The 144,179-nt window shown below is 41.6% G+C and overlaps 2 protein-coding genes across 2 annotated transcripts; both read right to left on the minus strand.

Annotated features, from left to right (window-relative positions):
• Window positions 1–20,619: 20,619 nt before the first annotated feature.
• TGFB2 (transforming growth factor beta 2) lies at window positions 20,620–83,556 on the minus strand. Its single transcript, XM_080616616.1, has 7 exons — window positions 82,375–83,556; window positions 42,257–42,420; window positions 27,288–27,420; window positions 27,066–27,176; window positions 24,595–24,769; window positions 23,868–24,021; window positions 20,620–22,043 (listed from the first exon to the last, which is right to left on the minus strand). The coding sequence occupies exons 1-7, from the start codon at window positions 82,715–82,717 to the stop codon at window positions 21,885–21,887; spliced, it is 1,239 nt and encodes a 412-aa protein (XP_080472742.1). The 5' UTR covers window positions 82,718–83,556; the 3' UTR covers window positions 20,620–21,884.
• A 12,928-nt stretch (window positions 83,557–96,484) lies between these two features.
• RRP15 (ribosomal RNA processing 15 homolog) lies at window positions 96,485–117,524 on the minus strand (the record flags this gene model as incomplete). Its single annotated transcript, XM_080615364.1, has 5 exons — window positions 96,485–96,722; window positions 111,665–111,866; window positions 112,677–112,774; window positions 114,697–114,971; window positions 117,461–117,524. 5 exons carry the CDS (start codon window positions 117,522–117,524, stop codon window positions 96,573–96,575), a joined length of 789 nt encoding a protein of 262 aa, XP_080471490.1. The 3' UTR covers window positions 96,485–96,572.
• Between the last annotated feature and the right edge of the window lie 26,655 nt (window positions 117,525–144,179).

Below are 144,179 nucleotides of genomic sequence, written 5' to 3' on the forward strand. Positions count from 1 at the left end.
GGAACTCACCTCAAGATGGCCGATGTGCCCCTGGACTTGCTTTGAATGAGTGAGATTCTCCTACTGCTAAATTCACACTCAGCTCTGCTCTGGGAGATTTAAGGCAGGGGTTTAAGGAAGGACCTCTGCAAAAGATGAATTTCACCAAGTGCTTCTGTCTTACCACTGCTGTTGCAAAGGCCATCTTCCCACTGCAAGTGACAGGAAAGGGAGCTCCACACCTGAACACAGTAGCAAAAGCAGAAAGTCCCCCAGTCTTAAGTCTAATCATTTGCAGTCATTTATTCAAATCATTAATACATTTCTGGATACCCTCATAAGACCTTGCAAGTCTCACGTGGTGACGCAAACTGAAAAGAAATCAACCTTTCTCTGCACTGTGCTAGTTTTTCCAACACTGACACTATCATGTTTTCCAGGATAGGTGTTCTCCAGATGAACAGCTCCCCAGTAATGCTACAAAAGCAGTTGCAAAGAGAAAAAGCTGTAGCATGACTCTGCTACTCTATCACATTAGGATGCTGATATATTTAGAGAAGTATAGTGTTAAACACAAGCCCAATGTGCTTGTGTCATGCAACTGGGCTGAATTGAACTATATGCAGAAAAACAGGAGCAGCAACTGCCTTGCACAGTGTGGTTTCAGCAGAAACTTTCTCCTTAGCACATGGGAGCTGTCTGTGTTCAGAGAGGGGGACCAGGGCTTAGGTGGTCCAGGATCACTTCATCCTCTGCCTCTCCTGCCCTTCGCATCCTGATGAGCTCTGTGCACTGATGTGGTGATGGGGAAAATCTGTCTATGTAATCAGTAAAGAAGTTAAATAGTCCTGGTCCCAGTACAGACACCTGAGGGATGCCACTTGTCACTGACGTCCATCCAGACATTGAGCCACTGACTCAACTGACATTGACATTGACACATTGACATTGAGCACTGAAAATGTTTTCATCATTTTCTGGAAAGTTCCCTTAAAAGCTGCGGCCACAGAAGTCATTTGCTAATTTTTGCTGCCAGAGCAGGGCTAGAGTTTGCAGAGTAGGTTTTAGGCACCCAGCTCCTACTGTCTTCTAGGGACACTTAAGGAAGCCAAACTCCTTGAGGCGTTTCTCCTCTAAGACATGGCAGGGCAATTGAGCAGGGTTTGTATACTGAGTAGGAGTGGAACAAACTCTGACACCTCTGCTCCCTGTTGTAATAGTCCCTTTCTGTGTGCTGTTGAGTACTCTGGACATCTAGAGAACTAGACAGCTATTAGTGCCATCACCAGGAAGACGTCTTTCCTAACAACTCTTTCTGAAGTTCCTTTCAGGCTGGGAGCATGCAACAGGGCCTCATCTGTACTAGAAGTAATTTGCAGGTATACAGGGTGTTGTCTATGCTTGTTAAAAGTATAGGCTATTTCTGCCCAAAAGTGATTACAGTCCGAGTGAGAGATGCTTTGCAAAACCTTTTTATACTAAGAAGCTTTCATGTTTGTGCAGAGAAATAATTCTCCAGGAAATTGTGTTGAGGTTTGACTGCAATGATAACTTAAATTTAATATAAATAACATTTGCAGATGAGAAAACATGAAAGTATGCAAAGGAGTACCAACAGCCTGCTCCAGAGAGTTCTCAGAGCATTGATCCAAAACTATTATGGTTTGCTGGTAATGCCATGCATGCTTTGGTATTGCAAGTCTAAATCTGGTATGGGTGGGCATTATTCATCTGCCACAGCTTGTCACCACCAAAATATATGACACAGAAATCAAATTCTGTCGTTAACACCCCAAATTCTCATTGCTTCTTATAAATACCAACTGCATCTCAGCTACATAAAATGCTTAAAACCTCCTGGAGCAAAGCCAGGAGCGGAGGGCAGCTGTGCTCACCTTAAAATTCCAAGTTCAGGTTTTGGAGCTTGTCTGAAGGAATGACAGTAAGCAATCAAATAAAAAGGAGCATAATTCTATAGCTGATTGTACTGGAATTTCTTGGAAAAAGAAACTCGTGGAATCACTGAAATGTCATTTTAGTGCCAGTGTGAAAATTACATCCAGATTACTTCGCTTGAACACTAATGACACTGTAGAGACAGGCAGCATTAATTGCAGATTGTGCTGCAGCCTAAGAAATCAGTGAATGCACCTGCCTTGCATAGATGGCAGTGCTCTGCCTGCTATGAAATAGCCTCTAAAACAAACATAGGCAACACTTCCCTATGCTGCTTGTATGTGAGAGAGTTCTGCTCTATATGGCACAGGGAACTGTGGTGAGCACCACTGTGTTTGAACTTTATGGTGGATGGCAGACAATCTAACAGGTAATTAAGCAAAGGGCTGTTCTGCTACTCAGATTTAACGACGACTGTATTCCAAGGGTTGGAAGTATGGAAAAGCATTCAGATATGATTTGCTGAGAGAGTTACAAGGAATCTCAGTGCACACATAAGGATGATGCTGAGATGGAAGAATAGCTGACCATTTCGTCTGAGTAAACTATTACATAACAGCTAAGCTATAATAAAACCCCAATTCCAAATCAAATAAGTCTCCCAGACTGCTTAAAATGAGTCACCAACAGCTTTATAAACATACAAAATACTTGACAAGGAAGTCTCTGATAATTTTTTAGTAATTATGTCTGTGAATTGTTCTCTGCTGACATCACTATTAGGAATGGTTTCCCATAAGTTTGCCGTGCCTGTTAACATCTGCTCATTAATCACTGGGGCTCTGAATATTTCTTTCATTGCAAGTTTATTAGAGAGTTTACACTGTTTGTTCAGGGAGTTGTTTAATTAGCACAGAAGCAATAGCTGAAGACAATACAGGTTTGGTTTGTATGGTGTTTTTTATGGCTTTAAAAGCCTCTTGACAAGATGTGATTTCACAAGACAGTCGCAGATGATGAAATATGTGTGCATCTCAGAAATTTATAGGGAACAGAAAACCATTTTTCACGGGCTTCAAGGACACTTTCAAGCCATGTCTATCGACTGAACAAAACAATAAGTCTTGGAGTATGATTTGGAAGCAAATGCAGAGCTAAAGCTAAGAGGTCAAGCAGTGTTTTCTTAAGACAGTCCTACAGGGTTGATACAGTGAACAGATAAAACTGGCATAAAAATGAACACGAAAAAGGAAGGATATAATCAGGGCCCAAGGAAAGAAGATCATCCCCAGGAATATGATTTTTGAGGACAGAGTAGAGTCTAACATTTACAGCACAGCAGGAAAGTCCTAAGTTCAATAGTAGCTAAAGTGTCACCACAGGCAGTTCACTTGACCTCTGTGGTACCTCTGTCAGCTAAGCTGTAAGACTGACTTTCATGGAAATCCAGATGTTGCCTTTGAATTAAACTGTCCTGAGTAAATAAGTTACCAGAAGAACTGCATATCCGAAAAATGCCTTAGCCAGAGGTTACTAAAGGATATTACTAATGACAGACAAATGAGGAACATCAAAGACTGCCATATTTGTAGATACTTCAGCCAGGGATGATACTTTATGTAATGCTTGGAAGAAAACGAATAATAAGTTTCATTATCTTTTCAGGAAGAAATAAGAAAGCCACAGTACAAATGCTACTGTTAAATAAAAGCTAAAATGCTTTCAGAAACAGCAAGCCTATAGCAGTAAGTCAGCCATTTTAAAAGGCTATAAAAGTGCAAATGAAATCCCACACATTCTGTCTTGCAAGACACAACACTAGGACCACTCATGGGCAACGATTATGGGCAGAAAATGTTTCAGATGCTCTGTAAACTCTTGTTATGCACTACCAATGAACATACAAGTCTGCTTTCCTTAAGAAAAGGAATTGGAGGAAAAACCCAGAGATCCCAGCCCAGCCTTATGCTGAGAAGGCGCATGTGAAGCCTCCTAACAGAAAGGTCAGGTCCTGTGCACATAACCGCAATCTGTACACAGCAGTTTTGCATTTGCGCCTAGCATTTCAGCCTAAAAATGACAGGATGGCAGCAGCTATCAATTATCTAGTCCTGCAGGAAAACACAAAGCTTTCAGGCAAGTGTGAAGTTGCAGCTCTTTTTCCCTTTGTTACCTGTAACCTGCTGAGTGGAACCAAACCCACATCATGCCACAGAAGCTGTGCTGCTCTTCTTATTGCACATTTAAATACTCAGCTAAAATAGATTCCCAAATAAATAAAAGAAACACAAGCTACAGGACAGCAACCAAACCAGGGTTATGTTTCTGGAGGTGAGTTCTTTGTCCTGATGTGGATGCACCAGTAAGGGGGTGGGGAGTGCCAGCTGTTTGCTTCCTCTGAAGAACACTTTTGGAGTGAAAAAATGGCAGTAGAGGGTAATAGATGACAGTAGCTGGATGCAAGAGGCAGGCTTTAATAAGTTATCTTTGTCTTCATCAGGACCCAACTCCTTAGTACAGTACTTTGCAAGATTAACTCCTGTGACTGTCATATTTATGCACTCTCCACAGCTGAGGACTACATGTAATATCATAGCATGACCATACGTAAGACCTTCAACATGGACTAAACCACAGAAGGAAGAAACACAGTCGATGGTGATTATATGCCGAATGATAATGGGCAGATCTCTGGGTCTTGTGGTGATGTTTTTCAAGTTCCTTGTGCTTGCTTAATATTTATTCTATGTTTTGTTTCCTGTATATCTTTCCTTCAACAAGTAGGGTAGCGAGAGCTCCACCTAGGATGAGCTGCTATACTGGAGTGGATGGATCTTGATGTTTACACCTTTCTTTGACACAAGCAGCTTTGGTTTGAAAACAGTGGCTAGAAATGAACAAGGATTTTGCCACTTTTCTTTATTACGTGCAAAATGCTAGGAATGTTTAAAAGTAACAGTAACCAAAGTAACAGTGAATAGGAAATAAGAGTGACATTTATCCCCTTAGAAGCACCTTTATTCCCCTTGCATTTCTACAGGAGGATCGATGTTTTCTGTCTGCTTTGGCACCAAAAGCAACTTTTTCAAACATCAGGAATTTTTTTGCCTTTTACAAGGGCTGCATATATAGAATGTGAGACCAAGAAAATGGACCTCAGTTTTAAAGAACTTTATCACTGCTACCAGCAGGACAGTGCAACAAATGCGACATTCTCTTGAATGGGACAGGCTGCTGAAGAAATACATAATTTCACAACACTCCAAAGTCTCTGTCAGATCCTCTCATCTGAAGACATCAAAGCAACTGAAAAATGCGGACCAGGCTAAGATGAATGTATGTGTCACTCTGACTCCCCTGGTTGGGAGGTAAGTATAGTTCAGCATTAGAAAACAGGCATTTTTATTGCAACAGTGATCCAGCAAAATCAGTCACAAAATCCATTGACATCCACAAAAAATGGAAAGTTTTTTTTCCCGATTTAATAGGCTTTTAATCAAATCTACTGCCTCTTCTACAATATCTATCTACTCTGATCTTTCAAAGAGAGGATTAGTACAAAGGAAAGAAAAGATGTACACGCTGTGATGAAGGTCATATTCACTGATCAGCTATAGCATACGCCACAAACAAAATGTTGTGTACCACAAGTCAACACCAGGAGCAATTCAGAGTTTGAGGAGAGTATTGAATAACAGCCTTTTAAGTGCAGTAATTATAAGGTCTTTGAAACAAATACTAGTGTTGTGATTTGGGAAGCCTGAGGAATTTAATCACCTGTTCCTGATCTAATTGTTAGTGTGACTTTCACTCTATCAGATGTGAGCTGTAATTGATTTGGAAAAGTTTTGCATGTGATAGGCTTCTGGGTTCTCCTAACTTAGTGCTTTATTTGTTTTATCAGACAACTTTCTAAGAACAATAGGTAACCTGGTTCAAAATGCATCTTTTTCCTAGGACATAGGTGCTGATAAGACCAGAAGAATGAGTCTGGAAAGGGGTGAGGTTTTGATAGTTACAAAGGGCCATAAATCACATTCTATTGATATCTAGTATTTTAATGGAAAGAAAAATTATTCTTTGTCTGAAATCCCAAAGACAATTTCAGGAAAAGGAATGGAAATACCTCTTCCCAGAGTGGAATTCATTGCTGCAGGAAATGCTGGAGTTAAATACTGTGTCTGTATTTCTACAGAACTGCAGTAGCACCACAAATAACAACTGTAATTTCAGTGTATGGGTTCTATCCTGCATGAGTAGAGTCCTTGCAGGATCTGGGCTTAGATCTGGAGATTCACTGAGGCAGGAACCTGTATTAAGAATTATCCGTGCATACAATGGAAAGGGATATAGAACACAAGCGTTGTGGGAGGCTCTAGCTAAAGTTAATGCCTCCTATCAAAATACCAAAGGGTTTTGCTACTTGGCTTAGGTAAAAATTCTCCCTCTTCAGGTGCAGAAATTGCAAACATAGCTGTGATTCAGGGGTAATGTATCCCATGGTCTTCTGTCTTCTATATGCAGCATGGCACAGAGCATGGAAAGAGCAGCAAACAGTCCCATTATTGGTGTCTGATTATATGGCTGTCCCTCTTCCTATACAGCAGAAAATGGGCAAGCGCTTTCTGTCAATGGAAGAGTGCAGAGTAAGGAACGTAAGGAGGCTGTAATGTGATGCAACACAACCTGGGCCTTATCCAGAGCTCAGTGAAACTGATGGAAAGACTCATAATGAGCCTTGGATTCTGCTCTGGAGGGATTGTAACTGTGCTTCATCGGGAGTCCAGGACCCACCTTCCCCAGCTTCACAGTGTGCCCTTGTCTTCACGCCAGGCAGAGCCAAACCATGCTGGGTTGTTTGTTATTGTTATTGTTATTTGTATTGTTATTGTGGTTATTGAAAGAAATATTTTCACAGCAGTGAAGGTCAGATACGAATGATGACTCACTTGCACCGCAGATCTACACAAATAGCATGTGCTAAGATTACCATCTGGTATAACAATCTACATCACAAGACACCACATTTCCTGTTACCCAGGGTAAGTAAATTTCAAGCATGAGGGAAAATTTTAGCAAGTTTCCCCAAGTACCTTTGCAGAAAGAATAATGTGGCTTACACAGAGAGGGGAAGAGAAAGGGAAATTATGAGGTAAACGTTATTCCCCTCCCTCCTGCCCCCTCATCTCCCAAGAAGAAAAACATATTAAGTTTGCAGCTCTCATTTCTATCGTATTTAAAAAGTCAAATCTATGTAATGAATACCTGCCTGGAGGGAGGCCAGCAGGATGCTGACTGCCAGGCTTTCTGGACACTGTGTGAAATGGAGGGTGTACGTTTCACTCCCTTCCTGTCTCTTTTTCTTTCATTATTTATTTAATGTCAGGACAGCAGTGTGCGTGGAAGGGACATTGGATCTAGGTGGTGCTGACAGTGCTCTCCTTTCATACAGGGGAGCACAGTGGGGCTCATCATGAGCCCCCAAAGGGGAGGAAGAGACCACTTCTGCCCTGCCACAGCCTGGCTGCAGGGGATGCATAAACAGCTGATCTCATTGGAGACACTACTGGAGCAGCTTCCTAAACAAGGCAGAGGCAAAAGCACAGAGATGGAGAAAACTGGCATATTTCCATGGGTGCCAGTGGTTGTGGCAGGAGCTGAGAGTCTTGTCCCAGCCAGAATGGCACTCACTAGTGTTGCATCCACACAAGTGAGCAAGGGGAAAAGAGGCTTTCTGTGACTGTGTTTCACTAACATATGTGAGGTGCTGGGGGTCATATTTACTGCCTGGTCACATTTTCCAGTACCACTGAATATCAGTTTTTCCATCTCCCTCCATCCTATCTGCCCTTCTGATCATGTCCACTTGAGAGGAGGCCCCATCCCAGCTGGAAGCCCAGCCCACGGCTGAAGCTACATCTCAGGCTGAAGCTTCCACCCCATATCCTTTGCGGGTTGCCAAACAGCACAGCTCCAACCTGCTATCTCACCCTCCAGCCATGGCACTTCATCCCTCTCCTCACAGGTCCAGTCACTTCCCATGAGCTGGGATGCGAGCTGGCTCCTCCTCCAAAAAGACTCCCAAACATGTGGCTTTGGGATTTGGCAGGAGCTGAAAGAAAAGACCTGAGCTGCAGGAGGAGATAGATAAATCTTTTCCAGTCAAAACAGAGGGGAATAAATCAAATAAATAAATAAATCTGGGCAAGCCACTGGATGCCAGAGGCTCTGTGCATGAGTGAGGTGGCTGGGAATCCCCTTTGGGATGCTGGAAAGGCTTTCTTTGGCCTGGAGGATTTAATGATGTCTTTCACCATGACTCAGTGCAATTCAGCATCAGCTGCAGAGAGACAGGCCTCTGCAAGGATGAGAGAGATTTCATGTCTAGCTCACATTTCAGCCAAAATCTAGCACTTGGGAGAAGGTTTCTTTCTTTCTACTCATTTCTTTGCATGTTAAAGGGCTGCACTGTGGTGGAAATACCAGGAGACAGGGAGACAGCAGGGCAAGAAACACAGAAATAAAATGCAGAACCCTAAGTACTTTCCTTCCCCAGCCATGGGCACTCTTCCTGCCTGCCCTGCCCTGCCCTACCCTACCCTACCCTGCCCTACCCCAGCACATCCCTTCCAAATTTCCCATCCCAAACTCTCTGTGACTCACACATGTTTTAAGCCATCTCAGGGTCACTGCTGATGCCTAGCCATGAGCAGATCTTCAGCCAGGATAAACTGGTGTAGCTCTGACAGAAAAACCTGAGATTAATGTCACCTGGAGACAAAACCCTTTTAAGTGAGAAACTGTCTTGGTTTTCTCCACAGCTTTAGCTATCTACCTAGTGCAAAGGCAAAGATCATGTCTTCCTCTACACTCTGTGTATGTAAAGGGCTACTGTCAATGCCTGCAAAATAACTGCTACATTCTAAGTTAGAAAAGCAGTAAGTAATGCAAAGATCATGAGTTGAAAACCTGCACAGCCTGCTTGCTTGCTATTTTAATCCATGGCATCAATTTAACAAAATTAGGATCTACAGATGATGTAAGCTGGCAAACTTTTGTATATCAGCTTCTGAATCTCCATGAAAACCACTGCCCAGTGGTGCCGAAAGGAGAAATCTCCCATTCCACACTGGCTATTCAGTTCAAACAGCCTACAAATGCAGTGACTGCACCTCAAACTAAGAAATTGGCCTTCACACTTGAGAAAAGACTCAGTTGTTATACACTGGATGAAGAAGGCCTTCTTTTAGCACCATGTGATTCAAAGAACCTTTAGAGAGACTTCAGAGAGTGAGACACTCTCATGAGCTACTAATAGACACCAAGCATAGTAGTGTTTCCAGTCACATGCAGTGCCCATTGAACATATGATGAAATACTCTGGTGCCCCAAAGCTAGGACTACCCAAAGTTTTGCCAACAACACTTTTGTTTTTCATTCTGGTTTATCAAGGCTTGGCTCAGACTTGCACTGACGTAAATCAGACCTTCCTTGAAACCACTGGACTGAACTAATGCAGCAAGCAAAGACTCATCACGAAGGCTCGGGATACATCAGGAGAGTTTGAGCTGTGATACAGTTATGCGTTACTTCACTTCTTAGTGAACTGAAGCAAAAGCTCCCAAACCCACAGTTAGTTTTACATCATTTCTATAAAGGATGATGCACTGGACACAACAGATTTGAACAGTTTTGAAGCAGGTCAACTGCAGTGATATTATACTTCCCTTGAGAATGAAAACTGAGGGCGAGGACAGCATTTTTATAGGTATGTTCTAGTTTGTAAAAACATTGCTTAAAACCATCTCTGAAACCTCAGTACCAAAGTACAGATTTCATTAGCAACCCTGCAAGAATAAAACTGTGACTTCAGCACTTCTGAGTTATTCTTAACATATGAGCCATTTTCTGCAGAATCCAAACCTTTGATCAACTCTATGTGAAATACCTGTGACAGAAAGAAAACATTTAATGAGCCAGAGATGTCAGCTATAAGCATTCAAGCCATTTTATACCTTATATAATGCACATAAACTGATATAGTTTAACAGGTATTTTATCATTCTATAAATGTCCTAAATTATCCTTTTTAATAGTTTAACTCTTTTTCATTCATTTGTTTCAAAGCATGTCACATGCTCATGGTCTTTCATAGCATAAGGCAAAACAAATTGGGAGCAAAGCAACAGGACTGCATAGAGACTGTACATTTCAAACAAATGAAACACTTCTGTATTTTTTAATCAAAATTTGTTGAGGTGGATTTGAGTTGGGTTTGTGCTTTTTATGATTTGCTGCTTTTTTTATGTTCTCCTGTCTTGACCATTGTGCTTCAGGACCTGACCCCGCATAATCAATATTAAGGAGAAACTTACCACTGACTTTGGAAAAAACATGCTCATTGATCAACACCTTTGGAAGATTATTTCAGGCATCTTGATTGCTGGTCTCTATTTTTAGGTGTCTTACAGTGCCTTGGTGTTTAGAAAATGCTGAGTTCCAGTTGTGAACTGCACAGCCATTATGTAACTGGAAGTAGACTTCCCACATATCTGTTTGCATTGGTAAATCTTGCTTTTTAGTCCTGGAGCTTTGCAAAGCTGTCCATCAGCAGGTGAAGAAACTCCAACCAGTGGTACAATAAAGAGTGATAAAATAATTCTACTTTAGTCATTCAAAGCTCATGTAGACCAAATTCTACTTTTTGCTGTTATCATTACACTTTGATTGAGAAATAACAGGATGTTTCCATTCCGCAATTAGATAAATGTCCTGGACCAAAAAGATGTTAAAACTTCCAAATTAACTTAGATACTCAACCAGCAGACAGGCTGAATCCAGCTGCTTTAAAAGTGCTTTCATTCCTTCGCAGTCTCTGGGCCTATCTGTAATACCTTATGCTTCCATTTTGTGAGGTTTCTTGCAAAACATATCAGCCTCAGTAAGAAATCTTCAATTCCCACAGAGAATTACATTTCAAAATGATGCTCCGTGCTAGTAAGTAATATTTTTCCTGGGTTTCCACATATGGCAATATTTATCTTCAAAGTTTTCCACTTTGGCTTGAAGGCTGGTTTGCAAACCAGATGGTCTTGTGTGGCCTAATTGTAAGATGATTTGTTGTGTGATTCAGTAGCATTGTTTATTTGTACAGTGGTTTGATGGAATTTGTAAACTGCATAATATTGTTTTACTGTGTTTTCTTTTATGAAAGAGCCACATCTTGCTCTGGCATTTGTGGCAGCGATTATAATTAAACGTAGTTCTCAAGATACTTTGATCTCTGTTTGCTTGCCGCATTAAACTGGGAACATAAAAACACAATATGTCTCATTTAAGTACAGAACCAGTGCTGGATTTGAAGGCCGAGTGAATACACAAAATTTTCTCTTGAACAAAGAAAAAAACCCAGAAATATAATTATTAAACGAATCAAACAAATAGGATGTCAATTGAACAGTGGAAATTAGACGGCTTTTCAGCACTGTCAACTTTATGATTTACTTGGGGCTAATGTTTTTGTCCCGCTCCTAATAAGCCTCTTTCATACAGTTTCTGCTGAGATGTCTTTGTTTTTTTGAAACAATAGTAGTTTTGCCCTACTTCGTCAATGCGTATGGTTACCTGTATTGACATGAGGATTCCTTAGCTGTGAATACATTTAGGCTCCCAACTCTATAAACAGATCTACATTCTTTCTGGCCTTCCCACTCTGTTTCCATCATGAAAGGTGCCTCCAGTGGAGGGGTAACTTTGGAAGTGACCCCAGGAAAAACTTCGGAGAATATGCCTCCAAGTTTAGGAGATTGTGAGTCTTCTGTCAGTTTGAGGAACTCAGTTTCAAGCCAATCCACTTTAGCCAAAGTCACATGCATGTCTCCTTGCTATTGATGGTCTATACGGCAAACTGATGGACAGAGTTCAATGCCTTACTGTTTCAAGAGATACCTACATCAGATACAAGAAAATCAGTACCATTCACACATGGCATTGATTCAGCCAAACCTCAGAAGACAAGCTGCAGAAGAAAGAGATACAAGAAAATGATTTGGCCTGATTTACCCCTGGAAGTAGTTCCCTTAAAGAAAATGAAAAATTTTGGTATGGATTAGGAATTATTTTAGTACAAAGATGCTGAGTATACAACCTCTGTTAAGCAATTTACAACAACTTGGGAATAAAACAGAAGAATCAGAGTCTTCTAAACAAATTCTGTAATTATCCCAGCAGGAAATGTGCAATGATGAATTATACAGGAAGAGTCTGATCGACCTTTATTTTTTTACTTTGGCATTTGCTACTTTTCTTCCCTTTATACAGTCACGTTCTGTGACAGATTACTCTTGAAAAGATTTCAAAGAAACAGATCAAGATTCAAAGATAGATGCGTACCACCAAGTAACCCAAGATCATGATGAAGCTGAAATTAGACTGTGATGAAGCTGTTCTCACACAGAGCCTGGCCAGCCTAGGGATGCATGTTTGAAGTTTTTGTGCCTTGACAGAGACAGTCACTTCTAATGCACTTTCCTAAGCAGGTCTTTGTTTGGTATAAAACCTTCTCATTGTTTGTTTCCGGGGATGCAGCTTACAGTTCTTGTTCTTTGTGGTAATTTTTTTTTTTTTTGCTAAATAAGGTTCCCTCATGCTTAGATTTTCTCTTAGATGAGGCAGTGGCTGAACATCAAGACTGTCTGAACTCAGCTTGTCTTCAGCTGAGATCTTAAAGGGCCATCATGGCTTTATTCTCTTGTCAGGTTGCCACTACTTAACAGTGAATAAAAGCCTAAATGGAGCTGAGAAGTGCAGCTAAACACTCCTCTGCCTTCCCTTCCCCTTAGCTGGTGGAGAGTATTTACACTAAGGCCTTTTTGCCCACTTATCACAGACAAAAGGGGACTGGGTTGTTTCTGGACAGGCTAGCCATTAGGACACTTCCACAGTTCATGTTACACAGTTCATGTTACAGTTCATGACCAGTTCATGCTACAAATATATTTATTGATTTAAAAAAAAAAATCCTGGAGAGAACAGTGTCAAAGCTGAAAATGGTTCAGATGTTTAGATATTTCTTTTTCCTCAGATTCTTTTTTCTTCTCAACAAGAACCTGAAAACCTGGTGTTTTCATTCTTGTTTCTTAAGCATCAAAGAAACAAGAACATGACTGTTTCACTTAGGAGGCTTTTTTGCTGTATGTTGGAGGCCTGGGGCAGAGGCCACTCTTCTGAAAAGAGCATGTTCTCCACTGAAAATGTGCAAAGAGCACAACTTCACTCTGTTTCGTGCTCTGTTTCAGTTATTCTGCAGACTCAAGTAGATGTCACCGCGTTAATTCAATACAGCTCATGGTCTCAAGCATTTATTTCCAGTCAGGAACACAGGAAACTTGCTTTCATGTTTGAAATGAAAGCTGATATAATAATCTGACTGTATGACCCCAACAACCTAGAGTGCCAATGACCGAATTCTGCTCTCAAGCTGAGCTATGAGTGCGCAGCATTTCTGATTGGAGAGGATAAGGCAAATATACTTACCTGTTCTCTCAGAAGTCAAAGATACCTCACCAAAGTCTGATAAAACTTGCTGATAAATTTCTCTCTGGGCTGAATTCCAGCATCAAACGTTCAGCCTGAAAACTATTTCCAAAAGCTATAAGCAGCTGAAAAGGGTAGTTTCCCCTAGCTCTAGATATATAATATACCCATCTTCAAGGCCAGGTTGGATGAGGCTTTGGGTGGCATGGTTTAGTGTGAGGTGTCCCTACCCATGGCAGGGGGGTTGGAACTTGATGATCTTACAGTTCTTTCCAACCCTAACTATTCTATGATTCTATGTAATAAACAGCACAAGAATTGAATCCAGCATTAAAGAATGCTATTTTCAATACCGTTGAATGAGATAAAAATGACAGCAACACCTTGTGAAATACACCACTTTAAGTGGTAAGATCAATTTCCTTCTTCAGAAAATCATCATATTCTTCATTTTTCTAGATTTCAAATATAAACTCACAAGTATGATACAGATGCTTTCATGTAGGCTACTGTGGCAATCAATTTTGAAACACTTTACAAACACACAGGCTTTGTGTGGAGCCACCAGTAAAATGGCAAGCTGAGCCTGACTGTTCTTAGCAAAATGACTTTAAAGCCTGGTTTATGTCACCTGTTGAAGTAGTCGTGCTGGAGTAAAGCTAAAGTAAGGCAGCTGGGAATAAGACCACTCAGTTCAACTCAGTTGCCTCCAAAAGCAATTTCCTGCATCCAGCAACACAAGTTGCAAAACCAACCTGCTATGGCTGGAGTATCGCAGAAGCGGAAGTCTCTGAAATTTCCTTTTTCCCTCCTGCGAGCCATACAGTAAGACTGCTAACAATATAACTACTGAAGCTGTCCAGAAAGTGCAAAGATACTTAGCAAATAGAGGGAGAGGTTTACAAATACAGAAAAAAAAACCCCTTGTTTTTTTGGACTGTAGTCCAATGCAAATTTTAAAGAGGTCTTTAAATTTATATGCACCTCTTAAATCTTTGCATCCACAGAAATGGACTAAGCATGAATCAATTCTGTCCTTTCTTGCTATGTGCATTCTTGCTTGCAAGTGTGTAAATGGGGTTTCCATATACGGACCCTCTGAAATGTATTTTTGCATATACATATCCACTGGCTTCTGAGGACAGATGTCCCCCGGCGTGGGAGAGCATCACTGATTCATCCTACCCTGCTTATAAGGAGGAAGAATGTCTCACCAGCGAGGTATTGTTTGAATAAGTCCATGAGGGTCTTGTGGAGACCAAGACACAATACTTTTGCATTATTTACATCAATAGCCAACTGTTGAGAGTGTGTTTGAGGTTCTGCTTTGTGCCCAGCGTGCAGAGCACCTGGGATATTACAGCACTGCTTTAAGGGATGTGGCACTAAAGGAGCCCTGGGGTTTAATGCTTGAGATCTCCTCCTCAGTCCTTGGGATACTTGCTGAGATTTCAGCTACTTGATAGGCACCATCTGTTACCACAAAGCCCCAGAGCAACTTTTAATGCTAAAGCATGAGATGGATGCCAGAAGAGCAGTTAGAGGTGTTTTGCTACAGGAAACGTTAATTAAGGTCATGTTAACAGCTATCCCGACTGATAATGATCTCAAAATGTATCAGTGACTTTCAGTTATTCCTAGGTAAATTCCTCCCTCCCTAAAGAAGCCCCTATTCCAAGACAAAGCATGAGGAATGGAAACAGCCCCATGGAAGCACAGCCAAGCCCAAAGCAAAAAGTACAACAAAAACCAGTCCAGTTTTCCTGTGGCTTTATATAGGGCCTATACTTACACTGACATAAACCTTCTGTTGTGTTCATCTTTCCTGCTTCACTTTCTGTGACCCAACTTTGTATACATCGATTGGCTATCTTTGAGACACAGGATCTGCAGTTATTCACCTCCTGTGTCATCCATCACAGCTGGATATCAATGGGAAAAAAAAAAATTCAGCTCATATTCTTATTTACAGTCTTTTGGCTTTTTTTTGTAATGGAGTGTTTCATAGAAGAAGAAGAAGAACCAACATATTTCAGAGTTTCTCCAAATCCAGCTTTTCCTCTCAAATGTTCACAAATTGATCCAGACCACCTCTTTGAGAACAGGTTACACACTGCAGAGGAATGCATAACTTGCTCTGAACTGCTGCATATTTTGTCCTGTGTATTTACATTTTTCCAAAGGGGAAAAAAAAGCAGGTTTTTTCCGGATAAAGATATTTTCTGCTTTTGATGGATGAAATTAGTCTGCATATCCTTGGAGACTGCCAACAATTTTACACTAGGAACTGGAATGAAGCCATCAATTCTTTAAATGGGTTCCATCAGATAGCAAAAACCCCCATCACATAGTCCCATAATGCTGTTCTTTTAATCACTGAAGAAGGTGACCTAAGGAGTGGTGACTGTCACTGGTTCTCTGAGAACCACTGTGACTGTAGGGACACTTCGACTGTCTCTGACTGCCATTACTATGAATGACAATTAAATTTATACAACTTTGTGCTTTGGAAAAAAAGAAATACAAGACTATTCTGTGAGACTTGCATCTGGCATGCTCAGAGCTATTCAAGTGCAAGAACTTCTGGCATGTTAAGCTCAGAGCCTTACACACCCCAGCAGTGAATCTGATGATTAAAGTTTGGTTACGAACCAGTTGCAGGGATTGGACCCAACTGAATCCTATAGAAGTGCTTCAGGTTTGAACACTACATCAGAGCCCCAGACACTTGATTTTCAACTTGGTAAAATGTGTACTCACATGTTAACATTTTGGTTTGATCCCTCTCTAGTTAGCTGGACCAAATAGTTTGTAAGAACTCCCTTCAGTCATGGTGTACTTCACTGAACAAAAAGCGAAGTACATGTACTTCATGTACACTTTGCATGTACTATAATCAGGTCTCATTTGCCATTTTTATCTTTCTTTTTCCCTTTCTTGTGGCAAATGTTTTTGCTGTGAGTTGCATGGATCTTTTAATTGGGACCTGCCTACAATACATGCAAACAGTGCCAAGACCCAGGGATCAGTGACCACTGACCCTTCCTCCATTCCTGCCATCATCCTGGTTTGGCACTATTACACCACATTCAAAGGAAATATTTGTTTCTTGGACCACCATAGGTTTTAAGAAAGGTTTATACCCCAGGGATTTTGTATTAGATTCCAGCAGGTTACTTCATTAAATGAGCATATCAAATTTGATTGGGAGTTCTCATCAGCTTTCTGTTCCATTTAATTTTATTTTTATACAGATGAAGAAATTACTGTTACACCCATACCCACTGACAAGCCAACTACATTACTTCACATCTACTTTATAACCACATATAATTACATAACCTCTTGGTTTATTTTCTTCCAGAACTCATGGCTCCTCATAGAATCTGTTCCGTCTGATCTAATTTGGCCTAAAAAAGGGTTTTCAAGACATTTACATGGTTTGGGCTTTTTCCTATATATTCCACATTTATTAACCACAATTTGATTCAAGCGGAGCAGCAATGGCTTCACTGATACAAGTCTGGAGAGGCTGTGTTAGCAAAAGGAAAGGGCGAGCCCAGCATCAAAATATTCTACATAAATCTCATTATTGTGGGAGAGCTTCCATCTTTTCAGCCCCATGCTATAAAACCCCTCTTAGCACACTGTGTTCCCTCCACTTTTTCCCTCTTTAGTTACAAGGCACCACAACCACTTTCCCATATAGAATTTCCAATCAACATTCCTCCTCAAACCCTCCTGGTCTTCAGGAAATTTTAGAAATAAAGCAGAAATTACTCAGTACTGCAAAGTATTCTCACCTCACTGCATAAGGGCTGCCTGGGATAAGAATGGGGGTGGCATCTTACATCCATTCCAAAGCACATGTCTGGGTATACAAAATAGATAAGATGAAAACTGGTATCTGGCAAAATTTACAGGACTATAGTTTTATGGTAGTATAATCTCACTGAAATCAGTTAAGGTAGATTACTGTAAGGCTGGAGTGTATCTTATCTGTATTCATCACAGATAAGATTGTTTTTAATGCTTATCACAAGTTGCATCCTTAAAACATATTCACAGGCCTTGCAGTCCATTTGTTATGATTTATCACAATAACACTAAACAATCTGACGTAAAAATATTCTTTCATTTATGCCAAGAAATGGTATGCACCCCTTAGAATCCAGAGAAGGCACCAGAAAGTGCTCATGTTCACCCCTTTTCATCATCAGTCCCTGGTCTGGAAGCATTTTCATGTATAATTTTATCAACTTTTAAAGTAATGATTCAATCCTGCAGACCTTCCTCCCATCAGTTTTGTTTGTTTAAGTGACCTGAGATGCAGAAAAACTGATAAAGAAAAGCTGTAATACCAGGTTGCTCCAAGCCCTGTCCAACCTGGTCTTGAACACTGCCGGGGATGGGACAGCCACAGCTTCTCTGAGCAACCTGTGCCAGTGCCTCAGCACCCTCATAGTGAAGAATTTCTTCCTTATATCTAATCTGAATCTACCCAGTCAGGTTAAAGCCATTTCCTCTTGTCCTGTCACTACATGCCCTTGTACAAAGTCCCTCTTCAGATTTCTTGTAGGCCCCCTTTAGGTATTGGAAGGCTGCTATAAGGTCATGAAACACATGACTTTCTCACTTCCCAGAGCACTACAGACATGAGGAACAAGATCCTGCACCAGAGAGGAAAGATCCCCAAACTGGTGCCTGCAGTGACAGGGCCAGGCCAGGGCATGGCTCTGGTGAGGGATCAGGCACAGTAGGGCAGTGGGGTAGGTTGCCCAGGGCAATAACCAGTCCTGCACACACATGGGACAGCAGAGGCTGCTCAAAGCAGTCAAAGCAGAAGCCAGTTCTTGTCTATAGACCAGCACATACACTGCAGTGGCTGACGGGGAAGCAATCCTCAGAGCAGATGTGATTCACGCTCACCCTGGATGACTGTTCATCTCAGCCTGTGCTGGACCACACCAAGGTCGCACACACTAAAATCACACACTGAATCAGGCTTTGCATGGTTTAAGCTGAGCCAGAGCTGTGGAATTGCCTATGCCAGAAGAACACTACCATATGAAAGCAACATCAGCATGTAATTGAAATAATTTATTTACCACTAGAGCACCACAAAAACAGACATACAATGTGTTAAAATACAGAGTAATCGATCACCAAAGTACAACACAGCTGTCCTTTAAGTTCCTTGGGTTTTTTTTCCTTTAAACCATGCCAACCGTACAATTGTATTCATGCTAAACACATAAAAAAGGCTGTCCTACCCCACCCAGCTAAGTGCTAAGATTCCCTCTCAGCCCTAGTCAACCCCTTGGATCCCATCTTTCCAGGTACTGAACATTTCCCACCAGTTCTCAGGGACTTTGCTTAGACAGTGGCAATTCTTCATGGTAAGACCCCTACCACAGAGCCCTGTTGCAGATCCATCTCAGTATCATCCAAGGGGAGTAACATCAGACCTGAGTGGTGCTTAGCACTCACATTAACCAACTCTGTAGAGGGGAGTTTCACCCATGAGTTCTGCACATTGTAGGATCAGGCCTAACATCCTCGGTAATCAAAGGGAAATACATGCCTAATGAACAAAAAATCAAACAAAAAGTAGGAGCTTTATAATAGAGTATTTCAAATACCATCAGTGCATTTTGAGGAAAAAAAGAAGTAAAAATAAAAAGTATTTGCTCTTGGGGTAATGACTTGGAGAAATAAAGTTTTATACTTAAATTTAGAGCAAAACTCTAAACCCAAACCGAAATTTTCAGCTGCGTCCAGCGCATAGTGAGTATAGTTGGACAACTACACTATCTCCTATTCCACATTTTCAAGCTTCAAAACTTATTTCGAGCTGCATTCCCATCACAGGGAATTGCAAAAACATCTTTATGTTCTGTAAAACGCGTTCATCCTTGTCTCCTTTCCTGTCCAACAAAAACACAGTTCTCGTACTGAACCTGATAAAACTAATTTTGCTGCCGTATCCAGCAAAATCCAGAGTATTTCCTACCCTGAGGAGTTTCACTGAGTTCAGTGCATCTTCTCACTGGAGTAAGTTTGGCTCAAGCAAGTGTTAGCAGGACACATTTTTTCACTTGTTCATCTCAACTCACTAAATAAATCAGAAGTCTAACATACCTCCTCCTCTGCGCTGAGTCAACGGGTGGGATTAGATCATCTGTGGGGCTATGTTTCCATCTAAGCCATAAGTACAGGCTCTCCTGAAGTCCCGAGGAGCCGTGTGTATGCAAGCTACTGTGGTCCTTCAGCTTTGCAGCAGTGTTCTGCTGAAGCCAAGGAATGCTGCACTTCTCAAAACTGGAGCTGACAACATCAAGCTCAGGAATGTCCTCCTGACACCGCTTGGGTCAATGACAGAAAAAGTCCTTCTCATCCAAGTAGTATGTTTCTAACGTGGTTTTCCAGCTCTGCTGTGCAAAACCCATTTGTCATGTGAAATGAACTGGATGTGCCTTTTTCAAGATGTTTTGTGCTAATTTAGGTTGGAGCTTTTTTTAAATGAGCTTTAAACATGGAACTTTTTCTTTTTTGCTTTTTTACTCCTATAATATTTAAACCTGTGTAACAACCAAATCCTGGGAACCCCAAGTTCCTTTTTTATTAGTTTTTAAAAGACGCTTTTAAATGTGAACTGAATTGAAAAACAAAAATTGGCAAACTTGCAAAAATCACGGGTCTGATCCTGCAAATCCTCACACACCGATAGCCTATAGGGGCCTGCCGTGCCAAGTTAAAGGCAAATCTCTGTTCCCTGCAGCAGGAGCAGGATCAGTCCCACAGACTAACTGCAGGGACAAGTCCCTGCTGTGTGCAATGCCAAGGACATAGCCTCTGACCACAAACTGATCCCACTCGCAGCATAGCTGCGTCAAGATGCTTCCTACCAGCCTTCTGCACAGTGGTGAATGTCATTCCCTGCAAGGTTTCGCCTCGCTTCAGCCAGGCTGGGACATCTCTTCTTGCAACATCTCGCTCCCTGCCCATCTGTTTGAATGTCTATAGCCGAAATGAAATAAGAAGGTCAAGGAATCCGAACCGCATTGTGATTCCAAGTGTTATAAATGGGAACAACTGAGGAAGGAGGGGAATGGGGGGAGAGGGGAGAGACTGCTTTAATTCATCCTTTTTATAAAACAGAAAAACAAATGGAGTCAGGTAGCTTATGTCATAATGATGAACAATATACAAAGCACATGGATAGCAATTATTATAAAACATGTATTTGTAGTGCAAGTCAAAATATAGGGACTCTACTCATACTGGCCAGCTAGAGGGAAACACATGATTCTGAGTGATCAAAAAGAGCCCCAAATTCAAATTCAAACTCATGAGAGCTGACAGTATTACAGAGTACAAAAATACGGTGAAAATTTACACATTACACATAAAGTACTTATTTTTTTAATAGTTTACAAATAGAGATCTACAGATATGTTTCCAATTAAGCTGGCTTTTACTACCCACCTATTGTAATACTCTAGGTATGGTTACATATACCAAAAGAACAAAAAAAATCCCATAGCATAGCTATACAGCAACATATTAAGGTCTGAAGATTAGACCAGTACATGTTAAATATTTCACTGGTTTACTAAACTGACATTTTAAATCATTTACAGTAAAAAAAAAAAAAATCTTATAGACTTGTTTTTGAGACTGAAACAGTGTCCTTTATTAGTAAATTATTCAGTATTTAAAACAAGGGTTCGAGACCTTACAAGAAGCCTCTCTAGGCAGCTGGCATGGAAAATCAGGTATTTTAAAGGCAGAGTTTCTCAATAATAACTGATTTCTATTTTAATGGAACTAAACTAACCATTACTTTTCTGATTTGTTTGAGCTCGTGTTCCTTTAGGCTTTAATATGCATTTCTGGCAGTTTATTTGGTCTCCACTTTGTCCTCATTGGCTGGTTTTCTTTTTTTCCACTGGTGATACTGAAATGTTCATTTGATAGTTTTTACACACAAATAAATAATGCACTGTTAACTCTACAACTAAGAGGAATGGGTAGGATGCCTATTGCGTAACAATACAGAGAGATCAAGTAAGGCACGGGACAGATACAGCAACTCCACTTCATGGGATTTTCCTGTTTTTTTTTCTTTCACATAGTAACACTAACAGATTTCTTCCAGTGTTTATTTTTTGAAGGTTTCTTTTTTTTTTTCCTTTAACTTTGCTTCTTGTCTATCTCACGCTATGTGTAGGTGAAATGTAGGATAAAGGCCTTCAATGTTTTGCTTCGGATGCCAGTTTAAAAACAAAAACAAAACAAACTCTCAAACAGTTCAGTCTAGTACCACTTTTTTTCTTCTTTTTTTGGTTTTTTTTTTTTTTTTTAACACTGATGAACCTGGGTTTTCATTTGTCTTTCTTTCCTTCTCCCTCTCTCTTTCTGTTTTTCCTTGGTTATAATACACACACATCACACTGTTTCAGGGGTATTCTTTAGCTGCACTTGCAAGACTTTACGATCATGTTGGACAGCTGTTCGATTTTGGGTGTTTTGCCAATGTAGTAGAGGATGGTGAGAGGTTCCAAATCCTGGGACACACAGCATGGAGAGGCAGAAGCTTCTGGATTTATGGTGTTATATAAGCTGAGTACCTAGGAGAAAGGAAAACAGAGAGATTTAAGACAGCTACCTCATATGCCTTCCCGTCACTGAGGAGAAAATTCCTTCCTGCATCGCTTCCTCCCACAGTGCCTGAAAGAAATCCCAGCGGAAGCAGTATGAAGATTCCTGGATTTTAACATATTTTATGATTCTTCTGTTCAATCTGATGTCACGATCTGCCTGAGTTTCCTAAGTTTTTATCCATAATCTTAAACCTCATGCCTGGAGCCTGCCTTGAAAGCATAGCCCTTTGAATAAACACACACACTGTATTGATACGGAAAGAAAAACTGGATTGTTTTTATCTGTGTCTTCAGACTGCCATTTGCTGTTACAGGATTTTGACTTTACAAGTGCAGCAAAGGGAGAAGAGAGCCCATCAGAGCAGAAGCTCTGCTCTTCCTGACTTCATTTAATGCCACCCTGCAAGCATCAGGACTCAAGCTGCGGTTACTCCTGTTGAGATCCAGCTGTGGTGAAGTTAGCAGCACTGGTGCTTTATGTCACGTTGGATTCATATACATGGTTCTCTGCAAGGGAAGTACGCAGGGCTACCCACTGATGATGCATAGGTATTTCTGAGGATGCCATTAATGTGTTTGCCAAACACCAAGTGACCTTTTCCTAGAACTTCAACACAACATTTCCAGCTTAGAGAGACAGAAGATCTGTTCAGGACAGCAACACTAACTACTTTATTAAGCAACTTCTGACTCCTTGGGCAACTATCCAAACCACATATTTGTGACCATGACAGTTATTCTTCCTCTTTCCTTTAAAAACAAGTGCTGCTCCAAAACGTGTACACTACTACTCCACACCAGCACGGAAACATACTTATTTAATTTATACCTCTGCCTGCTGATATTGTTAATAGTACAATGCCACAGCCAGTGACAGCTACAAAGGATATCTATACCTGAGTCTGTAAGCTCAGGATGAACATGCTACCATGGCTTTATACACAAAGGGAAAACAAACTGCCCATTGGACACGAAGAGTTTTCCCTGCTGGCTGACTTTGATCTCGTATTTTAAGGGAGGCTTGAAAAAAGAAGACATCATTCTTAATGTGGACCTGAGGGTGAAATTCTTGCTTTATGACAACTGTGGTGCATAAGTCTGCCTCTTGCATTTACTGTCTAGACATCCTTATTGACAGTTGAGAGAAAAAAGCACTTCTCAGCAGAGTACTACTCATCCTAAGGTAGTTGGCTAAAATACTACATCTAATCCCTACAATAAGAAGTCCTATCTCAGATGACTATGACAGTATCCCAGATACAAGGTTCCTCCTTTGCATATAAGTTTTCAGGACAAAAATGAATATGTATTTTGGAGTAAAAGAAGTACATCTATCAGTACATTTTTATGAAATTCAACGAAAGGTCATAGTAGGTGGTAACTAGGTAGTATGACTCAGCCCTTTTGTTACTCTAATAATGCTTCCCTCAGTGTCCTTGCTGACCAAACTTATTGTGCCATCTTCCACTCATTCTCCATCATCAAAGGTCCCTTCTCACGCAGCCTCCTAAAGCTACAGCAACCTCATGCTCCCCAGAAGCATCCAATCCACCTACATGTTGTATCAGTGAATACATTAAGAACATAAAAACTCGAGGCCACTACATTCCTACTGCTTCAATGCTAGCTCGAGGTCATCTGAAGTCACTCTAAATGGCCACATTTCATCATTCTTAGTTGCTGGCACAATAAATACAAGCTTTGGGCACTGGTGCTGAAGTCAGTCCTAGAAACATAGTTCACCCTGCAGTTATAAAATAGAAGCTAAAATATAGAAAAAATATTACTTACTCTGCTGTGCTGAGTATCTGAACTCCATAAATATGGGCAGGCTCCTGCACAGAAATTAGCATGATATCCTTTAGGTTCATGAATCCATTTCCAGCCAAGATCCCTCTTGAAGTCAATATAAAGTGGACGCAGACAGCAATTATCCTGCACGTTCCTGGGAAATAAAACGCAGATAAACACATCAGTCATAACAAAGACAACACAGGGAATAATAAAGATAATCCAGTTCCTTGCTCCCTGAACGATGCTTTGCAGGCAGGCAGGTCTGAGTCCCAAGAACTCACAAACAAATCATATAAACAGTAGCTTATACTGTAACTGAAATCGAATGCTGAGACACGGCAGGACTTGTTTATACAGACATAGCTAATGGTTTCCCTGGAGGACCAGTGTTTTTCTCCAGGTTCTACTAAGTGGCCTCTCTAAGTAGGTGAGCAGAACAGAGGCGATAATTTGGCTGTCATTATGGGGCTGATGAGTCTGGGAATCATCCCAGATAGAACTCAGCTTCTGCTTTCTAAGGCCACAACCTTTCCCATCTGCCACTGTCTCTGTGAGACTGGAGACTGCTGGGCAGATACCTGCTGCACATAGACCCCGTGCGTCCACAAATGAGGGTGCAAGCTCTGTATACATGCCAACTGTAAAGAAACATCATAAGCAACAGCATTACACCTCACAAACTGGTACTACTGAGTAAGTATATGGAATATAGATGCATAGTTACCTAAAACAATAGGCAGCATCTAGAGCACGCTTCTTCCGCCGACTGGGCTGTTGCGACTCAAGTCTGTAGGAGGGTAATAACATTAGCAGAAGATGTGGGGTCTTCCCACTGTATTTTTTCCTATTGGACTTTAAAGCTTTCACATCACCACTGGAATATGTGTAGTCATCAATACCTTCAAAAAATACATTTTGGTGATAAACATTGTGTTGCTTTTTCTTCACAAATTAAATAAACCATCTCTTAAAAAAGAAGTTTCTCAGAAATGCTGGCATCAGCATGTTCACTGGGCAAGTGGGGGTGAATTTCAACCCAAGATCCCTAAGATATTCACAGTTCTCATGCTATCTATTGTTCAGCCCTCCCACATTTGGTTAGCCATTTAATGGCCTTTCAGCACGTTTACCAGAATGTTGAAATGAGTAACAGAAGATTATTTCAATCACTGCCTCTGCATTGCTTAGTTTCAAGTGCCCGAAAGCAATGATGCTTTTGCAACTTCACTTAGGGCAGTATTCCCATCTTTTAACAGCTATGTACCCTTGAAAACCTTGTAACACCATTAAAGCTGCTCTGGATACTTCACCTGCATTTCCCATTGCTCAATTCCATCCCATTAGTTTTCTCAATCTGAATTATCTTGTAAATTCTCTGTCTCCCATTGCCAGTTTATATAAATGTACTAATTTTCCCCAGAAAATTATTCTAGCCCCTTCGTTTGTATGGGTACAGCAAGAACATTGATCAAAATATTTCTTCTTAAAGTGTCAGTACATGACTTCACATTTTGTATTTTCTCTTGAAACACTAACTGCCTTACTAGCTTCTTGAACATGGCAATGGCACAGGCAAAAGCTCATAGCTCACATTATGCCTGTTGTTAAGACCCTTTTGAAAATTAATCTCCTGAAGCAGATGTTATTTAAAAAGATACACTTCTGGTTTTGTAAATTTTGCAATTACAGCGACTAAATATAATACTAAAAACTTTTTAAATACACATGATGACTTTAATCATACATACATGGATTTACTTAGAGAAAAATTCCAATACAGTGAAACAATGGTTAGAAAAGCTTAATACTTGATAAACAATATAGCCAGATCTTTGGAAAACAAATGAACCGAATCATGATATACTTAATGAGAGCTGCATAAACAGAATTTGGGTTCTAATATTGCCATAGTTTTATATGTACTGGTGGATGGTTAACTACAGCATGGTCAATTAAATAACATTTCCCTTTTGAAACTGAAACTTTAATGGCTTAAAAACACAAGGGAGCTTATGTGAACTTGATATATTTACTCCATACCACCTTGTCTGCTGTCCATAAGAAGCACTTATAACCATAACCCTAACTACACACAGTTTACTTTTTAATGCCCGCTCAATCCATTTTTTTCTACCAAGCTAACTGTCAGCATAAAAGAATACTGTGTATAACTAATATACCAATATCTAGCAATAAATTCCACATGCCAATATAGATATATAGAGATAATCAATATTAACTAACATAGTTCTGTTGACTTCACATGAAAATCAGACTTTCACTGCTGGAAGTAGGAGCATACAGACAGGCATACCATTGCTGTTTCTTCAACCCCACAATGCACTGGCAGTAGAACACTGTAGGACATTTATACATGTCTAGAACCTACTGTTGAGCTCTTCCCAAAGTGACTGATGCCATTGCTCAGAGTAATTTAAAATATTACTGCTACGATCAGAGAAAAGCCCAAATCAACAAACCCAAGAGCAGCAGGAGATAGTGGGAGAGCTGCAAGTACGTATGCAGGTACTCACAAAGACTGTGACCCTCTATACTCAGTGAGGACAAAGGAAGGTGCTCTGTAAGCAAAGCAACCAGCTGCTGCCTTACCTGTACTTTGGAAACTTGGCACAATGAGTACTATTTAACACTCAAATTCACTTAATTGTGTTTAACACTCAAATTAACACTTAAACTCTCACACAGCTATCTACTGCAAGCAGTTACATGAGTGCTAAACACCATCCTAACTCTACTTTCCAGCAACAGCCTTCTGTCCTAAGCTTGAACCACTACAGTGCTAGGATGGACAGCAGTCAAAGGGTTTACCTTGAAAACATTCAGCAAGTTTTCTCATGACTATCCAACAGTGGATGGTCTACTGTGTAACAGCCTTCCCTACACCCCGCAGTGTATCTGGTGTGCATGCTGCAAACTGTAATACAGACACTTAAGGACATAGAAGCTGCCTTAATGGAGGGCGATGGCTTATTCATGCCACCTGGTTTTAGAATAGTTCAGCTGATAGTTTTACCCTTGTGCCTTCAATACCATGTCCTACCAGCTGAGAATTCAAATTCTTAAATGAACAAGTTTTCAATCAGCTGAATACCATATGGCAAGGCAGTAACGGCTGTTTCCTTCCTCATTAGTAAGCACCACAACATTTTAAAAAAGTTTTTTTTCTTTCATTACCTGCAAATCTTGCTTCAAGCTCCTCACTTTTATTTGGGATGATATAATTATTGGAAGGCACGAAGGTGCAGCATGGACAATGTAAGCTAATCTTAAATCCAAGGTTCCTGTCTGCAAAACATAAAAGTAAGTTGCTTTTTTAGACATGGAATGACCCTGAAATACTGCTGAGTTAATGGAGAAGCAGTTAGGGCAGGAATGAAGGCAAAGAGCACTTGTCACCTCTGTGATGGAGCCATTCGTGTACAGCCTCAGTGACATCAAAAGACAACCATTCTCCTTCAGCTCTTGTTTTAACTACTTTGCTGTCGATGTAGCGCTGTCCTGGTGATGATAATTCTTTAGATTTTAGAACCTGCAAGAAACAACAAATATGATGGCCTATGGGTTAACATTTACCTGATTTTTACTACAATGGACTACCCACATTATAAAATAGCAGAAGAAACTATTACAGCTCAAACCTCTATGGAACAGATGTACATTCGGGCACATTTTCAGAAAGAATTTTCCTAGGGTGCATGGGGAAAGGTAAGTGTTATAAAAACATAAATAAATGAAATCAGCTTATGCTCCCAAGCAAACATTCCACCACATTCCTTTCTTAGAGAAACCACACAGAAAGACTGCCATGAAAACTTGCCCTGCAACACCAGTGGTCAAGAGACCATAGTAAGTGGAACATTAGAAGAGGCTATTTTACCTTCTTCAGTAATACACTGATTAGAGCATAATATCACATGCTAAAGTAAAGCCTGTACAATGTATCTGTACACTGAAGATACTGATCACCCATAGCTAATCTGTATGGCATTGCCTTACTCATGCTCCCAGCCTTCTTTCTGATACAGGTACTAGTCATACACTAAACAGAAGAAAACTTATTGTCCATCCAGGCAACCTGGGGGCATGCAGAGCCGGCCTGGCATGAACTGTGGCCACACATAGGTTTGTACAACAAAGTGATGCTGCTTTCATCCAAACACTGATGCCAGCTGTATTTGTATCAAGTTTCAGCCAAGCTTCCTACTGAGCATACAACAAAATAAATATCTGTGCAAAAGGAACCCAAGACACAGCACTGTGAGCCTAGAATTTCATATGCCCACAGTCCTCCCCTATCTGAACAATACACCGAGTGCCTTTGCACATACAAGCATAGCCTGCTACTATTTACCCTAACTCTAGGACAAAACCAACCAGGCTGTCAGCTGCTAACAGGTTTCTGTTTTCCTGGTTATCACTATGTTGACAGTTTTGTGATGCAGGAGGCTGGAATGCCATGCAACATTAAGTCACCTCCAGTCAAGATGCCATACGATAACATCACTTTGTTAACTTCTGGCACGCCAGATGTGCAACTTCATATATTGTTTCGGGTTCTTCCTCTCTTCAGCTATCCAAATCCATCTCCAAATGAGTAACTGACAATGTCTCATTGTTTCCTTTTATTTTCTCAGCCCAGACCAATCTGACATCTAGCAAACGCTGGTGGAATAAAACAATGGTGACACTGTGTAATACATGTAAAGAAAAATATTTCAAAAGACGTGTGAAATGATGTCATCATGATAAAATTAGGCTTTTCATAATTAAGGAGAAAAACAGACCTGAAAAGGCCAAATTTTGTCCAACATGCAAAGTCTCCCTACTTCTTTCAATGGAGTGCTGGACCTTTCAAAGGCCAACAGTGCAGCTCCCACAATATTTGTCATATGAGAACAGCAGCAGCATGACAAACTCTCTGACTTCTTTCTGATCAACATACATAGCAAAAAGAGATGAGAAGATGTTGGTCCAAATCCAGAAAAGTACTAAGTGCCCCTAGTAGGCTATGCTGAGTTCTCCAATAGACACTGAGGGCACGCAAACACTGAACATTGGGACTCCTTTTTATGAGGCAACCTTCAAACAAAGTGTTTGAACGACTGTTTACAGAGCGTCTGGCAGCAGCGAGGGGACTACCACTGCTCAGAAGTGCCAGAGGGATGAGAGAATCAGTAACCAATGCTGGGAAAGTCCCACTGAAGTACAAATATAACTCTGCCTTCCCTTTGGTCTTTATCAGGTCAACTCGAGTGTTTCTAAGGATGTAATGCAGCTGTCATTATGCAAAGATGTGTTGGGGCGTGGAGGGGTGTGAGGCAAATGGGACACAAGAACTTGGCTTATTTCTCTTCCTTTCTGCACAGTCATATCTTTCCAAAGACTCCAGAAACTGCATACCTCAGTTTTGGCAGTGATCTAAGGATCTGAAAGCAAATAATGTGACAAGAGCAATCTCCTGATGTTAACTATAACTGGTCTAAGATATGTTCTGAAGACTCAGCTGTGCCTCGGTATCCACAATAAAATGTCTTTATCACAGTCCCATAGCCACCAAAAGACAAAGTCGAGGGCTGGCAGTGTGCACCCTGCATGAAAGGCATTTGTAAAAGTACAAGAAATCATCACTGCGCATATCCAGTGGTAAAAAGAACATTCATCCTCACTGAAGAACAGAACGACAAGAGAAGTATTTGCAGGGTTCTCAATTGTAGGACACTGTGGGACTGGATAGACACTGTGGATTGAAAGAGCTTGATATTATCCATACTGTGGTATCTATGATATCTGAAAGTAAGGCTTCTCTTCATGTTGTTATGCTGCATGTTCAGGAAGAAAATTATGAGGTATGAGCTAAAAAGTCAGAAACTAAGTATGGCAGAATTTCCACAACTGACATCATGGGTTAAAGAGGCACTAGCGTTTCATAAGCAAAAGGCTGTTAAGTGTGATGAATGCCATACATAATGAAATTAGCACCTCTGCTTCAATCTCCTTCTCCTGGGCTAAGTATCTTTACGGTGTTAGGGCAATGTACTATCTTAACAACCTGACTGCATGTAAGCAAGAACGATCTAGAGTCATAATTTCTAACTTCTTTTTCTGTTATATTGCTTCACGTGTAGAAAGCTAATGGAGGATAAAATCCTATGCTGCATTCTCAGAGACTACTGTTTCCACAAAATAATCTGATGAATGACTCCTCACTTTTTTTCCTAGACTGAATTATGTGTTTCCATCCACACTGAAGCAATTGCACTCTACATTGTGCTAAACAAAGCGTCCTCTTTGTAGGAACCCACCATAAATTTTTACAGCTACAATAGGTTCTTCAAGTGAGTCTTCCAGAAACTATTACATGAGATAAGCCTTTCTGGGTTGTTCTGCCATTTCCCCCTGTTGGTTTGCATCTTTGCCCTTTGCACTACATTTCTGGTCTTACCTTCCCCATCAGCAACATACCCTTCTCTTCAAATACACCCTCAAGTATATATTCCCACTGAAAAAACTTCTTTTTCAGTATTTCCAATACTTTCTTTCTACTAGATCAAATAGTTGCAAAAAACCAAAACAAACAAAGAAAAGCCTTTTCTGTGCCTTGCAGCCTTTGTGCTTGAAAGCTTGTCTACTTCTTCCAACTCACTGATTGGTCTTAGAAGAGATATTACCTTTATCTATAAACATTGCTTTGCCTTCCTATAAACACTGCCTTACCTTTATGCTTAGCCCATTGTAACCACATCAAACACTGTTATCAGAAATGTTGATGAACAACTCGTACCTCCAGGAGGAAAATGAAGCTTAAAAGGTCTTTGTGCAAAAGAGTTTTCAGCACACTAAAAATATTAACTGAAGACAAGGGGTGTGTGTGTGGGGGGGGAACCCAAAACCACAGGGGAGAAGGAAGACTGAGCTAAACTTCCCCTTTAATCCTCTCTCATTTCCTTCTGGCACTTATCCATGCACTCCCCCTTAAAGAGGCAGAAAATGTTTGGTGTATCTATGGCTCACGATGTGGATGGCTAGGGCTTTTGGGGTGGGGGGAGTACCAACACCATCTGCATGTAGATATGACAGCTTCAATCACTTGTGCGAGTAGAAGATAAGAGTTTCCACACGCACAGCCTCATCTCACTCACTTCTGAGTAACACATTTAAATACCTGCATGCAAAAGTAGCTGGCGATGCACAACTGCATGTGTGAGTGAAAGCTTAAGATCAACAAACTCAGAATTGAGGTTGTGCAAACATCTGAACATGGGGATGATCTTCAAGGTATATCTGTTTATTTGGTCTCACTTTCAATATAGTGATAATCCAACACTGCCTTTTCTAATAAAGGATTACACAGGGAACATACGCATAAGATCACACGTGGGACTCAGCTGAATAAATGTACAAGTGTTACCAAAAGGTTATCCATCTTCTAGCCCAGTAAGCAAGTGATTTTCATTCAGTAGCAATGATCTAAATTGTAAGAACAATTTGGTTTTGTCTATCCTCTTTCTGTACAGGATGCCTCCCTTTCACAGGAAATCAAATAGTTAGCTAAAATGCTTGTTAATCACTTCTTGACAAAGTACCTTATACAGTTAAGACCTGCCTTCTAGATATCTTCTATGGCTACTACTAACCTTCCCCTCATCAATTAACCTTTCCCTCATCAATTAAACTTCTACCTTCTAAGCAACCCTTGGGGAAAAAACTATTTCACAAATACCCATGAAGATCCTCTAGATATCACATACATGCAGCTATTGTCAGCATATATCATCAAGGAAAACCAAGCATGAGAATAGACAAATAACACAGTTAATTGCAGAACAGGGCTCACAAAGCAGCCAGATGCAAACAAAGCATTGCTTTTGCTTGTGCAGCTACACATGTTGAGGAAGCCCAGTCAGGGATCTCTGTGATGACAGTGCTCACATGCCACCGTCATGAGGCCTGCCAGATTTCTGGTATTGTATAAATCCTGCAGAAATCTGCTTTTCACTGGTTCTGCAAAGGCATTCTCTTCCCTCTGCAGAGGGACACCCTCTGCTCTGCCAGCAGGGATCTGTCTCTGCTCCTCCTTGCCCGTTAGAGGAGGCCAGACCAGGACGCTATCTTGGGAGCATATCCCAAATCACCATGGCCAGGGCATTCAGCAGTGAAAAGCTTTGATTTTGTCACAAACTGGTTTCAGGAGAATGACAAGTTGAGTCTCCAGAAAATACTGATCTTTAAATTACTTCTGCCACCTGCTATGCTTATTTTTCAGATCAACTGGAGAGCATTAACTCATATTTAAGTATCAAGTAGCTGAATCTTCATTAAAATACCAGAGGATTAAATTGTTTATCCATATGTACACATTTACATTCTCAAGTAACACAGTTCTGTATATAAAATAAAAGCACAAGAATTGTCCTCATTCGTATTTATAAAACTGTAAATTACCCAGAGAACACTATATAATTCATGATAACAAACAAGGCAGAACAGTTGCAAAAGTAGCAGAAATATGGCTCCTTTAAAAAATGGGCCGTATCAGAGGCTGATATAAGCAGAGCAGCTGCATTCAGTGTCACTGTAATTATACTGGTTCAAAAACAAACCCAAAAAACCTCCAAAACCCAAGACTCTGTTAATAGAAACATAATTATTTTGCTCAAATTTTCCTTTGCCTACACCCCTTCTCAAATATATACCGGCAGCTAAAGCAGGGGATAACTGAATGAACACATCAGTGTATGTATTCTAGATAATAACCACAGAGAGCAGACACCAGAACAGACTGTCTTCATGACTCATTACACACCTAAAAGGAAAAAAAACTGAAAGACACACTGGTTCTTTCAAATAACTAGAGCTCCAGAACAGCAATTTGCTCAGTTTATTTCAGATTCGATAGTCTGGTCAGTAAGTACTTCTGGTCTTCTACAGTTACACAATCAGATACAGAATAATAGGGAAATCACAGTTAAGTATAATTTACAGTGGAATAGCTCTGGCTAATAAATTCATCAGCTCCGCAGCAAGCAAGCAAGCAAACAAAAAAACAACTGAGTGTGGCTCAGCAGCGATGGTACACAGGCTGATGCATCAATGACATAGATCAGCTGCAGCCAAGAACACCCTAGGGCACATCAAAGGCCAAGCTTTAGCAACAACAAGGGCATTTTATAGCTGGGTTTGAGAATTACAGTTGCCAACTGTTAGGAAATATTTTGGGTGACTTAAAGTTTCTTAAAACAAGTTGATGAACTTTCAAAACATAGTAAGATCATATGGCCACTTAAAAGAACCTGTCCTGTCTGCTGCATTGCCTTGGAACTTGGGATGGTCACTGCTGCCAGGCAGTGTGGGTTCTGCAACCACTGAATAGCAGTAAATATGACATTATCTTGTAAAAACCTGCTATTAATCTGTTTTCCCTTTCCATGCATTCTGATCTCCTCCCTCCAGATGCTGCTGGCTCCCTGGTAACTTCCTTCCTTCCCTTCTCTTCTCTGACACGTCAGACTCCTGTGATGTTCTTGAGTATTACAGCATCTTGGCAGGCTCACCAGTCTTTCTCCTACTTATCAGTCATTATCCATTGGAATTTCAAGCACCTTTTAAAGTAATGGAAATAACCTGACATGTAAGCTCAAAGTAAGTAAGCGCAAACAATGAAATGCAGTAGTATATGACATGCTAATGCTGGCTAACATCAGAGTAGAAGTAAGTACAGCTATCATGGCTGAAAACTGCTGTTGAGGGGAACCTGAACTAGAAGAAACCTGCGGGGGACTCCAGCCTAACCATCTGCAGTGGAATAACCACAACCAGCCACTTGAGGTTTCCAAATTCTTACGTACTATTCACCCTACTGAAAGATTCACTCACTGCCTGGTTCTAGATTACAAGTGTCTCCTCAGACAGCTCGCAGGGACTTCATCCAGCCCTTTCTGAAGCTCTAGGTTAAAAAAAGACCATGCTAATTCCCAATCCTTTCTCACTCCCTGGTTGAGCTTGATGTCTTCGATCCTGTCTTGGACACAAGGATAAGTAAACCCTTAATTCTGTTGTAAATCTCTCCAGTTTCTTACTCATTATATGTGGAAACATACATTATAAATTGCAAATGCTCCATATTACACCTTTTGCCAGGTAACTAGGAATCTACTGGCTATCAAAATCTTAGGTGCTTCTTATCACCACTAATGCAAGAGGCTGAGTGCAAAAATCTCGATGCAAATAACCTTTTCTTGTAACCACTTCTGCAAAAGAGTAATTCAGATTCTGCCTTCAGTGCTATGGAGTTAAAAGGGCTTTACAGCTCCCCTGCTTATCAATGGAAGTCTTTCCATTACTTGCAAAGTTCTCCGAATAAGGCTAAACTGAGGGCAGAATCTTTAGAGACTAGTATATGAGATGCAGAGCTCCTGCCAAAATACAAAGGTATGGAGTACTTGCCAAAGCTTTAAAAAAACCCCATAGCTCTCTGATCCATCTGCTCAGAACTTGCCAGACACGTTCTTCATGCAAACTTGCAAATAAAAAGAACATATTGCACACATAACCCAACCCGTTTTATATCTGGATGGGCTACAGCTGCAGTAGGATTCTCTTACAGTGTTGGCCATTACTTGCTTAAAGGTAAAAGAAGGTGAAGAGCAATGGGGGATAAAGAGATGAGCAGCTAAAGCATGGCAGAAAGGGAGGGGAAGTCAAGGATGTCATGGAATTGCTGTGACTGACTCATTGTAATGCCCTGTGGTAAGGGGATGAGCTCCGGGGAGAGAATGGATCCTGAAAAGGGATTTCCCCTCCATTTGTTCCCTAAGCAGGGCCTTCCTCCTGCCACTGAAGATACATGTGCAATGTAAGTTGGGGATACAGCCCTGAGGCCATTCAGCCTGATTTATGCTTAAGCAAGCAGGAAGACTCTGCACTGTATAAGCAGTAAATAAGAACAGAGTCTGGGGTCCTTCTCCTGGAAGATTCAGAAATATTGAGTGCAATTTCCTGCTGTTTAGGAGATTTTAAGATAGCTCCAAAGAAAGATTTTATATAAAACGAAGCAAAACAAAACAAAAAATCCTGTAAACTTATCTAGCATTTAGCTTTAACTTGCCAGAGGCACATTGTGTTTTATTAAAATATCAACAAAGAGGAGCCAAAGTCAACAAAAACAGAGTGGGTTCTCCTGTCTTCCAGCCAAATCCCCCAGATCCTGCAGGATACTCCTGTGTTCATCTTCCCTCCTCTTCCTCAGTTCTGTCACCGACAGCCATATCTCATACTCACATGCATTTACTGCAACACTTTGGCATGAAATTTTCTCTGTTACCTGAATATTTGGACTTTTTTTCTTACATGCTGTCTTCTTCCCCAAGTGACCCCTCTGTATTTCCTTTCTCTTGCCTGCATTGTTCTCTGTAAGTCATGATTCAACTTGTGGCTTTTTTCCCCACCAGTCTGACTTTCAGCACATGGGGAATGCCTGCTCCTGTGCTTTGAAGATTTCATTCTTGAAGAGTGTTCAGCCTTCCTGGCCCCCTTTGTCCATCAGTACTGCTTCCCAAGTGACTCTCTCAACCACCCTCCTAAACAGGCCAAAGTCATCCCTCCAGAAGGGTAAGGTAGCAGTTTTGCTGACCTTCTTCCTGACCTCATCAGGGATAGAAAATTCAATCATTTCGTGATCACTTTGCCCAAGACAGCCCCCAACCATCACATCACCCACCCGTCCTCTGTTTGCCAACAGCAAATCCGGCCATGCATCTCGTCTAGTTGGCTCACTCACCAGCTGGGTTAGGGAGTTATCTTCCACTACCTCCAAGAACCTTCTGGACTGTTTCCTCCCTGCGGTGTTGTACTTCCAGCAGACATCTGGTAGGTTGAAGTCCCCCATGAGAACAAGGGCAAGCGATTGTGAAACTTCTCCCAGTTGTCTGAGGAATGCTTCATCTGTAGCTTCATCCTGGTTGGGTGGTCTATAACAGACTCCTACCAGGATATCTGCTTGGTTGGCCTTTCCCTCGATCTTCACCCACAAACATTCAACCTTCTCACAACATGAAATTCCAGGCAGTTGATGAAACCCCACCACCTCTTTTTCCTTGTCTATTCCTTCTGAAGAGCCTGTAAGCCATCCATTGCAGCACTCCAATCATGCGAATCATCCCACCATGTTTCTGTGATGACGATCATGTCATCATTTCCCTGCTGCACAATGGCTTCCAGCTCCTCCTGTTTGTTGCCCATGCTGCGGGCATTGGTATAGACATATTTAAGTTGCCCTGTGGATCTGGCCTCCAACAGTGACATGCCATCTCCTGGCTCATTTTCCCAATGTATAATGTATACACACACATATATATATATATATATATAGCAATAAATCTATCAGCTCAGTGCCCCAGATTTCTATGCACAGCAGCACTGAGCTGGGAGTATGCACTGGCTTATGCCAGTAGCTAACAGGGATATTGTATAGTTCTTTAAGTCATCTTCAATAACTGCTCTGTTCCTGGCAAGTGGTAGTTGCATCTGAGATAAGCTCTCAAATCGCAGTGAATACGACACAGCGATAAATACTTCCCTTGTGCATGCTCACAGATTATTTGCCAAAGGATTGCACACATGGTTTCCAGCATACTGACTTTTTTGGTAGGGAATACAGTATTTCAACCCCCAAAAAAAGGGTTCTAGAACAAAGAGAAAGCAGCAATTTGATTAAATATGCTGCAAATCTACTTCCTGTGGTCCTGATCTGCTGCTGAGGAGGCAAGGGAAGGAGAAGGAAGTTGGTAGAATAGAAAGTTATCAGGCCCACACTTTATACTGAGTTTGGCACTTCAAAGAGCACTGTACCATACGTCTGCCATTTAACATAACCTTGTAACTTTTCAGATCACAAGAGTCTGGCTGCAGGACAGCAATACATGAATTGTGAGATCCAAATATACTCCTTTAGATGTGGGTCACAGTGATGGCAGCAGATTAAAATCAAATGCCCCAGGTGATATCTGTAATACAGACTTCCTGCGCCAGCTTGCAGCCACAAATCCTGCTTCCTGGTATTTTTTTCCGTGGCATTAGAGACGGCACTTTTTTGGCAAGGAAAGAGAGCAAGGCCCCTCTGTTCCGGATTATACGAAGATCAGTCTCGAGTAGCTCTGCTGCAGTCAGTGTAAATTGCCTCAGATTTGCACCGCGGAGATTTGGCCCACATCTATAGTAGCTCGCTCTAAACGTATTCCCTAACTGAAAAACAAGACAAAACACTGTCTGAATTGAAAGTATTTGAACAACCGACTGTGGTTTAAATTTAAATCTGACTCATAATGGGGTAATATGTTCCACAGCATCTTCCTGCTCATACCTCCAAGCAGTGAGAGAGGCCCTTAAAGAAACGGGGGTTACCACTGTCTGGAAAGCAGATGGTTCTTCCTAGACCCTGAGCAAGCTCCATAGGAGCCCACAGCATGGATCAGGCCCCTTCTCAACACAGAAAGACCAACGGTCTGCTCCTGCTTGCTCCAAATTCTTCACTGCAATCCAATGTGTTCCCAGGCTTCAACCTGGCACCGACTGCTTGCTCCAAAACTGCACTCTATTACGCTCTGTGACACATGCCCCTGACCCACAGCCTCTCAGGTACCCACACCCACAGCAGCCTCTGACGGCAATGACGATCAAAACCAGCACTTCCGTTGCATGATGCTTTATGATGTATTAACAAAACACGGCACCACTTCCGTAAGCAGTAATTATTAGTTGTTATTGCTTGACCGTCTGTACCTACCAAAACTACCTTAAAAAAGATACCACAATGCTCTCTGGATGACGGCTTTTTGCCCTGTGAGGGTTTTCACTCATCCAGCTTTGTGGTGGCGCCTATTTATTTTTTGGAATGTTTATTCATAAAAGACAAGCTTTTATTTTTTGAAGGGTGCAGGGACTTTATTCATAAATACAGACGCACCTTAATAAAAGAAACATGTGACGAAGGCTTCAAAGCAGGCAAGAAAACTGATGAACAAAGACATTCCCGTAACAACTGAGCTTTACCTGATCAAATTCCAATAAAGCCTTCATTTGGCATAAATCTTTAAAAACATAGCAAAGGCCACCAGAGGATGCTAAAACTTGTTTATTTAATATTATTCCTTCTCCCTTCCCCAAAAATAGTTTATCCTCTTAATATTTTCTGAAGTCCTGGTGCACTGAGTGAACCTGGCGCAGTAGAAGGATGGGAGGAGAAATGCGGGAGAGCACTCTCAGCATTGCTTCCTTCCTTCCTTCCCTCCGGCTTCCCACTCTCCAATGTGCTGATGATCAGCAGCACCACCAGCATATAACCCTCACTTTCAGACAGAAGAAACAACAGGAAAGACTAGAGGATTTAATTCCTTGTGGCTTCTCTTATCCACAGCCAAAAAGAGACAGAGGTTTGTATATGAGCCTTATAGAAAAAATTTAATTCCTACTTCTATGAGATTTATTATTTTCCATCCTAAGACTACTTAATATGTGCACTGCGCTTCCCATCTGTGCAGGAACACACACAGGATTGCTTAAATACGAAGATAAGTACGCTGGGTGAAAACAGACATTTAAGCAGCTATTTCTGCTCTCAGATATTATCACTTGCCCACTGGTGACAGACTCATCCAGGGCACCTCCAAGAGAATTAATCTCCAGGACCCACTGTCTGGAGAAACCCGGGGGACAGCAAGACCTGGCAAACAGATCCCACAGTCACTCATTCCCAGCATGAATACGATGGGGTGCTCCCTGCTCCAATCCTGCCTCGGATGTAGGAATAGGGTCCTGCTGCTGCACTGGGGGACAGGCGTGAGGGGCCATGGCCCTGGCTTGACATGCCAAGTAGCCCCAGACTGCTTTCCCGAGTCAGTGCAAACAAGGGCTGCAGGAAAACACAAAGTCCTTTTCTGATGTGGTTTGGAAAAGGGAGCCAAGTATAGCCTGAGGAAAGCTCAGCTGAAAAGGTGCAGTCTTGTAGTTCTTTTTTCACTTTAAGGGGTAGATCCATAAGGTCAGAGGACCACACAAAGAAAGCATCAGGAGGAGAAACAAAATATTTATGTTCTGCTTATTTTTTCCATTTATCCTGCACATCTGTCTCTGGCTGTTCCTAAAATAGTCCTTCAGAATAATACCATCCCTTCTGCACCAACAGCATACATACCACTATTAAACTGCCATGGGACTAAATCTGAGAGCTCCTGGGGAGCAGTTAGGAGACTTGCATGTGTTCAGGGATGGTCACTTTTCTACAAACCACAAAAAGAAGGCTTCTGCCCCTCTCTTCCTGCTCAACTAAGAAAGATGAGGGGAGAGGAGAACAACCATTCCCTGAAACTACAGGTATGAGAGGAATTTCCAAAACCCTCATCAAGAAGATCTCCTCAACAAAGCAAAACACCAGGCAACCCGAAACTTGAAAAACACCCTAATAATTAAGCGTTGCTTATGCAAGACAAAACCCCACATTGCTCCTTCCGGGCACAACAGCCCTGGCAAACCCTGCATGTATCTCACAAGACAGGATGTAGTGCTTACGCATGGAGGAGTGGTTGTTGCACATGCCAACTCCACTAGTAAACTCCTCTGCAAGACACACTCACCATGCATGGCTTTTCATGCTGGAAGCAAAGATATCTAAGTGAGCCTTCAACCCTTACAGAATGTATTTGCCTCTCCCACTTCCACTGAAATGAGCATTTTCCTCATTCTCCCTTTTTACAACCAACATTTGTATCTTCTTCCACTGCCAGACACCCCTATCTGCACTATAAACACATCATTACACAGCCCTGAAGCTCATCTAGCATCACTGTGATACTAATGCCTCCTACCCATCTTTCCTCACCTTCAGCTCCTTAGATTTTCTTCTTTTGAATCTCTAAAATTCATTACTAAGTTTTAGGATGCTTTCTATAGCACTGTCCTACAATACATCATGAAATATCTCAAGTTGGAAGGGAATCATAAGGACTATGGGTCCTTCCTCTTCAATTTCTCCCTGCTTTTGCTTTTCCTGTTAAACACTGCATGTGCTGTGATGGAGACTAGCTGCAGCAGTATTTAGGAACTCAGTATTTAGAGATTAGACGCTCCAGCAGTAGAGCTCTCGGCAATAAACCCATGTGCTTCAGACTGGCCATCACAGAGCTATTCAGCCTCTGTACAAGGTTTTGGGGAAAGCTGCATACAAGATTGCAAGAAGTAAGTATTGCCAAAAGCAAGGAGGAAAATAACCACCACAAGAAGGCTACAGGAGCTTGTAAGAAGTAAAGCAGAGAGAGAAATTAACAGGCAGCTTTTATCATTTTAATAGGTGCTCTGCAAGGGAAATACTTCAGAGACAACTTGCCTCTCTACAGCAAAGTAACATGTCCACAATATGCCTGGCACAAACACACACCGAGAGCTCGCTGCCTTTGGCTTGCCTTGTTGCTTGGTGGAGAAAAGAACTAATCCTACAAAAACCTGCACTCATTACTCACCTCACACTTCACTCAGCATACCCCACCCAGCCTAAAAAAGAAACTGCCTTACTCAGAGCTATATATTTATCCAAAGGACCTGAGTACCTGCCCTGGATGCAGGTGTCAGTCACTTCCATGGGCACAGGCTTGCTGGAGTCAGGCTCTCGCAAATAAACTCCAGCTGTTTCCCATCACAATGTGAAATCCCAGCCAAGCAAAGTCCCTTTCTTCTCTACCTCTGCTGAACCCTTTGTGTCCCATGTTCCTCAAACACAGAACAGCGATGAACCGAGCTCAGGCAACCACAGCTGTACTCCTGGCTAACAGGTCTCAAAAGCAGAACAGAAAGCCTGGAGATGCCATCAACTCCTTTTAGGATGTCTGAACAATAATGTCAAGCCAGAACATACAATCGTTTCAGCAGGCTGGTGTGGCAGTGTCACAGGACTCTGTTATATATATAGGTGACACCAGTGACTCTCATTAAAGACTCTTAGCTTTCTCTTTTAACAAATGACATGTTATTTATGCAACTTTTCTACCAGCCTGGTCTTGGGCAGGAAGGCATCCAGGTTGCAGTCATGAAGCCAAGCACTCAGTAACCACTTGTGGACCTGAACAACATTCAACTGGGAATCACACTTCTCTTACATTTAAACAATGTCTAACCAGTCCTTTCCTGCTGTCATCCACTAAGGCTGGCTTATACCGACACTTCAGCAAGCACATGAAACCAAATTCCCCCTCTCTGCACCAATTCTGGCCTGTACTTGACCAGAACAGGCAGGAAAAGGTGAAAATTGAAAGTGAGGGAGAAGACTAACTCAAATTTGCACCCACTGGATCTGAACCTGACTCTACAGTCAAAGCCAGGACAGTGCTCAGGCATAGCTAAGGAGGGCAGCAAGAAAAGAGCCATAGAGGGCCTCAGTACACTTTTACAAGGTGGTATTCTATCTGGCAGGGGTTTCTGGAACAGTCTGGGGTGTTGAACAAGTCCCAGGTTGCTGGAACAACTGTGAGTTTTACTCCATATAAAACTGCTGGGAGCTGAGCCCCTTTTGGTTGCTGTGTTTCTCAGCAAAGTGAACTATGCTTTAGATGAAATATGCTCTAGACAGTATCTGCACAAATACACAGGCTCTCTGTGACTTTAATGGCTTTAAAGTCTTTAAAGACTAAATGACATTAATCTTATCGACAAGAGTGAGAAAGTCACAGGGTCATTTTCTTCCTCACGCCTCAATCCCTGCATTGTCCACTCACTTTCCTCAACCCCTGGGTTATCATACAGAAGCCAGGTCTGAAACTCCTAAGCTTTGAAACTCAATTATTAGCAATGCCATTTATACAAGGAATGGTTAACAGGCTTCTTCTGAACACAGGCCAGAGAATGGAATTTGACTTCTATTTAAACTACAGTACAGGCCAGGTGTTGGGAGACAGAGACCCTGGGAATTATTTATTTGATGCCTTGTTCTGTCCTTTATCATTACATGATGAAACTATGGAGTCCTGAGGCATAACTGCAAGAAGTTTGCACATTTCAGCTTCATATGATTTTGAATAAAGTCCTTTCTAGGAAAAGCAAGGGAAATTGAACCCGGCCTTCAAGTGTTCAAGGCCACGCTGGCAGGGGCTTTGAGCAACTTGGTCTAGTGGAAGACATCCCTGCCCATGGCAGGCGGTTGGAACTGCATGATCTTAAGGTCCTTTCCAACCCAAACCATTCTATGATTCTATGAAACAACAGGCTACTTTGGAAAGATGGGACTCAGTTTCTTCTCCCAATGGCTTGTTCCACCAACTATATGGGTACAAGGTGGGTTTGCTACAAAAAGACACAGAGCTGATGTGTGTGAGATGCCAACCTACCTGGTACAGCTCTATCCGCTGCTCTGAGACCCGTGCCTTTGAGTTCTGCAGGCGGAAGACCCTGAACTCAGCCTTCACCAAGTTGGAGGCATTCTTCTCCATGGCCGAGACGTCAAATCTGACTATTCGGAAGTAAAGGCTGTAATAGCTCGGTGGGATGGCATCTGCAAGAAAGAAGTATGATTTTAGTTTTTTATTTTATGATAAAATACAGTGCTCCTTCAAACTGAAATACAAGACAGCCTCAGTAAGGGAAATATCTGTAGAACAATTCAGTTTCCAATGGACAATTTAATATTATTAACAATTTAATATACAAAAACCAGCCCCATATGTGTTTGATTACAGGAATACCATATTAAAAGAGATTAACAACTATTTCCAACTCTATATTCAGGTCATGTGTTTAAAACTCCTCTCTTTCAACATAGTGGTGGAAAATCCCGGATGCTTATGAACTGGGAAAAATCACAGGAGTTGGCATATGGCAAATGCCTTCAGACTTGCACAGACTTCACAGGAATCTGCGAAGACAACAAGTAACAGCAACTCATCTGATCTGTATGTTCTTTGAAAACCATTTCCCCCCAGAATATGGAGCATAAATTTGCCAGCTTCAGATTTTTTTCATATTTAGCTATTAAAGGATTTTACTGGAACAAAATATTCATTCTGATTAAGGTGACAAAGGCAGGAAAAAAAGAAAGGGAGGGAAGAGGCAAGCAGACACTAGACATTATGGCTTTAAACTGAAAGAGAGTACATTTAGATTTGATATTAGGAAGAAGTTCTTTACTGTGAGGGTGGTGAGGCCCTGGCACAGGGTGCCCAGAGAAGCTGTGGCTGCCCCATCCCTGGCAGTGTTCAAGGCCAGGCTGGACTGGGCTTGGAGCAACCTGCACTAGTGGAAAGTGTCCCTGCCTGTGGCAGGGGCTTGGGACTGTGTGAGCTTTAAGGTCCTTTTCAACCCAAACCATTCTGTGATTCCATTATTATAAACTGGATTACATGGATTTTGACCACCTGGAAGGAGTAAAAGCCATAAACATAAAACCCCTCACCATTTATCAGGAGGAAAGCAGAAAAAAGCAGTTAGAAAAATGGACCCAAGTATTCCATAACAGTGCTGAACATATCAGTTTAGGTTTCAAAACAGTCTTCTTCCTCCTTTCCAGCTGTAAACCCTGACTGAGGCTAAGCAGCAAAGCCCTTCTGCACAACACAGGTTACCCTAAAGGGTTCAGGAATCATCTGAGGCCATTCCACCCCATCCTGGCCAGCAACATGAAAAGAAACCTCTCCTCTTACAGTGTGAAAACTGAAGTGGATAACAGAAAAGAGGAAAATAGTATTTGGAGAGTGGGGAGGGGAATTTTCTCTGAGGAAGTGAAGCTCACAGGCCTCCCTGGGGCCACGTCAGCAGCAAGACTCCAGATCATAATTACAAAACATGAAGGTTTCCCACATTAAGGCAAGATTTGTCATGCAGTAGCAGGAGATGACAGCCTCATGTTAGGGAGGTGAGCAGTTCAGACACTGTGAAAGTCCCACGTCTTGTCTGAAATCCCAGCGAGTCACGTGCTCTGCTGCCTCCCTTGGCTACCCAGGCCATTAATCCAGACATCTATTAATTGAATAAAAAGCCTTCTTCTGGAAGATAACCTAATTCTGAATAGATGTAACACACACCAAGTCATCAATCCTATGTAAAGAAATGGGGGAAGCCGAGTCGAGTACATTTACCTTTATTTCCAAATAGGAACGATTAAAGGAATAAATCCTTAATAATATTTAACCATCTCAATAAGATATTAATAACTTAAAGAGCTTCTTCCAATTATTTAATGTTTCTAGACTGGCTGCCATTACCAGAACTTCTGAGCAACACAGGGCTCCCAGCTATTCAAGGCTACACCAGTCGCAGTTACACATTTAATAAAGGACTTGTTGGAGCTCTTTGAACAATTCTAAGTTTAAACTGACTACAGAATAAATACCAAGTACGAGGCAGTCACACAAGGAATAAAGCAAAGTTTCTGCCTTCACAAACTTCACAAACATGCTGCCTCTACATAATTGAGCCAAACTCCCTCTCTTAAATAATCAGAGGTAAAAACTCCTGAAAATAATCCTAGCTATGAGAAAATCTTTGACAATAAAAAAGTAATCTTGGCCTCAATTGAACATGTATTCGAAGTGACAGATGACAAGCTCTCAAAATACTTAAAGAAGTCCTCTGAAAGAGCACTTCCAAAAGCAGACCCTCAGTATGGTCAAATGGGTAAGAAATACAAATATGAACAGGAAGCGCCAGGCTTCCTTATGATCCCATTTAATTAAAGAAGCAAAAAAAGGTTCTCAGATTTTCACATCTGCAGTGCTTAATAAACCCCAAAGCATCATGATCAGTATTCTCACCTACCAAGCTTATTGGCAGAAAACTTGCTACAGTCTTACAATGAGAAGTAAAAGAAAAATGGATGCAGATTACCCCCACACCAAATTATTCCCTTCTCTCATGAGCAACACATTAGTGCTGGTCTCTCTAAAAATACCAAATTAAGGTCTTCTGAGAAAAGCTTAACTTTATGCAAGGATGATCTTAATTTCAATACACGATGCTAATTCTTATAAAAGCTACTTGCCTCAGAGATGATTTCTTCATTTAAGAGGAATAATCTCTTCAACTTATTTTTATGCTGTAGGAAACTCCAAGACTACAACCTGCTATTCAGCCAAACCTAATTCTACTAGGAATACAATTTGGCATAATAACGTGTATATATAGGATTGATGCTTCCAGGATGAGTTCTAGATTGTCCTTCCCTGTCATTTATTTGAGGCACCAACCTATCATTTCATTCCCTGTGGACAAGCCAAATTAGCAGCCAGCTGCTTGCCCTGGCTCACACAAACCCTGTTCATCTTGACTTTATTTCAGATTGAAAAGTCATGTCTAACTGTCAGTTTGATTTCTATTTAGCTTCTTACTTATTTCTAGAACTTTCTTGTGCTGTATTTGTAGTCTTTCTTTTCAGTTTCTATACTTTAGATGATATATATTACAAATCTGTGAATAGGTATCAAACCAGATTCTCCTGAACCGTTCTCTCTTTCCTATATCAAGAATATAGACAGAGGAGGAATACTCTAGTAGTGTGCATGGTTCAGTTTCAATATGTGCATTTGTATACGTAATGATCAAGTATTTACCTTCCACTGGAAGGCAGGCATGGGATACTCACCATGAATAAGAATGAGTTCTTGTCTTACAGAAGCTTCATCTCTCTCTTTAAAATAACTTTGTACCTTGCAGAAACCCACATAGAAATTTGGTTTCTTTATTCGATCATTCATGACAGTATCCATGAGGAGTCAATTCAGGAAAAAGCATTATTTATGGATAACTTAAAACCCAAGGGTTTTTTACTATTCGGAACTCTTTCTTTGAAAAAGAATGGCTGACTGAAGAATTGGGGATTATGTGAAAATTAATCAATATTAAGACCGAGAATTGATACTTGCAACTCTCCTCAAGGGAATGGGAAGAACCCTATGGAGTCTACAAGCGTTTAGATTAGCCTTTAAGTGATCTCAGATGCTGCCATTTATCTCTCTTTTGCGACTCCACCTTAACCTGACAGTTCAATCAGTTCAGACTCAGTTGGAGACCTCTGGACTCCCCTCTGGTTTTGGCCCAGTGACTCCAGTGGATGCCAGGATGACTCTGACCAAGTCAGTCTGCAAACACAGTTACCCTGCTGCAGATGAGGCTCCTTAAGTATGCCTTGAACTATTATCATTAATGAGTGGAATTAAGTCAATATGTTCCCTGTAGCTAGAAAAACAGAGATTCCTTTTGTTTTGGAGAGAGGGAATAGAAAACGCAATGAAAGACTCCACTTTTATCATCTTTAAATTATTCACTAATTCAACCCTCAGAAAACTGAAGACTTCCAGCTGTAATAATCATAATCACAATCATCCCAGTACCGTTGAGACAAGAGTTATAAAACACAGTTGGAGGGCAAAGGCATCATCCCTCCTCCTCCCTTTAGCCTGCTGAATACCGAGCATCACAAGTTTGGGGTTTTATTCTTTTTGGTTTGGGGTTTTCTTTGTTATTGGCGTTTCTTTGGGTGTTTTCTTTTGGTGTTTTTTCTGGGGGGTGGGGGGTGGTGTTGGGTTTTTTTTCCCTTGAATGACCTGAAACTTCATCAGCTGCCTTACACAGGACAGTCCACATTAACAGATGCCAGGTTAAAGCATATTCTGGCATACAAGCGTTTGAGTGCATAACGACACTGTGGTTTCTGTGTCTCCTACTTTGTCCAGCATCTTCTAAGTTTCCATGCCAGCAACTAGGACAAAAAGCGGTCCTGCTCTGACAGGCCAAAACCACTGATGGGAGAGGTGCAGGAGACCTATCCCCAAATACTGAAGGGCAGTATTGCTCCAGGTTGAAGCATTGTCAGCAGGAGAGACTGAACACATCCTCTGATCGACTGCCCAAAACAGGACACAGACCCCCAGGCATTGAGGCTGGGAGGACAGCAAGATGCAGTCAAGCTCCCTTAAACCAAAAGTGGGAATGGAAGGAGTTTGTTTCATGCTGGAGATATTCCCCAAATCAGGAATCTCCTGTGCAAAACGAATGACGACTCTGCCTTCCACAGTTGTGTTTGCTGAACTAAGCCCCGCACCCTGCATTTCCACAGCTTCCCTCACAAGTACTGCATGTACTGACATTTCAGGAGAAACAAAACACTCTGACACAGCTCTGCTGAGAGTCGGGCTTTCATTCTGGCGAGGAAAAGGACCTCAATTCAATTGTATCCAAAGGAGGCTTCCCTCCCCGCCCCTAAATTTTCATTTCTGCTATTGAAACAATAACAAAAAAAATCAATTATATGCACAGCCCAAGTCAGGAAATGTAAACAACTTTTCTTGTTGGAGGAGGCCAGACAGGCCGACTTCACACATACACCCACACAGGAAAGGCTGAGAGCATCAATCTAATCTTTCCACCAAGGGCTTGTAATAAATGCTCCACAGATTTATTTTTATTCTCTTTTTTGTTTATTAAACTTTGGAGGGTTTCTTTTCCTTTTTTCTTTTCTTCCTGGTGCTTTGCCCATTCTTTATTAGAGCAGCTACAAAACATGGAGTGCCCTTTTCTTCTCACCCTCTCTTTTTTCCCCTCCTCATCTTTCTAATTGCAGTACATGAATGACCACGTAGTAGGCTTTGAAGCAGCACATGCAAATATTTACAAGAGTAACTTGATTGCTATTAAATGCAGTTGTTATGCTTTCTACGCTCTGGCAAGCTTCCCTAACCCCTCTAACCATTCGGACCATTTAGGCTGTTTAGATTTCAGCTAACTGATAGCAAATCCTACAATTCTTGTAACAAGCAGTATAATGTGACAACGTTTCCCTTCCTGTATGAATTCTACTCTGCTCAACAGAGAGCTGCCTTTAAGGACAAGGTAAGTGAAGCAGTATGAGCAAGACTGCTGGAAGGATGGACAGCTTGTCAGCTGTAACAGCACATCATTCCAGCAGGATTGCATCCTTCCTGTCAGGTACACTCCGGTCACAAATTCTCCTCTCTTTTCCAAGGAAAGTCTCACCAAGAAATTAGAAACTTGTTTAATGCATCTGGGCTCCTAAAACCCACGGCTAATTACTTTGCTCACCCCTCCTGACCCTGACATGGCTGCAGAATCCTGCTGCAAACTGTCACTCTGCAATGAAAGGGGATATGCAAATACAGTGGACCAAATTACAGAGGCCTACAGCTTGTATTTGTGAACTGGGGTTGGCCCTCAGAGGTAAATCAGTTGTACATCAACTTTCCATTAGCTCTGAAACTCTATCCTGCTGTGGCATTATGAGCACATCCATTAAACACTTGTGCCGCTCTCCGCTCAGAGATCACTTCCAGCCTCTCATTTCAAGGCTTCAAAGTCAGGCAGCACAAAAGCAATGTAAGAGACTTGCTCCAAATATATTCCAGTTGTTACCTACAAAGCTGCCAATGAGCTATTACCTTCATTTGTCATCAGTTATTTGCTATTAAGGAGGGACACTGCACTGAATGTCAGAAAGGCCCAGTGGCTCTGGAGCAGCTCTTCTTGCAGAACAAGGCATGCATGCACCAACAGCACAATTTAAGACATGATACCTGTTATTACACATGGTTTTAGTGAAAAGCCCACGCCAGAAACTGGCAGATAGGAATCTTTCACTGAATAATCCCTGGATACAAAATGTATCCATGCAAAAGATGTTCACAACTGTGATGTGAACCATGTGCAGATGGTTCATAATTCCACATTCCCTGGTTAACTTCAATCTTGGTATTTACTGCACATGGATATGCTGATACTTAACAACAGGAACAGGCATACACAAAGGAAGACAGAGCTTTCTTAATCAGAAAAACAGAATCACAGAATCACAGAACATCAGGAATTGGAAGGGACCTCAAAAGATCATCTAGTCCAATCTGAGAACAGGTTGAGGACCCGGTTGCTGCAACAACCCTTTTGAGAATCAGAACAACTGAAAACTGAAATCAGAAGCCACTCCCTCTTTTACTATGGACACCGATCTCTGGACCTGTTAGTATGCAATCACTTCCCCTGCAGTCACATGGGGAAACCTCAATACAACTTCACTAAGACAGTGGAATTTAGAGTCATGAGGTGATTTTCCCTTGGAGATAACCCAAAGAAACAAAGCCTCACTACTACAGGGACTCCTACTGCAGCTCTTTAAGCATGACTTTCTTTTACCCATTACACTAACAGTACCCAATCCTGAAGATGTGTATGTGGTGTCCCTGCCCACGGCAGGGGGTTGGAACTAGATGATCTTAAGGTCCTTTCCAACCCAAACCATTCTATAGTTCTGAGATTCTATGATTTCAGTTAACGTATTTTCCGCTGCTGAATCACTTGCTATTGCTCTTTAAAAACCCACTAAGCTCTATGACAACATATGAAAAGTAAACAACAAGCCCAGGACGTTCTCCAGACTGAAGAGATAGGTACAGTGAAGCAAAGATGGAATTTTCTGAAGATATTTTTATGAAATTATGTGTTTCTTACTTAAAATCTGACAAGGGCTTTCTGCTTCTGCTGCGACTCCCTCATTGCTTCGCAAAGCCTGAATCAAAAGATGACTAGCCAAAGCTATGACCTCAACAGCACAGTGATCTGGCAGTCTGGTTGCCAGTTATCCAAGTAATTCCTTCAAGGTACTCCTGTTGCTCTGGAGTTTGATGGACTTTGATGTTATTACACTTTTGTTTTTGGTAATCTTGGTTTCTGTAATGGTGAAAAACATTCTGCAGTTGTCTTTGGGTGAAAATGTGACTGGCACAATAAGGGACACCGAGACTGTGATTAGCCACTGGAGAATCACAGAGATAAACTGAAGTTTAGGTTAGGTTCTCATGAAGAAAAGTAGTTAAATAAAACTCAAGACACTGGTGCTGTCATAGCAAAACTGCTGCATAGGATTCTTGGTACAAAAAAAGGGGTTAAGTCTTTGTAGGCTCAGTCTGAAATACACTGTTTAGCCTGAAAAAATCCCCTGAAAGAAGGAAGACAAAATACTTTCCACGATCACCTATGGCGGCTTCTCTTCTCCCTCTACTATGGGTGCCATGTATGTTTGTTCACCTCCTATGAGGTGCAACATCAACGACCAAAAAGTCTATGGGAGCTATGACAGATTCCCCAGAATGAACCCTTCCTGCCAAAGGTTCGCAACTATTCCATCACCCAAAAGCTAAAGGGAAGTCAAATTTAATACCAAAGAGAAAAATTGCAGGAGCATCCTGTTTTATCCGTGAAGATGACCAAGAGCCTCAGACAAAATTCACAGGATCATTCTTCTGGGAACAACAGAGAGGCATCGCTGCCTCACACACTGCTGCTGCAAGGGGATGGAGAGGTAACATGGGTGCAGGCTCCCACAGAAAGACCCAGCTTCCCTTCCCAGACCATGCTATGAATGCTCATGTGCAGCAAGCAGAAAGTGATTAACCTCTTTTGTGTTTTAAACCAGGCTTTAAAGACTAAACTGGATTCCAAGTGTTTAGCACCCAGTATTTTCAGGCATTTTTGTTGATGCCTTTTTTTTAATTTTCCCAAATGTCCCAGAATGAAGCTTCCAATTGGATGCGTCTGGACTGATTTTCAAAGGGCCTGGTTTTGTGATCTTTCAAAAATCAGTTTTGGGTTTTGGGACTGCAGTGGAGCTGGATCTCTTTGCCAGCTGTGGCTGCTGACACTTAAGAGAAAGCCATCACCTGAAATCTTGCCTCCTCCTTAGCTCACCTTGCCCAAACCCACAAAGCATAATCTCAGTCTGTGTGAGCTGGAGGGTAGCCACGTATGTCTATCACTCCTCTGGACAGCCTGTTCCAGTGTTTTACCACTTTCATTGTAAAGTTTTTCCTCGCATCCAGCCTGCATATCCTTTCTTTTAGTCTAAAACCATCACCCCTCGTCTTATCTCAACAAGCTCTGATAAAAAGTCTTTCTTTCCCCATCCTACAGGCCCCCTTTCGGCACTGGGAGCTGCGCTAAGGTCTCTCTGGAGTCTTCTCTTCTCCAGGCTGAACAACCCCAACTCTCTCACCTTCTTCAGCCTTCGTCTAACTGGTCCATACAGTCAGATGTATGTACTGGTGCCCTGGTCTGTGCTGGGTGTCAGTGGGATCAGCTCCTGTGTTTTCCTTGACTGGACCGTTAAAAAACAAATACCCCACAAAAGCGACACGCTGTCAGAACAGAGGCAGCAAGAACAGACCAGCCTGTGATCAAAAACCAATGCTCATGGAATAACCCTCTTCAGGGGGAGACTGTAAGCCCTGCGGTGTATTGCCATGCTTGTCTAATCTTCTCTCTACACCTTCTGCCCCTGTCCCCCACTACTGCTCATTTGCAAAGAAGATACTTAAGAAGTACTTCAGAAAAGTCCTTCCAAACAAGCTACACAATTTATTTTGGAGGAAATCAGTTGCCTATGAAGGCTGACCTGAACAAAAAAGAAACACTTGTGAAACATACAGAAAAACACCTGAACGTACAGCCTACAGACTGCATGTGTGAGTTTACATCCTCATATGCAGGCTAAGACAATCTAGCACAGAGACTGCAAAAACTTGTGTTATTAGTATTTTACAGCCACAGCACAGTCCTGAGGCAATTACAAGCCACAACCCTGGTCTCTTACAAACTCTCCTGTCTTGAGAGCACTTTCTGTTGAACAAGACCAAATTCTTCCAAGAAAGCACACTCTTCTTCTGCAACAAGAAAAGCCGAGTATTGTCCAGAAGACTACTTCTGCTATAAACTAAACTGAGTATTAACTTATAGAAGAGTCAGACTGAGTACTGAACCTACAATCAACTGGCTGGATTCAAACCTCTGAAGCTGGAGCAGGATCAAAAGCCAGTTGAAATCACTGAAACCTCTGTCCCATCTCTTTCAGGAAAATAAATCCAAAACTCCAACCCAGGCAGACTTGGTATGACCACTGCCAAATACTTCCAGTTCTTAACAAGGAGAGTGGGGTCCCTCACAGGGGATGGCCCCTCTGGGGACAAAGCAGCACATGTAGCATAGCCCCATGCCTGACCTTTCTCCCCCAGCAAGGAAGGCTATTTGTGTATTTGCACAAGCTGGAGTAGCTGGAAACAGCACCTCACATAGCAACACCTACAAGTCCCTCTCAGGCAGCTGATACTTTCTGACCCTGCCTTTAATACTGCTTTAATATGAATCTTCAGAAGAAAAATTCCTTTACATGAACTCATCAGGCCCTCCTCTCTGCTTGCCTTTAAAGCTTTCCAGGCCATTGGCTTGTTTTCTCTCATCCATGCTGAAATGCAGAGGTTGGGTAACACGAACACCACTGAATGCATCACATGAGAGCTATTTTCAGGTCTAAGTTTTGAGCTATTGAGCAATGCTTAACTGGGGTAACCTAATTACTCGGGAGTATTCTGGAGAGCAGCAAATGCTGAATTTTCCATTCTGGACCATCTTTAAGCACACACAAATCTTTTAGCATTTTAGAAAGTCTGAAAGACCTGACCTCAACTCTCCTCTCCTCAAAGTCCTGTTTACACATCACCCATCATTTGAAGGAGCCAAGGGGGAATGTAAACACAACCCATACTGCTATCTTTGTTTCTCAACAAAGAAATGTTAATCTTGTGTCAGATTTAAACATACAGGGTAAAGAAACAGAACAACAGCTTGCTCTCTCAAACATATTCCCCCTATAATCTCACTGCTGCTTATGCAGCACTACAGCTTTAATAGTGAGAAAGAAAACACCTTCAATGCATCTCTTGCTCCTAGGTCGAATATCATCATAGCAAGCTTGTGTCTATGCGCTCCCAAGAGGAGCTGACAGATCCCCTTCTCCTTGGAAGATGCACGACAAGCTAACAGGAAAGCTGCTGCATCCATCAACAGGCATTAGAACAAGTTACAGAGTTACCAAAGCCTCTTTGAAACCGAGTGAAGTCAGTGACAAAATATTCCCATTGCTTTCAAAAGAGCCAGGAATTTACCCCAACACTTGTAAGCACAGAAAGGATCTTCAGCACAAGACAACTGTTTCCAGCCTCTCTGCCTCCTGTTCTCTGTGACTTCACTCTGTCAACAAAAGGTCCTTCAGCTTTCAGCAGTTATTTTGTGAACATTCAGGGAAGAACTCCTTTCAAATCCCCATCAGGATCCTCTGAATGAAATCCCAGGTTATCATGTATCACCACTGAAATCAAATATGTAAATAGATGTGTGTTGTGTTTGGAAGCTTCTCAGGTATGTACTTTGCTATTCTGCTTACACTGGAATGCAAGAAAAATACTCCTAGTGTCTTTCATCTCTCTCCATGAAGGGCTGCTCCTCTTTCAGCTAGGAATCATAAGGAAGAATTGCAAGTACAATTGCCTATCTTCTATTAAAAAGGGGGAGCGGGCAAAAAGTTAAAAATGACCACAAACCTTTCTCAATGGCAAAGACCTGACTTGCTGGCACTTTTCAGATTAGCTTTTAAAGTGAACCGATTTAAATTCAGTGACTTAAACAGATCAACCTTCCACCATTCACAAGTCTCACAGTTTTCCTTGTAACAAAGACCTTTTTCCTTTTTCATTGGAAATTGTTGCTCCATCCCTGGCAGTGTTCAACGCCAGGCTGGATAGGGCTTGGAGCACCCTGGTCTAGTGGAAGCTGTCCCTGCCCGGGGCAGGGCGTTGGAACTGGATGAGCTTTAAGGTCCCTTCGAACCCAAACCAGTCTGGGATTCTATCTATGATTTCCCAACTTTCTTCTAGTTAAATGCTAGAAGTGGTATCTTCACAAGCAATCTGTTAACAGGAAGCCTCTCCACTGGTGGGCTGAGGAATCAGACGCGATCACAAGTACAGCTGTATCACTTGTATATTGTGCTGCTTTACACAGAGACATAGGGCTGCTTTACACAGAGACACAAAGACTGCCGTGCCTAAAAACCCCTAGGCAGCCATCATACCCCAAACCCCTAAGTAACCTAAAAATAGTTTTTATCTAAGAAAATATTCTACCTTTTCTTAACTATTCTATGATTTGTCTCAAAGCAGGTTAGGTGTAAGGTTAGGTGTATGTGCATGCCTTTGGGGAAGTCTATGTATATTCATTTATTTATGTTTTAAAATCTTTCCTCTTCCTGGCTCCTTTCTCTTGAATTTCACTTGCACTGACAGCTTCTTTTAAGGTAAGCCGTGGTTACCCATATGTCTATGTCTGTAAAATATGGCCATTCACTAAACATCAGTTCAGTACAGCATCCACTTCAACAGCAAACACGCTCATCACAGGCTCCGACTTGTGCCTTTAGTGCTGGATGACTTGAGCTGTGTTTTAAACCTGTGAGTATGCATCTGCATTTTCATCTTCTGTGGGGAAGGGCTTCTAGTCACAAGTATTATGAAAGCCAAGCAGATGGCTGGAAACCCCTTGTATATGTCCTAAGGATTATATACCATCACTATGACGTAACTCTATGCAAAAAATCCACTTTACAAGAACTTTACAGAACAAAGCTGCACTGGAAACACACAACTGGAAAACATTTTGAATTATTTAAAGAACTAAGAAAACTTTCCCCAAATCCAATTTTCTCCAACAGTGTCACAACAACCACAAAGCCGTCATACATGACAAACTCAGTGGTGTTGAAATCAAGGAAATGGCAGGGAAAGGACATTCCCAGGCTATTTCACAACTCAGTTTAAGCTGTTCATTCTGCTGTGTTTATGTGTGTCTCTACCTTCACACAGAATAATCCAAGTTTCATTTCTCTTGTTCTCAAGTCAGATGTTTTATTTCCCCCTCTTATTCATCTGCAGTGTGGTTTAACCAACTGGAAGTGAACGTATGTGAGGTAAGTGGTAAAATCATTCTGAATATGTAATAGAACAACTAGGAAAGAAGCCTACCACTTTGCTTCAAAGAAAGAGCATAGGCATTGGCTTCACTTTAAACACAGCCCTACCAAAGTCATCCTATTAGCTTTCCTGCACAGCCATGTGCTTAAACACCTTCCTGCCCAAAGCCCCTAGCGGGGAGAATGGGATGCATCTAGCCCTCACGAAGGTTTTCAGCCTGAGAAGAGCTCACAGAACCAAATCCTTCATGCACCTCCCATCTGCACAGCAATTAAATTCCAGTCTAGACAGAGCCATCCAGTATTCTCCCAAAATTTGCTCTGTAAAATCGGGAATACAGTTTTAACTGGTAGAAGTTGGATAACATACATCCCTTGCACAGGAATCAAATTAAGCAGTGCGTCCCACAAAACCCAGTAGGGCAGCAGTCTATGCCCCATCATAGATGAGAGTATACTATAAACCATGTCCTAAGTTGCTTTTCCTGTTAACACAGACCTAGAAGGGGTAGCATCCTACTGCCATAGGTCTGGAGCACAAAGTGCTGCCTGTTACCTATGGCTGCAGACTATGACATGTATGGTGATGAACCTTTGAACTGTTGTCTCCTAACAAACAGTGAACTATGCTTCTCCTCCCTCCATCTGCATACTTAGACAGCCCCATGACCACAGCTTTTAAGCACACATCTATTATTCATCACAGTTGGTGGCAGTTCTTTTACTTTTGCTGCCTCACCTCACTTGGAGCTCTCCCACCATTTCATTCCTTTAAACCACTCGGCCATTTCCTCTCTTCAATTAGTCCCTTAAAACTCTCCTTCCTCTTTATGCTTATTATTATCTTTCATTAGAGCATTTTGTGGTGCCCTCTAAAGGAGAACAAAATGAAATACCCCCCCAATTACACTGTCATGGGTACAGTGGAGTAATATACAACTTGTAAGAAACCAAGCCAATGCACAGATTCATAATGAACACCATCAAGTTTCACTCTCTTCTGGAGGAGAGTAAAACTGAATATACAGTCACAAAAAATACAAAATATACAAAATAGGCCTCTGCAAATGAAAGGCCTCTGCCTGTGAAAATAGTTTCCAGGTCTATGGTTTTAATTACTACATAAATGAATGGAAAACGGGATTAAGGAATTTGCACAATTGTTACACATCGTATTTGGAATTGTAGCATTTTTTTTCAGCTATAAAGGAATAATCCAATAAAGTCCAACTGAACTGGATCCAGCTTCTCCCTGATACGTCAGTTTGGTAGACAAGAATCTGAAATCATTCTCCAGCAGCACTCACATGGGACTGAAACATGCAATATTGAGATGGTTTTGCAAAGCTTCCTCGTTTCTTCTCAGGCTTTGGATTTTATGATTTGCACAGATTAAAAATGTTTAGGAGTTCCAGGCATTCCAATCTGCTCATTTACCAGCTCTGTTTGTAAACAAGATTTCAAGCACTGATTGAACCACGGACCACAATCTCTAAATGAAAAGTCCTCTGGGTACAAAAGACATCTGGGTACAAAAGCAAAGTGTGCACAGGAATAAAACCATTAAAACTGCTCTTGTGCCCTTGTAAGAATTCATTCATGTTCACAGAGGCTTTTCATCCATGGCTAGAGTAGACCTTTCTGTTTTTCCCCCCTTCCCTTTTCTGTTTTTCCTTTACTGCCATGCATGTTGATTTTAGCCTGAATAAACTGGCCATGAGTGATTGCTCTTCATGTGTCAGTTACCCAGAAAAAATTTAGCATGTTCTACCAGCTCATTCAAGCTTTATTTCCTCCAGCTTAAAATCTCTCCAACTCTCCTCTCCTTCACAGGCCTGCTCTTCATCTCCAGCTGGACTGAAATGCGGTAAATATTACACTTACAAGGTAACAGGTCTGGAATGCAAAGCATCTACAGCCCAGCAGAGTCTCTTCTTGGCATCTCAACATATGCACTTTGTTGCTTAGTGCCAAGCAGTATTCAACTGGCTTTATTCAATTCAAATGAAGATATTAAATCCCAGGACTGTATAAACATCATTTACCAAACAAAAAAATAGTTAAAAGAAATGCCTTCCTAAGGGAAGAGACAAGAGCTACTTGCCTTTTTAGAGCCCCAAAAAAGCACAGTGTCTTGAATAAATCTTTTTTTATCATCTTTCATAAATTAAAGACAAGGGAAAGATGATAAAGGCTGTTTTGCCATGTTTTGTCCTCCTGCAGGAATTTCCCTATGACATTACCATCCGCACAACAGCAAGGACCAATGCATTGACCTGACATTTCACAACAAGGTTTACAGAACAGCACTGAGAGCCAGCTGAAGGCCTTTCCTCCGTGGACGGTCTGGCACACATTTGACCACTGCCCTGCTTATATATAAGTAGTCCAACAACTGAATGAACTCGGGAAGCCATCTTCTGGATGAAGATGAAGGCATCTACTCAAAGCTATCATCCACAGTTACGAAGGCAGAAGAGGATTCATTTCCCTCACCTTTTCATTGCATACTGCTGATATTGAAGAATAAGAAGAGAGTCATAAACAATTAAGTTCAAATTCCCTTTATAATAAAGCATTATTGTATGGCACCACACAGCATGGCCTGGGAAGGGAAACTCCAAGCATTTCTCACCTGCTAACCTAGGGTTCTGTCCATACAGGCTCAGTCTTGACAACTGCAAACTTCCACGTGCTCTGTTCAGAACTGCTAGAGCCCCTAAGGCTGAAAGAGCTCATCTGAATTTAATGTTTGCTCCTGCTAATTTAACTGCATGGATTAGATGCTTCATGTCAAGCACAAGAAGTTAGGAAGAGACAGGATTTTCAGCTTTAAAACCTCTCTTCCATGTGAACACAATGGCTGGCCATGCCTAAGTAACAACATGTTTTTAGTTCTGAATGGTAGAGCTGACTACATTGCAAAGACTTCTGAAGTGAGATGCACTGACTTGTTCAAGAAGCATTTAAAGATCATGATGGGGAAAAATGATAATACACTGTGTAGGACTCAAAATGCAGGCTAGAAAGAAATCCATCTTTCTCTTTCCAGGGCAGTCAGTGGTCTCAGAACTTTCTGTGGCACTGTAAGTATACATAAATGGATTTTCCTCTTATTGCAAGTTACAGAACTGCCCACCCAAATGGGCTGAAGCCATAACACCGTTGAATTAGTAGTGTCTGTAAAAGAGGCAAAGACCCAACTATGACACCTACACAGTACATGGAGAATAGAGGTGTCCAATTTTTTCTGAGAGAGGAAGTGTTAATAACAAAAGTAACCTCATTCTGCGATAGAAACTTTAAAGCAAAGACAAATTTACTAATTACATATAGGCTATATGGTGCTCACATACGTTGAGGCACAAAGTTGTGCCTTGCTGACCCAATCCTCAGAAGCATGAAAGTCCACTCTGCTCCTTATACTGGCAGATAAAGAGAGATTGCCATGGGTGCAGAGAACAGTATCTTGCCATGGTCTGCCACCGACAGGCAAGCACGGAAAGATTCCCACCTTGTGTTGTGAAGGCAAGATGGCCAAGGAAACAGATAGATGACAGCTCAACATCAGATGTGAGAGAAACAAAATATTGTTAAGTAATTGTCAAACCTCAGCCAGAACTGGTACCAGAACTGGAACTGTGCTGCCCTGGACCAAAATGCAGGTTTTACCTCCCAAAATACAAAGTAGAAACAAGCAAAATTCCTTCGAATCTGAAAAGGGACCAACACTCAGCACTGACCCAGACTAGCATCTGACCCCAGACAACAGGAAGACCACTGATTCCCAGACACAGCTGTTCCAGTTGAACTCTTCTTTTTTAACCCAATGCTAGAAATATTCTAGATACTGACAACTAAAAGTGACTTACTCCAACAGACAAACCCACTCTTTTCCAGTCTGATCTAAACTGTAACCTCCAAACTTTACTGGTCCAAGCACATTAGCAGTGAGTAAATAATGCTGTTGTGAGCAAGAGAGAGCCTCCCCAGCTTGCCTCAGAACAGTGATAAGATTTTAAATAAATCAATAGGTTTTTTAAAATGTATTGCCAAAAAAAAAAGAACATAGTGAAGAGTTTGATTTTTTTGAGTTCTAATATATTACTGCTATTACAAAACTTTGCCATTTCTGATATTCTTAAAAAATAATAGTAAGAAGGAAAAAAAGGAAAAAAATTGTTTTTCTGAAATGTTTTAGGCTAAATAGTAAGATGTCCTAGACAGCTTTCTGAGTCTTAAAACCATCCAATTTCACTGGTTAATGTAAATCTGGAAAGTTGCCTTGTCTGGAGTAAAATTATATACAGATTGAAAAAGGATTAAGTTTTTTGTTTCAATATATGCACTTTTTATACGTTAACCTTCCAGCGTCTGCAGTGGGAGAGGTGGGGAATAAGGAGAACAGAGAATGGTACAGTTCACTACTGCTGCTGAAAGTACGTGCTTCCTTTCGCAATACACAAGGCAACACATGGCATTCCAGACACTCGACCGTTAATAGTGAGACTTCTCCTTGTGACAGGTTAACACATGAGGAAATGGCACAAGTTCATACCATAGTGGGCACTCAGTTCTTGTCTGTGCTATTCATAGCCAAGCGTTCAGGTTTACAAGGCTAGAATAGTTCTTCTGTGTCCAAATAAAACAGCTAGATGGATCCAGTTGGATTTTCCAAAGCGCAAGATAAAACGTCTTTCCTCGAGACACTATGAACATCCATCACTCCAAGTATGGCCACTTGCTTCAGATTCACCTGCAGAGGATTGGCTTCTAGATACACATCGCCAAGACTGAATTTCGGATTCCTTTTTATTAGTGAGCCTCATCACACACTGATGGGACATAAACAGAACTTGGCACAGGACAGCTGTGCCCCCCCTGGGTGACACACCTTGAGTAAGCTCACAGTACTGCGAAGAAAATGGAACTACACCTGAGCTTAACAACAGATGACTTTTTGCCTGCTTTTTCTACTGGTAATTTTTGCTCAATCAATTTAAATGCTTCACCTCTACCTTAAGTTTCACCTCTTTTGTTTTACAATTTTTGCAATAATTGCAGAAAAACTGGCTTCATATTTGCAAGCAACTTACTTTGTGCTTCTTTGGTCAGGCATCAATGTTTAAGACAAAATTCACTAGAGAAAGAGGCATGCATACACACACATGAAGAAACCAAAAATATAGAAGAATATGTATTTCAGACTAACAAGATGATATCCAACTAAATATTAGAAAAATATGTTCTGACCATTTATGATTCAGAAGTATCCAAAAATAACACAGACTCAAGACAGAGATGATATTCAGTGAAAGAGCTCCACAAATTGCATCATACAACACCATGACTGTGATAATGAATATGGATAGCAATTACAGAGTCAATTGTCTGCATTTCTGAAAGATCAAAACAGACTAGGAATGCATCAATGGCTGCTTGGAATAACCTAAAGAATGATTTGAAAGCGTATTAATTCAAAGGAGCATGAAAACTATGGTGGCTCTTCACAGCAAGTTTAAACTATTCTTCTCTACATGCATTATTCCTACTTCCTACTGGTAAGGCTTTGCAGGTATTAAGCTGACCTTTGCCTACAGAAGTAGGGCTGCAGAAATAGTCTTTACTGCTTCAGTCAAATGACATTGGCACAAATTACACAGGATGTTCAAGCTTCTTAAGAACCATATTCAGAAGGAACATCACACTGTAAAATAGGTTGTGAAACTGGGAACTGCCCAGAGAGTTTGCTGTGGAGTTGGGTGTTTTGTTTGAAGTACTGGTTGCACACCCTGGTGTCAGGGTCCTTCTATGCACTGATAGAAAAGAACACCTGACAGTGAAATATTGTACATATCTACGCAAAACACAGCATGCTTCAGGACTGTTCTAGATCTACCCAACCCCAGGCTGACCTACTATCAAAAAGAAAAGCTCCACATCTCAGAGGTGGAACTTCAGAATTCACAATGGAGGTGTCTTCAAAATACAGGTGTATCTCTAACGATGTTTTTTTCCTGGCTTTGTGTATTTGACACACAGATACTGTAATACTACAGGATCACAGACTCAAATGAGAAGTATGGGACACCGGCTACCCACCTTACAGTCATGCCAAATAACAAAGAACAATTATTTGCCATTTTCAAATTTACACAACAGTAGGTTATTTTACATACACAAAAGCATTATGGAACCTAGAAAGCATAAAAACATATTATGAAGTAATTGCAAATATTAATATGACTGAGAGCCAAAAAGTGGTTTAACTGCAAGGCTCTAGAGTCTAATGTAGGAGAACAACGACTGAATAGCTGTACGACTGTAACAGGTCAAAATGGAACAGGGCAAAAAACAACCAGTAATTTTTAAGGCAGTAACATCGTTACATTGTAGTCCACCTTGCTCACTAAGAGAAGTTACAGAACTGCCGTGTTACTTTTTTTAGGCACTCCTGGCCTCAGGATGATCAAAACTGAGAACACAATTGAGTGGACCAGAAAGAGTAACATGAAGTACTGAAAATAACACCACCACCCCCCCCAGATTAATTAGCATATTTTTTAGACTGTGATGGCCCATGTAGTTTCTCTTTGTTTTGATGTGGTTCCATAGTTCATCTAACTGTAGCTGGCAGTTAAGTGTCTATTTTAAACCAATAACCCACATGGCCTCTAAAACAGTGCAACTTCCAAAAACATCTACGCTTGACCTTTAGAAGTAGACTAAAGGAAAATGACACACCAGCAGTGGTGGCAGAACAGACCACTTGCCAAGCAGATCCTTTGTAACCTCACTTTCTACCCCACCATGTATAAAGCTAAGCTCTTAATCATAACTGTCTAGAAACAAGTACTACTCAGTGACTTCTCACACAGAAACACCAGCAAGTTTTAGGGAGATTAAATATGCCATTAAATATGGTATCTACCCTATTCAGGTTTGCCACTTAGAAAAATTAAAACACTGCAGTTGACTTCAAAAAGGAATTAAAAGAAATACAATGAAAGCACACTAGAAGCAGACTATGCCCTCAGCTCAACCGGAATTAATCAGGGCAGCTGTTCCTTCAGTGGACACAACAGCTTCAAGTTTTGGTAGTTAAGAATCCAGTTCATGTGCACATAGCTCATTCTGAAAGTAGGTTATCGTAGTGCCAATCTAATGATTAGGTGAACAGCACCTACTTATGATAAACTACTCCTGGGGTTAAACTGGCACTGCTTGCCTTAAGCAAACACATTATGGCCCCTTCTCCCTTGCTATCTATCCCAAAAGTGGAGGGAAGGACATGTGGATACAGCAAAGGAGCCACTTAGACTTGAAGCAAAAGGAAAGAGAAAGGAAAGGTAAAGAAGATGAGCTCATGTGCAAAGTAACATAATCCATGGGATCAAATATAGGCCAACGGAAAACATGATGCTGGGAAATCACTAACAATCAGAGGAGATGAAGCACCACTGTCCTAGAGACCTGGACTATGCTGGCATAAAACTCAAGTAGTCCCTATCCAAAGAAATAAAGCCTAAAAACCCCAGAATATTATGTTTCTCATACATATCAATTGTATGCTCTGGAATAGCAAACCTAGCCAATGATACAGCTTTGTTTTGATTTCTTGAAACGAGTATGAAAAAGTTACTTCTGAATTCATTTGGTAATTTCAAAACAGAGGTCTGAGCGAAAATGCTTAGAAGTTATTTCTCCATTCTTTTCATAGCATCCATTTTTTGAAATTCCATCTGAAAAAAGGGAACAACAATAATGCAAAATGGGGAGGGTCAGAGCTGAGTCTTCTCATTCAATTGCCTCCTGTAGGCATCTGTGGAGACTCCTGAGTAAAAGATAATAGAGAACGCTACTCACGATCCCTTGGATTGATCATGACACTGTTGAAATTTGTCAGGTGACTTTCACACACAGTTGGCAACTCAGTTTGCTGTTTGCAATATATTTCCAAAGAAGGGATTCCCAAGGTCTGTCCCCCTTCTCCCAGGTTCATCGCAAGCTACAAACAAATTCATTGACCATGTGCAAACAACAGCCATAGCGCGATGTAAAAAAACCCCAAACATAAGCCATGGTTAAAGGCATAGAAGCATTCAGTCCTTCCCTCCATTCTTTTACGAGCAAAGTGGGTCTAATATACAGCCTTGGATGTAGAGGACTGTGGACATCTGCACAGTTTTCTACACTTATCTAAACTTCTGAAAAGAGCTGGCACAAAATGCAACATTATTTCTTACCTACTTTACTGTTCCTTATTGCTTCTAGTAGCGGTAACACTTGTACATAAGAAAAAATAGTTTTAAATATAGTGTCAAGTACATAGTAGCAGAAGATTGGAATAGGTTCTAACCTATACTACCTATTAAAAAAAAGAGGGGAGTGTATGAGGAGAATAAGTAGTAGTGAGGAATTAAAGACAGAACAAGAGTGGAAAAATATTCAACCAAACTATTTGTTAGCACCTGGAAGAAAACAAGGAGTTGAGTAACAGCTCACATGGACTTGTCAGAAGCAATTAGCATCCAAACAACCTGAAGTGCCTTCAGGACTGGATAACAAGCTTTGCAAATAGAGGAGAAACCACAGGTGACATTTATCTTGACTTCAGTGAGTTTGGACAGTGACATGCCCAACAGCAAATGAAGGAGATGTGGTCTAGACAAAAAACATACAGTAGGTAGGCTACAAGACTAGAAAACTGCTCTGAGAAAGCAGTTACCAGAGGTTCCTAGTTAAAATAGAAGCATCTATGCAACTAGGTGCTGCAGAGGAATGAGATTACTACACAGCTATAAAACACAGGCTAATGAGTAAATTTGGTTTGCTCACACAAAAATGACTACTAAGGTGTTACATAAAAACAGCCTTCAGGTATGTAAATAGCTGCCACAAAAAGCAGGGGAATGACCCATTTTCCATGTCCATGATGATTCTATGATGGATAAATCATGCGTAATTCTGAACTGCAGCAATGAAAGTTTGTGCTAGACACCACGAAAACCATCAAGCATAACAATGATGCACTAGAATAGACTGCACAGGGAGGCTGTGATGGTGACTGGAAGCCTTTAAGAAAAGGTTACACAAATACCTATCTGGAATATCACAGCTACAGTCTGCACCCTCTTCTAATGCAGAACCAATGGAGCAGCCTCTTGGAAGTCCCTCCAGCTCCATGTTCCTTCTGTGATAACTGGATGACTTGGAAGTCTGCTGCAACTATACTGCAACCAGCTAATAAACCATAACAGCTCCTTACGTTAGAGAGATAAGCCCTGTATTAAAGGAATTTATACCTTGATATTTGAGATGTGTAATAATGCACGCATAATGAGTAAATTCTCTGTGGTATTAACATCAAGTCCATGCTTAAAACAACACAGTAAATAATTATAACTGATGTTCCATTCCCTGGTATTAAATTCCCCAAACTAGGACCCTAAGTTGTACAGTGCTTTCCTCCACTGCATTACGTTGGGATTGCTTGTAATATTGCTTGAAAAGTTAGATCCAGTGTGAAGACTGATTGCAAAGTTTTAGTAAAATTACTATGATATGCTGCTTTCTTTTTTCCCCCTTAGTCTTTGGCATTATTTCATGTAAACTTTGAACTTGCTGCTTTCACTGATGTGCATTTCAAGTTTAAAGCAAAACAGTCCAATAGCTGAAGCCAAAAGTTTGACCTCCATTATAACTGTTGTAATCTTCTGGGAAAATATCCTCTTGACTCTTAATTTCTCTTTTCAGAGTCACCATGCTGTTCATGAGAAATTGTAGTTATTGTGGCTATAAGGCCAAGACTAATGTCTGGCCCTGAAAACCAAAAAAAATCCACCAATAGGACTGAATGACACATGAAGTTTCTCCAACTCTCATGTACAATCACTTCCTAGATAAGCATTCTGGACTAGCGCAGCAGCAAGATAATGAACACCGTCACATGAAGAAATATTTAAGATCACATGAAGTCTCTGGTTTTGAGTACACATGCCTTTTGTAGCGTAACTGATTACACGGCGGAGCATCATTATCTGACTTGTCATCTTAGACATGAAGGTCTGTAGGGCTGGGAGAAGTACTGCAAGATCAACACCGCCTCATGCAACAGGGTCTTGATCTCTCACTGGGGTTTGAGCAACTACTGAAATACAAGTATTACAGCATTCTTCACAATGTCTCAGTTGGATAGTGTTGTTAGATGGATGCAGCATGTTTCTATCAAGAAATATTTGGCTGCACTTCTACTGGAGTGAAATGATCCCTGTAAATACAAGGACAAATTGTGGTTGGCCCTTGGCTCCACACATCAGAAAACCTTTCTGTCAGCAGCTGCAATATGGGGTGAAAGTTGGCTGATGCACTAGCAGAACCAGAATGGGAGCAAAGAAAATGATCTCCGTTATGGGAGCTGTGGAGAGCCCTGACTCACTAAACGCAGGCAGTTACAGCCTCCCCAATTGGACTGTTCCTACCCATGGATGTTTTACTTAGCACCCCTCAATAAGATGAAAAGAGGTCGCAGGAAGGACTATCCAGAGTGAACTTCTTTCTCCTTTTATATTTTTTCCAGCACAGAACAAGACTGCTTTCACATAGATTTTTTAATTTGGTGACACCAATAAGTAGTTTAGAGTTCCATGTCAAAAGTGATTAAAAAGTTGTAAACAACATGGAATAGCTGCCTGTGCCCTTGAATTAGGAGTGCTCATGCCTACCTGTTTAGCTCTCAGTACCCAAAATGCTTCATAATGCTAAAAGCAAGATAGGTATTTTGGTATTTACTTAAGGTTGACAAAGTCTATCAGGCAAAGGCATCCCAGCCTCTCACAGGCTAACTTCCAGTCAGAAACATGCATTCTTACCCCTAAGACTCTGAAGGAGCAAATGCCATCTGCATAGCACATGGGATGTATTTGCTCTTGGTACTAGTGGCTGCTTTTAGCCAAGCCAGCCGCCAGCAAATTTTGTGTCCCACCTGAGAAGCATGAATTGCAACAATCTAAACTAGAAGTTTGCAAAGCTCGTCTTACTACGGCCAGGCTTTCACGAAAGCACATAAAACAAAGCCTCTTCCATTTACCAAACGAATTATTTCTTCCACTTTGGAAAACTGCATGGGAGGATGAGAGAAGATTCATCATGACACTGAGGCTTCATATTGCTTTGAGGTTTCCCATCACTTGTTGATGCATGTGCAGCAATCAGATCCTCAGATGAATTACCTTTTGTCACCGGTGATTCAGGCAGCTGTGTCTTTAGGCCAAGCCAGGGACCTCTCATCATTTGTTTACTCCGTTCAAGATTCATAGTAAAAGCTGAACCAGTCACATACAGTGAAATGTATCACTTCTGAAGGCAGCATGACAGATTCTGGCATGTCATTCTTGGAGGCAAATAACAGAAAGCCTTCTCCACGACAGTAATTCTCACACTGGGACCTCTTCCGAAACATGTCTCTGATGAAACCATGAACGAGGATAGATGCTCCCAAACTACATCTTCAAGGCTTAGAAGTCAAGCCTTCTCACTCATGAATTTCTGGTAACAGTCCCAACAATAGAGACCAAGGAATTACACTTAGTTAGATTTTACGCAGAAACCTGCAGAATTTCATTTCAAAGAATACTGCACAAACAAGTTGCTGACAGCAACTTGTCTGCAGGTCCCCAGAGCCAGAATGCAATACTAAAACACTCCTCCTGTCCAAAACTTCATCTCAGCAATAGGGCTTAATACCTTGCAATGCTCAGTGCTCCAAAACCAAATCCACAAATAGAAATGTACCCAGAACAATGAAAAAAAGAGGAAAAAGACAGAAAATTATAATAATAATTAAAGAAAAAGGAAAAAAAAAAAAAGGCTACAGGAATCAATATCACAGTGTGCATCCAACCCTAAATCACAGAATCACAGAATGGGTTGGGTTGGAAGGGACCTTAAACATCATCCAGTTCCAACCCTCTGCCTCACACTTGACCATGTCACCCAAGGCTCTGTTCAACCCGGCCTTGAACACTGCCAGGGATGGAGTATTTGCCACTTCTCTGGGCAGCCCATTCCAGTGCCTCACCACCCTCACAGTAAAGAACTTCCTCCTTATATCTAACTTGAACTTCCACTGTTTAAGTTTAAACCCACCACCCATTGTCCTATCACTACAGTCCCTAATGAAGACTCCTTCTCCAGCATCCTTATAGGCCCCCTTCAGATACTGGAAGGCTGCTCTGAGGTCTCCACACAGCCTCCTCTTCTCCAGGCCAAACAGTCCCAACTTTCTCAGCCTGTCTTCATATGGGAGCTGCTCCAGCCTCTGATCATCCTCACAGCCCTTCTCTGGATATGCTAAATATAATGGAAGAGAATAAACCATAGACCTAGATCTTATTCCTAACAGAAGAATCAGAACTGGACCATTACACAAAAACCAGGGATTCATACAAGGTAATAGTGATGTGGCCAGGCACACAGGAGCACCCATCTTCCCCTATTGGGTATTCAAAACTGCAAACACAGAGATCTGCACTGGGTTGCCCAGCACAAATTAGTATTTTTAATCTATCACTATTTTTAAAGGCAAGTTGCTCTTTTCCTTCTTTTTTTATCTCCAATGAGTGGCCTCACTGCTCAGCTATTCTGACTGGGAGACCTAAAAGCAGTCAGGAAATGTCAAGAGTGCCTTGCAGAGAGTGGAGGAGATGAAAGCCAGTCCCACGGCACCAGCTCTGCTCCTTTCGCCCCACCTCTGCCAGGAAGCACTCCTGTATCCCTGGCAAGCAGCACGGCTGGCTGCCTCCTCCTGCTCAGCCAAGGGTCCAGGAACAGCCTTTCCAAACCATTCCCTGGCTGGAGGAGGAAATGAAAGCAAGGCATTTTCAAGAAAAGCAGACTGGATGGTCCAATCCTTCCACTCTGGGGAGGGAAAGAAAAAAATAAGGAATAAAAAGGAATTGTACAAGAAGTAAAAATGCAACAGGAAAAAAGACAAAAGAAAACTGCATTTTTTGTGCATTGCAGAGAAGTCAAGATTCACAGACTCAAAGCACAGGCAACACAGCTTTAAACGATTAAGATAAAGACCATGGGTAATAGGTGACTGCTAGAGACAGAAGGAAGTGAAAGGTTTTAATCACACTAAAATCATGCAATCTCGCCTGCTTTGTAACAGGAACTACAATTAAAAATATTAGCACCCTGGTCCAGTGTAACTCAGGAACAGAAAAGTACAGAGATTGTAAACCTCTCTTTAGAGAAAACTCTTCAGTCAGTAGAAGACAGTGTCAGTGCTGCCTGCATGCAGGAAATGCACACATGGAGGTGCTCAGCTTTCAACTCCTTTCTCTACCTTTCACCCAAACTAGTCTAGGAAGCTCCTAAAAAGCTAGAGTCCTGAAGAACTTCATGGGCTTTAGCATGGGAAATGTGGCTGCTTGCTGAGCCCAGAGACTACTACAGAGATAGACGTGGAAGGAGTTGCGGAGCAAACATCGCAGTACAACAAAGCTTGGAGGAGCTCATCTACAGAGCTTCTTGTACAACTAACCCCAAATCATGCTATAACATCATAGCTATCAGAAAGAAGATTAATGTTGAGTATCTGGTCATTCTCTCAAAGATATCCCTGAAGATACTTGCTAGTTAGCTCCAATTTAGCATTAAGAGGATGCACTCAATGACAGCATCAACTCTTATTATTTAAGTACAGATATTCCTAATTCCAAGGTCCTTTTACTAAGTCCCAGTTACGAGGATAAGTTATGATCCATCATGCCCTTTATGCTATTTTTAACGTAAGTGAAATTTCTTTATAGAACGGCTCAGACCTCTGGGTGGGGTAAGAACACCTCTACTAACTACTTTGCAACATAGAGTCACCAACTGAGTCAGTAACTTGGAGGTCACCCACGCTTTGTGCTATTGAACGTGGAAAAGAAACCAAACAACACTACTTTTCTTCCAAAATTATGGTTTCTGGCAACAGATCTAACCTCACAGTGGAGTGTCTGGCCCCTCACTACTCTTAGGGATGGGCTGCCAGCCAACTGTATGAGCACTATATAACCCATCACCACCTACTTCCCGCTGTGTAGCAGGGAGCTGCGGGTGGCACCATTCCTGCCAGCACAAGGGCAACCGACTCTGTCAGGCAGGGTGCTTTCAATCTCTTCATTCCCCAGCCTGTATCAATACTGAGGGTAACAATATCACCCCAATCAAGGTGCAGGACCCTGCACTTAGCCTTGGAGAACCTCATGAGGTTCATACAGGCCCACTTCTCAGGCTTGTCCAAGTTCCTCTGCACGGCATCCCTTCCCTCCAGCCTGTTAACCATTCAGCTTCATGTTGTTGCTGAAGGTGCGCTCAATCTCACTATCTATGCCATTAACGAAGATACTGAACAGTACTGGTCCCAATATGGACGGACCTCTGAAGGATGCCACTTATCACTGGTGTCCATCCAGACACTGAACCATGGACCACTACCCTCTGGATGCAACTATCCAGCCAATTCCTCATCTACCGAACAGTCCACCCATCAAATCCACCTCTCTCCAATTTAGACAGAAGGATGTGATCAACTGTGTCAAAAGCCTTACAGAAATACAGACAGACAACATCTGTAGCCCTTCCTTTGTCCACTGATGCAGTAATTTCATCATAGAAGGCCACAAGGTTGGTCAGGCAGGACTTGACATTGATGAAGATGTGCTGGCTGTCTCGAATCGCCTACCTGGGAAGGGTACCGAGATGTATGCTACAAAGGACACAGTTCTACAATCAACAAGACTGCTCAGAAAACTGCCTGTGACAGAAACCAAATGAAACCATAAGAAGATAAAATTTAAAAATGCAACTATGTATTACAAATAAAAAAAATAGCTGCCGAGAACTACTACAGGAGAAAATAAGAACTGCAGGTAACAGGTCAGAAAAATCATATGTGCATACCAGCTTTATGGCAAAGAAATGTAAAGATGAGATTTACTGAAGTACTAAGGAAGTTTGCTAGTGATATTCATCTATTACAAGATAAAAACAGTTGAAATAATTACAGAAATATAAAATACACTTCTGTATCCAAAATAGCCAGACAATCACGAGACGGAAAGATTTGGTTTTTTACTCCAGCAGCAACTCAGGTAGTCTTGAAACAATAGGTAATACCATCAGACACTGTAAAAAAGCAAGACCAGATAACCTGCATCAAGACTTTTTAAAGAGCTGTCCAAGGAACCACCTGAATCACTAAAACTGGCTTTCAATAAATCCCAAACACTGTTAAATCCTTAAGGATTTTAGGCAGAACATACTTGCTAATACACAATCCCAAACAGGGCAACCCATGCTACCTCACATATACAGTCAGCCTTACACTGATCTCAGAAAAAATTATGGAAAGCACAAGAATAGGAATCAGCTCAGAGGAGCTAAGGGATTATAACCAGCTTCAGCCCAAGAAAAACATACCCTACTGGTCCAGTATCTTACTGAGTCACACTGGCAATCCTGCTGGTAAGACAATTGTTTTAGTATCATCTGCCTGGGTAGCTGCGAGACATTTAAGCTGGTGCTACATAATGATTTTGTAAGGAAACACAAACAACGGGACACTAACATAGCCAGGCAGTAAATGAATCAAAGCCTTGCATTTTAATGAGACTCAAAATACAGTGGCAGACAGCAAACTGTTACTGAGAGACAAGCTTCTAAGTAGGTCCCATAAGATTCATTTTACTGTACTGTACTATTAAATATTTTTTATCCATCACCCGGAAGGAAACCAAACCATTAGTAACCAATTGCACATAAAATAATGATACAGATGTGACAAAGAAGATGACAATTCATCCTGAATACAGTGACTTGAAACTTGAATTATCAAGACATAAATGTCAGTAGAATCCATATAAAAAATACAGCTCTAGAGGAGAGAGAAACTAGACCATACTTACAGAGTAGGGGACTCCACCCTACCCTGAGAGTCAGGACCTCTGAAAAGGACTTGGGTAGTAAGGGACCCTGATGGATAATTACCCAGGCAAGAATTTTACTTCTCCTTGTAGCACTCCTGGCAAAACTACAGCTGAAAGTAGCTGCATGACCTGTGTAATACTGAATTAGAGCAGAGTCTACAACATGCATGTACTTGGTAACGCCACAGTCACTGTTGAAATGATGTGTCCAGTACTGCTGCCCACAATCTCAGCAGTATATGAATAAAGCAGAGGAGTTTCAGAGGGAAACCATGCGAATAACTGAAAAGGCCAGGAAGTATCTCACAGAGCACAATATATTAAACTTAAAAGAGCTGTGGCTCAATCACAATCTACGGATCTGAAACACACTCAAAGCTGGGTAAAACAGCCCATGCTGACCTCCTGGCTGCCTCATTGCCTCATGAGTCTTCCAGCAACCATCCCAGCTTGCTTTCAGGAACATCAGTTCCCATCTGCAAAACTTCCTTCTCCTGTGGGTACCTACTCAATCTCCACAAATTTGGTAATGAGTGGTCAAAATAGCAAGTGAAGGTTTAAACCAGATTTGAATGCTAGAACTTGCAGCTAAACAACTTAAAACACCAAGATACTTGTTTCTAGTGAATGTAATTAATCACCAGAATAATCTATCAGGTATGGTGTGAACTCTCTTTCAGAAAGGAATTAGTTTGGCTGAGAAATGCAGGTGGGGAGAACAGTAGGCCATCTTAATGGCTTCCAGCCTTTTAATTCCTAAATGTCCATTCTAACTTAAAGCCTCCTAGAGCAACAACAGTCTCACCCTTTCTAAAATACAATATGATATCAACTAGCCATTAGCTGTGAGTGTGAAGAGACCTGGAACATCTTCAGCTGAGAACAATATCTCAGCTGAAGGAGATACTCATTTCATCCCTGTTCTAAGGCACCATTCACCATTTCAATTTTAAACCTTCTTGTATGTCTAACTGTCATTACATTAAGGCACTTTATGGCTCTGTAGTTTCCTTAGATTAAACAAGAACCAAGCCTTTTGGTTTTATGTCCTACATCAAATGGCTTGGGATCCAACCTCATCTCACCACAACATGGGAAGTACCACATGGCTAAAAGACAAATCAAGGTTTTTCTTTTCTTTTTAAAAAGAAAACCCAAGCAAACAAAAGCCCAACAACCTGTGGTGGATGTTAAGTCCTCCCAGGCTTTGAAAACTATATAGTAGCAGTACAAACATCATACAAAACAGCATCCAGGACATTTCTAATCAACAAAGCAGATTTACCTGACTCAGACTTCATCTGAACAAAAAGCTGGGATTCTCAAAGGGTACAAAGGAACCACTTCTTGAGGTGCTGCTGAAGTCCCCAGCCACAATGACTGTTCTGTTTGCCTAAACAATCACTGCACAGACTCGGAATTTCAAGCCCACAAGGAAAAAAACGAGAGTGGCTTTACTGACTCAAATTAAATTGCTCCAGTTTTTCATCAATGCAAAAAAGCACCTCAAAAGTTAACTTATTATTTCATAAGCCACTTTGAGACACAGCTAGTCAGAGAGGCTTTACATAAAGCCACTTGCATCTGTTCCTAAACTACTTGGCTTTCCAGCTTGTAAACTCAGCATACGTCATGCAGCAAACTAACTTTCAGAAGTTGCTCTCCCAGCTCCACCTCTCTAGAACTGACTTTTAAGACTTGATTGATAACACAAAACCACCCTGTTGGCTTAGCCCTGACCTTTCTTTACAGTCCAATGCACAGAGATTTGCCACATTCTTGTTCACAGCCTCTAGATTCCTCCCTGCTTCAGGCACTGAGGTCTGATTTTGCACGTGTTCATAAGAAGCCTCTGGATGTGGTGTGATTAGCTTCTAGACAAAAACTCGCTGTAGGGAGGATGACAGAGATATATTATGGCATGTTTATTTGCCAAGACCTTTGCAGTCATACGGTCATTTGTTTTAGACAGAGGGAGATGTGGAATACCTAAGAAGTATAGGACATGAACTCATGCCTCCTTTGCATTCTGGCATTCTTGCCATATTGCTGCCATATGCTGTTCCCAGATGACATCTGCCATCAAATGCTTCCATCAATAAGCTACTAAGGTGTTTATTTTAAAAAGTGAGGGTTTTTTTCCCTTCCAAAGCCTTATGCAGAAGAACATCTCCAGTGGCAACTCAATAAAAGGGAAAGCACCACATTACAGCAACACATCCCAATGTATCTTGAAGATGTGTCCGTTCCCCGAAACAAAGGAACAGCACTTAATACCTGATTCAAAGACTTTTGCAGTCAATGGAAAGCCTTCCAGTGTTTCAGCAGGCTTTGGACCAGGGCCCCTATTCTAGGGAACATACTCTCAAAAGGCAGAAGAATGGAAAGGTCTGGCTGTATCACATGTATAGCTAGCTGGCCTTGTGGCAAGTGTGCATGAGGCAGATTCCTTTCCAGACTCTACCTCAACAAATACGCTTCCAGCCAGAGAAAATTAAGTCTCCCAATAAAGTGGGTAAATAATAGGACTCCAGCTTGGAAGGAGGTAAGTTCCTTCAGACATATGATATTGTTCTAACTCATTCTCTGGCCACCTTTATAAGGGTCTCTTTTTCTAGATTCTTTTGGGGCTCTTTTCTTCCCTGATTAGCAAGGGGAATGTGAAATTTCCAAATACATGGCTCCCAGCATCTGGAAGAAATGTAAGCTGGGATGGGGGAATCCAGATTCAAAGAGGGAGAGAAAGCTCAGACACCCAACAGTCTGTTCCGAGTCCATCCTAACTGGGACAAAGCTGCTCCCTTAGCTCCCTTCTTTCCAGGCTGTATATCCTGGCAGGGAGCCTTCTCAGTTCCTATCACACCACCAGATCAGAACAGCAGATTCTTTTCAATAAAGCTGGAACTTGTTCCTCACTCACAAACCTACAGATGTATGTATGGCTGCTGCAATAGCCTGCCATTATACACTAAGTAAATGCACAGCAAGCACAAGTGAAAAGTACAGACATCTTTCAGCATACCTCAATGTTAAATGTGGCTACTTCACTTCCAAAGCGCGCATCAAGAAAAGCTTGAGTACAGAGCAGCGATTGGCACAAGACATATACAGCCCCTGCGCTGCCAGGAAGGCCCAGAGCCAACTACAAGAGCCAAAAAAACTGAGCTGGATCTCTCAGAGACTGGGTGAGAATAAGAACACCAAGGATCTGCACGGATCTGACACACCTCCAGGCAGTTTAAAACATCACATCACGTTGGAGAATATAATACATCTCTTATCCTTCCCTGAGAGCAAACATCCCCTGTACCCCTTACAGGCATTTGGATGAAGAAATTAGCTGCCAGTGCTACATGTGTCAGTGGATCTGACCCCTAGTATCCATAAATTTTGCTTACTAGGTAGTCATTAAGTGCTGTTTCAGTATTATCCAGCAACTGGACTGATTCCTGCATCAAATCCTCAAAGTACAAAGGCCAGTAACTGCAATACAGAGGACAGAAGTGCTCCTCCATCATCACATTCTTGGGGTACCAGAGACATCTCTCAGCTTTGCTAACCTGGGACAGCCCTGGGACCAAGCAGAGGTGGGACAAGGAGCAAAAGCCTGCCACAGGCCACGGTGAATGCCAGACCCCAGCGTCGCTGTCCCTGCTAGCATCAAAAAGGCTACATTTGCTGCATCATTTTTACACATCACTTGTAAGATGGAAAGTTCTGCAGATGTTCTTTCTCATAGCAGACATCTGGGCAGTCCTGGAGTCTTTACTATTTGTCCAAAGCCCCCCAAAAGTCATTTTATACCTATTGTGCAATGTCTACTCAAATAAGCAAGGACTAATCTCTTTTCAATTTGAGATACTGGAGATCATCTGTGGGCTCAGGATTACTATTACTGCGCAAAGCCTTCATCAAGTATGGGATTGCTAGGTACTCTCCCACCACTTCAAGAGAGTCAGTGCTGCCAAGATTTATTAGCTTTTCAGCCTCATGAGTACGAAGTCCACCCACAAGGTTGGGGGGTTTTGTGGGTAGTGTTTCTGGTTGTTTCTTGCTTCTTTTTTCCCCACCCCAAGGAATGAAAACCAACATGTTGTGATTCCCGTCTTCCACTCATTGCTATGGTAAATACAAGTTACCATCGCTATTTCAGCTGAGCTAGCTGCTGGATTGCAAATGCTATATGTAAACAAAAACAAGTAAGAGAAGGAACTTCAACAGGCTTAGCTCATCTTTTAAAATTCAAGGCAAGAGTTTAAAAAGAGATGAAAACACTGAATACTAACACCAACCAAACAGGGAAAAATAACAGTTGTAAGCCTCAAAAACTGAAATGGAAAGAATGACAGATTTACTGCTGCATTTGATGCACATAACCACTGATAGACTCTCCCCAGGAAGTGTTGAAATTGCCATCACTGAAATGAATCCAGAAGCTAAAAATTAAATTATCTTTCCCAGAACATTCCAATTTGGGCTTTGGCAACAACAGATGTTTTAATGCTTTTAAATACATGCACGCGTGTGTATGCACACAGGCACACACGCACACATATACTTTAGTACAGTATCCTCTTTCAAGCAAGACCTCCCTCTTAGTTTTCACAAAGTCAGACTGAACTCACGGTCCTTCTGCAGTCTTTTCTTCAATGTCTCTGCTCAAATGCACAACTGTCAGATTAAGCAACCCATAAGGAGTCTTACAGCAGCTCCAAGTTATGGATGAATGGTTATTTGTGGACTTGCCTGTCAAGACAGATGCGGTATTTGTCAGTGCAGTGTGGGTTAGATATGGTGGGAAGGAGCCAAACAAGCAAAGTGAAAGGTCAGTATCACGTTTCCCTTTCCCCTGCCTCAGTTCGCCTAAAAGGATGCCACAGCTTTTGCTGAAGTGTAATACAGAAGTCTATATTCATTCAACATATCATGCTTATTTGAAAAGCAATATTCTAATGTAATAGATTAGTATACATAAGCAGAAGAAAAATGGGTGCAGAGAGAACGAAGAACAGGAGCATTCTTGTGCAAGAAAGCAAGGGACAAATCTGAAACTGACAGAAAACAACACATATTTAGTAACTTGGTGATGCTTGAATCAAGACCACCCTGTGGAAGTTGAAACACAAGCACTGTTTTTCTTGTATTAAAATGCAGTATTACAAGGTTAATTCATGCTGGAAGGGACATCCAGTCCAACCTCCAGCTCAAAGCAGGGTCAGCTATGAGATCGCTTCATCTTTTATGAAGTTATTTATAATAACCTGAAGTCACCATCACACTGTGCGAGGTCTTGTATAACAACAAAAAGAGGCTCCTTCCCTAAGGGGGTCTCAGTGGGGAAAGGCTCAGCTCTACAATAAGGGTCCTGAATATGTCAATGAGCATCATACATGAAATTAAAAGGAACCCCCATTGTCCAAATTAAAACCTGAACGAGGGAGAGATGTTGTCCCCACACTCTCAGCCATTAATGTGCTGCAGGCGTGCTTGTGAGGCCTACCATCTCCTGGAAACCAAACGTGGATGCCAGCAAACCCAAATGGCAACACAAGATGTACTTCATTGGAGCCAGGAGCTTTCCAAGCAGCATGCATGAACTGCCATGCGGTTGGATCCCTTTGGAAAACCTGGCTGATTTAGACAACACTATGCTACCCACAGAGGCAACTTTCCTACTCTGGATCAACTTGCAGTGCACCAAAAACATGTAAAAACCTGCTCATGAGACAGGTCTAGCGAAGCCAGGTCTAGCACTTCATTTCTCCAGGGCCAATCCTGCGCCATTCAAGCTAGGAGAATCACAGTAGCAAACAGGCTCATGAGTCATTCATACATGCAAAAACAACTGGTCACACTGACAGGAAGTAAAACAGCCCTCCACACTAACGGGTTTTTTAACTCCTCATCCTCTTGCCCTGAAGAAATCTGTAAGTTTCTCCTCTACACCTTGCAGCCCTACCTCCTGTAGGGTTGGGTGTCCAGCTACAATCTTCACAGCAGGAAGGACAGCAAGGACAAGCACTGGGGAGCTTTTTTAAGAAGAAACACAGTTCCTTCGGATAAGACTACTACAGGAAGCCAACTGACAGCGATGCTGGAGCTAGGAACCTACTAGTCAACACCACAGGTTGAAAGGGAAACAAGCAACAGCCTGTGGTTGAAAGCAGGATGCAAACTTTCCCTAAACAGCAACCAAAACAAACTGTTTAGTTGCAACAAGTCAGCAGAAACACTGGTAACACAGTATTACAGCAAATAATACCTGGGGAGCGTATCATCCTCAAGCTAAAAACTGCCTGCTTGAAAACAGGCAGCATGCAGTTTCACAACAGGAGCAGAAACATTTGTGTGTCTTCACTCATGACTTGCTTTGTCACCATACCCTGGGGTTCCTCTCTTTATCTGTAACACAGGAGCAGTCTAGCACAGACACTGCAAAGGCAAAAGAAGGCAGCTGCCCAACAGGGTCAGTGTTCTTTGGCATCACGGGAGTACTGAAGAGCTGCATCCTTCCTCTCTAAAAAACCCCGTAAAGCATTTACTTCCCACTGGCCTCTGATGCCTGAATGACAGATTTCAATGCACAGAGAGGGATTTGAACTGTATGGCTTTGTTCATTCCTGCAAATGCACCACAAACTGGGCCCTGATTTGGGAAGCTAATTAGGCAGACACACAGCCTTAATGTTAATGGGTCCATTCATGTGTGGGAAGCTCTGCACAAGTTTCAGAACCATACTGAAGGAGCTCAACAAGGATGACAGCCACAAGTTCTCATTCATCTTTGGTGCAGACAGGAATCTCAAACTGACAGCAAAATGTTGGAAGTGGTAATTCCAAAGAAGCACAGCCATCTTGATGGCCACTACTCTTCTCACGCACTGCACCAAGGATGAGCAAGGGTAAAACCAGCAGTTAACGAAGATGATGCTCTGCTTTCTCACACCATCACCTACTCACATTCAGTCCTGCAGTGAAGAAGAACCAGAAAGAATGGCATGAGCTCTTGGCACTCCTGCTTATGGCAAGAGATGTACAGGAAGACAAGGGCACATTGCTAGATAGGTCCCTGGGGCTATACAACACTCACAGTGCCAGCAGGCTGGGGCTGTGGAGCAGCAGGGGTAGTGATGCACGTCTAACCTTCTCACTCACCAAATTAAGAGTTTAAAGTGCCTCTTTAAAACAGACACCAGAGATAAACTTAAGGAGGGTTATGGAAAGGACTTGGGAATACAGCCCTACATTTGTCCTGGAGGTCTGCTGACCTTGCAACATTAAAGAAGGGTGTCATGGGTGTTTGGCTTTTCTGTAGGCTTCAGCAACCACATACCATGCCAGACCAGCTTGTGGTCCTTCCCCGCTCCCAGCGTGGTGCCCTGCTGTTGATTCAGGAGGCAAGCAGATCACACAAGTGGTACCCCCCACCACCTGCTCTGTAAGAGTGGAAGAGAGCTCTCTTAGATTTCAGCTACCCTTCGTTAGCGCATCAGAGCATGTTATTTGATTATCCCCCTTAGAATGTAGGGGACTACTGGCCAGAAAATGACCCTGCCCCTTTTTAAAGCTATTTGCCATTTCCTGGGTTTTTTACATCACCACCCAGGAAGACTGCACTAAGTGTTATTCATGGGCAAGGAACTATTCCTCTCACTTCTTTCCTCAGGGAAGCCTTTGTATTGCTTCAGGTCTCCTCTGCAAACCAGACAGTAAACCTGGCAAGCGCCTCCCTACAACAGGTGCTCCAGAGCATAACCAGCATAGGGCCAGCATAGCTAGCTAGGAGGCTTTTAAATAAGGTATTCCTTCAAAGACCATTTCCCTGTAATCAACAACATAGGAAACCCTGAAAGATTAAGATGTGTGTTCTGCTAAATGCAAATGCACATGAGCCATCCTGATGTTAACATCACGGTAATGATACAGTCAGTGCCAGCAGACACGAGCACAGCGCTCCTGCATGAGCAATTTTGGTATCCTGAAGACAAGGAGCCCACATATGTATAATTGCTGGTAAATCAAGTCCTTGTTGATAAAGCAGAAGCACGTCATTGTGTTCAGCCAGTTTATAATGTTGTCTTTCATGAGGCAAATATTCAGCAGAATGATGGGTCTATGTAAAGCAATATTCATGGTACCAAGCGCCTGAAAAGACTAATCCTACCACTCAGTGCAATCTGGAACCTATGGAAGCTCCTTCATACTGAAGTATTTTAAAGTCCATGCAAACCCAGGCACAAACCCAGGCGAACTGCGATTTCTTAGGCTACTGAGTACTTAAGAGACCTATCTCCAACAATGCAGAAAAATTAACACTTTACCTGCATTAGCCGCAAGTCATCAGTACTGAGCGGCTCTTGACCTTGATAAAAGCTGCTATGAATGAAGATGACAGAACTGGGCCCCAGCCCCACATACATGTGCTGCCTGTCCTTCTCCAATATCCCGGTTATGCATCAGTATTTGCAATACTTAACTGTACTTGCATTAGATTCCTGTTTATTATCAGTACAATGGTGATTATCACTCAGCCTCCAATAAATAACTAGCTTCATTATCAGGCACTAGATAATCAAAGAAGAACTGATAAGTAACCAAGTTCTACAGTGATCCACCTTTCACAGAAATCAGTATTAAGCACCTGCTCAGGTAACTTCACCTGGGCACAAAACTCACAAGATCTGTCTCTGATGTGCTCAGCTTCCATACCCCAGCCCCTCTTCAAACCACTCTATAAAATAGCTCAATTTCCAGCTGCCAGCAGGACCTGGGAGAGATTCAGACCTTCAGTACCTTACCCACGCTGTCGCAAGCACAACACAGGCAGGCGTGCCTGACAGACAGGAGCTTTTTGGTTTTTCCATCTTTTCACATCTGGTGGTTTTGGGTCCGGCAGTCCTCGCCTCACTAAATATCCATATATACTCTGACTCGATGTGTCCTTAACCTCAAGTGGACTGTCAAGTCAGATGCCCCCTTACTTCCTCAGTACAAACTATGGGTAAACCTTAGCATAACTTCACTTTGAGCCTTAAACTAACAGCATGTGAAAAGATTAATATGAATAAATTCAAAACTAATCAGATCCCTTCTTTAAATGTTGACACAGTATTATTTATATCCCATAAATACCTTCTTGACTAAAATTCATCCCAGGAGATTGGCATCTTGCCAGTTCTATTCATATTTACTGTATTTATACAGTACAGTTGGCCAAGGATAATATTTAAGACAAAATATGCCTTAGGGTATATACAATATCTCTTATAGTTTTCCTTTTAAATCTCCTCATTGCTAAAAATATTTAGCCTGAACTTTACAAGATGCCCCACAAAGACCTATCAGCGATCCGTAGTGATATATTGCTGACTATGAGTATAATTAGAGCATATTTGTAATACTTGGGTTGTAGTCAGTTACTGAATGCTAACAACTTGTGGTAAAAACTGAACCGCTGCTCTTTCCCATGCCTGCCTTCCAGCAGCTTTTGACCTCCAGTGCATTCACACCGATCCCCTTCTCCCCTTGGATGCAGCAGAATCCATAGAGTTAAAAATACTTGCTCCGAGACGTCTCGGAGAAAGCGCCTGAGGCCGCCAGAGCTGCGCTTTCCATTTCTTCCTTTAGAATGTGGTGGAGCGATTCCTTCCCTTCTGTCTTTTTTGGAAAGGTTCGCTCCATCCAGCATAACTAGAGAGCAGTGGAAAAACAGTTAACCTACTTACTCTGATGTTAGCGACAGCCCTTGCACAGTAGTACTGGATCGGCGGCTTAACCACCCCTCCAATCCCAAACGTCTGATGCACTCTGTTGGTAGATACCTGCAATCTCCTTTGCTCTTCCAAACCCTTCCTATTGATACTTCAGCATGAATCTGGCCTCTCTGACAGCGATTTAAAAATAGACCCTCTTTTTGTCAGCACCATCCAAGTCACACACCACAGATATTTTAATTTTCTGGAAAGTATGCAGCTGCATTTTGGACTATTGGTCCTTTGTAGTTTGCTCATGTGAGGAAACAGGACAGACATACTCAGGGTGGGTGCATTTTACAACTCTGTGCTCTGGGGTCAACTCCAGAAACCCAAGGCACTGCTATCACTGTCCCTAACCTCTGCCCATAGGGGCTCATGCTCTGCTTAGGGCACAACCTGGTAGGTCTCAGAGTGCTGACTTCCACCAAAACCACCAGCAAACTACTACAGTATTCCAACGTGGAAAACAGGCACGATGTCTGTGTTCTCACTATGAATTACACTGAACCTCTCTGCTCATACCCACTTGGCTCCAAATAGCCTTTTTTTTTTTTACCCTTTTTAAAGTATTTCTTACCCGAGGGTAACAAGGGTGGAGTGTATTTATCATGGCTATTAAGGATGGTGCCATAATTACAATAATAAAACGGCTCTGACTGCCAGGATGTCCTGTACCTGATGCTGTCATTTAAGAATAAAGGAAGAAAGGGGAGGCAGCTGCACTGAGCACGGGCTTCGGATACCTTGGCTGGCATCCTAGGACTATCACATGCAAGATGGAGCAAGCCCCAGAGCTACAACTTACTAAACTAAAAATAAATAAGGAGAAAATGCAATTAGAAACTCTAGGATAAAGTTACCAAGATGGCTGCATTATCTATTTAAGCAAAGAGGTATGTGCTTTTCAGAAACAGGCAGCAAAGTATATAGGGCATCAAGTGGTGGGGGAGGGAAGAGAGGGAAAAGGGAGCTAAATGAAAGGAGTAGGAACTGGGCTTTGGATATGTGAACAGTGAAGTTATTTTCTGCTTCTGGTATTTCACTTTCCTCAGTGTGGTGATGAGCTAGATTCTTTTAAGGGGGTGCAGTGCTTTTTCTGTTTTCCTCTTCTATACACTTAACCTTCACCACCAAAACAAAAAGGCATGTCATTGTGATTATCAATCATTCTAAGTGGACTTGGTCAGAACATTTAGGGGTTTTTTCCCCTCTTTTCTCATTTTCTCCCCTTTTTTTAGTGTAAAACGTGGCATGGATCAACCAGAAGGTCGTTAAAAACAGCAAAAGGCAGACGGGCTGAGACAGGTTCCAACAACCGAGGCTACCCAGAAGGGAAAACTTTGGCTGTACCTGAAGTGAAAGCGCCCATGCACTGAAAGGGGAGGCTGGCTGAAGTGGGAAGAGGGGGGAGGACCTGTATGTCCCTGTACTCTCCGAGCACCAACTCGAACAGCAACCAGTCTGTGGGACAACAGAAGAGGCGCCCGTGACTTCTTTTTTAAAGACCTCCTTTTCTTCTCAGTTATGGAGAGATGGAAACCTGCCCGATCCAGACACTCCAAAGGAAACAACAGCAGTGGAAAGATATTGGCTCTTTTCAGAGGCTGCAGAGGGCTGTGGGGGAGCTAAACTCAGTGCTGGGGAGGGCTCGGGACCCTGCCCAGGTACATGGTGATGGAAAGCAGAAGCACCTTTGGGGTGATTTCAAAGCGGACTGGGGGGCCAGCTGACTCCCAGAGCCACCCAGGCATAGGCATACCCATCACCTAACACAAAACCACTACCTATACGATGCTAAGGACAAGAGCAACCCAAGCAAAGGTGGCACAACGGGATGCACAGGGCTGGTGTTTGAAGGCACTGGGCACTGCCAAGCCTCGGGGGCTAAGTTAACACACACATGCACAAACACAGAGGACTTACTTTCAGGGTAAAAAGGCTGCATGTCTATTTTGTAAACTTCTTTGGCATAATACTCCTCTTCACTCCTCTCCCTCTCGCAAGTGGCAGCTCTGTGGTTGGCTTTCTCCTGCAGCAGGTCCCTGGTGCTGTTGTAGATGGAGATGACCTCCGGGGGCACCTCCTCGGGCTCGGGGTACTCGTCCGGGGGGCTGGTGAGCTTCAGCTTGCTCAAAATCTGCCCTCGGATCGCCTCGATCCTCTTGCGCATAAACTGATCCATGTCGAGGGTGCTGCAAGTAGACAGGCTGAAAGCCACGGTGGCCAGATCCACGGTGAGAAACACGCTCAGGAGATAGCAGTGCATTTTAAGTGTTTAAATACAGCGCCCCCCCGGAAAAAGGAAAAAAAAAAAAAAAAAAAAAAAAAAAAAAAAGTTACTTTAACAACGAACAACAACTACGGAAAAAAAAACTATTAAAAAAAAAAAAGAATTGAAAAATAAAAAGGGGGGATGTGTGCAAACAAAGGGAAGATCTGCAGATAAAATGCAGTTCAGAACCGGACTGCAAGGGCGACTTGCAATCGAAACGCGTCAGTGAAAAAAAATAGCAATAATAATTAAAATAATGAAAAAAAGGGTAGGGGGGGAGCAAGTTGCTACAACTTGATAGGATTCGGGGGGCGGAGTGAGCCGGGCAGCGGAAAAAAAACGGAAGGAAAAAGCCCCCAAACAGATAAAACAAACCTGCGAATCAAGTAAATGGAAAAGAGCCCGTTCTCGGCGCGCTGGCGGGGCGGCTGGAGCGAAAAACTGGAGAAAAAAGGGAAAAAAAGTAGAAAAAAAAAGGGGAGGGGGAGGGAAATGGGGGGGGGGCAAGCGGCGGTGCTGGGCACTCCGGGAGCTGCCGCAGCCGGCGGGTCAGAGCGTGCGGGCGCGGCGCTGAGCCCCGCCGAGCGCCCGCAGCTCCCGGCGGCAGCGGCACCGCCCCGCGCCCGGCGGCGCTCGGCGCTCAGCGCCCGCGGTGGCGGCAGAGCAACACACGTGTGCGCCCGAGGGCCGGCCCCCGCGGCCGGGACAAGCGGCGGCGCCTGTGCCCGGCGGCGGCAGCAGCAGCACGGAGCGGCGGCGGCGGCGGCGATCCCGGGTCCGGCCGCGTCCCGCAGGCTGCTGCGTGCGCCCCGCGCCGCATGCACCGACCCACCCCCGCGCCGCCGAGCTCCTTTTTCCAGCTCCCTCCTCTTCCTCCTCCTTTTCCCAAACGCCAACCCCAACGCCGCAGTCAGCGAGGAGGCAGCGCCGCCGCCCCGACAGCCTCCACCGCGGATCCGCGGCCGCAGCGCCGCTCTCCTCCTCCTCCCCTTCTCCGCTGCGAGGCTGGGGCACACGGCGCGGCTCGGCACGACTCCCGGCAGATCTTAGCCGTGCTCCGCTCGGCACCCCCCGCCCGCCGGCCCCTCGGAGCTCCCTGCGAGCAGCGAACGGGTGCCAGCAGATAACATCACGGCCGCGCAGGGACTGGGAGATTTATAAGGTCTCTCCCCGCCCCACGTGCTCGCCTCGCCGCGGAGTGACGGGGAGGGGCTGCGGGGAAGCGGAGGGCTCCGACGGACACCGCCCGGTTATTTATTGCCCTCGGAGAACAGCGGAGAGGGGATTCGGTGGAGTGCAGCTGAGGTGCGTGAGCCCAGGGTGAGAAAGGAGGAGAGAGGGGAGTTAAGCAAGCAGCTCGGACAGGCTGTTTTCCTTATTAGTTATTTATTTGAGGGTTTAATGTTTCTTGCACCTATTATTAATTAGGCCAAACACCACCTTTGCCTTAAAGGAAGAATTACTTGCTTCTTGGGAATGACAGAATGATTTGGGTTGGAAAGGACCTTAAGATCGTCCAGTTCCAACCCTCTGCCATGGGCAGGGACACCTTCCACTAGACTGGGCTGCTCCAAGCCCCGTTGAACCTGGCCCTGAACACTGCCCGGGATGGGGCAGCCACAGCTTCTCTGGGTAACCCGTGCCAGTACCTCACCACCCTCAAAGGGAAAAACTTCTTTATATCTAACCTGAAATTCCCATGTTTCAGTTTGAACCCATCACCCCTTGTCCTATCCCTACAATCCTTGATGTAGAGTCCCTCTCCAGCATCCAGGGAAGCACTTGGATGTGTTTATGTGGAAGGTCACAGGGCAGAGGATGAGAAGGGGCGTACTGCTCCATCAGCAGGATGTGGTCAGTCCCTGTGCTGCCCCCCTTGCCTCACTTCTGGGCTTCGCTTCCAACCCTGCTGTAGTCAATTCTCATCGCTCCCCACTGATGGACATCCCTCCACTTGGTCATCAGTGCTACCCACCAAGCAGGGAGAAGGAGGAGGAGGTTTTGCTCCTTCTCCGAGGTCTCCTCTTCTGTCAGAAGTGAGCAAATGCATCCTCATTGCACTGGACAGAAATTCTCAAGCCCCAAATGTTTAGGCTGTGGCACCTGTAATTCAATTTTCCACTGCGTCTTTCGACCACAGCAAAAATCACAGGCTCCATCTATGCCTGCTCCAGTGCATGTGTGCAAAGCTCAGGCGTTGACCTCAGGAGGACAGCTACCCCTCTGTCCTGGAGACATCACCATCTACTGGGCATCCCTCAACCTTACGCCATACAGCTTTTCTCTCTCAGTCCATTTATCACCCCTCTACATCAACATTAACATTAGAAAGCCAGCAAGTAGCCTTTCTCTTTACCCCATCCATTTAGCCCTATATTCCCTTCTGAATTAAGTCATGTCAAGAGTTCCCAATTCCTCCCTCCCAGGTGGGACAAGGTTGTTTCTTGCCAGAGCAGGAACCTCTTGTCTCCACGGATGGAGAAACACATAGAAGCAGTACTCAAAGCACCACAGGCATTTAGAAGCAAAGCTGGGCCACTGCACAAACAGGTAGACACACATAGGAGAAGTGAGAGAGGATGACTGGGATCTGAGAGCACAATGTGCATCACATAAGGTATAAACCAGCCAAACACCACCAAAGACTTCTTCTGGCTGACTACATCTTGGGATCTGTCCTCATTCTGCAAAATGCTTGAGCATTTATAGGTATGGGTAGACACACAGACTCTGAAAGTAAACTTACTTTGTTCTTTGGAAGTGGGGGGGGAAGTACAGACAGACTGCGTCCTGATGCAAGAGCTAATGGTGCTTTCCACTTCAGTGTGTGAATTCCTGCAAGGCCAGATTAAACATCTCTGCCACAATATCACGCTTTTACTGCTGTACATGTCAATGTCCTGCTTCCACTGACCTCAAAAACACAGCTGAAGTGTCAGGAATGGCAATGCTTCGAAGATCATTCAAATAAACAAGCAAGCTCAATGTGTAGCCTCAGCTGGTTTCACTTTGCAACACACCTGTACAAAACCAAGGGGACAGTTCCGCGAGCTGTTACATCTCACAGCTCCATGGCTGCTCCAACCAGCTGAGGAACTGGCTCTGTTACCAGAGGCACCTCAACCACAAATACTTCTGAAGAGAACAGTTATTAAATGATTTCCTCCAAAAGCTACAGCTGAAACCATGAAGAAATTCCTGACGCAGCACCTATGGCCCTGCAACACTTGGCTGCTGTAAGTGCACTGCCCAACGCCTGCCTTGGGGGCTTTGGAGCAACCATGGGGACAGAGCTTAACACCCTCCTTCTGTTGGAAACTTCCCACCTCCTCTTAGGAGACCTCTGCAGGTACAGCCCTGCCAGATTCCAAAGTCTGCTGCTTTTGCAGGTGTATTTGTATTGTATTCCAATTCGGAGGACAAAAAACCAAACTAAGACAAACCCAACAAACTTTGCAGTGTCCTTCACAAATACTGGAGCACTAGAGATGTCCATAGGGGCTATCAACCCCCTGTGTACTCAGTGCCTGGCTGCCCATACTGGCCATACAGCCAGAGGTGCTGGAGGTCCAAGCTCCAGAGGAGCCTTCCAGTAAGCCAGGCTGACAGCAAACCAGTCCGACTAGATTTTGGAAGTTGCTGAGATTCCTTCTGGAAGCGTTTCCTCAGACTCTTTTAGGCCAGCTAGGGAAAGAAAAAGGAATTAAAATAAATCTTGGTTTTGTTCTCACTCAAGACAACCCATTTGCTTCCCTTCTGACTCTTTCAGCATGACATGGTGTTGGGCTTACGTGAGTGCAGGTCTCCATTCTGCCTCCCCACTGCAACACAGCTCAATTCCCTAAAGCTTTCTGGTGTTGCCACATGGATGCTTTTGCCAGGCACAATTCCCCAGTGCAGGAGCAGAGATGGACTTCTCCTTTCCAAAAGGGCCAGCCAGTTGAGCTAAATACCCACCAGGCACAGAAGACCCACCACACATGCCTGAGCTGCTTCAGTTCACCCCAGGAAGGGATACCTACCTGCCAACCAAATCATGCCAATACACATCCACATTCATAAGCAGCAAATGGAAAATATCTGGAACATAGACATGATTATAAGACATCAGGAGATACCTGATCTTACTTCTAAAAGTCAATCCCCTGCACATACAAGTTTGGGGCCTTTTTTCCATGGAATTCCTGCAAACTAGACTTGAAAAGGTGACGTTCCTACCTTGTAATGCACAAGAAAGGCAACCAAAAATTGTCAGGAATGACAACACCCAACTGTGTGCACTCTTCAAAGCCGGATAGAGTAACATCATCAGAATTCAGTTATCACATGCCCTTCTGCACAGGTAATCCAGCTCTCCTATTCTACCTTTAATTTCCAGGAGTGACGTATCTGTTAAACTTATCCTCATTATGGCTTTGTGTTTTAGCCTAAAAAGCTTTTTGGTTTTTTATTCATTCCAAAATGGTTTTAATTAACAATTACCTGTTAGTTTCAAAAGCTGCTGGGATTACCAAACACTGAAGTTTAACTCAACCACATTTATCCATTCCCTGTTCCTTTATGAAATGGATTTATCCTGTAGGGCTGTTGTCAGTGGAAGCTTTTTAAGTCAAAAAGCAGGAATGGGCCCTTAGCGTGCATACAGGGAAAGAACAGAACTTAATCTGTTTTGGAGCTTTTAATTCAATACAATACTGTCTTTTTATATATATATATTTTAATAAACAGTAAGTGTTTATTAGAAAAACAGGGACACCTGGAAAGTTACTTCACTGAACGCAAAGGTTTCATGTTTCCTATTAACTTAAGAATTACATGGTCAGGATTTTACAATTTGTGGTTTCTTTTGAGATTGTTTTGGTTATAGGCAAATGCGCTCTGCGAAATACAAAGGCAATAATCTCTCTGAAACTGCTGACGACCAGGTCATTAAGTAAGGTGGCTGGCTCTGTTTCATGAACTAAAGAACACTGTTGGAAGAAGGAATAACGTTTAAAAGTTAAGAGGTGAATTTTGTAAGTGCTCACACTGATGACGAGCGCAGGATGATTGCACAATTAATTCTTTGTGGCACACACAGAAATCTGCAGCCCTAACAGTGGTCGTGTAGAATCTCAGTCATTCTGGTGCAGGGCGCTAGGCAAAAACACGTTTGAATTCTCCTTTTTATACAACTAGGTGTACCGAGGTTCAACTCCTAGAGCCAAAGTGACACCTAATAAAGGTGAGGCAAAGAGGAGATGACAAATAATGGAAAGTTGTAATATATACCATAATAAAACCTTAGATTTTACTGTTTATTATCCTTAGTGAAGCAGAAGTCCATACTCCTGCACTGCACATTTCATTAGTGTGCACAGTAATGCCTGGATGAATTTGAGAGCAAACCCTGCTGACCTTACTAATACAAGCAGCAGCCCTGCTGCCTCTCGGATTGTGTTTCACACAACCACAGCTCACTCCTGCAACACTCATGTTCCAGAAGATAAAGGTTACTTTATAGAACATGCTGTTTGACACGCAAGACTGCCATCCATATTTACATATACATATGTAACTACTTGTCAACTTGCAAATCAAAGGTATGCTTCTGATTATATAGAGAGAACCTCTTTGTAAGAATGAGAAATTTAATATATTTTATATATAGGAATAAATGAGAACTTATTTTTATATATATTTGTAGCTATACACATTTTTATGTATTTTATGTATATTTTATATACACAGACATACGTAAGTATAAAAAAATTAAAGTTCTACAAATACACCCAACAACTTCAGTGGAAACAATCACAGGAAGTGCTGAGAGATTATAGCTGTCCCCAAAAAAAATCTTATGGATAAGAAGAAAAAGGGAACATAAAGAAACGTGACTATTACTTTGTATTTCAGTGCTCGGGTTATTATCTACATCTTACAAGGCTTGGATTTGACAACCCAGATAATAGCTTTCCTGTAGTAAAACTGCCTTCCCTCTCTGAAGAGCACAGCTGGACATCAGGGGGTTTAGGGAAGCAATATAACAATCAGTGGGCCAAAACCATCTATCCTGAAGATATACATGTTTCCTATAAAGGCTGCACACATCAGCGCATCCAAAGAGGTTTCTGCTTCCAACAGCCAATTCCCATCTTTAAATCAGTTAAGACTGAAGTCTTGGTAAAAATTCTGTGAATGCCAGAGAAGTTCCCCCACGGTTACAACTCCCAGAGCCTGATCCCTTCATGTGCTCTTTCAAATCTGCTTGTCAGCCCCAAGGATGCCATACTAATCTTCTCTGCATCATTCCAGTTTTAGTCTATATACCACTAAAAAACCCCAGCCTTCTTTAATCCTAGCACCTGTGGTTTTAATCACCACAGGAAATCCTGTTTCCACTAAAGTCAGTAAGACTTAAAATATCAGCAGAGGAAAATGATCAGATTCACTAACTAAAAATAAAAGTAATTTTAAAAAGGGGGAGAAATATAAGCCCAGTGGTTTATATACTAGTGTGTCTTGACATCTACTTATAGCAAGCATGACAAAGTAAAGACAGCAGAATAAAAGTCATCCCTTTAATCTCAGTGTTTGAACTCCTGACCTGCATCTCTTCCTCAGTGTTACAGCTGTTCCCTTCTATTTCTGAACTGCTCAGCGATGATTTGGGTTACACCTCATTAAGTAACACATAAATAATAGCTATAAACACTGTACTGCTAACAGAGCGTCTATAGCATTTATTCAACAACACGAACAAACAGAAAAACTCAAACACAAAACAAAACTTACAATACAAAGCTTTGGTGCTGTACTCACCAAACTAGCTCCAGAGAAGGTCTCTGTGGCACCTCTCAGCCTTACACATTTTAAGCCCATTTTTTATGCCTGGCTACCAAAATCAATGAAACCAATGTTCTTGAATAGCTGATAAACCACACCTTTTCAGCTGGATAGTTTAAGCTTGATGACTCAATCTAGAGGCAGAACAGAAAGATTCATTTCTGTGACAGTGATAATTCTGAGCCAGGTTTAGGTTATTTTAGAGCTGGATCTAGAACAGACTACCCATATGGAGTGGTAAAAGTGTCAGTACCTACGCCTCCTAAATCAATGCTCTGTCTGGCCATATGAAGAACTTATGTCACACCCCTATTTTTAAACTCTAAGAACATATACGATTCCCTCCTACCTGGATGGTTTGTATTGGGAGCGTGCTTAGTAAAGTGCTCTCCAGAAGGAGGACCAACTGAGAGCACCTTCCCTACCATCCAAGGCTGGCTCTGGAGTAAGGACAAAGATCTTTAAAAGAAAAAGGAAAAATCAAAAGAACTGTGGTTTTTTCCACACGTATATTTCTGTATTTTCTAGAAAAATGAGAGAAAGGTTTTATGCAAACAAGACTTAAGAACAACAGATACCAAGAATAGGAGAGCTGTATTAAACATATCAAAGCCCAGTTTGTTCTTTGGACATTAACTACTCCATCACGGATATAGAGTGACAGCTGAAATGCCTACGCTCACAAATAAAAGTGTCATTTGAACATCACCCTCCTTAACAGCTAAGTCAAAGCTTAGAAAAGCCTACATATTGGCTGGGAAATGCCGACCATAATATTGATGTTATAAAAAGACACAGATGTAATTCCCTTCTTACCTGAACTATCTTCCTTCAAAAAACCTATTTCACTCCTGCTTTAATTCTAAGCAATGATGCTAAAACTTAAAATAATACTCCAGCAATTAAAAAAAAAAGGCAGACACAGCAGATGGAGAGGACAGCAGTGGCACCAGCAGTCCTGATCTGACCTGCTGACTGCACTGGTACATCAGAAAGGTGTTCAGCACCCTTCAAAGCCTGACTGGTCCCTTTGTTAACACAATTCACAAGAATGAATGGCAATTTATAATCCTATCAAGCTGGATTTGTTTGATCAGTTTTCTTACTGGAAGTGTATTTATACTTAAGTCTAATACATTGTTTTGGCAGAGTAACAAGCTCTTAAAGAAGCCTTTAAAGATGATCAGGTGTCTGGAGCATCTCTCTTATGCTGAGAGATTGCAGGAGCTAGGCTTACTTAGTCTAGAGAAGTCTGAGAGGGGATCTTATCAATGCAGATCATTATCTTAAAGGCAGGTGCCAGGAGGATGGTCCCAGACTCTTTTCAGTGGTGCCCAGCAACAGGACAAGGAGCAATGGCCATAAATTAAAACACAAGTTGAACCTCAACAATAGGAAGAACTTCTTTACATTCAGGGTGGCAGAGCACTGGAACAGGCTGCCCAGGGGGGTTGTGGAGTTCCAAATCTACCACAGACGTGTTCCTGTGTAACCTGCTCTGGGTGGCCCTGCCTTGGCAGGGGGTTGGACTGGATGATCTACAGAGGTCCCTTCCAACCCTAATGATACTGTGATTCTGTGAAACTGAGGATCTTGCCTGAAGGTTCTGAAATTCATAGTCTTTTTCTGTTATTATGAAGTGACACCAAGCAGAAAATTTTGTGAAGCCTTTTCTTATTAAAAAAAACAAAACTTCTTAAGCACATAACAAGATACTGTCAAGTATTTCAGCCACCTAAAACCCAACTGTATGCAAAACTACGCTACTGTTACCACCATGTACCTGTGCAGCATCCTTTACTTATGAACCATAAGCTCTTTGGAACTCATTGGGATTGTAACTGAGGTAGCAGACCTACACAGTGATGGATAAGTTACTAACATGGGTTTGGCCACCTTTCATGTCTAACAAGCACCATGAGATGGTGAATGGATGGATGCCCAGGCAGATGTGAAGCTCACATAATAAGCTCACGTACTGAGCCCTGTAGTAACAGTTTTCATTCAGCTGCCAGACCTCAGACACTTCTGAAATGGAAGCAGAGCAGTATTTGTCCCTGGAAAGAAAAAGGCTGCTTCAAAAGCACACTTCTAAAAATCTCTGCCACTGACAGAGCTGGCAATGAAGCCTAGGACTGTTGATACTCGTATTTCTACCTGCAACTACCTACCCTTGTAATACATCATTGCCTACATACAGTGTGATTTATGGATCACTTGAAAAACAAAGACAATCCTCTTTAGAGGACCCGAAAGTTAATGCAAAAAACCCGAAGGTTAATGCAAACATCCACATAATCAAGAAAGCTTTCCATTACCATTTCGCTTGGATCAAGAAACACTTGTACATATTCCCATTCGGAACAAGAATAGGAAAGTGCTCCTTTTCTGGGAAAGCAAAATTTCAAAGCAACAAAGTGATTGAATAGCCACAGGGTCTAAGTCACAACCTCCAAGATTACATACATAATGTAGTTTATAATGGGTTCATAAATGGCTAGTGGAATCTTTAAGTACCTCAATATTCAAACAAGTTTTAAAACTATCACAAACAACCCTGTTATGTTCTATTTGTGATCAAACATGCCTATAATAGACACGGTTTGAAGACCCGATTAGTACATAACATCAGCAGGCTGTATACTTAACCATTTCTAAATTACACATTAAGTTTCTGATAAGAAGTGTAACCAGCGTATCTTTTAAGTGACCTATTTCTATTAATTATTTAGGAACTTCTGAAAACACTTATGTCTGTAAGAAATCCTAGTGCTATCAAACCTCAGTGCAGGTCTGATCCTGGTTACCAGTTCACAATTAACACCACACATACTGAAAACAGAATTAAGAAACACTGGGAAAATGTTGCAAAATAATGCTCTAAAAGTTCACTCACTGGGACGAGAGAATGGGCTATTAAAATCACTGAGGCACTGTGAAGAAATAAGGGGTTTTATAAGTATTCCTAAAATCACCTTCCAAAGTGCCTCTTGGAAACCATTTGTGCTCATGAGGTCACATGTGAAGACCTGACGAAAGTGTCCTAATTCATTGTGCACTTTGTTATCCAGCAGATTAAACACATGGATTTAAACAAAAAGAAATCATTCCAAAGGATGAAGCATTACACAAGCACAAGCATCTTTTTTGTTGAAGCTATTCAGTTTGACTGGAGTTTTATTACAACATATCCCTTAAGACAGAACAGCAATTAAACAGATGCATTTGAAAACAAAACGGTTTGTCTAAGAAATACCAGCCATCCTTATCAGTCTGAAAAAGAATGATTAAGGAAAAGCCCTTATCTGCCAGATCATCTACAGAGGCGAAACCTTTGACGCTTACATACTGACAAGAGGTTAAAAGCTGCTGCTTTAGAACAGGAGTAAATCAACAGCATTCCATAATTTTGTAACCAAGAACTCTCCAGTGTCTACCACTGAGGTCCTAAAGTCAAAATTTAACACCTTATTTAGCACAAGAATACTATCTTTATTAAGATCCTAAGAGTCTTCCCTTCCTCAACCCTTCTCCTGGCCTTCTTACTGCTTACCTCAGCAAGTCTTGAAGAAATCATTGAGCAATTTGCAGGGGCTGGAAGTGAACAGCATTGATGACTGCTCTGTGTGGATATTAACTATGCCAGGACTCATTTCATAAGAATGAGTAGTTTGTCATTTTAAGTTGCGCAGACTGTTATGTGCCAGATGACTTCTACTTCTGCCTTCCTCTCTGGAGACAGCTACTGAGCCAGCTCTGAACAGATGCAGCTTTACAGACCACCTTCTTCTGGAAGCATCAGATAGTCAGAACACTTTTATGACCTCCAACCATTTCTCTCTCTAAAACAAAACACACACACACAAAGCCATATCTCCATTAGAAAACAGTTTCCAGCTCTTTTGTTCTGAGAACCTGCCTCACAGCTGCAGAGTGGGAGCTCTTCCCTCCACGTTTTAGCAGGGAAGATGATATGGTGCAGTACCATCAGGCACAACAAGGATACTCCACCATCACTCATCAAGTGTTTAAGGAAACAGCAGGCTGCAGAAAAGCAGACAGAAGATGGTAAGATGGTTCTCTATTTTCTCCATAGGCCAACTCATGCTTTCCTTGCTGAAAAAATACTTAGCACAATTAACATAAAGAGAAGTTAGATGAGAGGATAACAAACATGGGGGAGAGCTCACCCTGTGCCTCCTCTTATGAAAAACCACTTTGTTGCTTTGCATGCAATCCATACAATATTAAACTCTACATATTCTAGAGTTGGCTTGAAGCCTAACAAAACTGGAACCACCCCATCCTTATTGGCTTTATATAGATAGGTACAGAAATACACAAAGTTGAGATGATTCATGCTCTCTGGAATGAAGGGCAGCAGCACAGCTTTGCTTAAGCAGAGATATTCATGGGAGCAGGCAAAACAGACCGAGCACTCTGCTGGCTGGGAAAAGCTGCTGAAGGTTGTTCTTGGTAGCTATGGAAAAGGAAGAACATTACTGGAAAAGCGGGTGGGGAGGCGGGTAGAGCCTGATCCCACAGCTGAGAAAGGAGACTGGAAGGGGTATGGGCCAAACAGGACTTAGCTCTTCTCTTGAACTGCTAGTCCCTTACAATAAAGCTTGTGAAGTAAGTCGTCCACCAAATGCCTGAAGTTAAAATACACACTTCCATCTGCCACAAAGAGCCTGGAGCTTATTTCACTTTAGGAGGTAGTTACCAATCTAAGTTACTCTAGTTTTTTCTGAATATGGCACAACCAAAGGACATGGCAAAAGCAAGGTACCAAAATCTAAAAAGTATTCGATACACATAGAGTATTATGCTTCTGAAAAGGTAAGAAATGCTCTCCACTTACAGGCAAAAAGTACTGCTATGAAATGGAAGCTCAAGGTATTTTTAGCAATATCAATATACTCCATGTTTTTCTTAAATACACAAGTGATACTCCATTGCCTTAATCAAAACATCACATCAAAAATGCACAAGTAAAATTCAAACACCCAAGTATTCTAGAAGTAGTCTGAGAGTATTTTTAATGTCACAATGTCACTGTTCCTAAGAAAAACTAGATTACTTTCCAGAAGTTTGACCTCAGGCAGATACTGGTGATATCAAATGAAAGAGCAACTGTAGATTTAAAGATGCTGATGTAATTTTTCCACACAAACTAACTGAGCTCTGCAGAAAGCAAGCAATGTCAAATGAGGCTATTATGCTGCCATTCTGCTTAAGCAGCTACTTGAAATATTGTAGTCTATCTTTGTTTTGCACTAATGAGATGCGAACTCTCACTGAACAGATGCAGATATCTGGCCTTCAGAAGCCAGGATAACCATATGTCAAACTTCTGTGGTTTTGCCACTTGGTATTTTGGATGTATGCCTTCATTTGTGATAATAAATATCAGGCCACAAACTAATGTCTCCTCAGATATCTAATATGTCTAACACTCAAAGCAGCTTGAAAATCTAAACATTTCTGCTGCTAACTTTGAGCTCTTCTCAAAGAATTATGCCACAATATCTATACCAGATGAATGGGCTAGGGATAACACAAGCATTGCCAGTTGTTAGGATGGGTTTCTCTGCCATTTTGTATGTATATTTTTTTTCTCCTGCAGTATACACAAAGTTCAAACCCTCTCCCCTCCTCAGTGCCTTCGTTGGGAAAATCTAAATCCACTGTCCTACACAGATTTCAATGCTATCTTGCATATAAGCAGGTACAAAGAAAGGTTTGTATGCCAGACATCTATAGAAACAGAATAGTACTGTGTTTTTAAAGTATCAATAGGCCCCAAGGCATTTTCTTCACATAGGAAATGGGGAAATGTAATAGAAAAGTTAAACAACTGACACAGCATCAGACAGCCAGTCTGGAACAGTGAAGGCAGCAGAATTCAACCTCAGCCTCTCATTTAGAACACCTTAATCACAATGCACTTTCTTCTGTATGCATATGCTTATAAAGAATATATTCTTATTATGTATGTTAATAGTAACATATTCACAACTAAACAACTGATTATGAAAAATTGCTGTGGTTTGAACAAATAGTGTTACCCTGACAGATGTCTTCCAAAATCTGCTACTGTTACAGTAAGCACCTAAGAGGAAGGGCTTTTGTTTGACCCTTTACAGACCTCAGGAATTAGTGTTACAGCTGCCTAAACCCACAGGATGTATCCTGGAGGTCCAGCTTCGTGCTGAAAAAGGCCAGAACACCAGAACTGCAAATGAGGAAACACTGAACACAATTTTATGCAGTATTGCTAGAAAAGCCCTCTCTCTTCCAACAAAAATAATAGCAATGATTGTCCTTTCGTCTCTTATCAGTCTCTTAGCTTGTACAACTTCAGACTTGCAATGGAAAAACTCATACTTCCATATATATAACAAAATATAAAAGCCAATCAGTAGGGTCAAGTCTCTCCTTTTACAGTTATGTTTCCAGAATTGTCTCCAATCAACCTCATGCTCCAAGACCAGAACTATCACATTAATGGTTACTTTTCTTTATTATCTACAAAACCTTTTCTGGCCAAAGTAGTAAAGACTCTATAGGAGTCTGATAACTTTACAAGGTGACGGCATTTCTGTTTATTGTAAGCCATTTCTATTGCGAATTGCTAACAACTTTCAAAGTGCAATGCTGATTTGGAAATGCAGGCACACTAATACAACACTTGCCATGACTAATGTATAAACTTTTAATGACCTTGGCAAAATCAGTCTTTCATTGGGCAGGTGCCACTATTTTGACTGTACAAAACGTTTTGGAAATATGTTGAAAATTATACATGTTTTGGAAAATATTTCAGGATTTCAGTATAGCAAATGAAGCTGTATTAAATAAAAGTTTGACATGAAGGAGAAAACACTCCAAAGTTGTGCAAGTCTTTTCCTTTTTTTCCTTTAAAAAGATATTCTCCAAATGTTGTACATTCACAGAATGCTGACTTTTTATCCAAAGAAAATAAAGACGATAAAACATTATCTTGAATAGTTTTCAGTTTCATTCAGTCACTGTCATCTTGTTTCAGACCACCTCCTTCGTCAATACTGCCCTCTCCATCACTTTCCTTGTCCCAGTCTTTCATAGATGCTCCCATCATGAAGTCATCACGCAGTATATTCCATTCTGGCCCCTCTTCAGACTTCACTTCACCCTGAATGTTTGAGGGAAGAAAAACAGAGAAAGATGAGATCAATGTGAAAGGCAGTAAAAGATAGGAGCTCTTCATGCAATCAGAGTAACACCTCTCACACAGTTTGAATCAGTTAGCTCTTTATGCAAATGGTACACAGAAATATGCAGGTCAATCATAAGTGACTTGATGCTAAAAAGCAAACTTGTTTTAACCAACCAATAAAAGAAATACGGGAACAAAACAATTATTCCTCATGGATGAAACGGTCAACCCTGGGCATGGCTTCCTTTATTAAAATCTTTCTTGGCAATCAGAATGGATCCATGATATCATTTATTAACCCCCAGGTGCTGCTTCATTAGAACACTTCTTGGCACATTTTTAAAACACAAATATGGATTTAATAAAGGGCTAACACCCCCCCCCAATTTAATATTTAACATATTCTGCGATACATAGACCAAATCCCCTTTATGTGGACTACTACCTCACTACCTGGGCTTGTCATATGGTATAAACATGCCTTCTTTAGAGCACACTTGGTCTACATTTAGCAAGCCAACAACACCTTACTCCAAATTTCCTACCTCCTGAAAGCAGATAAACTGAAGCCACACTACGTAGACTGGCGAATAATAAATGAAAGCTACAGGAGTGTAGTTTTAGGTTAGCACTGAAAACAGCGCTTGGTTGCAGTTCTTCGAAGTGACAGATTGTATTTGGGCAGTGCAACAGCCCCATCCTGTGGCAACAGTTTTAAAGAACAGCTTGAAGCTACTGCATTCTTACTGAAGGAAAACACTAAGGCCTGTTCAATGAACTGAATGATTTCAGTGGTTTAAGATTTAGTAGCAAAATTATTCTGAGGAACAACATGGCTCAGTGTCCAGCAGGCAAGCAAAGAATTGTCCTACTAAAGTGGAATCAGGGGCACAGAAAACAACAACTTATTTTTGCAGACTCTTTAAAACAACGTTAATACAGGTATCTCGGGTATGCTTTTCCCACTCCCTTGCTCAACAGGACGGACCTCGACTGACTCATTTAACTACCATCTCCTGATACTGTACAAGGTATGGAGGTTCTCTCTTGTAGCATCCTCTGCAGACACAGATTTCGTGACTAGATGCAAAACCCATAGTGAATGTGATTGCTGCAGACATTTGTTCATGCCTCTTCTCTGCCATGCATCTGGGAATACGTGATATACAGAACCATAACATAGATAGGCAGATGTCATGCGACCTCTGGTAGACAGCAGCATCCAGAATTTAGCAGCAGGAGAATTGAAGAATAGAGAATGCAGGTCCATCACTGTAAATCTAACACATCATATCACACCAACAGAAGTTGAGTACAGAAAGTCTGCCAAACAAGGTATTTTTAACAGATAATCAAAGCAGAAATGCTAAATGTGATTTCAGCAGCTCTTTTGAAAGAGTACTGTCACAAAAATGGGGTAACAAGTCTTAACACTTCCCTTCCCAAAAGGAATCTCTCAGGACCCAGTCCCAAGAGGACCCAGCCCCAAGATGGATTTTTTGTCTTCACAGCTGTTCTCACTAAGGCCTACTCCTAAGAGTAACTCACCCATCACAACAACCCCCCCTTTTCCTCAGGCAGGGCCTTCTAACCACCTTCTATTCTTGCAGCAATTCACTTCAAATACCCAGTAAATCCTGAAAACATCACAGACAGGGTAATCAATTGCCTGGAGTTAAAGAGTTACAGATAAGGTAGGTCTCGTACACAGACCTGAAGGTGTTAACATGAGAATAATCTGTATTACTGTAACACAGGTACTCTGCTGTGGGATGCAATCAGACAGTAGCTTCCCCCTGACACCTTCTTAACTGTCTTTCAGTCTGTTTCTGTTTACACCTGCGGAGTAGGGAAAGGCTGAAAGCTTTACAAAAGTCACCAAGCAGAGAGCTTCATTTATCCCAGACCTTTTATAAATCACTGTTCAAACATGCCACGGAGTTAAATTTGAAATACCTGAATAGAAACAAACCTCACCTCCCTTACACAATGCATTTTTCCTATTTATTTTCAACAATTAAAACCAACAGAAAATCCTTTTTTTCCCCCCAGATGTGCAGAACAGGGAGTTGGGGGTTTTGGGTTTTGTTTCTAAATAGCACAAACCAATACATTATTGCCGGCAATGACAGTGAAAGCTGAGGGCTTGAATAGCCCAATGCTCAAATTCATCACAAGCTACTATTTAGCTTTCTTTCTGGCTATACCAAGTGAACAACGGGACAAAAGAGGGATGCTGATCCTTCATTGCATTACCCACTATATAAGGTACTACAAAGGTTTAAATAGAGTTTTACAACAAGCCCCAAGGAGAGGTAGCATGTCCATGCCTCAAAGATGAGGATTAAATGCTTGAAGCAAATATTTAATGAATTTTAAGCAAGCCCTCCAAGTGAAGAAAACCCCATGTTTAATATCTTCATTCCTAACTCATTTACTGCTCTATTTTCCCCTCAGAATAATAATAATAAAAAAAACCAAACCAAACCAAAACCAAACCAAATCCAAAACCAAACCTATTGTAGCACAAAACATTCCTGGAGTCTTAAAAAAATCCACAGCAAGACTATCCCGATAACCAACAATTAGCTCAACTGTCACATCGCTTCCCAACTTGCTCTGTGTAAGAATGTTGATACACTTGGGGTTTCAGTGCCATAATATGGTTTCATCTAAATAAAACAAAACTGATTCTTGGCATGTGGAAAATAAACCAGCTTCCATTCTACAACTTTTCAACCACTTTTGAACTTCTAGTCAGCTGCTTGTCCACATCTCCCACATTTCACTACAGCACTGAAGTCCCCTTTGAACATCCCCAAATGAAAACAAAGCAGGCTATATAAACATTAGCGTCCAATGCTACATAAAGTGGGTCCTTCAGTAAGGCAGAGAGTGAAAATTTCTGGTGTTGCTTCCCCCCCCCTTCCTTTATTATACATATATACATACATTTGAATGTATTTTTAATTGCCTGAAGATGTGGCAAGCTATTTCAAAAGGTCTTAGAGACAGCAGCTAGTAAAGTATCTCAGGAGTTACTGGTACATGACAACGCACTTGTTATCATGAACTAAGATAGAACAAAATGCACAGCATGGTTACTCTAGTGCAGATACTGGGAAAGACCAATAGTCCAGTTGAAAAGAGATTACCTAAATAAAACAAACACCATCTCACCTCCTTGGTATGCCACCTAAGCTATCACAGCATTAGCTCAAGTCTGACACAAGTAGCAGGGACATACTTCCCAAACTGATTATTTTTGAAGACATACCCTTTAAAATCTGCACCAGGAGAAGATGAATGGAAATTTGTAGCCAGGTCCTAATAAAATCACCACTCACCAAAAACCAAAGCTTAGGTCTGTCACTTAGAACAAACAGCCATCCCTTGCAGGATCTGTGATAAAATTGCCTCCTGGATGATTTTGGAGGAACTGGTCTATGAAAGCTCCATGGCATCATCAGCAGCTATATGATCAAGATGATGTTAGAAATCTCCCCGTTTCAGTTTCTTTCTTTGTGGAGCTACATAATCCACTCTTGGTAAATGACATTACAGTATCTATCTTCAACTGAGACCTGCCAAACTCAACACCAGAGTTGTGGCAGACTGCACTGCCACTCGGGTGGGACACAGATCCTTTTTACCCCTTCTGAAGTTGTCAGGAGCAGGAGTGTAATACTTGCAACTGCACATAGCTCCTTCAGTCTGCAACAATGCCTTAGCTCAAAGCCTGCTTTCTTTGAAACCTTAAGGGAATTAAGTTCAGTCTAAGTCACATTGTCATTTTCATCTGTTGCTTTACTGGTGCAGCAACGTCCTAAAAGCCAGAGCTTTTCAGAACCCTACACACAAGCAAACCCAAGTCCCATAATGCTTCTTGGTAAGTAATGGCATGAAAAGCTGGATCTTGAAATCAGACTGCACAGATCAAAGACAGCATTTCACTCTGATTCCCACCAGCTCATGTCACTTGAGCATACCAGTTTTTTGCATGCACAAAGCGGCACATATACATATCACTGCAGAGATTTTACTACAGCCTGTGTTCAGATGACAGTAATTGCAGGGTATTAACAAATGGACACCTTTCAGACCTAGGAATTACAATCGACACACTGGACTCTCCATGACTTTGCTCCAAGTACAAGATGAAATGCCAGAGCTTGCAGGGCCATCTCTCTTTACATCTCTCATGTCCCTGAGGTTGCAAGGGCATCCCTCATACAATAAACGTTTATTTGTACCTGTCAGGGAAGGAATTTCTAACATAAATATCTGTCAAGCAACAACTTTAAGCCCTGAAAAAACAATTCTAACATGTCTAATTAATTTGAACTGCCTCCCCAAGTTCCTCTGTTTTGCTCAATACAAACATCTGAGATCTTGAAATACAGGGAGGCTTTTGTCACGACGAAGTTAAAAAGCGTAACTGCCAAAATTCAGTCTCACATACAATTGACAATTACCTTCCCAGCCAGCCTGCATCTTGGTCCCAGTGACTGCTGCTATTCTGTTTCTCATCCCCATGCAAGTTGGTTTATACCTAGCTCAAAAGTCCTTAGCACAGACATACACTGAGGTGTGTTAAATTTCAATGTAATAAAATAGAAAATTAAAACACGCTTGGTAGAAGGGAAAGGAAATTAAAAGCAAAGAACATCAGCACAATCATTTCCCCTAAATTTGTTTGCAGAGATACCCAAGCTCACAGGCTAAGAAAGTAAGATTCTCCTAGGCTGGGAAGAAATAAAACTGCAGCTGAAACAACTAAAGCAGCAATATAAGCAGAAAACAAATAATTTTTACCAGAAAAATACTTGGATTTAATCATCAGTGCTGTTTACAAGTTTATCTAATTTGAATTATGGTAAGATCTTAACTATAAGAAAGGTTCCTATGTACACCTGATCCCACAGAACTGGAAAACAAGAATATATTCTGTACTGCTACTATTTTGAACTTGTGAGATGAAGTCTCACAGCAACCCACTTTGGGAAGCTTTTTTGAGCTTGCAGAACATTCAAACTACACAACAGCAGTCTATTCTGCTGCAGCATAAATCTGCACAATCATTATTCCTTAGGGTGGGAGTTATTCAATACCCATTTGCATCCTCTCTCCAAATGAGAGATCAGAGTGACTGAACTAAATTGTCTTGGCATATCTGAACTGACTCTACAATGTGGATGTCAATGGTGACACACGAGATTAACTTACACATGTCACACAGATTCTAGTGGGCACAAGAGGGAGTGTGAATAAATCTCACAGTGTGAGATTTACACTCACTCTTGTGCCCACCAGAATCTGCCCTGGCATTTCTAGTAAATAAGAATGACACGTTTTTACAGTGTGTTTTGAAACCTGTTGTTCCTGTTCAAAGTTCTCTGCAAATAACACACTGGAATTATTACTACAAGCACAACAAATACAGATTTTCCTTTTGAGCATAGCCAGAAGACCACCCAGAGCTTAATGACCTGCATGAGGAATCTCCCCATCCTCACATCATCCTCTAGGATTTACTACAATTGAGGATGTGTGAATGGGAAGGAATGTTTTGGGTTGGCATGGAGATGCTTAAACATGCCCCAACCTTAGAGGGGTCAGAACTGAATTACAGAATTTCTAATTTTATTTTCTAATGTTACTAAATGCTCAGTTGCAAAGGCGAATCACAGAAAGGGCTTATGCGAGAACACATTTCTTCAGCCTTAGTTCACATCAGAAACTTCAAAGATCAGTATTTCTGTCAGAAAAAAACAAAAATATCTTAAGAATCCAAGCATAATACAGGACCCTCTTGCACACAGGGCACTCTGGAACTCCTCAGCCTGTGCTGTGCTCCAGCTCTGATAGCAGACATCTCGGAAAACCTTCGGCTGCATAGGCAATTCTACCATCCTGCAGTAATGAAGACATGATGGAATTTAAAGATCAGCTTAAATATTATGCAGATCCACAACATCATTTTTTTAAGTTGCACAGTTCCCAAACCACCACATTGAACCTGGAAAATATGCAGATACAGCAAGACCTAGTAAAAAGCATCTGGTCAAGACCTTTAATGTGCCATACCTCAAAAGTATTTATGTCTTTCAACAGTTTACTTTAGACAAACATTTTTGAGTCACAACAGATCTTTCTTAGATGCCACCCATTTATGCAAAGCACTTATGCACTATCTCAGCCTTCTGCAGGATTCCGTAACAGCTTGCCTGCTAGCACAGTACAGAAGGAAACATGCACAGTAAGGAAACATGCAGGCTCACAGCTGTTAGGAGTATATTTTGATCCTTTTTTAGAATAAATTAGCCTCTTGCAGATTTTAGAATAATCTGAATGTGACTCAAGATTATTCCGTACAAACGATGCTGAAATACCCGCTGGTTTTCATTACGATTCAACAAGAGGCATAACAGAATGAGTCCCAGAAGGTTGTCTCTAACAACGAATGCTACAGTAATGACCAAGTCCTTCAATTCCAGCACTTAAGAAATCATCTCTCAGAGTGGCTGATGAGGAAGAAGCGGGGCTAATAAAAAACCTCCTCTTCCTGACTCAGGATTTCCACTTACATTCGAGTCCCAAAACAAATAAAGGGATCCAAAAAACTATGAGGCAGGAGGGGGAGAAAATGGGGAAAAAAATATACAAAAGAACTAGCTTTTCTGTAATTTTATTACTAAATATGAAATACTGAAGTTTTTATGACTACTAAGCAGCTTGTCTGGCTAAACCTCCCTACACTCATTGCTTCTCCTTTTACTTAAGTGACTTTTGCAACATACCCTAAATGTTTCCAAATCCAAGGCTGTTTAATTTTATATTCCTGTAATTTCCCTCACACTGTTGTGGGTGAGTGGCAAACTCATTATGCAACAGACCATACCCCTCAACATTCCCAGTCCGCTTTCAAAAAGCAGTTTAAACCTGAAGAGCAAATATGTCATCTGCTCATGATCCCAATCCCTTATCTTTAACCATCTGGCTACCCCTTCCCTTCATTTCTAATGCTTCCATTTACTTCAGCATTTCTGTATGGGTTTTACCAATGCCTGCAGGTGGAGAAGAAATGGCACAGACCACATGCAGAACACCATCCAGGGCTCAGCAAAAAACCCAAAAGAGATCAGATCTTTCCAAGAAGACAGCTTTAGTATCATCTGTAATAACAAGTAGGATTAAAAGGAAAAAAAAGAAGTGTATTTTCTAATGCTTTCAGTAAATTTCAGAAACATTCATTAAAAACTGGTCAGATTTTCACATAGGAAAGAAAAAAAACCAGAAACCAAACCTGAATTTGACAACCTTCTACCCACTGGAAGCTGGAAGCAGTCTGACTCACCACTCTTCAAGTCTACCAAGATGAATAGATGAGTAGGTGCCCACAGAGGTGACCTCAGGTCATCACCTCAAGAAATACAATAGGTATTTATTATCCAATTTCTCTTGAGGTACCTGTCCTCACTGATCATGCACTATCTGCACCTTAGAAGACAGCATTAAACTGGACCATATGTGACTCATGATGACAAATGGGGACCTGGTGTTTCTGTGCGAGCAGTTGTCAGGGCTGCTCTCACTTCAGGCAACAGGACATGGGGCTGCATGCTTGACCCTCAGGTGTAGGGGAAGAGAACATGGCAGGAACATAAAACATAAAGAGGATTAAAAAAAAGAGGTTGATGGGAACAGAGTGCAAAGTCACAATCTTTTTCCCTTTCTGACTTCTGATCATGTATCTGAAAAAGACAGCAGAAAGAGAAACCTGAAGCTAAAAACACAGGGAAAAAGGAGAACCTAGTGAAATACAGCTGTCACACAGCCCTTAGTCCTCTTATCTGGAGCTGAACTCACAGTGTCAAATACTTCACATCTATAAATCAAATACACATTTAAATATTGACAAAGATTTACACTCCCATGTTAACACAGATGTGTGTTACCAGCTATGGCAAAAGATAGGGAACTGAGCTTGTACATCCTAGAAACCTAACCCTGATGATGACATATACTAGGTAAGTCAATACATCTTCCAACAAAAATGTCACCATCAAACAACTTCTAATACTGCACAATAACACTTTACCTTAAAGAACATAAGGAATTTAAGATATAGCAAACTGGTGTCAGGTGGCACTGCATTTATCCCTAAAGATAAATGATAAAAATCTGAATACAGCATACAATTGGGTAGTCAGCAACCTTTTGGTACAAAACCAAAAAACTACATTAAAATGCATCAGCTCCAAACATATAGGGGGTGACCTTTGAGAGACTATACACACATTTGAGAAAAACAGATATAAATGCACTATATATAAAGGAATCCAAATGCACAGAACCATAAAATGGTTAGAGTTGGAAGGGACCTTAAAGCTCATCCAGTTGCAACCCCCTACCATGGGCAGGGATACCTTCCACTAGAGCAGGCTGCTCCAAGCCCCATCCAGCCTGGCCTTGAACACTGCCAGGGATGGGGCAGCCACAGCTTCTTCGGGCAACCAGTGACTCAAGACCCTCATAGAGAAGAACTTCTTCCCAATGTCTAGCCTAAATCTACCATCAGTCAATTTAAAGCCATTCTTCCTTGTCCTATTACTACAAGCCCTTGTAAAAAGTCCCTCTCCAGCTGTCTTTTAGGCCCCCTTCAGGTATTGGAAGACTGTTATAAGGTCCAGGCTGAACAAGACCAACTCTCAGCCTGTCTCCAAAGCAGAGGTGCTCCAGCCCTCAGAGCATCTTCATGGCCTCCTGTGGACTCGCTCACTCCATGTCCCTCTTTTGTTGGGGGCCCCAGAACTGAACCCAGGTGGGGTTTCATGAGTGTAGAGTAGATGCTCCTGTGCATGTGATGGGAAGACATTTATTAGAATTGAGAGAACACATCTACCCTGGCTGCAGCTGAACTAAATTAACACTTGGCTGCACCCTCAAATCTGCTGGAACACATGCATGCCTGGTTACTCCTTCAATTAGTTGTACAAAGTCAGCACACAACAGCTGTAGTAATAAACTTGTTACTCTGCAATGTCATTACCACCTCAGAAAAAATGTTTCCTTACTACTGTCCCTTCAAACAGGTATATAGATGAAAACAAGATTCCCCCCCCCATTTCTACATTGTGTAAAAAAGCAGAGCAACATGGCACTGGCCAGTACTTAACAAAGTTGCAAGAAGGAGGCAGTCACTCTCACAGGTTTTAAACATGTCTGATTTTAAGCTGGAAAACACATTCATATCCCCTTCTAAAATGAAAAATTTAAGTCCCTGTGCCAATTCTTGTGTCCCAGCAAGAACAACAGTCAAAGTCAGAAGTGTAGTACTCCTTCTGCCTTGAATAATCTTCAAACTACAGTTTAAAATATTTATGAATACTGAAAGTCTTATAACGAAAAATCTATAGCAAACCTGACTCTAATCACTGTTTTCACAGTGATTAGAGTCACCAAGTCACTAATAAGAATCATTAATTTACTGAAGTAATTAGAGATTACTTCAAAAACACCAGAAGCATTTGTAAAATACACTTCAGGCAGAAGGAACATATCTGGAAAAGCATTTTATTTCAAGTCCCATATGAGCAATAGCTGATATGAAATAGCACTTGTATTCTTTGCCACTCATCTTCCTTCCCATCAATAAATTATTTTAGAATAGCTACTATTTTGAGACTAATACACCCATTTTTTCCAGATGTCAACACAACACAGAAAGCAAATTGTACCCTCAAGTCATACAGTCAGCACGGTTTACCTTGATGATTACAATTCCCTTGCACAATTTGGATCATGGTCACTGAAGCATACCAGGAAGTCCTGCACTGAAATGCTCTGCCACAGATCTGCTGTAAGGAAACTTACAGGTTGAAGCAAACACAGGTGATTCAGAAAACCATGCTACAAAGGTCTAATTCAAAGGTTGATGCGTGCAGGTTATGCTTGTCACAAAATATCTTTCATGCTAGCTATTTATGTGTCAATGGAAAAAGTTTTACTGCCCAGTAATGCTTTACGCAGAGTATGACTAATGAGAAGAAATACATTAAGATGAGAGCTTCTGGTACTTGAATGACCCTGTTGTAACTGACGTGAAGCAAGAGAGAAGAGCTGATGCTGCTCTGGGAATATTAACTCTGAATTTGTTTCCTCACAATGATGATTTCAAAACCTCATGTAATTCACTGTATCAGTCAACATGTCTGCGCAGCTCTAAGAGATCAGAAACTTCATTCAGGCTTGGAAGCAAGGATAGTTCCCTAAACCATAACCCTAAAAACACCCAGGAATTTCTTAAGCACCTAACGAAACCAAAGGATTCCTGTAAGGAATCCTTTACTGAGACTACCTACTTTTGTATTTCTTCTATAGACGTAAAGATGGGCTCTAGGGCTGGAAAGACAGCATCTCCAACATGCACCTTTCTTAAATCTGTAGTTTAGTAATGTTTCTTATAGTATCTTGCAGGTGGGAAGCTGCAAGATACAACCAACACATAGTGAAATGAAAATCTGGTCTGTAAGGATTGTGTAGAACAAGACTGAAAGCTCTCTTACCTCCCAGTAAACGCTTCCCCCCAAAAAAAAGCAGTGAAAAATATTACATAAGTCAGCTGGCTCAGCAAGGATTAAGAAATACCTTGATAAACAGCTAATGATACCAAAAGCAAAGCTTCTGCCTCCAGCACACAAAAGTAATCACTCCCATCTGAGCACACAAAACCCCAAAAAGGGCTACAGTGTTCAGCCTGGAGGACAGAAGGCTGCGTGGAGAACTCATAGCAGCCTTCCAGTATCTGAAGGGGGCCTACAAGGATGCTGGGGAGGGGCTATTCATCAGGGACTGTAGTGACAGGACAAGGGGTAACGGGTTCAAACTTAAACAGGGGAAGTTTAGATTGGATATAAGGAAGAAATTCTTTACTGAGAGGGTGGTGAGGCACTGGAATGGGTTGCCCAGGGAGGTTGTGAATGCTCCATCCTTGGCGGTGTTCAAGGCCAGGTTGGATGAAGCCTTGGGTGACATGGTTTAGTGTGGGGTGTCCCTGCCCATGGCAGGGGGTTGGAACTAGATGATCTCAAGGTCCTTTCCAACCCTAACTATTCTATGATTCTATGATAGCACAGGAAAACGTTCACAGCCTTACAGTCCTTCTTTCATAGCTACACTGGCTGGGAGTGCAACAAGTAATACTTAGGCCAATGGCTAAAAGTATACAACGCTATAAACATGCTCACAGGCACAGGTTGCCTGTCCTCCTCCCCATCAGTGCATGAAGATGACGGAAACGGAGAACAAACTTTAAGTGGCTTTGCTGCTGTGAAATCCCACTGCTACAGATGGGCCTTTACACAGCATTTGATTTCTTTTTCTCTAAATTGGAGAGACATCAATTTGACGGGTGGACCACTCGGTGGATAAAGAACTGGCTGGATGGCTGCATGCAGAGTTTTAATCACTGGCTCGATGTCCAGCTGGAGACAAGTAACGAGTGGTGTCCCTCAGGGATCTGTGTTGGGACCAGGTCTTGTTCAACATCTTTGTCGGTGACATGGACAGTGGGATTCAGGGCGCCCCCAGCAAGTTTGCCAATGACACCAAGCTGTGTGGTTCGGTTGGTACGCCGGAGGGAAGGGATGCCATCCAGAGGGACCTCGACACGCTTGTGAGGTGGGCTGATGTCAACCTTATGAAGTTTAACCATGACAAGTGCAAGGTCCTACACCTGAGTCAGAGCAATCCCAGGCACAGCTACAGGTTGGGCAGAGAAGAGATTCAGAGCAGCCCTGCAGAGAAGGACTTGGGGGTGTTGGTCGATGAGAAAATGAACATTAGCCAGCTTCAATGTGCGCTCACAGCCCAGAAAGCCAGCCATATCCTGGGCTGCATCAAGAGGAGCATGACCAGCAGGTCGAAGGAGGTGATCCTGCCCCTCTACTCTGCTCTTGTGAGACCTCACTTGGAATATTGTGTGCAGTTCTGGTGTCCTCAACATAAAAAGGACTTGAAACTGTTGGAACAAGTCCAGAGGAGGGCCACAAGGCTGATCAGGGGACTGGAGCACCTCCCGTATGAAGATAGTCTGAGAAAGTTGGGGCTGTTCAGCCTGGAGAAGAGAAGGCTGCGTGGACACCTCATAGCAGCCTTCCAGTATCTGAAGGGGGCCTATAAGGATGCTAGGGAGGGACTCTTCATTAGGGACTGTAGTGATAGGACAAAGGGTATCAGGTTCAAACTTAAACAGGGGAAGTTTAGATTGGATATAAGGAGGAAGTTCTTTACTGAGAGGGTGGTGAGGCACTGGAATGGGTTGCCCAAGGAAGCTGTCAATGTTCCATCCCTGATGGTGTTCAATGCCAGGCTGGACAAAGCCTTGGGTGACATGGTTTAGTGTTAGGTGTCCCAGCCCATGGCAAGGGAGTTGGAACGAGATGATGTTAAGGTCCTTTCCAACCCTAAATATTCTATGATTCTCACATATACATATACCTAAGCAGTCAACCACAACAGAGCTTTATAAGGGGTTTCTTCAACAACCCTTAACATCTGGAAGAAGCCACCACACTTTGAAAAATACAGCAGTGAATTGTAGAGTAAGAAAAAGTATTTGCCCATTCTCACAAATATAGTCAGGTCTCCTTTCATAATCTCAGAAGGCTGGAGTTGAGAAAGGTTTGCTTTCACTGGTAAAACTTTATTCTGCTATTTTTCCTGCTGACTGCTTGTTTTATGTGGGTGGGGTAGTGTTTTTACTGTTCTGAACTGCATTTTAATTGATGGCAGAGTGCCTGGAGTTTGGGATTGGCATCTCCTCCATTGTTTTTGTTGAGATAAATAAATGTATTTCCCCTCTCTTTTTTTACAAAAAAAAAATAAGTACATGCCATACTGTCAACTGCTAAAAACAAAGCAGGCTGCTAAAACAAAAAACCAAACAAAAAACACCCAAACAAACCAAACAAAAGCTTTCAGATGGCACAAACAATCTATCAAACTCCCGCTGCAAAGAATTCGCCACCTAAAGGCCTCATCCCTACTTATTACCCTCTGAAAACCCACAAAGGCCAAGCAGCAGAGATATGACAGTGGAGACCAGCAGTACCATTCAGTGTAATTCTGAGGAGGAGACTGAAGATAGATTTTGGCCTCAACCTCAAGTATCAACAACTACAAGGATGGGAGCCTGCTAAGTGGGTAAGATATGTTGGCAAAAGGAAGTACGGCAGACCAAGAACAGCTTGAAAATGAGTCATTAAAGAGTTTGGTTCAGTACTGAATAGTTACTGAAGTGAATGCAACAAGGGAGAGAGGAAGTGAGGTGGTCTATAAAACCAGACAAGGTTATTAAAAAAATATCCAAACCAAAACCCCCAGCCCCCTCCCCAAACTTGCAAGAATAGCCTGACATTGATGAAAAACTCCAAAATCCCAAGTTTTTGTAGCAGCACCTGTATCAATACTCAAAACCAACAGTAACTAGCCAGCATTTAAAACAACTCCAGAGCACTTTTATGGAAATATGCTGTTAATGATGCTGCCAAAATAAGCTGCTTTTAAATGTACAGAAACATTTGCTATCTATGTTTTCTGACCCAGTAATTAGAAAACTGCTCTGCTACAATCTGAGACAGAGGGAAAAAAGGTCCTAGTTTTTGCTTAGCTATTGATTCAGTGCTTACTACAATAGTACTTGGCACTGCTATCACTCCGATGTTGCTCTGCTATTCCAGGGGAGGAAAAAACCCCAACCAAACCCCAACTCCAAACTACACACATGCATGCTCCCCACCCCAAACAAGCAAGCTGGAATTATTTAGACAGAAATAAAGTGTCAGCACCAAGCTAAATTGTTCTCATTATCTGAAGAATTTTAAAAAAATACTTTAATATTACACTTGCATGAAAATTGTATGAGCTCTTCATGCCAGGCAGTGTTTCAGCATGCTTCCCAAGTGCACACAAACAAAAAACATATGACAAACTGTTGTCTCCCAACTGATTAAAGTATTTCTTCCTGGCACAGAAAAGCACTTAGTTAACTGCTGTGAGTCTGGGCCAAGAGAAGTATTCCACCCACTACCGAGCACAAAGTTCAAACCTGAACACAAATACGCTTCAAAACCATGCAGCTTCTGAAATACAAGAAAGCGTATGTCAGAGCAACTTGTTTTCAACCCTAAAGCTACTTGGTGAGTTGAAAGAACTGATAAAGACCTGGGTAAGTCCAACTATCCTGTGTCTCTTCTGAACACGTTTGGATAAAGTGGAAGGTGTTAAAATACTTCTTTCCAAAACATTGTAACAGCAATAAAGCCACATCAGCCTAACACACACACAGAATTAGGGAAATAAAAGCCTGCATATAATGCTTAATATACCTCAGTTTCTTTCTATTTTGTATTCACCTGTATGGCAAAGCCCTTCAGTTCCAGATACCATAATCATCCAGAAAAGTGAGCCTGAAATGCCCCAAATCATCAGTACATACAAATAGTACAGGCTAACACACCATGTAAGATGAAAAGTCCCCGTGCCTGTAACTGTTTAAAAGAGCTAACTACCACTGGCCATATTCCAAATGTCACAATACACTAAAATCTAGCATTTGGTCTATGGTTGGTGCAAAATCCATGATAAAATCCAATTTTTCACATTTTTTTTTTAAACACACAGCTAAACCAAGTTATTTGTACACAAGACTTGAAGTCTTATCAGAAGAGCTTCCCATGCCTTGATACTCAAAAGACAGGGAAAACACGCTAAGAGCTACTTGCTCCCTTCCTAGTTAGTTGCAATAAAACCCAGGCACTTGGAACACAGCTGCTCTGAAGAGCAGGTACATTAATGGGCAGTAGTTAAGCTGAGAAGGGATCTTGTGTGCGTTTTTTCTCCCAGCCAAAGCCTACCTGTTTACTTTTTGCAGTCTTTGCAGCAGGATTCTTGCTTCCTTTAGCACCCTCTGCATTTCGTAAGACATCAATGAAATCTTTCTTTGAAACAGATGACAGCAGTTTAGCACGCTGCCTCTCAGATCTCCCAGCTTTCTTCACCTTCTCATCAACGTTCTTTTGGTGCGTCCTGACAGCATTAAATAACTGTACAACTCCTCTGGGATGGGGAAAAAAAAAAACCAAACAACAACAACAAAACAAAACAGTTTTTAACTCAAGTTCCCTTTCTAGCTTCTAGCTCCCCAAAATGGCTACTCAGAACCTCCATTAAGTAGTAACATTTACTACAGCATAAGAGACTTTCAATTTTCATTCTTCCTTATCACTCATTGCCAGGAATCAGTAACAAACAAATCCACAAGTAACTATTCAGACCCTGAAGTAAGCACAGTAACACAGCATCGAGATAATTTCAAGAGCATTTTCATCCCCAGACGCATGTTACTTGTCCTAATTCAGCTATTAAGTTCTTCAGGCAAGATCATAAGAGCAGCTGCAGCAGAGGGAGGGACAAGGCGGCTAAATGAGTAAGGAGACAGATACAGACAGTACATCAAGGTATTCAACTAGTTTTGTGACCCCAAACTACCACAATGCAGAACAAGCAACTGAACTTGAGACATGGATCAGCTGAATCCTCTGTGGAGAAGGAAAAAACAGAGTAGTAGAAGCAACTGTTCTGCATTTTGAAAGCATTAAATTAACAAAATGAGGGGATGCAGCAAAGCACTTCCGTTAAGCAAACATTACATTCCCATCTAAATTTTTACTCTTTCATAAAGCTTCTGAAATCTTTTGTTGAACTTGATATTGTACAATGCAGACCTGTATATAAACCACTTGGCTCTTAGTAGGCACTTCTTAAGAGTTCAATCTGATTGGAAACAGATTACCTGCACAGGCCTTTTCTTTCCCTTTTCCTCCTCTTTTTGTTATATATACAAGGAAAGCATTCAAAACAACTTACCTTGTAGCAATTCTCTGAAAATTTCTTTCTCTGTCTCGGTCTTTGACAACATCTGGCTTCACTCGGCACATCATTTCCCACTCCCGCTTTTTATCGAGCTGTGTTATAAATATTGCGACGTGAAACAACATGGACATTTGAGAATGCAGCATATTTTGATAGAGTATGTAGCAGGAGGAAAAGAAATAAAAGATAAACCAACAAAGCTCAGTTGGGTTTCAGAGTAAGGGGAACTCCAATATGGGGCTGGACAACAGGACTCAGGCAAGTCTCTTGTATTGACACACCAGGGGCCACAGTCAAATCTCACAGTCACTTGCTTTTTGTAACAAAAACTAGGAAAGACTCACACCAAAGTGATGCCTCTAGCTCAAGACAAGCAAAAAGAGCCTAAAATAACCTCAAACGCTTTCACACTGACTGCTACAGACAAGGAAATTATTCAGAGGTAACTTTCAACTACAAAACTTCACAAGCTGATCACAGAGACAGCTATACATAATAAAATTCTGGGTCTATCAAGACAGGTGCGTTGCATTTTGAGCCTTGGAAATTCGACTTTTCCTGTTGAATTAATCATAGTTCAGCTTTGTGACCAACAGTGACACATGGCAAAGACTACAATAAGCAGAACACGAGGAAGAGCACCAAGTGCCCATTAGAGAACAGCAACTGTGTACAACACTGATTTTTGCTGTGGGTTGTTTGGTTTTTTTTTTTGAGGTCTCTGTTTCAAAACCAAACTGATCCCCAAGCTTTCCCACTTCCAGAAGCCACAATACCACCAGCTTTACTTTTGCTACAACAGGAGCACATTGTATTTCCCTAGAATCTGCCTCAGGAGTAAGGCAGTGAATTTTGTTTTTCCCATCTTTTAACAGTTTAACACTATTCCAGGCCTGGTGATGTTGCACTAAGTCTGTTTTATGCAAGAAGTCTTTCATGCAGTTTCAGAGCCCTTGTTTTCATAATTCCAGGCAGACTACTAGAATTTGTGAGTTTATGACCATGTTTTGGCCTTTGATCAAAAGAACTGCCCTATTCTAGCTTCCATCAGCAAGAAATTAATGGAAGGCAGACTATTATCAAGTTTTTCTAAGGGTAAACAAGTCAATTTAGAGACCTGCAACCCACCTCTGCTTTGCAGTTATCTCACATACTTCGTGAGTGAGAACAGGTATTTAGGACAACTGTAACTGAACAGATGCTGAACTGAAACACCCTGTATTTAAAAGGCAGGCCATGGCATGGCCACAGCATGTCCTAAACTGTCAGATGGATAACCTGGTTATCTCATTGAAACACAACTGGTAAGATGAGACATCAGAACTATTAACATATTTTTAGCCTGAAGGTAAATCAATCACAGCTTTGAAATTAAAAGTTCCACTAAAGACACACAAACAAATTACTTAATTGCCAACACAGTTTTGTTTTCATCATAGGAGAACCAGAAGCAATTTAGGGCACAGACACTATAACAGAAAACTCTAGCAGGGAAATCATTGAAGGGAGCAAACAAGGATTCACAACCACATCAGTGATTAATGCAATCTCAACCTACAGTTGTTTGATTTCGGAAACAACAGCAGACTTTAAATGAAAGCAGCTTGCCTCTCTTTCTCCCTCTCACTTTCAGCAAAAGTGAATTATTTCAACTTGGAATGCCGACAAAGTGAATTATAGCCCAAATGAACAACGGCAATTAGAAACCTAAGCTTAAAGCAGCTGGTTTCACCCTCTCAACAAGAAACACACCTGAAGTTGACAGCCTGGAACAGTCCTGCTGCCAAAGATCATCCTGCCTGATGGCCCAGAAAAAGCAGTAAGGGAAAAAGCCCTACAGCATGACTGTCTGGAAAGCAAAAAAACAATTTGAAGCTACTCGAGTTCACTGTGGAGGAGAGATTCCAAAACTGAGACAGTCTCAGATCATTCTCCCAGATCCCCACTGAAGGGATCTTGCATGTATCTCCATCCAACTGAGACTGCACAATGAAACACTGCCTCTCTTCCTCACCTTCATCCTCTTCTCCAGTCTTTCTTGTTTTTCCTTTGCTTTCTCTTTCTCCAGATTTTTATTCTTGGCCAAGATGATGGACTTATTTTGTGGAATCTTTTTGTTGAGCACTTTTGCCATGGCATCTGCCCAGCCTGCACTTGGACCAGCTTTGGAGCTTGTTGCATCTTCAACCTCATTGCCAAGGACTGCTGTTTCATCTTCATCATCACCATCCAGGGCTTCACCTCCTGATGAGTAGCTGTCCTCTGGAAGCCCTGAGCTTAACTCAGAATCTAGGGGTAAAAAAGGGAACAGAAAAAAAAATGTATCAGGAGTTCTGTTTCTAGTAAGGATGCATGACTAGCATAATTTGTTCCACATGTAAATGTTATTCGAGTTCAGGGCCATGTACTGCTTGCTGTCATTGAATTAACTGAATTCCTCAGGCAGGCATACACCACCATAATGAATTTATTAGAAAGCATCCAGTACAAGTGCTTGCTCATCTCACTGATGATTTGAAGTGATTTAAGAGGTTGGGTAAATGAGAAAAGGCAGCTTTGGATATTTGTTATTAGATTAATGAATAACTTGATCTATAGGAGTGGTAATTTCAGGGAAAAAATGTATTTTCTGGTTCAACAATTGTAATGTATAAATACATACACACACATATGCACATGTACACACAAACTCCAACAGTGACATCTAGTGCTTAAATGCAAACAGCCACATGGATGAACATGAAGTGGGGGGGACGGGGACATTTCTTGCATGAAAGCAAAATCTGCTCACAGAAAATAATGCCAGCAAAACCCCCCTTATTACCTAAGTCTAATGAACACAAAGGGGAGACTGCTTTGTGAAATACAGAATCAAGACAGTTATCAGGTAGTTCAAAAAAACCCAGAGGCACTGAGCTTTTCTGGTCTAAGTAACTGCTCAGGTTCTCAACATACAAATACAACACCCCCAAATTTAAGTTTCTTTACCCTATGCCCCCCTCAAAACAAAACAAGAAGGTAAAATACTGAAATTTGGAATCAAACAACAGCAAGACAGGAGAGAGACAGCTATTAGTGATATTCCCTATTAACCAGCTGCCTACTTAATTACTTAACAAACAAACAATACACTGTTGCCAGACTAACTCATTACTCTGCTTTCTCCATGTGCCTTTTCAAACCAGCAAAACTCCCCAAAGTAGCATCAAAACAGTGGCATAAACCAATTTAAAACAAGGCCTCTAATGACCAGGCACATTTAGAGCTTTGGAAAGCATTTAGTTATCAAAAATGGAAATTAACAAGATTATACGTTTACCAAACCACTGCACATAAAGTAGGTGCATCACCACATTCCATTTTCTACATGTGAAATAATTTATGTAGTTTTCACCCCTAGACCTTGTCCATGCTAGAATACTGCTATCTCCATTTTAAACAAGGAATTAACCCTTACTTATGACTTTTTATACATACAGTAGCTAACAGCTACCAAAAGCCTAAACCAGAATTCCACACACTTTTTAGGATCAACTTCCGCAGTCAGCCATAAAGATCCATCAGAGTTATAAAAACGAAAACTGCGAAAGCATGTGTTAAGTCTCCTTTACCCAACACTTTCTGTTAATAAAATAACAGGATAATACCAACATTTTGTTTTCAACAATTACAGAAAGATGAACAAGGCTTCAACAACCTACCACAACTTACTCTTTAATACGACATCATGAGATAAAGCAGAGGTATTTCGAAATAACTTAATACTAAATTACATCTATCAGAAAGAAGACCTGGCACTCTTTCAATTGCAAAGATTAAAGCCCAGCATAGATTACTATAGTAAATCCTAACGGGGATGGAATATACATACATCCCCATACTTTATTTTTCCAACCTTGCTCAATGACTACGGTGTAGACACACCAGTTAAAACCAGCAATAATTCAGAAATGAGCTGTGAAAGAAGTTTCCATGGAAAGCTTCCTCTTGGGTTCAGTTTTGACCCTCAAACCAAACAGAACCACCACACTGGCTTGGTTCCTCCCAGAATAAAGGAAGGAAAAAGCTACAGTTACATTACATAATTAAGAAGCAATCACAACTAGCTAGGTATATCCCCACAACACATGGAAAGGAAAGAATGAGTGGAGAACCATGTGATACAGGCTAGAGCATGAAAGTGTTCGTGCTCTCCCGGCGGATTACTGTAGTAGGTGTATTCCAAAGCTTTCCCCTAGAGCAGAGAGCAGATCCCCGCCTCGTACAGGAGTCAGGCATACACACAGAGCTCCTCGCACCAAGGAGATCGCCCAGCTCTACCCAACCGTGTCATGCTGCCTCCCCTCAAAAGAAAAGGGGTGCTACTCAAGACAAACACAGCAGAAAAAGCTATTCTGGTGGGCACAGAGAATGAATGAGTCGCTGTTGGTACTCCCAAGACTAAAGTAGCGGAAAGAAACTCCGAAACACTCAGGGCACGGCAAGGCTAGGGCCGCATATCACCCCACCAGCACCGCGGAGCCCTGTCCGCAGAGCATCAGGGCACCCCGCTGCCTCCACCGCACCGCGGAGGGGCTTCGGCAGGCTGCTAGGCCGGGGCCTTCGCTCCCGCTTCCCGCGCCAGCACTATGCCAAGGCTCCGGAGGGGCTCTGGCCCACCAGGGGGCTCGGAAGGGACAGAGTGGAGTGGCAGCCGGGCCGAGCCCACAACAGGGACCGGGAAGCCTCAGAAGCCCGTCTGAGCAGAGAAGGACCCAACTGCCCTCCCGCTAAGTTACCGCTATCCGCCTGCTCGCCTTCAGCCGCCTCATCTCCACGTGGAGCCGCTGCGGCAGCCGCCATCTTCACCGTGGTCCGCCCACTATCGCGTTCCAGCCCAACCCCGCCGCGACTCTGCGTTCCGGCTTCAAAGGTTCCGGGCGGGGGGGCAGCAGCGGCGGCGGCTTCCGGTGGAAGGAGAGTGCCCGTAGAAGCGGGAAGGAGGCTTAGCGGGAGAGGTGGGGATTGGTAGCGTTTGTTGCTGAGCAAATAGCAGAAATCAGTACCTGCTGAAGCACGGGTGTCTGCCCGGGCTTCTCCTCACTGTAAGATACGAGTAGGCACTGGGCTGCTGCTCCTTCCAGACCCTGCGAAACTCCTCCTCCTCCCTTGGAGGCTGTTCGGCCTCTGGCATGCTTTGGGGTCACCCCACCGAGGCACGGAGACGTGGCCTCGGGTGTTCATGTCGTAGAATCGACTAGGTGGGAAAAGACCTTTAAGATCATCAAATCCAACCGCTTCCCAGCACTGCCACGGCCACCACTAACCCATGTCAGTGAGGGCCTCATCTACATGGTGTGTGAACGCTTCCAGGGACAGTGACTCCAGCCCTGCCCTGGGCAGCCTGTTCCAGTGCCTGAGCACCCTTTGGGGAAGAAATTGTTCCTCATCTCCACCATCTCCTCTCTGGATGCAGCTTGAGGTCATTTCCTCTTATTCTATTGCTTGTTACTTGAGAGAAGATCAACCCCCACCTCGCTATAACCTGCTTTCAGGTAGTTGTAGAGAGCAGTACAGTTACCCTTGTTTATTCTGTGGGATTTAGTCTGGAGAAGAGACTAAACAGCTCCCTCAGCTGCTCCTCATCAGACCTGTGCTCCAGAGAAGCCTTGTGACTGTCTAAGCTAAAATGTGGACGGTACTCCAGCAAAAGCTGAAACTCAGCCAAGCTCAAGCTGGTTATTCTGTTCTACTTCAGGGAGCCACTGTGAACATGCAGTAATAAAAACACATTGGTGTTGTATTTGCTGCAGTTTGTGTGGTGGGAAGAAGAATTCAAAATCTCACATTCGTAGTGCTGATGTCCCCAAGAATACTTGGGCAAGCTTTCAAACATTACTTCAAGGTCCAAAAGGGGGGGAGGTTTTCAACATGGGGAGGAATGAAAAAGTGAAATTAGCTTTTGCTGACTTTTCACTCAGACAGATTGTTAAAATAAATAAATAAATAAATAAATAAATAAAAAATTACTACATCCTTATAGAGATTTACCACTTCTGCACTGATGTCACATACTGCTTTGTTAATATCAGTTGATATCTGCAGAAGGGATGTTTTCAGACCTCCTTGGACACTGAAAGGCACATGGGCTCCAGATAGGTAGCTGGGTCATGAACCTGCTGTAAACAATTCTGCTTTACTTCTGTGTGTCCAAGAGGACATGTTCCACCACAGAATGGGCTGGGATGTTAACTTCCACATGACAATTACTCTATCCACCTAAATTACACTGATGTAATCCTTAGCATGAGTAAAGTCCCAGAACACTGATTATGCTTTACATTCTTTTACAGATTTTTGATATTAAGAGCTTAGGATGCTAGAAATTTCTGCAAAGTCCTGTTCAGTTGATGAACTGAAATCCCTTTCTGTTAATGGTAGTTGTTTTTAGCACTGGGTGTTCAGAAGAAAAAACTCCTCCATGGGGGGGGGGGGGGGGGGAAGAAAAAGAAAAATCGTAGAATCATAGAATAGTTAGGGTTAGAAAGGACCTTATGATCATAAAAAGAAGAAAAGGGGAAAAAGGGAAAAAAGGGGGGGGGGGAAGGGGGAAAAAAAGGGAAAAGAAAAAAGGAAAAAAGGGAAAAAAAGGGGAAAAGAAAGGGAAAAAATCATAGGTTAGAGAATTTCTTATCTGTGTAACACATTTCTGTCACTTCACAGCTGTTAAATGGACAGACAGATTTTAAGGCCAGACTCCAGCAGTCATCTGGTTACTCACTTTGATGCATCTGCAAGACCTACATCTTGAAAAAAGCACTACCTAGAACACCAAAACTGTAAAAGCAGCAATGTTTCTTACTCAACTTCTTACCTAAAAGCACTGAAATAAAACCTTAGTTATCAAGAACTGCTGTTACTATAACAATTAAATGTGCTGTAGACAGAAGCTCCAGGATTCCTTGAAGCCCCAAAGGTGCAGTACAAATAACCTTGGACATTGAAAAGCATGTCTATGGGTATGAGTATTGCTAGTAATGTATCTGAGATTTGCCCAAAACACTCCCTGGCTTAAGCCATAATCATTAAGCATGATCATATGGATGAAACACCTCACCCCTCTGTACCTTCTTTGACACCTTAGAGGGCCTGTATGCATAAACATGTATTAAAAGGAGGAATGGTGGCTCATGTTGTAAATGAGGTGCAAGACAATGCTGTACATAGATATTAATGATCTCAGATTGGTGGTTAAGTTTTAAGTGACTTTATGGGGTTTTAATTCTCAATTATCATATGGTGGTGCGTCAGGGAAAAAAAAAAAAAACAAACCAATCCCCCCACCCAAAAAAACCCAACCCAAAAATAAACAATAAAAGCAAAAATAAAAATAAAAACAAATAAAAGAAAAATAAAAACTAAAAAAGAAAAAGTAAAAAACTGCCAAAAAAGCCCCAAAACCAACCTACAGGACAAAAATGTTCCATGTCGAGTATTCGTCCCTATTTTGCAGGTTTTAAAATCATTAAAATGCTACTTTTTACACCTGTATTTTTGTAACTAAATACTTAATTTGTTGTTGCTACCCTGCAGTCAGTGACCCACATCTTTGTACTTCTGACCCTCTTTTTTTTTTGCTATCCTAAGGATAGCAAATTCCTTTTACTACCTCAGTATCAGGTGTAAAAATTAGAAGTTACAGAAAGTTTGGAAAAGAGCCACAGATTCTATTACATGGCTGGTTTCCTGGATTCACAAGGAAAGGAACTATTAGGAAAGACTTTCAGTCTAATTCATTGTCACAAGCAAAGAGAAAAATATGGGCCTCTGCTGTGATCTGCAGAGTAAGAAGGAAACCATAAACATCCCCATGATGTTTAATGGAGAAGCCTAAGCTTTACGGGAGACATAATTCCTAGTGTTTTACACTATAAGGCTCAGCTCCTAGGGTGTCTGCCAGTAATAAGCACTAACCATTTGGTCAAGTCTGCTATGTGATGATACCATGATGCATCACCATTTGCTTGGCATGATTCATCTCTGAATCACATTGCATTGGAAGGGATATTGCTAGAAGGACTGCATAGACAAAAAGCTCTTCCAGCATAGCAGTTACAGTCCTTATTACATAGTACACACACCTTATTGAACATGTCTTACTCTTGGTAGCATATTTGTCTCAGAAGTATGTCAAACTCTTCAGCTTAAGTCCTGTAATGGGTTCCAATAAATGACAGTTCTGAACCTTCTTCCCTCAGACTGAATTAGCAGGTTACATCTCTGATAACATACTTCTTCCCACAAGCATTATCCCAAAGCATTTGTCAGCAAATTTTTTTGCCAAACCTCATTTCAAATTGCTGTCATTGCCTCTTGTCGCTCTGGACTGAATGTTTTTCTGTATTGAAATTGTGGTCTGAAAAGTGCTGGAGATAGAGCCATCCTGCAAAATCTTTCCAGTGCAGGCAAAGCAGCAGTTACCTCTCACTTCTGAAGAGCAGCAGAGGCACAAGCTGGCTTTCTGCCTATACAGGTCTGTAGTAAAACCATGGCTAATGACATGGTGCATGAAACTTTGATCTGTGGATGCAGCAGAGCCACCGTTGAAAACCAAGCTGTGAAAAGGATGGCACAGGAATTTGCAATCCTAACTTTTATCTTGTTAAGTTTTTAAATGTGTTAATTATTTTTTTTGGCTTAAAGTTTAAATATCTACAATACTGGAACACAGCCCAGTTGAAGTGGTTACTGTATATTCCTCATTACAAAAATAGCAGCAGCAAAATGAAGACAAAACTTTCCTTTGGTTTCTTTTTGGAGTGGTACAGCTTCTTTGTCCTGATCTGTTCTAGAGTTACAGTTCCAATGAAGGCTGAAACCCAAGCCAGTATATAAAGTTCAAAATCTTTGCCACTTTTGTAAATCATGTTCACAGTCTGATACCTTCACTAAGAAAGATCAATAACATGTCATAGAAGATGAGTGTAATAAAACTTTCCAGTGCCCCAAGATTTAAACATGTTTATTCTCATTCCCGTTTCTTTGGTTTAGCTGATGCAATGTTTCCCCCCCAGCTTTTCAGGGTATTTGCAGACGAATGAAGTAAGTCACAGGAGTAAATCACAGAACAGTGTACTGTCATATACTACTAATATGTATTAGTAATTACTAATTTACTAAATTACTAATATGTACTAATACATTAGAACTACTGTTCTAATCTCATATTCAATAAAACTCATATAAACTGACAGTAAATCGTAATAAAATACTACCTGGTCCTCTAAATATTTTGTCTTATGAAAGTTCTGATCGAGCTCCCAGCACCCAGCAAGGTCAGGTGGAAACTTCCTTTATCTTTACACAGGGAAATCATTCGGCCTCTGAGCTTCACAACCAGTGAAGTAAATCTTCATCTTTTTAGGAGAGAGACAGAGGGGCAAATACAAGATTTTCAAACTTTTATGCCTGTATTTGTGAACATAAATATTTGGTTTTAGACTGAACACTTGTACAATTGTTAGCTACCCAATCAATGAAACCCATAGAAAACCCAGGAGGAGCAAGTTTCATGTCTCTTAAAAAAAAAAAAAAAAAAAAAAAGAGAGATTTTGTTCTGATGCTGTCATGGACTGAAAAATGATGCTAAAAGGAAACTGAAAGCTTGCCCATTGAATGCAGCAGGTTGTCACACTGTGTTTGTGATTTGCTGTTTTCTTAACTTCGAGTTTGCAACTACCTTTATAATTTGACACAATTTATTTTGTATGTAGTTATTGATTCTTATATGTTAACTTTCAGCCAGTACCACGGTGCCATTTGAAATACAGCTTTCTGATTTAAGAGATACGTCATGTTGAGCAGTGATTACTATTTTCTCCCACATCAATATGAGAAAATGAAAGAGATAAAAGGGCTTAACGTACCCGGTAGCCAAATCTTAAATTCCTCTCTGTTTCATCTTCACTAATTCCATTCATTCATTCAGGCTCAATAACCATTCTTAGTACTATGTTTCATAGAAGTGAATTATGGTAGTGATTACTTGACATAATAGCATTCAAAACATAAATTAGTAACTGGAATTTTAGGAATTCATGGCAGATTTTCTCCATTTTATCAATATCTGAATTGCAATATCTGCATGCAATAGCTGCATTGCAATAGCTGAATTTATCTGAGCCTTTTTTTCCTCTTTTGCTCAGTTTCAGTGAGCGAATGGGAAAAAGAGCCTGTGCCCAAATACGTGGTGTCATGTCCTAAGTAGAGTTTAAATGGGTAAGGACTTGTGAAGGAGGGCACATGGGAGAACAAAACGGTCAGTGAATATTTTATCCAAATCTTTTAGGCTTTCAAGGTTTCTTTTTTTTTCATTTACATTATTGTCATATTCATCATATCTGATAATTTCATGGAATTCTCAAAAGTGTTAGAAAAGAGAAGAAAAAAACCTTGCAAATATGAAAAAGCAGAAAAGCTTGGCAAGTTGCCTCCTGCTCTCTGAAGAGTACAGAAGAGACTGTGGCTTCAGCCTGCCTGAAACAGAAAATACTCCAAATGTGTAATACCCATATCTTAATAAAAACTTCCAATTGTGACAAAAGTACCAGAATAGTGACTAATAGGCAGGGGCAATTCCTGTAAATTCTGACAATGAAAACTTCTCACCAGTTATAAAGCGACAAACTGCAGAGAAGGATAATTCTTTAAGATGATTGATTAGAAGATGGGTCATTTGCTACTATAAACATAGTCTCAGGAAGTTTATATATGCTTTTGTTTAAAAGGTTTATCTGTTACCCACATCTTTTAGAATTACGTCAAATTATTACATCAAATTGTAAAATCTTTCTGAATCTGCTTATTTTTAAGTCTTCACAAGATCAAGTGAAACCTCACTGCAGTGATTTCACATCAGCCATAAAAGTAATTATATAATAGAGATGCAGAAGCACTAGTCAAAAACAGTATTGTAGCTACAAAGCAAAAACTTCATTGGGACAATTGATGAGGATATGATAATACTTTCGTACAATGGTGTAAGAGCTAAAGAAAGATTTCACTCTAATCTAGCTTAAAAATTTCATGATGGATTTTATTTCACTGCAAAACAGGGAAATTCTGGGGGTTAGCTAGAGTTGACCTTTGCTTTCAAACTTGTTTGCACAAGAACAGCAACTGCATCTATTTTTATACTTCATTTAATGCCGGATTTTGATACACCTACCTTTAATAGCACCTGGTTGCATAAATTAGCTTGCACCACTCAGGGAAAAGAAAAAAAACAAACCACCAAATCTGACTTCAAAAAGCTTCTAAATCCCTATTCAGCAAGACTTGCTCATACATGTGAGCTCTCAGCACATGAACTCTCTCCATTAGTACTCGTGATCTTGAACCATGTGCTCCCTAAGCATGTGTGTAATTACCTTGACGAAGCCTGAATACATAACATTACATGCACCTGAGCTGTAACTGGGATGTGCTACCTGAGTGCTGATGAAAAGCCATGATTCTCATATCAGCATATCTGCTGTAAAATGATTAAGTTTTATTTTTGTTTCTCCTGACAGCTGAAGAGCAATGGGAATTGGTTTACAACTGATCTATCATACTCTCGGATTTTCAAGTAATGCTATGTTTTTCAGAACGTGAACTTTGCTAGTGGTAAAGCTCACTTCTCTACTAGCAATGTGTTTAAAGAACACTGTTGTGGTTTAAGCCCCTTGTCACTAGGGTTGGTGTAGCTGCTGTATTTGGAGTTGGAGTAGCTGCCGTTGTCTGTTGCTTTGCCATCAGATCCAGAGACATCTTTTTCCCTTTGGAGGTGCTGGATAGTGTTGGACAGGGCTCTGTAAGCATAGGCCAACCCCAGCACGTTGCCATGATTTGTCCCTCTCTGGTATGACCAGGATGACAACACACCTCATTTAAATGTTTTACTTATTTTTCTGGATTTTGCACTTGTTCAGTGGTAAAGTTCCGAAGCACTGGAGGGACTTCCAGTACACTTGGAACCAACTCCCCCAGGGGTGGAGACACAGCCCTACCATCTGCCATGGTAGAGCTGCCATGTTACAGACTGCACGGGAACAGGGACAAGCTCCAGAACACCTGCAATGCATTGATGATATTATCATGTGGGGTGATAAAGCACGGGAAGTTTTTGAGAAAGGGAGGGAAATCATCCAAATCCTGCTGAAAGCCGGTTTTGCCATAAAACGGTGTAAGGTCAAGGGACCTGTGCAGGAGAGTTCAATTTTTGGGAATAAAACGGCAAGATGAAGGTTGCCAGATCCCCACAGATGTGATCAACAAGATAACAGCAATGTCTCCACCAACTAATCAGAAAGAAATACAAGCTTTCTTGGGTGCTGTGGGGTTCTGGAGAATGCACATCCCAAATTACAGTTTGATTGTAAGCCCTCTCTATCATGTGACCCAGAAGAAGAATGATTTCAAATGGGGCCCTGAGCAGCAACAAGCCTTTGAGCAAATTAAACATGAGACAGTTCATGCAGTAGCCCTTGGACCAGTCCGGACTGGGCCAGATGTAAAAAATGTACTGTACACCGCAGCTGGGAAGAATGGTCCTACCTGGAGCCTCTGGCAGAAAGCTCCAGGGGACACTCAAGGTCAGCCCCTTGGCTTTTGGAGTCGGGGATACAGAGGATCTGAGGCCAGCTGTACCCCAACTGAGAAAGAGATACTGGCAGCCTATGAAGGGGTTCGAGCTGCTTCGGAGGTGATTGGCACTGAAGCACAGCTCCTCCTGGCACCCCGGTTGCCCGTTCTGGGCTGGATGTTCAAAGGCAGGGTCTCCTCTACACATCATGCAACCGATGCAACATGGAGTAAATGGGCTGCACTAATTACACAACGAGCCCGAACAGGAAATCCCAGTTGTCCAGGCATTCTAGAAGTCATCATGGACTGGCCAGAGGGCAAAGGTTTTGGAATGTCACCAGAGGAGGAGGTGATGCGTGCTGAAGAGGCCCCACCATACAATAAACTGTCAGAAAGTGAAAAGCCGTATGCCTTGTTTACTGATGGGTCCTGCCGTATTGTGGGAAAACATCGGAGATGGAAGGCAGCCGTATGGAGTCCCCGACAACAAGCTGCAGAAACTGCTGAAGGAGAAGATGAATCGAGTCAGTTTGCTGAGGTGAAAGCCATCCAGCTGGCCCTGGACATTGCTGAATGAGAAAAGTGGCCAGCACTTTGTACTGACTCATGGATGGTGGGAAATGCCCTGTGGGGGTGGTTGCAGCAATGGAAGCAGAGCAACTGGCAACGCAGAGGTAAACCCATCTGGGCTGCTGCACTGTGGCAAGATATCGCTGCCCGGGTGCAGAACCTGGTGGTGAAGGTACACCATGTAGACGCCCCTGTACCCAAGAGTCGGGCCACTGAGGAACACCAGAACAACCAACAAGTGGATAAAGCTGCTAAGATTGAAGTGGCTCAGATGGACTTAGATTGGCAACATAAGGGTGAATTATTTTTGGCCCGGTGGGCCCATGACACTTCAGGTCATCAGGGCAGAGAGGCAACATACAGATGGGCTCGTGATCGAGGGGTGGACTTAACAATGGACACTATTGCCCAGGTTAGTCATGAGTGTGAAACACGTGCTGCAATTAAGCAAGCTAAATGGTTAAAGTCTCTTTGGTATGGAGGACGACAGCTGAAGTACAAATATGGGGAGGCCTGGCAGATTGACTCTATCACATTCCCACCAACCCGCCAAGGCAAGCACCATGTGCTTACCATGGTGGAAGCAACCACCGGATGGCAGGAAACATATCCTGTGCCCCACGCCACTGCCCGGAACACTATCCTGGGCCTTGAGAACCAGATTTTGTGGCGACACGGCACCCCAGAAAGAATTGAGTCAGACAATGGGACTCATTTCTGGAACAACCTTATAGATGCTTGGGCCAAAGAGCATGGCATTGAGTGGGTATATCACATCCCCTACCATGCACCAGCCTCTGGGAAAATCAAACGGTACAATGGGCTGTTAAAAACTACACTGAGAGCAATGGGTGGGGGAACTTTCAAACATTGGGATACACACCAAAAGCCACCTGGTTGGTCAACACCAGAGGATCTGCCAACAGGGCTGGCCCAGCCCAGTCAGAACTTTTACATACTGCAGAGGGGGACAAAGTTCCTGTGGTGCACATGAAGAATTTGCTGGGGAAGACAGTCTGGGTTATTCCTGCTTCAGGTAAAGGCAAACCCACTCGTGGGATTGCTTTTGCCCGGGGACCCGGATATACTTCGTGGGTAATGCAGGAAGATGGGGAAGTCCGATGTGTACCTCAAGGGGATTTGATTTTAGGGGAGAACAGCCAATGAACTCAATTGTATGCTGTTGCCTGCTATGTAGCACTTTTATAGCCCACCAACTAGATGTCTTCAGGTCACTGGTGACTGGTCCTGACTTCCCTCTGACCATTATTCCAACAAAGACTGAACTTTGACAAAACCAGATGAGCTCAGCAGTAACCAGACAAGTTCCACGGTGTCATCAGCAGGCAACAATGCAACACTGCACACTGTCTCTCCTGCTCTGAAAGACTGTTACAAGAGATGGAGCCCAACATCATGGACCAGATGAACTCAGCAGCTTTATAGGGATTGGTCCATGCACTAAGGAATGATACCTCTCTCTTTGTGTGTGTGTGGATGCATGTGTGTATATATATATATACACACACATATATATGAGACGAGTGATGGTATATTGAAAAATGTGGGATCTGAACATGACGTGAATGGTATGGAATAAGGGGTGGATACTGTCCTGAGTTCAGAAGTATCAGTCATTTTTCTCCTTCTTAGTAGCTGATGCAGTGCTGTGGTTTTGACTTTCAGCCTAGAAACAACACTGATAACACCGATGTTTTTAGTTGTTGCTAAGTAATGTTTACTCTGACCAAGGACTTTGTGAGTCTCCTGCTCTGCCAGGGAGGAGGGGAAGTTGGGAGGAAGCAGAGACAGGACACCTGACCCAGACTAACCGAAGGGGTATTCCGTACCACAGCACATTATGCCCAGTATATAAAGTGGGGGCAGTAACCCGGAAGGGATAGATCGCTGCTTGGGTCGGACTGGGTATCGGTTGGCGGGTAGTGAGCAGTTGTATTCTCTTCCCTTGTTATTTCCCTTATCATTATTATTATTGGTGGTAGGAGCAGTGGTTTGTGTTATACCTTAGTTACTGGACTGTTCTTATCTCAACCTGTGGGAGTTAAATTCTTTCAATTCTCTTCCCTGTCCCTCCGGGAGCACAGGGGAAGAAGGGGGGGAGTGAGTGAGCAGCTGCGTGGTTCTGAGTTACCGGCTGGGCTTAAACCACAAAAGTTCTTTGTGGTGCCCAATGTGGGACACAGAGGGTTGAAATAAAAACACTTTCAACATAGGAAACTAAATTTTGCATTTAGGTGTATTGCTGCAAAGTAATTTGTTTCTAAAAATCAATTCCTCCTCCACCCCCTCCTCTTCACAGTGGAGATCATCTACAAATCTGGATCCAGCTGAATGAGAATATGGCTTACAACTGTAGTTAAGACTCAAACAAGCTGAGATCAATCAAGTCTTACCATGCCTGGAATGTATTTAGAGGCACCTAAACTCTCTAGTAAGAAGTGTGTTATATAAGTTTAGAGATGGGGAAGTAAAGAGAAAGGAAAAGATGACTCTGTCAAGCAAGAAGCTCATACTGTTAAGTATGAAAGACTCACCATCCAGCTCATTTTCATCAAGTTTCCTTTTCTCTTTGTTCCTGCAACAGGCACCCTCCTAGGTAACATTAGGACTATTTTTCAGAATCTTTTAGAAGGCCTTCATTTTTAATAGAAGTGGGTAAATTCCTGGTTCCCTTGAAGTCAGGGGCAGATCTCCCATTATGTTCAGGGGAAATAAAATTTCATAGCATATTTTTATAAGTATGGTAGAAAAACCATAGCTACTAATGATTACGTTTATTTTCTTGCCTGTAAACCTCCATTGATTTACCTTGATGATGGTATTACTAATAGATAAAGCTGTTATGGTAAAATTACTCTTTCAGCTTCTATCTGAATACCAGCATTAACTACACTTGAATCACTTGTTTATTGTTTTCCTCCAAGCAAAACAGAAGTTATTATTGCAAAGGAACTCCCTGAATTATTGAGCAATTATCCTGTAAATGAAGTTACTGACTGGAACAAGGGGCTTGGATGAACCTGTTTGTCATCTTTCAGAGCAAACAGTACTTAGGTCTACTTTGCTTTTCTGAGCAAAGCAACTTTTTCTTTGCAAGCAACCACCCAGCTCAACAGTGCATTGTGCACAACAAGGACACTTGACTTCTGTAAAACTTTTAGTGTTGGGGTTGTATGGTCTTTTGGGCCATTTGCCTAAGATTTCATTTAAGCCTCATCACTGCATTGTTTATGAAGGTCTATAATGTTATTCACTTCCCAAATACTTCATGTGACTCTATAGAGAAGTTGAATTGCTTGATTTAGTGTTGTTCCGTTTTGTTGCAATGAGTTTGGATGTTTGGAATGGACCTAAGGAGATCATTGAAGGAATGCAAAGCCGGAAAATAAGCTTTCCTTTTAATTTCAACTGCAGTTAGTCCGATAATTTTCCTTGGTTTTGCTTTGAGAGTGAGTCCTATTGAGTAAATCAGGCTTATGGAGCTGCTCAGCCTCCTGCCCAAGTGAGCCTCCCCATCTCATTTGCTCTGCGGGAATGCATCTGCTGGGAGGTACCATGGTGGCCGCAGAAAAAGCAACTTGGCTTTCAATATCAGGACAAAAACATTTAGCTAGCCTGAGATTTGTAGTCTCTACTCTGAGATTAGTCATCAGAGCAGAGGGTTGGTGTTGATCTTGACCAGTAAAGAGAAAGACTTTCGTGTAAGAGTAATTTTTCAGGTTGCCTGTCTTCATTTCTGGTTTTAAAGGTCTCATTGCTGCCCTTTGAGAAGAAAAAGGTGGGAGGGGAAATCGGAGGAAGAGGGATATACATTCCTTTTTGAGGGGAGGAGGGGAGAGGGAGGGAAGGAAGGGTGTTGATGTTGGTTGGGTTTGGGGAAGGGAGGGTTCATTGTTTGGAGATAATCTTGACTCTCTCAAACTGATTTTTGAGGCGTGCAGATTCACAGTTCTAGGAAGAGTGAAAGCAGGATCTGTGTGTGTGCATTATTACTTAAAACCAGACCCAAGCCTTTTACTGCTGCTGATAGCAATAAGAAAGCACACCCACGTCTGTCTGAGAAGACTAATGTGGATCCCACGTACATGTGCAAGTTTCTAATGAAGCTCTTTCTGCCTGTAGGAGAAAATGTTTCTGTTTATCTTTAATAGAAATCCATTGCATGTAGCTACATAATGGAATTTCTCATTTTTTACTTGCATTAGCTTTTTATGGCAAATAGGGCTCTAAATCTTACTTTAGAAATGAGTATTGCACTATCTGTCAGTGCATTTGCAAAGGAAGCCATTAATAATGTTCGTTATGAAAACCTGATCATAAGTGTTTTTAGTCCATTAGCCATTCAGCTTTATTTATGTCCTCTTTCAGGAAGAATTTGAAGCCAGAATTCAAAAGATGAAGTTTGGAAAAAGAGCCACACATGAGGTCATAAAATGCTGGCATATTCAGGATGCTAGAAAATTCTGTTCTTTCTTCAAGGTTTTTGATAACCTTTAGAAAGAGGAATAAGTATTCATCATCTACTGCTTTGCATCATTAAATTACAGTGCTTTTAGGAGATAAAATTCTAGTGACCAAACCATTAGTAGTCTGCTAATTACATGAAATTAGAATGTATCGTACTTCCCCAGGCTGTTTAAATGGACTATAGGTAGCAGCTAGTAGAGAGTCTTAGTCCCTTCCCCTCAAGGCTTACATAACTTTATTCTTGAGTATTTGTCCTGACTGCCATGTGTGCAGTGCTCTGATCCCTTTTGGGATAGAAAACTTGTAAAATAAAATACTGAAAAATGTGCAGTCGACTTCCCATCTTCATGGTCTTACTCTATGCATTTGTTCCAGGTATTGCTGAGAAAAATTGGGCCCTAGCTCCAAAGTGTCTTTTGGTCCTATTTTGCAAAAGACACTCTCAGAAGTGAAATTTTGCATTAAAAAAAGAAAAATAATCCTCATATTATGAGCTGGGTGAAATCACAATCCTATTCAAAAAGAGTTCTTCTTTCTGAAATAACAACTTGATTTCACTCCTGTTTCTTTTCCTTTTTAATATACTGTGGGATATGCATTATTTACAAATAGAAAACTGCTTGTAGTTGCTATTTTATCTGCAAATAAAATCACTTCACACAAAAGAATTTTTCTTACAGCTTGCTTGGAATATAGTTGCTTGGTCAGCCTCTGAGATTTCTTGTGTATGTTTACTGTTTTAATGTATCCCTGAAGCTACAGCTTGATCCTGTTGCATTTAGAAGTTGTGAGTCTGGGATTTGAAATGTCAGCGGAGGGACTGCTTTCAATGCATCACCGCTGCCATAGGTAGCAATGGCTGTGACAGCCACTTTCAGGAGCTGCTGCTGGTCATATTTCACAAAAGCCTCAGGAAAAGAGGCTGTGTGAGAAATAGGGCAGTGGAAGAAAGAAATGGTCTTGGCTAATCTGTCTTCATCTTTGGTTAACATAGAGGCAAGTTGATTGTGTATAATACAAATTATGTCATGATGTGTAGGGAGATTTTTTTCCCCCCCTATGATTTACATAAAAATGCAATGGTTAGTCTGATGTAATAATTTGGCATTCAGTGGTTTTTGATTGTGTAATGCTGAAAGGCTGAAGTGTTTTCTTGCATGAAGAATAGGTCGCTAACTTCTGAATTAATTTCTGTAGGAGACAATATGGGTGCAATGGTTTAAAGCTTAATTTAGTTTCAAATTAACATGAAGACAAGCTCCTTGAGTCACCTAGTCTTTCTCTGTGGAATCATTTCTAATTGAATGTTAAGATCAAAGTTTAAGTTTATAAGAAAGAAAAACAAGTGCAGATAAATAGTTATTATCTGACATCCTTATGAAAATTCATGACCTGCCGCTTTATCAGAGACCTTTTAAGAATTCTAATTGTGAAGTATGCATAACTATTAAATGGCTCGAGTGCTTCAGTCTCTTGATAAGAAGCGAGTTAAATAATTGTCCTGTTTAACTTGTGCTTGTTAACCTTTAAGGTCAACTAGTTTGAACATACGTTTAATGAAATCCTGGAGCCAGAATTTATGATACTGCTGCTGAATGTTAAATTGGACAATTTACATAAGCAGGACATTAACCTTCTGAGCACTAAATAGCATTTTAGCACTTAGCCGCTGGGGACAATAAGGGACATGTTCTATATATTTGTGATTAGCTTGCCTGGAAACTCTCATGATGACCAATTGGCCTACCAAGTTTAGCAGCATAATTAAATGAATGGACTCAGCCTAAGTAAATTATCAGTGCTGTGTATAGTATATCATTATAGTCCTAAGGAAAAAAAAAGAAAGATATGAATAATTTAATGTTACATTACTAATTTATCAATGCTAAGAGACTGTGAGGAGGCTCTTTGTAATTCGTTGTTTTAAATTTGATACTTGATTTACTGCCGGTGTGATTAAACTTGAACCCACTTCATTTCTTTATCAGAAATTTATGGTAACAGTAGATATTTCTTTTCTTTCTCAGGGTAATGAATGTTTTTTTCATTTTCTTCTACTTTGATGATAATAGCAAATACGAAGTATTCCATATTGCCAAACTTGTAATTAAGCAATTTGTCATAACGAGGCATATGTGGCGTCTTTTGGCTGGCAGATCTTGTTTCAGATAAGGTCGGCAGACCTGGAATTGTCACTGATCTGAGCTGGATGAGCAGAGCAATAGCAGCTTAGGGTATGCTTTTCTTCCTGAGCTGAAAGATGCCACGCAACTGCGGCAAGTCAAGGCCACATATTGCAAAAACAATGTGGATTTTTTGGGGTTGGTGCTGTACTTATTAGGACTACTGCAGTGTATTCCGGGACGGTGTCTCTTTGTCTTGTGTTAGGTGCTGCACACGTGAATAAGGTCTGTTTTGAAGGACAAGTTAGGACCTGAGTCACTTCCTAAGGAAGCACCTGGTTGCTCTTGTTCAGATGCATTAGCTGTGAGATGCCTTCACTTAGGTGTTACCTGTGGTCATGGCTCCTCAGGGGATTACACCTTATAGGAGCCGCAGTGTCATGCAGCTGCCTTGTATGTGAGTGCTGCACCTCCAGCTCAGCTCAGCATCTCTACCTGAGAGGTTAACCTCCATCAACAGAGGTGGGAATGGGACTTGTGTTCAGGGAACTGAAGCCAAACAGGAGAGGATGGAGCTCACTGACGCTTGACAGTTGCATGTACTGCCCATGGACTGGGAAAGTGTAATTTTTGTATGTATTGCCACTGGTAAAATACTTGCCTTATAAAAAAGACAGTGACTTAGGAGACTCTTCACTGATCAAAAATATCAGGACAGTAATGAGCATATAGTAAATAACTTGTGGATGTTTCAAAACAGATTAAAAATAACCCCAAGATCCAGCTCTAGAATTGCCACAATAAGATTGTTGGGAAGATGTGACAGCATTGCTGTCCTTCCCTTATGAGGAGTGAGGGAGGCTGCTGAGCTCCACTCTGTATGCCCCATGGACTTTGCTGAGGGTGCTGGAAAGGCTGAGCATTGCCAACAAGCCTAGGCTGTGTATGTGTGTTGGTGATGTTGGGAAGAAGCACTCAATCTGTGATTTTTCTGGCATTTCCACGTCCTACTTCAAGTTCTGTACTGACCAGTTTTATTCACCTGTAGAGAAAGAATAAGAGTAAGAATATGAGTTTAGTCATCTTGTTGATGTGTCAGAGGAGTGTAAATTTAACCCAATGGTGAATTCACTGCTGGATGGCAAGGGAGGAAATCTACGAACCCTGATCTTTGAAAGGATACCTGTCCTTACAAATGTAGTTCTGGTTTCTTCATGGGCAGGAATTATTCCTAAGGATATAATCCTGCCCTTGATATTTCCCTTGAATTTGCTAATACTTCTTGATTTGAAGTAGAAGAGATCAGACATACTGGGAAGCTTGTGGCTGGTTAGGAAACTTTAGTGCTTTATAAAAGCTTAACAAACCCCCGTGTTTTCAACAGGCTAGACAAATATATTGGTATTTTGGATGCCAGGCTTCTTAGCCCTTTCCTGACTAGCTGATGCCTGCCAGACTTTTCAGTCTCACTTACTGATTATGCCATAATTAGAAACAATAGTAAAACAGCTGAACAGGAAAAAAGACTTGCAGTCATCAACAAACTTATTAATATGCCTGATCATATAATCCTGAGGATTATTCAAGGTGTGGTCTGGCAATTGTAGACATTTGATAGACCTAAGAACCAGTTTAAGGGCATTGTGTGTGTTTTGAGAAAGTGGTTTGTCTGAAAAGAAAGCTCTCTCAATTGCTGATTTTCTCTATAGAAAAACTTGGATGACCCAAGGTCAGGGCCCTGTTGTGGCAGAGAAGTTCACGTAGAGTTGGGCAAGTTGCTGAGTTTGAGTGCATCAGCTTCTGAGCCCAAGTCCTGCCATACACAAAATATAGGTAATTCAAATAATTCTGTGAGGATGAATGCACCAGGCCTGTGAGCTACTCTGGTGCTGCAGTTATGAAAGCTTTATAAGCAATTCCGCTTTTTAGTAAGTAGTAAAACTCAATGGAAAAAATTTAACTTTGGTGACAAAGAGGTTTCTGCCTTCTGCATAATAAATACACTTGCATCTGAGTTGAGGGCAAAAAGGAAGAGAAACAAAATCATGCACCAGCCCCTTTTAGCCCCAGAGATTCAAGCTGTTAAAAAAAGATGCATTATTGGCACAGCATGCAGCTATTTTTCTACTCCATTTTTATGGCCTCAGTGCTTTCAATTGGCCATCACTGGGATTACAAGGTACACAGTCTTCAGAAACAATTTGAAATGAGCTCCTCTATACATGGCAATCATCTTTCCCCTCTCCTGATCCTCCTCCTGGATATTTGTCATTTGGGACTGTTCTCTATACATTGTCAGAACAGTTCTGCTACTTCCTAAGTGTTGCCCCTGCAGCTGCTTTTCTCTTGGTCATATTTACTGGCCTTGAAATACCAGAGAGACTGGTGAGGGCTGTTAACTGGTATTAAAACTAGGATTTTTAATGTTGTGATCACAGAAAACTGGATTACACTGGTGAGATTAAGTCTTGTTTGAATCAGGAACAGATGAAAGAAGTGGTGAGTTCAGGTAATACAGTTTGTACAGATGGAAAAAATTAAGGTGATGGTAACCCACAGATAGAAGCAGACTAGCACAAATCCAAATGGGAAAAGATGGATCTTTTAAAAGACTCAGTGGTTATCTATTACTTAACCTCATCATCTTTATTCATGGCAAGATTAATTTATACCTCTTCTGTTTCTTTTCACATTGTTCAAATTCAATGTAATCAGACAGCTATGTGGGTTCGGGGTCTGATTTCCATCCAAGTGAATTTAGCCTTTCAATTTTTCTCTTTCAGTAAGCCAACGAAATTTCCTGCTTCCCCTCAGTCATTAAATACAGTCTTATTTTAGGATGCTTTATCTTGTTTCCACTACACTGGAAAACTTGTGTTCTGGTTCAGTTGTCTTTTTACTCTCCTTTCTCAGGGAATGTTTTAATTCTTTCCAAGCAGACAGTCCCTCTTAGGGAAATAAACTGACACAGAACTGTGAACATTGCAGTGGGTGATGCTGAGGATGAATAGAGTAAGTACACCACCTCCCCAACCCTTTTAATATGTGACCTGCTTAAATAGACTTTTCCATCATTAGACCACTTCCCATAAGTCATGGTGCAAACTTTTGCTTAAGTCTTAAGCTATTTGCAAGTATTTAACTTTTATAATTTTAAAAATGCAGCAAATACATCAGTTGAGTGCATCAGGGAAGAGACTTTTCACCACACCTTTAAAATTGCCTGCACTAATTTACACCTGCAGGAAGCTGCACATTTAAAGTTACTGGCATTACTTTGTCTTCTCTTTCATATGCATTTTAGTCTCCCTGTTTAATGATACAATCAGTTCTCTAAATATCCTTCAGCTTCTATTTAAGCATGCTAATGGCAGTACATATGCGGAAACTGATGTATATGTAGAGTTGTTTTGTGTTACTGGAAGCCATAGAGTCTGTCTCTGTATTCTTCTCTCTTCCTCTTATTTTCTTCTTAGTAAAAGATTGTAGTCAACAGCTGTATGGAATTAGATGGTTTAAGCTTAAAAAGATCTAGTCTTAACTTCTGAACTGAACTAATTGATGTAGCACTCTGGCAGGCTGTTTGAAGAGATGTAAAAATGTTTTCAGCCTAGCTGTGAGACATCTTCCCACAAAACAGCTGTTATCTTTTGAGGAAAAAAAACAGACATTTCTCTGGCATGTTTTCCATACAGACACTTGTAAATATAATCCCTTCTGTTACTTTGGTAAGTCAATCACGCTAACAAGTACTAGTTATTCAGTGGCTGCCTTGGGCTAAATAGAGCAAGTGACAAAAACACTTTTAGGTTGTCATGTGTTAATGTAAAATGCCCCCAGACCCCAGTGCTTATTGATCTTCATCTAGTTGACTAATGCTTTTCCCATGCTGTTACATATTGGTAAATTAAAGAAGCCTTCCAGACAGTTCTGTCAACAGTTTACTGCAATGCACCACATTAATGAGGTTGAGCTGTCACATGTGTGTAATTTAATCCCATTGAATTATCACTCAAAAATTCTCGAATACGTGGCCTTTATAAAGTAAGAAAGAAGGTTTTCTAGGAATACTGTCTCATTATAAATTAGTAAGATGTGAAGCATGCAAACGGAAAACCCCAGAGTTGTTTTTTACGCTCTTAGCAAGACTTATGATAGCTCTTTCACTGCATCTTGTATTTTAGCAAACTGCATAGAGCATTTCTTTCGAGCATTTGTTTTTCATATCCATAACAAAGCCAGAAGGCTGAGTGCTGTGCTTAAGGTGGAATATTGTTTCTTGCCCTTAAACAGAAAGAGAGGGGAGGAGAAAATAATAAGGAACTAAAAGCACAAGGATGGACTTCAGTTGGTATCATAGCAAATCATAGGCATATAGTGCTCCTTTTAGAGAACACCGAGCATTTTGAAATCTTTGGAATCAGTTCTGTGTTGTTTGACCAATGCACATATGATTTAAACCATGAAGTATGTCTGTGTGGGTGCCTGGGGTCTTTAAGCACACTCTGTTACTACTAACATCACAGAAATGGGCCCCGTCTGCAGACTGAACGTGGTATGCTTGGGAAAGCTCAAAACTAGCATTTCTCTAAAACTGTTATTTAAATAGAGCACTTCCTTGACTTACCACTTTAATAATGCTTTTGTTAGAAATGGGTTATGAGGACTTGGGAAAGAATTTCCAACAAGAATGAGACATCAGGGTAAGATCTGCCACGTGATGGGCTTTCCTGGGCTGTGGTGGAAGTTCAGAGGCTAGCTACACTTCTTACACCCTATCGATGTGCTCAAAACACTAGATAATCAGATTCATAGCAGAAACTGAAAAGAATCATGGACACTTCACAGGAATAGTCTTTAGACTGTATGCAACAGGGTAATGGTTTCTCATTCACCGCAGCAATTACTCCCAAGCAAAGGAGTGGTGTGATAAAGTGTGGGTTCTGCATGTGTATATGTCCGCTATTGATGAAGAGGGAGGGGAAACGGAGCAGTGTCTCAACACCTCACCTTTCTGGAGAGCATTCCAAAAGACTTCTGCCATGGTGGGGAAAAGCTCATCTATGCACAGTCATCTCTCTAATGAAGGTCACCTGGGAGTCTCTGTGGAGCACGTCCTTCGTGCTTGGGGCCAGCCCTACCTAGTTTCCTCTCTTGGTAGCCGTGCTGGCTTTACATATTTAATGAGATTTTATGGGTTTAGGCATTGTAAATTATATTCACTTTCTCAGACCTCTAAGACCTTCCTCCACCTCCCCTCACTTACCTGTCAAGTTTCACTGGGTATGCTTTAAATTCTGGAGAGGAAAATACTGACTTTGCATAACATAAATGAAAGAGCTAGAAAGCATTACATTTTCATACAACTTACATGGAAAACCCCAAGATTCTGTCCTTGAGGGGAGACAGCAAAGCAGCAAGTGTGCAGAGAAACAACAGCTTTGGGTTTGCGTAGGCAGAGAGTAGCATTTCAGGTACTTCTCATCAGGAAAGGAAAGCTCTTGTGCTTTGCAAGTAGCAGTTAGGCAAGGCTAGATTCTGTGAAACTAAGAATCCTTGCCTTAATCCTACACTGGAAAGGTTGTACATGTTTGTACATGTTTGTATTAAAAGTAAAATAAATGCAGCTATTTCTCCTTTGGACTTCTATACCTATAATTCACTCCTCAGTGAAGCAAGCACTTCCTTTCACTGGGAGTGTCAAACATTTCTTCTGCAACAGGGGCTGCTACAGAAAAAGTATTTTCAATAATGAAGATGCAGTGTTGCTTCTTGTATATGTAGCTGAACACAGCAGTTGAGCAAAATAGACTACTACTGAGAATGTGTAACCTATATAGAAAGGTTTCTTTTTCAGTTACTATACTGGGGGTAAAGAAAGATTGAGACTGGTCAGTGGGGTTATCAGCACAAAACTAATCACTTCCTTGCCACTCCTAAGACATTGTCACAAAGGCAGTCAGCTTAGGTTTTTCATAGCTCTGTATGAGACAATTGTCAAATCAAAGTATGCCTAATGATTTGAAACGCTTCCTTGCAAGTGAATATGGCTTTACTTTTCTGAGTGATAAAACAGGAATAAAACAAAAGGGTTATGTGGGTTCTGGCAGAGGCCAAGGCATATGCTGAAAGAGAGTGTCTCCATTGTCTCAGATCATGCTTACTACTTTGGATTCATGAACAAATTGTACATGTAATTCTGAATTCATACAGAGAATAGCAGGAAAAATAACTTGAAGTTAAATATGGATCCATAGGGACCATGGATAGGAAGTATGCAACTGCTTTTCAGTAGGAACTCTCCACCTGACATAAAAAGTAATTCTAGGGTTAAACAGAGTTCTTCAAAGATACCAGACCCTGATACCTTCTCCCTTGATAATCCTTTATCCTATGGCCACCAGGGCCTGAAGTTCAGGTTCATATAAGAGATGTGCTTTTCAGGTGGCTTTGGAGAAACAAGAAGTTTTGGGTTGTTGATTGGTTGTTTTTTGGTGGTTTTGTGGTGTTCATTCTATGTTTGCAGGGAAAAAAACCGAAAAGGTTTAATACTACTAATACTAGTATACCTTCTTAGTTTGGTATTAATTCTGCCAAGAATTAAATTAACATGCTGTTAATTATGTGGAATTCCAAACTTTTATTTCTTTTCTGAGCTTGGAACTAGCAGTAAGTTGCTTTCTAGCTCTGGCCATAAAACCATTCTTTAAAAGAAAAGCAAAACTCATTGCATAACAGCTTGCCAAAACGTACCTAGAAAAGCCCAGAAATTGAAAGCCACTGAACCTTATTTTTAGTGTCAGAGCTAAAGAATACTGAAGTGTAAAAATGTGTGCCTGTTTCTGTATTGTCTTTCTTGACTTCTCTTCAAACATTTCAAATCCTGAACTAATAGTGTGAATTTAAATTCTTTTAGAAAGCAAATACTTCTAAAAATCTCAGACATTTATTAGTCAAACCATTTGTATCTTTCTAATACAAGAGTCTTCTTCATTGTCTGTTTTCTTTATAGTTCTGTCTGTTCTATCTATGTTTTCTTATGATCTAAAGGAAGAATAAAACTGTATGTGTACCTTTACTGGACTTTGCTATTATAGGTAGGTGTATCAAGTTGATAGTGGCTTTCATGACTTTAGGAACTTCCTACTTGCTAAAGGAAAAGCACAAGCAAATGTAAGTGTTGCAAGAATGGGAAGGAGACCTTACTGTCCATAGGAAATGAGATGGAAACCAGATACTCTTCTGAAAAAAAGATGACATATTGATCTCTGGGTTTAAAATATTTTATTCTTAATTCGTATGTTTTCTGGAGGTAAATTTGGAATCCTTCCCAGTGATTAGATGTACAGTAGGTTCATAGGTAATTTACCAGCCAATGCACAAGCTAAATTATTGAACTGCTTAGATTTTGTACAGTCTAAGAAAAAATAGCATATATGAAATTCTGGTTGAAAGTTTGAAGCTCAGTGCCTACAGATCTAGTCGCATCACTATGTTCTGTTTCCAGTTATATTGGCAAAAAACTACCTCTTAAATTCAGTCAGTTCCTCACAGAAAGTCCATTGAAGTCAAAGGAAAGATTCCATTCACCTCAAGAAAATTTGCATTAATCTTTTCTATGGAAGCCTCTCATCTTCCTTTTTTCCTTGTTTGTTTGGTTTTTTTTTGTTTCATTTAAGTGTTGTAGCTCGTTGTTGCTAGCAGAGTGCTATTTGTGTCCTTTCTCTTACAAATAGTTTGCCCGTTCTCAGCCATGGGATGGGTTTATAACATTACAGAGCTCTGTTTCTTGGTTTGGTGGGCTTTTTAAATATTGCTTAGAAATGTGGGTTTGAATATCTGAAATTCCTATGGCTCCTGAGTGCAGTGTGCTTTGTCCCCAGCTCCACTTTGTACTTGCTGCCAATGTGCAGGTAGCTTAGAGCTAAAGTGTAAAGTATAGGTCCAAATCGCATTGCATATGCTATCTGTTATGTTCTAAAGCATCTGATGATGCTGGAAAGCTGGAAGTCTTGTTATGGGATTACCCTCTAATTTGTACAAAGTCGCATTACTACCCTTTCTCAGCAAATTAAAATGGGGTTTAATCTTCATCCAACACCCCTCCAGCTTCAGCTCCTGGAGGGGTGCTGAAAAGCTGCTGATTGGGTTTTTTATGTTTCAATTGCTATTTAGGGCATAATTGGATGACATCGAAAGTCTTGCTGTTGAAAGGGATCAGCTCAGTTTACTGCGCAACCAGAAAGGTTTTTCCTTGCCAAGTTAGTTGTTACTGGGCAGTGTAGGATCACATGAGAAGAAATAGACTCAAGAACTTTCAATTCTTTGTACATAATTCTGGTTCCCTTAATAGCATTTTATTAAAATAGAGACATACTGAAATGGTAACTCTCTAATGGTGTTCTCCATTTGCCTTCGTAAGAACTCCTCAAAGAACAGATAACCTTGTCTTTTTCTCTTCATGTATCTACTACAGTTTCTTCTAGAAACATTTCTGTAGTGATCCTCTCTGGCAAGGTTTTTGCCTAGGCTACCAAATGTAAATGCACAATATGGTACCATCTTTGGGCTATCAGGAAAGTACTTCTAAAGTCTTATCTTGTCTCATGGGTTAGCTACTGCAAACATCAAATGAGCTGCAGCACCTCTTACCCCTTCCACCATATCATATAAAGAGGCACAAAGAAGTTGTAATTAATTAAAATTAGGTGAATTCTGAAAAATCTCAAGGAGAGCATGTTAGGAATGTCGATATACCAGCATAATACTGTAATAAGCCATCTACAATAAGTCTCAGCAGTTATAAGGAGCCAGACTGCCCAGGCTTCTCACAGGGATATATTAGCCCCTGAAAAGTATCATTCTAATACAGCTGTGCTGGTTTCATTACCTGACTTGGTTTAGTCAAGTCTAGCTTGGTTATTTCCACATTTTGTGTTGTACAGGTTGTCCTGGGTTCAGCAGTAGCAGTCATTTTCCTCCTTCTTAGTAGCTGGTGCAGTGCTGTGTTTTTGACTTTCAGCCTGGGAACAGCACTGATAACACCGATGTTTTTAGTTGTTACTCAGTAATGTTCAGTCTGACCAAGGACTTTGTGAGTCTCCTGCTCTGCCAGGGAGGAGGGGAAGCCGGGAGGAAGCAGAGACAGGACACCTGACCCAAACTAGCCAAAGAGGTATTCCATACCACAGCACATCATGCCCAGTATATAAACTGGGGGCAGTTACCCAGAAGGGCAAGATCACTGCTCGGGTCGGACTGGGTATCGGTTGGTGGGTGGTGAGCAGTTGTATTCTCTTCCCTTGTTATTTCCCTTGTCATTATTATTATTGGTGGTAGCAGTAGTGGTTTGTGTTATACCTTAGTTACTGGACTGTTCTTATCTCAGCCCTTGGGAGTTACTTTCTTTCGATTCTCCTCTCCACCCCTCCAGGAGTGGGGGGAGAAAGAAGAGGAGTGAGCAAGCGAGCGGCTGTGTGGTTCTGAGTTACTGGCTGGGCTTAAACCATGACACAGGTGTGCCCAGTGGAAAAGAAACAACCAACTGAACAAAAAATCCTCAATGTTATGTGTTCACCAGGAACCTGTCTGGGAGCAGCAGGAGAAGGCTGCTTCCCAAGGACAGATGAGACAGGAGGCAAGGATAACAAGGAAAGCCCAGATAGGGATTTCTCAGCCCCACCGTACCTGAACAAGAGGAGCAGACCAAGTCCAACAACAGCAACCAGGGTCAACCAACAGTCCAAAACTGTGGTTCCAAAGTAAGTTCAAGGACAAGCCAGGGTAACATAAAGGCATAAGAGGCTGGTCAGAGCAATTAGAGCCTGTTGGCACACTTGTGGCCCTGACATGACCATCTGTCCTGACTGTTTAGATATGTGGTTTCTTACATCATGCGCAAGATGTAAAATTATGTGGATGTCAGTGATGAAGAGGACACCGGTGAATACCTTACCACATCGTTGCCTGCCCTCACGCAGGAGGCATGGGGAAAGCAGAGAGAAGTAGACCTCTACTCCCTGTGGTGTGCTTAGCTGAGACTGTAAGCAGAGTAACTTCTAGATTGTCTAATTTACATCTGGACAGGGACTGAGGCAGTTTGAAAATTAAAAGGGCATAACCACAGTCCTGATGGCCTCACCGTTTTCCTTTATCAAATAGATCTTGGCAAGCAAATAATCTGTCTTACCTTCCTGTAAAGGGCGGGTTTAAAAAGGCTCTGGCTTTTACTTTCTTATGACTGGATTGAGTAGACATTGAGGAAAGACTTCTATTTCTAGCATGGTCTAAGTCTATGAGGAACCTCAAATACTTGGGACCAAAGCAGTACAGTTTAAAAGATAATACTCCAGTTCTTCACTGAGTTTGCTCTTGTTTTTCTCCTTCGTTTTTATGCTCATGAAAAGTGCTAGGTTGACAGACTTGGAAATGAACTTCCCTCTTTATCCAGCTGTCCTGACAATGTACTATTTTCCTAAGGGACCACTTTCAAGAGGACTGGATGGTAGGTTGATTCCCACATTATGCTTCTCTGCCAGTAACTAACTGCCTGTGAGTAGACGATCTAGTTCTGTCTGTGAAGGTGATGGGATTTTGGTGGGCCAAACTCCTGGGTGCAAAAGTTGAGCTTTTAGTAATTACCTTAATCTGTAGATCACGTACTTATTTGGTGAAGTATAGAGAGAAATCTATGTACATATATACTCTTAAATGCCATGTACTTGCTTTGCCTTATAGTACTATTTGCTCTGTGGGCACAGCCCATGGAATTATTATCTTTACAGCTATTTTGCAGTCATGGCATTGTTATTACTATTCAGGAATGGGAAAAATATTGTCCTTTTTTGTGTCAGTTTTCATTAAATTGCCAATATTTTTATACCAAAGCAAAGATTGGAGACTGTCAAACACTTCACACGTTTCTGTCAATGCTGGGTGAACATAAGGGGTTTTGTCTGTGTTTTTTATAGATATACAACTGTGAAAAATGATTCTTTTTAAACTACAAACAATTTCTGTATAAAATACAGTACATTAGTCCTACTGCAGCTTAATGTAACTATACCTGAATTTGATAATTTCTTTAAATCCTGAAATTGGTTGGTTCTGGGTTACTTTTCAATGACATTTAACAGTTACACTTAAAAATACAGAAGAATGCATTATAAGTTTTACCCAAAATGATTATGGCAGTCATTTGAATAAAATACAGATTTTGCAAGCTGTAAAGCATATCATTATACTATATACTGGTCTAACTAAGGTTTGGTTCACAAACTACAGTGCTCTAACCAAGTCATTAAATCTATCTAAAAAGGCCTCATTTGAGAAGCAATAAAATTTTTAATCATTTTATTATTAAAAGAGTGTTTAATATGTAGCTAATTAAATGCCAAAGGCAGGTTATCTGAGTTTAACCTTCAAAAAGAAAATGATGTATCAAAGTCTGCCTCTGGCATCATGGGATAGAAATGTCATCCTCATAATCATTGCGTGACAACTAGCTGGTGGCCTTTTCTAGAGCTATAGTTAAATTACCTGATTAAATTAATAGCCATTTAGATGTTTTAGGAACTGCACAGACCTATACTAAATGAAAATTAGGTCCATTACATTTTCTGAGTGGGCTAGATAGACCCTAAAATAAAACACGTATGCCATTGTCCACATTACCTAGATTAAGCAATTAAAAGACCTTTCTTAAAAGCTA

Source organism: Psittacula echo, assembly GCF_963264785.1.
Source record: "Psittacula echo genome assembly, chromosome: 4".
Classification (NCBI taxonomy): domain Eukaryota; kingdom Metazoa; phylum Chordata; class Aves; order Psittaciformes; family Psittacidae; genus Psittacula; species Psittacula echo.

What these genes read in the sequence shown, in the direction of transcription:
- TGFB2 (XM_080616616.1), bottom strand. Translation starts at nt 82,717, where the DNA reads ATGCACTGCTATCTCCTGAGCGTGTTTCTCACCGTGGATCTGGCCACC. An exon ending in AGCGGATAGAGCTGTACCAG is followed by an intron (nt 27,421 to 42,256) that starts GTAGGTTGGCAT and finishes TGTTTCTTGCAG; the next exon opens with GTTCTAAAATCTAAAGAATT. An exon ending in CGAATGGCTCCATCACAGAG is followed by an intron (nt 27,177 to 27,287) that starts GTGACAAGTGCT and finishes TATGTTTTGCAG; the next exon opens with ACAGGAACCTTGGATTTAAG.